Source organism: Emys orbicularis, chromosome 11 (assembly GCF_028017835.1).
Source record: "Emys orbicularis isolate rEmyOrb1 chromosome 11, rEmyOrb1.hap1, whole genome shotgun sequence".
Taxonomy (NCBI): domain Eukaryota; kingdom Metazoa; phylum Chordata; order Testudines; family Emydidae; genus Emys; species Emys orbicularis.
In genome coordinates, this window is record NC_088693.1 from 71551795 (window position 1) to 71695973 (window position 144179).

The window sequence follows — 144179 nt, forward strand, 5'->3', positions numbered from 1 at the left end:
ATGCTAAGCTCTTAAACAGTGGCTGACTTTTGGACTAATTTTCCTGCTCCCATATTGCTGTATGACAAAGGCATGTAAATGTAGAGCATGTGTGGAGATAGAAAATGCATTCTACATTGAATTGCAGGCTACGTGTATTTGATCCTGGAGATGTGTATTTGACAGAAAAGCTTTGAATTCTCACTACCATTCTGAATAACTGAATCTAACTGAAGGCAAAGTCACAAAATATTCACAGCTGTATATCTAGGTCATGCTAAGCAGAATGAATGTGATGACACGTGCTCAGCTGGAACAGAATGAAAGCGTGCCTTTGCGATAGTTGAAGAATATTCTAAATATGCATAATCACGACTCTGCCACCTAGGTTGAGTTGAGCCTACCGAGGTGTGTGCTAGAATATTCAAATGCTTGCTAAGGCACCATGGAAGAAACTTTCATTTTATAGACTATGGTATCTCAGGCCTAGGATCACTTTAGAATTGGCTCCTGGAGAAATGTGCTGTGTAGTAGTGGTTGAAAGACTGAGGGTTTAAACCACTCGCTGAACGTCCATGACACACTTAATTCCAAGCGTGACATTGGGAAGAGGGGTTAGAATGCTCAAGTGGAATAAAGTAACGAGTGCAGCCATGCTTAGCGCCCAGGAGCTGAGCAGCAAAGTCCTCTGGAAAGCTTGGTCTGGTGTCAATTTAGTGGAACAATAGACTGGTGGACACAGCCCAGCCTTTTGCTTTCCTCTCTTCCCCTCTGTAGCCCTTCTGCCCATCAGAGTTGGCAGCAACAAGGGCCTTTTCAATAACACAATGCAAAACCGGCTCGAGCCCCCACCCAGTGACCTGGGACAATTACGTACCACCCCCCTCGGTGCCTCTCAGAGGCAATACTTCCCCTCTTGCAAGCACAGAGTCTGAGTGTAGCAAATGCCTTTTAATAAAGGAGGGAAACAATGCGGCATTATGTTGGGGAAACATCACAAACAGGTCTCATAACACAAACCATGAGCAAAGATCCACCCCCAAGCAAGTTGGGCAGTGTCCTTTTCCCCTCAGGGTCTTAAGTCCAGCAACCCAACAGTCACCCAACTCACAATTGCTGTCCTTGGTCAGTGCAGCCCCAGAGTTCAGAAGTTCATCTGCAGAGTTCACCTCCTAGCCTGGGTGGAAGGGGTGGAGAGTTGTGGGGGGCATCTTACACTCTCCGCTGCTCGAGCCCTCGACGGCCGATTGCCATGCCTCTCTGTGGGGTTCTGCTCCAGTCCTCTCCGCCAGCTACCCAGCTGGCCACGCCTCTCTGCTAGCTGCTCACCAATATGTCTTCAGGCTAGGCGGGGTGGGTGTGCCCATGCAAATGAGATCAGCCCCTGAAATACTTTTCCATGGCTCACCACCAGATGTCAGGGGAGAGCTCATTCTGACTCTGCTTACACATCTATGCCAGGCTGTAATGGGTGATTACAGAGGCAGTGATAGTTTCAGAATTATTCATGTCCTATTTCCCTAGGGTTCAGTAAGAATCTCAGGGTTTTGCTTTTAATGTCATTCCGAGCTTTAAACGCTGTTGACCAATCCTCAGTTGTGGAAAAACTGCAAGCCGATTAGTGTTAATATGAGCTACAGGGCCTGGAAGGCCTTTCTTGAGAGAAGTCTGTGTTCATTGCTTAGCTTATCTTACCACTTGGAGAGTAGGCAGAGCAGTTGTAAGAGGAGAGATTGGTCTCCCTGCTACCTGTCTATGCTGTCTGCAGAGAGCTCCCTGCTATGGTGTTAACAAGCTGTTGTATCATCATGGCTGACTTGCAACTCCAGCCTTGAGTGCCTTTAACTTAACTAGCTCTAGGACTCCATTCCTCTCTGGCCCATGGAAAGGTATGGAGCTTTGAGTAGGTTTAATTTTCCTTTAATAAATGAAAAGAATGTTGCTATATTCTGCAGAGTCTCTGTCCTTTGGGAATAACGCAAGCAGCGGAGGTCATCTTAATCCGAATCCTATAGAAGAGACTGTAAATGGAGAGATGGGGTGACCTTGTATGTTCTCTGGCAGTGTCCTGTGGTATGTCTCAGGCAGAGAACTCCTCAGCATTCTGCAGTGTACTCAAAGAACATTGGGAGATGTTGACATACACCTGCCAGGCTGGGAGACTGCCAAGAAGTGCAGAGCTCAGGTGTATTGAACAGTTTAATCATTAATCTGCTTTAATGAGCAGGTACCTCCAGGGTGCTTAATACAGGGTTGAGCCAGTCTGCAGGAGCAGGCAAGCAACTGATCTGGATTTTTGCTACTCTTGTCTGACTCATCACTCTCTCCTCAGTGTGCTGTACTCCCTCTGCCCTCTTTGCGTGGATGATCCCTGCTCTGCATAGGCATGTACAGTACCTGGCAGTGTTTCTGAGATGGTGTCTTCAGAGTTGCAGTCCAGCTGCGGGTTTCCTGTCTGGGAGTAGCTTGTGGCTAGCTGATCCAGCTGAAGGCTGCTAGTATAATTCTTTGCCTTTCCAAAGGGCCACTACTAGAGAAAGGACACGACTGTTCTTCTTCAGTGACTGATTTCTGAATAACCATGAGTCACTTCTGAGACCTGGACAGCAGTCTTGGAATGAGATCTGTGGTTAATCAGCCAGACACCGCTGGTTGTTGTTTACTTCTCCACTGATGGTACTTTCAAAAGGCAAGGTCCCAGATCCTGCTGTCAGTTGTACTGGTGATGGAGTTACTCCAGATCTACTTTGGGGTAACAGAAATCAGGATCTGGCTTGGGGGCTTTGAGTCAAATAAATAGTCTGGACTTGCTGTAGATGCTTAATTTTTGGGACCCCCGCCCCCTTCAGGCCCTTTGACTTGCTCTCCCCATTCAAGTCTCCTTCCATTCTCCAATGCCAGCCCCCAAACTAGGCCCCAAGACCAAGCCCCTGACAAAACCTCTTCCCAATCGGACGCTGCTCTTCCCTCCTCCTCTTTAACTCAGGGTGTTGGAATGGCTGAGCAGTTTGCTCCACCTTTCTAGCTAAATTCTGCTTTTGGAAAAGGGGTACGAAAATCCCATCGAAGTCCCTGTCAAGTGGGCACATGTCTGTGGACAGAATTTAGTATCATATGTTACAGTGACATGAGGAGGGATGATTTAATGACTCATCACTGAGCTGCAGTCTCTTGAGTTTCATTGCTTAACTGAGCCTCTAACATTGCTTTAAAATAATTACAGGAGGTTAATTGTTCTTTTAGTCTCTCCATGAAAGAGGACAGGAGGTAAAAGCATGTAGAAGGAAGCAACAGCTGAGCAAGGTCACTGTGTTAAGTAAAACTGGGGGACAGATTCTGGGCTGGTGAACTGGTATAGCTCCATTGAAATCAATAGCCAAATGCTGCACAACATCAACTGAGGAACTGGCCCCGAGTTAATAAGGAGCATAAGAACGGCCATACTGGGTCAGACCAATGGTCCAGCAAGTCCAGTATCCTGTTTTCCGACAGTGTCCGGTGCCAGGTACTTCCAAAGGAATGAAGAGAGCAGGTAATCATCAAGTGATCCATCCCCTGTCTCCCTGATGTATATTTCTGTAGGTAAACTGGGATGAGTGTCACTGTTTACATGGCCAGAACCTGATACTGGATCCAGCATAAAGCAGCAGCACAAATCAGGCAGCCTGGCTCAATACCTGTTCAGAAAGCAGAGTTGTTTGGGAGCTCTGTAAGGCTGGCTGTGGCTTTGGGGTAAGGCAGGGTGGGGGGAAGTCTTGGGGAAGAGACACTGTCATCCTCTGGGTACTTGAGTCCTGGTATCCATTCTCTGATGGCTCTCAGTGGGACAGATGAACAGGGCACTGTAATGGTTCTGACATGGGGAGGTGGGGGGTCAGGAGGGACTCAAAGAATCCTCCCAGGAGGAAGGCGATTATTCCAGGCATCTCAGAGCCCTTCCCAAAGCCTAATTAAACCTCCTGCTATCTTTGTGAGGTAGGTAAGGGAGAGATAAAGGCAGGGCCCGACACTGCTGTGCATCTAGCATGCTAATTCTGTGCTGTCCGACTATTCAGTCAGTCATTGCAGTCCTTTGAAATAGAGGCCCTAAGTCTGATCTTGTTGTGCTGTTTGAAGATGCTGATGAAATAACTGCTTAAGGGCCTGACTGGAAGCCCATCAAAGTCAATGGGAGCCTTTCCGGGGACTGCGGCGAGCTTTGGAGCAGGCTCTAAATTCACATCAAAGGGTTTTTTGAATAACGTGCAGAACGATATCTCTCCTCAGCAGGACTGTTGTTGCCGCCGGTGTTCCGGTAGCAGATACTTCTGAAGTCAGTCCTATCTTGGAGAGTAAGGGAGACTTTATGCAATTGAATTACATTAATAGAATTAGCCAGTATAGCTCTCCAGTCTGCATCCCTAGCCACCAAAGTACCCTGTGTTAGGAACAAAACACATCCGCCCTCTGGCAAGGCAACTCGAGGGGCTGTTCTGAATCCATGACACTGTAGAACATTGCTAACACAGAGGGTTGATTCTGCAAATAGCATCCCAGCTCGCCGAAGAATTAATCTTCTGGAATTGCAAAGTGAGACCAAACCGAGGCAAGGGGGATGGTGTTTGAAGGACAGACAGCAGCCACGCAATCCCACTTTCTGCATAAAGGCAGGGTCTTGTTCCATTGCTCTTGAAGGTTCCACGGGTAGCAGCAAAATAACAAGCTTCCCCCCCCCCCCTTTTGCTGCTACGTCTAAAGAAAACTTTGCATTTTGTTTTTTGACAGAACCCTGTTTAGTTCTGTGACTGTGGTTTGAACCAGGCCATAGCTCTACCTACCTCCGCAGAATTTTTTTGCAAGTACTAAAGCAAACATCAGCAAGCGCAGTTCATTTCCACAGGGAGACTCATCTAATTATAACACTTCCCTGCAGGAGCCCTGTTATACTTTACAGCTACGGTCTCTTTCATGGAACAGTGGCAGCAACCTGAATATGGAATTAATGTCATATCCTGCACCAGCGAAATCACTGGCAAAATTGTCATTAATATCGAGGGTCTTAATGTGTGTTTCTTGTATGTTCCCATGTCTCGCTAGATTTGAATTAGCCATGACCGTACACAAAACACATTTAAATAACAAAACCAGCCCATTTTCTTGACCATTTTAAAATTACTTAACTGACCCGCCCCGTCGTGTTACTAGTGAAATTTCTTGAAGCCAGCCTGATGTTACACTTGAAGTGCTCCTATATAACTTAATTATGCACCATGTGCAAAGTAATTGGTCATTCAAAATATATGGAGAATACACTGCGGCAGGTTATAGTTTGAGATGCCGCATGTAGAAATGTCTTTATAAGGATGTGCCATTTTGATGTAGAAGTTTACTTTGATACCATCTCTGCCAGTGTGCTTGTGCCAGTTTCTGCAGCAATAATTTCAGATGAAATATTCAGAACCTTTGCTGTTGCTACAATTCCCACTGCAGTGTCTGAACCACTGAGGAATCGAGTAATGCAAATAGAGAAGCAAGTTCTTCTGCATGGTTATTGTTGCTATAGAAACCATTTGCTTAGTATCCATGTAAACAGCACTGGCTCTATCTAGGTATTTTAAAAGTCAAAATCTTCCTTGAGCGACCTCTGGTGGCAATGGGTAAAAGTAGAGCAAAGTTTGTGTGAAATCAGTGAGAGAAGGTGGGTGAGGTAATATCTCTTACTGGACCAACAGTGCAAACAACAATGTGAAATCAGCATTACACTACATTGAAAAGAGGGTTTTTGTGTCAAGGAGGGGGGGATCAAAATCGGACTTATTACCCCCTTATTTTGGGGCATAAAACCCATACATTGTGTGTATGTTTCATGAAAAGGTTTAAAAAACAGAGAAATAGCACTCGGCCTACAATTTCCATGTACACAGTGAGTGAAAGTGGAGGAGGGACAGGTTACCACTTACTTTCGTTAGATCCTGCAGTCTGGAGGCTGCACAGGTATCACTGAAAGAATTTTTGATACCATATTTTTGTCTCCTGAGAAGCCATGCCACGGTCCCAAGACACTGATTAAGAGCTCCATGTAAAGAGGTGCATGGAAAAGAAGCTTTATGGGTCCCATAAAACCCATATTGTTGAGTGCCATCTACTGGCACTTTATCTAGTAACTATCATGAGTTGACTTGGTTGTTCTTCCCTCCCCCCCCCCCCCCCCGAGGCTGCAGTTTCAGGGGGGTGGGGAGAAGGGGCTGGAGGGTTGAAAGAAGAAGGGGTTGTGGATGGCCACTGCTGTAGATCCAGAGGGGTGGAGCGGAGAGGTGGCATCAGAGACTCTGCAAAGCTCCATTCCAAGGCACCTCACAATTGCACAGGCATGCACTTGAGGAGAGGACAATGATGCAGACATCGGACCCTCTTCCTCTCACACCTGGTCTCACCCCCACCACTGCAGGCCTTAGTTGAGGCAGAGAAGTTTGTGCAGGCTTGGGGAGGGGGAGGGCTTGATGGGGGTGGAGCTGATAGAACAGGGGCAGCATTTCCGTCTAGTGTGTCCCATTGGGGAAGAATAACCCAAGTAATTGCCTCTATCAATGGAACTGGAAGGGGCAATTTGGGCTTTTATTACTGTTCACCCCAAGTGTTCAAAAATTGATTCAAGCCCCAAATATCATGAAATTAGATAAAAGGAAATTGGGGAGTTGTCTGTATTTGCCTTCTGGGATTTGATCTCTTAGGGTTCATGTGTTTTCACACTGTTCTCTGCAGCCACATGTAGCATACGCAGGTTGTAATGTGCACAATCACACACATTTGGCTGTTACTGCTGTGAAGCCCAATTGTATGGCTGTGCACATTACAACCAAAGGTTTCAAAATAGCAGCCGTGTTAGTCTGTATCCGCAAAAAGAACAGGAGTATTTGTGGCACCTTAGAGACTAACAAATTTATTTCAGCATAAGCTTTCGTGGGCTACAGCCTACTTCTTCAGATGCATAGAGTGAAACACACAGACAGAAGATATTTATACATACATACATATGTATGTAGTGTAATGCTGATTTCACATTGTTGTTTGCACTGTTGGTCCAGTAAGAGATATTACCTCACCCACCTTCTCTCACTGATTATACATATGTATAAATATATGCATATGGTGCCACAAGTACTTCTGTTCTTATTCCAACCAAAGCGTACCACAAGGTGGCACTGTTAAACAGAGCCAGAGATGCACGTATTCCTAGACCCCATTCCTGCCTCCTCATAGGAGACCAAGGTTCCTGCAAACACCGGGGGTTCTACTCTCCGCAGCGATGCTGTGTAGCTTTCCAGTAACAACTCTGAATTTATTACAGAGCAACAGAGCTGTCGACAGTGCTCGTTCCTCGCTTGCAGAAGCAACGAGTGAGTGTCAAAGTGTAATGGTAAGGGGAGTACGACAGAGCTAAGATCATATAACATATCCATAAGAGTAGGGACACTTGCCTTACAAGAAAAATTAGCGCAATGATTTGCTTTGTTTGCTCATGTCACCTGGTCCCTCTTTCCTCATATAGCTCTGTTGTCGGCCTAATACGTGGGGTGGAACTGTGGCCATCCCAAATCAATGCACTTCTGTGCCTAGTTACCTCTCATCCTCCATCCTTTTGATGTGGCTGGTGGACTTGTTCCTTTCCTGCACTAACAGGGGTGTAGGAGCTAAGGAAGCAGAGTCTCTCAGGTTTCAGAGGAATGCATTTCATTGTATTAGTATATCAGCGTCCGTCTCAAGGAACCTCTGAACTCTGTGTCTTCGGCCTACTTCCTGTTAGGTACTTGCAGGGTCCACAAGATGGTGTTACTCTCCTCAGCATAAGTTTTGACTGTCCTGAAATCTGCGCATGTCTGATTACCCCAGGTGTCTCAGAGTTCCACCTGAGTGAGGTGCTTCTGTCCCACCTTTGGATCTGCAGAGCAAGAAGGTAACTGCTCCTTATCATTACTCAGGGTGAGTTGACTGAGAGTCCTGGGAGCCCAAGAGGGAGGGAAGGAAAGCACACGGGTGGGGAGAGTAAGATGTGACTGAGGAGGGAGAGCAGATGTGTTTGAGACACAAGAGGGGAGAAATATGAGGAGAGTTTCAAAGAGCAGGAAGGAGGAGACAATGATCTAGAGAGAGACGACCTCTTCACACTCACTGTAAGGGCTTGTTCTGCCTGGAAGATGTTTCCAGTTACAAGTGGTATATTTAAACCAGGATAGTTGTACTGGGATAATCCTCCTGTGTGGACACTTGGGCAGGAATAAAAATGTCCACCCAGGGAGTGGAACCAGTATAACTATAACATTTTAAATTCACACCCTACATTATACCGCTAGAACTTCCTGTGTAGACAAATCCTAAGAATAGTGGTGTGAGTAGCAAACTACTGTAGCTGAGACACAGGCAGTCTCTAAATCCCGCTTTGCTCAGGGGCATCTGGCATTTGACAAACCAGCTGGTCTCTTCTATGCATGTTATTTAGTTACTTACTCAAATTTTCTCTCCCACTAGGAAATTGCCTCACACACTGGCAAAACCCAGGGACCGTAATCTTATAAACAACATATATAGTTGTACAACCCCTTGATGCTCTTCACAAACACTAATGGATTCCATATCACTGCACCCCTGCAAGGGAGGTAGACGAGGTACCATCCCCTTTTTTACAGATGGGAAAATAGAGGCACACAGACTGACTCATCCAATGTCAGCCAATCAATAGCAGAACCCGGAACAGAAGCCGGGTCTCCTGCCTCCTAGCTCTGTGCTTAGCCATGCTCCCACTATAAACAAATACAGGTCTTGCTTCTTAGTCCCCTTCCAGTCAGCCCTCTTAGAGGCAGCCCTATTATGTGATTGCTTGAGCAGAGAAGCATTAAACATGAACATCAGAGACTGAATTGACGTGATGAAATGTTTTACTACTGGCTTGCCTGTCGCCGGCAGGTACCAGTGTTAGCACACAGTTCAGAAGGGGATAATCATTCTCTGCTGGTACCTAACAGATGGCAAACACTGCAGGCTGTCCTGACACCTGCCCACTTCTCTAGCTGGCTCAAATGGCACAACTTGAGCCTCCGCCATCTTTTCTCTCGAAGCATCATCCACCTGCATGGGGTACTGATACCTGAAACACCTCTACCCCTCAGCACTGGTAAGTGACGGGCAGGATGGATAGTCAGTATATCCAGGTTTAATTACACTTGTGGATTGGCCATCTTTAGTCCTGCTCTCTGTTTTCAGATGGGATGAACGGTGGGGACTGAATTCCTCTCACACCCCAGGTTCCAGGCTGTACTATGTGACTAGAAAGTTAGTAGCCCAGTAACTTGTGGTCGTACTAAAGCCATATTTCTTTAGAAAGGCATCCGATTTTGATTGTAAGACTCCCAAGTTGACAGAATAGCATTTAAGGTCAATTTCCAAGTGAGATTTCTGTACAAGCTGAAGAAAGAAAAACTCCCCTGTGTGCAGTATAGTGATGGATGGAGCCGTGTGTGAGGAAACTGAGTTTGCAGGAATTTAGAAATGCCATGCATTTTTCTTCCCCCCCCACACCCCAGAAAAAGCCATGCATGCTTCTGCTGTGAGTCCCTACTGCTCTTCAGAAGACAGTACTGTGCATTAGGACCGCCTGTGAAGTGTGCTCTGACCAGAAACTCTTGTAAGGCATGTGGATTTTTTGTTAAATGCCGAGGATTACCGTGCAGGCATCCTCTTATAGTTGGGATACTGTATCTAAGATGTCAAACTTTGGGAAATCAGGATGGAGGCTGCTGGGATAAGACTAGAAATGTCTATTTAAGGAAAACTCTACACTATTGTGTCAAAAACAGAGGCCTAGATTAAGGCTGATTGATTCATAGAATCATTGATTCCAAAGCCAGGAGGAATCCCTGTGATCATCTAGTTTGACCTCCTGTATAACACAGATCATAGAACTTTGCAAGTTCATTCCTAGAGCAAATCTTTCAGAAAAAAACATCCTTTCTTGATTTAAAATTTGCCAATGATGGAGAATCCACCACAACCCTTGGTACCTTGTTCCAGTGGTTAATTATCCTAGACCTCTCTAAAAACACACCTGTTTGATAGTGATTCCCTATTTTGAGACCTATTGTCCTGTTATGAATCCATTTGAGTGCCATGTTAATTTTATATTCTAGTTTTTAATCAAAATGTTGTGCAGTACTAAGTCATATACCTTACAGAAGTCTATTACATCAACACTATTACCTTTATCAACCAAACTTGTTGTCTCATTTAAAAAAAAAGATATCAGGTTAGTTTAACGGAGTCTATTGGCATTAGTTGTTACCTGCTTTAATTCTTTATTAATACACTCCTGTATCAGCTGCTTTGTTACTTTGTTTGGGATTGATATCAGACTGACAGGCCTATAATTACCTGGGTCATTCCATTTACCCTTTTAAAATATTGGCACATCAATAGCTTTCTTCCAGTCTTCTGGAACTTTCCCAGCACTCCCAGACTTACTGAAAATCAGCATTAGCAGTCCACTGTGCTCCTCAGCCAGCTGTTTAAAAACGTTTGGGTGCAAATTATACAGACCTGCTGATTTTAGAAAGTCCAACTTTAGTAGCTGCTGTTTAACATCCTCCTGCGAAGCTAGTGGAATGATGAGTGTTATCATAAGATGAGACTACATCTGTTTTTCCTCCAAATACAGAACAGAAATATTTATTGAATGCTTCTGCCTTTTCTGCATTATTATTATTACTTATTAAACCATTTCAATCTAGTAATGGATGAGTACCACTGTCAGGATTCTTTTTGTTCCATATGTACTTTAAAAGTTCCTTCTTGTTGTCCCTATCTCTGCTGGCCACGTCCCTTTGCTTCCCTTATCATTTCCCCTCAATTCCCAGTTTCTGATTTATATTCATTACTTCCATTCATTTTATATATATCTTTTTCTAGCTGCCTTCACATCCCATCTAAACCAGGTAGTTTTTTAACCAATATCGCCTTCTTCATTGATTGTGGCTTTTTGGGTGTCTGATTTTTCTGATTAAATTCTTCTTCTCATCTGATTTAGCTCAGGATTGTTTTCAGATTTGTAAAATTAGCACCAAGTATATATATTATTTGTCTGGATTTTATTCTCTTTTGACACTATAAATGTGATCACTTCATGATCACTTGCCCCTAAACTACAATTAATTTTTCATTCTGTGATCAGTTCCTCTTTATCTGTCAAAGCAAGGGGTAATATAGAATTCCTCTTTGTTGGAAACAACACTTTTTGACTGAGGAAACTGCCGTCTATAATCTTTAGAAATGCCAAGGATGTTTTAGTACCTGCAGCATGAGATCTCTAGCATGTGCATATGATGGAGGATCCTGATACTGGTGACTTGGCAGGGACGAGTACTGGTAATAATAACCCAGTTGGTGGTGGTTGGTCAGGGGATGAGATTGGGATTAGAAATGGGTTGAAATTTAAAAAAAATCAAAAGTAGCTTTGAACAAAAAAAAAAATCATTTTGGTGGAAGTTTTTGGTTTTCAACAAACAGAAACCAGATTCTGTTTGGTAAAAATATTTCAGGATTGAGTAAAAATTTTCATTTTTTTCCATCTCGCTTTTTGGTTACATTTTGGTTTTCTCCTTGTGTCTGGTCCTCCAGGTCATTCAGGAGAGTATCAGATGACTGGTAGGGCTGGCAGTGATAAACGCGGGCCCCTTGCCATTAGCAATCCTGTAAAGGAGCTAGTCAATCAAGGATGTGGGTGTCCTGTCAGCACTACCATGCCTCCCACATGCACAGGCAGACTGCTGGGCTGGCTGAAAAAATCTGTAGGAGAGTGAAAATTGGAGCGGTGTGAACCGATGTAACCGAGTTGAGCGTAAGGGAACAGGAGGGATCTCACACTTTGGACTTTGGCCATTCCCACAGTGTTGATTACAGGGCTTGTTCAGAAGTGTTGTGATGAGCAGAACAAGCGTTTCTGGCTCTGGAAGGCCAACTCACAATTCCTGCAGAGAGATGTGGTAGATCCCACTCCTCCTCTGCCAAGGATGATCCTCTTCTGCTGAGTTCCCTCCTTCCACTGCTGGTTCCTGCCTGCTCTCTCGTGTTGGGAGCTCAGGGCCAGGAGGCTCTAGCATGGGACCTAGAGTGCCTCCCTCTCTTTAAGATATGAAGTTGGTAGCTGGGAGGAGGTAGGTCGGGGGTGGGGAGTGTGAAGCTGCCTGCTCACTGGGAGGCAAAGTGAGGTCTTCAGTTTTGGGGGCAGGGAGGAGGTGGGATGGAGCTGAGTTGCAATGGGAAGGAAAAGAGAGGCTATGGCAATACAGAATGGCAGGTAGAAGAGAAGGAAGCCAAATTCACCCACCTTAGAATCTGCAGAGCTATCCTGGGCCTTAATATGTGAAGTATTCAGTTCTCTTAATCACCCTTTAAAGCCACTGTCCATGTGATGGAAAATTACTGCCTTTCTGTTCCCTCTTTGCCTTGTTATGGTACAAGCACTTTCATAAAGGTGCTTATCCGCACTCTTAATGTGTAGTAATGGGATCACCATTTAAAAAAATCAATACAACCATCACATTAAAAAATCGGGGTTTATAGAGTTGTCTGGCAGGAGCTGTTTTTAATAGCTCTGTGTTTTCTGACATTTAAGACACCTTTTCCCCCAAAGTAACCATTCTGTGTAGAGTCTCTTATTATTTTTAAATATTTCACTTGGTACAGATTCCAGACCGGTAGATGGAAGGAATTATTATGTAACATGCTCTTAATAGTGGAGGGCAAAGTTAGCTTTCCAGTAACTCTGAAAAATTAAATGAGAAATCAGAACTATATTTCCATTACTTAGTTTCCTGGGTTAATGGAAAGGCGGTCATGTAAGTTAGGGAGTGGCCAAATGCCAAGTACCCCCTGCAATACACTGTGTTTCAGTTGACTTGTAACTTCTGGACCATATAACTGGAGAGCTGAGGGGGTGATAGAACGATGAATATGGTCTTCTCCAGCTTGGCTGAAAACTCTGTTCAAAAGAAGGTAGCGATAGTAATGGGGAGAGAAGGATGGAGGAGATCATTAAAGGACAAGATGCTTCTTTGATGTCATCAAAGTCTTTATTCTTCTCTAATATACAGTCTGACATTTTCAAGGAGGAAAGCCATTGTCTATCTGAAGATCCCCGCAGGTTTCCACTCCACAACCCTTTCCTTCTCCCAGACAGTGAGGGAGAGAAGCCTGCATTACAAAAGGACTCGAGACTGTACCACCCATTTTTGACACACTTTGATGAAAGAAGGTTGACAGTCAAGTTTCTTTTTCCTCATTTTCTAAGGAGAGTCTGTTCTGGACCATCACCTGGAGTCCATTCCCCAGGAAATGACAAATCTCCTTGGGCCAGCTTCTTAGGTTTTTTCCTGTCCTGAAATGAGACTAGCTCAGTTGAGTAACACTGGTGGAACCCAGAGCCCCCCTTCTGTCATGATCCTCATGAAGAGAGAGAAAAACATGGGCTTTGTATTTCCACGAGGTACTTTTCAAAATTCCAGTGTCAGTTTGATCTGTCACAGGCCCAAACAAAGCTCCCAGATTTGAACTTCCTCAAACATAGAGTGGAGAGGCAAAATCCAAACTTGGATCCACTTCTTTGCAGCTTCTAGTCCCTCCCATCTCTCATTCCGAGTTGCTGGAATAGTGATTATTTAAGGGAGAGGTAGTTTTGGTCTCAAGGTGGGCAAATGCTATCATTTTATCCAAACAACTGTCCTGGCCAAAAGCTTCACCTACAACTCAAACCTTAAACTTTTTTGAGGCTTGGAAAATGCTTGCTTAACTTTCTTTAATTTTCACTTTTTTGAGCTACTTCACTTCTGGATATTAGTGTAACCTGGAAGCAGGAATTCTGAAAAGGTGTGAGGGCTTTTTTTAAAGATTAAGCTCTGCGCAAGTGGACTAGGTGATTTGGTTAGTTAAACAAGCCTTGAACCAGAACCCAGCTCTCTTAAGTCAGGGGCTCCAGTGTCCTATCCAGTAGAAAACTCTCTGTAATGAAACTGAGCCCACCCATGTCTGTAGTGTTTGTCATCACTAGTCAATGTGTGGGCCTGCTTGGTGCACTGAGAGGAAAATATTTTTGGTCCTGAAATCTTGGTGATGCAACTTCTCCCAGCTTGTGAGTATAGCATCTTGGTGAAAGGGAACGAATCAAGATTTGACCCCACATCCTCAGTGGAAAGAGTATAAAGCATTACGTTACAAAATTAGTTTGGCTTTGCACCGAACACTAGCAGACATTTGTCCTTCTCAGAAGACCTCTGCATAATTTACCGCAAGGTGTTACTGCAGCAGGTAATCTGATCAGGATAGGTCAAGAGCTGGTGTATTGGAGGTGTTTCAGGTTAGGTGTGAGGGGTGTTGGAAAAGCTTCTGTCTGGCCTAATCTACTACAGTGACTGCACATTAAAAAGTTCCTTCCATTTTTTAAAAAGTTCGCCACTGCTGCCTGCATTCCCCATTTGAAGCATAGGGAATCTCTCAAAGATGGTAGCACCTTTCAAAATGGTCGAACTGTTTTAACCACGGCTGCTCCGTCATCTATATAGAATATCCATGATCACAGTGGCTGAGATAGAGCCTGCAGCTGTGCTATCACTCCTTACTTCAGTGTCCACCAAAGTCCCTCACTCACAACCCCCCCAGTCAAACTCCTTAATGATCTTTTAAAAAACAAAGCATTTAATTGAGTGGATCAGAGTGATCAAATGCATATTTTACTTTAGACCACTTACCTTTCAATGTATGTCAATCATGTACTTTCATAAAGTAAAAACTGTAAGCTGCCCCTTTAAAGAACATACTGAAGTGTTTTTGGGCACAAAGGCTTTGACAGCAGCACTGGATTAATAATTAATATAAATTAATGGCCAATGAAAGAAACATCTCTGCTAATTTATAATTACTGGAAGCTTCCTCATATATTTTTCATAAGTGTCTTTTCCTTGTAGGATTTTTTAAAAGGAAGTATATTCCTTGTTTGTTGCTTTCAACAGTGGAATTCTGCAGATATTGACTGAAATACTGTATTGATCCATACCACCAGACCTCCCCATTTGGTGGATTTTATGCCTTTTGAATGTTTCTCTTCCTTCCTCCCTCCCAGTTGTCACATTACAGGTGGTCAGGCAGTGCTGCCCGTTCAAGTTGTCTGACACTTCTTATTACAAGATTGTGTTTTCAGTTGCTTATGACTTTGCAAAACTTCTCCCATGCAGGGTGAAATTCCGTGCCAGGTGTCTGCCTCAAGTTAAATTTTCTTGGCAAGTTTCCATCAGAATGGGTTTTTGCCATTTGAGAATGAGGTTAGGGAAAAATCCACTGACTACCCATGTGTGTGTTTTTGTTTTTTGTAGCTCTGTGGAGATTGACTGTTTTGTCATTTCCAAACTTTTGAGCACTTGATATTGCAACCATAATGTTGTCTTAACATAGCAAGGTTTTGTGTATGTGTGTAATATTAAATTAGTTTGGCACACACTGGAGAGAAAATGGTTAAAATAAAACTTAGCGGCTCTTCACTTTTAGTTGTTGGATATCAGAACTACGATGGAGTGCTAGAGTTCCAGGTGAGCTGGTAGTGAGCGCTTACGCAAAATGCCAGTATAGATTACTGAGGCAAGAGTCCTTAAAAATAAGGGACTGGAAATGACTGCAATAGCTTGGGCTTCTTGGATGTGTCAGGCACTGTAATGAGAGAGGAGCTGATAGGCAGAGTCGGAGTGTGAGTCAGGACCTATTTGAATGCAGGCTGTTGCTGAACACTTTCTGTGCCACTTCCCATGGGCACTGAGGATCACGCCCTGAAAGGAGAATCCACCCCTTGTAGCCATTTATTTTCTGTTACAGCAATGCAGCAACAGGGCACAACGCTTCTGTGACTACTGCCAATAATTGCCAGTTTCCAGGACTTGCACGATAGATTCAAGGCACAGCAAGGGTTAGTACTTTGCACTTCCAGTTTCGCCTTCTATCTGAGATGCCAAAGCACTTTGCAGTCACTAACTTTTCACAACCGTCCTGTGAAAGAGAGGGAAGGATTACTACTGCTAGTTTACACATGGGAAAAGAGGCACAGGAAGGCACTTGACTCATAATCCAGCGAGCCGGTGGCAGAGTCCAGATTAGAACAATGGTTCCTGACCCCTAGTGCTTTGCTTCAGCTGCTGGTCTTTGCTTCTTCTCTGCACTGCTAATTTCTGCTAGTTAAGATTTTGCATCTCCATGCATTCATACCGGCCCAGTATTAAATGCACTTAACCAGGCATGATGCAAAGGACTCAGGATGCATAATATATATTAGAGTTCATTGTTCAACAGTTCTCTGGTATTCCCTTTTTAACATACTGTGTCTCTTTCTCGCTAATGTGTTGAGTGGGTGCTGTTCTTGAGGGCAGTGCCAACAGCATGAGCCATTGTCTCCTTCCCTAATTTCCCACTTTGGAATAGAGAGTGTGTATCTGGAAGGGAGCCACTAATTAGACATCAGAAATGACAACAGAAAACAGAAGACACTAATGACTGAAATAACCAAAACTCTGACCATTCCCAGGTCTGAAAGTTGGAATGAATTCTGATCAGGACTGTGAGTAGTGGAAACACTTTGGACAGACATGGAAAGACAGGTAAGTCACCTCTCCCACCCTCATGCTCTTGTCAAAAGACTTGTATGGGTTATATCCAGCTGTGATTTGAGACAGAGCTATTGGCTGGGGAACAGCCCCCTTTTTTTGGTTCTGTTTCTGCTGGTGACCTCATGAGGTGAGTGAAGCTACCACAGCTCATGTTGCTGGAATGCTGGTCTTGTATGTCTGGCACTCCATGATGAGGGTACCAGGTGTGATTACAGCATGTAAGACAAGGCACGGGGGTCTTCTGTTTTTGTTTGATTGATTCAGAGAAACCAAATGCTGAGAAGCAATTTGTATAAAAGAACAAAGCAGGTCTGCATGTTCCTACTACTACTGGTGATCAGTGCAGATTGAGGTAGCATGCTGTCATCCCCTTTTCTCTAAACAGAGGATTGAATGCAAAGGAATATTGATATAGGACTTTCTCCATTTATTTCAATTGACTTTGGATAGACCCTCCCCATCACTGACTTCAGTGTAGCACAATAGGGTCCTAGTCTGTGACTAGGGCTCCCGGGGGCTGCAGTAATACAAATAAGTAATGACGGCTGCTTCTGCAAAGTTCTTGGGGGAAGAAACACTGTCTCTTTCATAATCTGTTAGTGTGTCAGTGAAAGAGATCCCGATTATTTTCATAGGGGAAGGGAATCCACTAACATGGATTAGACAAACATGGCTTTTAACCATTAAATTCCTCCAGTGGTGTTGTGTTGGGATGATGACAGAGGGCATGCTTTCCCTGTTCCTCTTGAAAGAACAGAGAAGATAACTGAAGAAAAAAGAAGTAATATAGGTAATAATCTGCATTAAATGTTTAGTTCAGGAGAAATGTTGCAGTTGATCAGGAATCTGATATTAACAATGCTGCATCAGAGTAATATTTCTCTTAGCTAAAGCGGATACATGTACTGCTGTGTAGCTGTTTCCTTTTTATTAAATGCATTTTCATCTCTGGAAGCCCATCTGAAAACACTTTTTCTTGTTTCTAAAAAATAATTTTTGCTCTTTGTGTTTTATGCTATAATGCTTCATTTTGAGTTCATCGTGCTAAAAACCCTCAATAAAATACACACACTAATTCTATATGGAAGACAATGTTCTGTACCATGTGTCACTGATAAAGGGTTTAGATTAATATAATATATCAGAATGAGGTTATAGTGAAGAGGTTATGTTAGCTACTTACCAGACACTGGCTGTTGTAGTAAGGTCCTTATTGTAAATTCTGCTTTAAAAGTATTAATTTAAGGCTAATTTCTGATATTTGCACCATATGTATCAGCCTGACTCTCACTTACACCAGTGGCATTAATGTAGCGTACGTGAGATGAGTTAGGGCAAGTGTGTAACATCTGTTGTCTGATCACGTTCTTTGATAAAAAGCATACGCTGCTAAGCCCGTTAGGAGTTCTCTCTGTTACCATGCAACTTAAATAGGAAGGGCTTCTTGTTTCTGCAGAGCATTTGATTGTTTTGGCAATTGGATTCTGATCTCTCACATCAGTATAAATCAGGAGTAATTCCATTGCAGTTGGAGCAAACCTAAGGTCATGATCTCACACTAGTGAAGCCATGGAAGCCAAGATTTTCAGAAGTGACTAGTGATTTTGAGCCTCAACTTGAGACACCTTAAAGGTGCTTGAATTTCAAAGGGAGATTCCGCATCTTCTGAAAAGTAGTGATACCTTAAAAGGTGTCTGACTGAGGTATACAGAATCATTGGTCACGTCGGCAAATGTTGCCCTAAATGTTTAATATGCCACACAGAAAGTTACACTGATTGTTTTCTACTAGATTTTATTTTCTTTCATTTTTTTGTTCCCTATTTTTTTGAAAAACAAACAAACCCCCAAACCACCTTAATGTAGCATTCTGTTATCACCTGTTAATATTTCACACCAAAACTTGACCACAGGGCATTCTGGGCTAACATGCAAATTATAGAACACACTCATCCACTAAGCTCCGAGTCCTTATTCCTGTTTGTAGTCTTGCAGTTAGGACTGTACATTGTTAAAATGGATTTAAAATACCTGTGAAGCAAACAGCAAGATAGAAAGTAAGAGACACTAGGGACCAATCTCTTCCTTTTCAAAATCCAGTTTGGAAGCACTGTACAAGCCTTCATAGTTTCCTAATTGTAAAAATGCATTTCCCTCCATGGAATTGCTTTTTTCGTGTTCTGTGAAATCTGCCTTGAAGAGCGGACCAGCAAAATGGGCCAGTGTGACAACCTAAGAGACAAGCAAAACATGGCTGCTTAGTAGATTTTAACTTTATTAATTTTCACTTTTTTATTGAGATCACAGACCTGCGTAATTATCTGAATATTCATCTCTCATTTGATCTATACCACCTTGAACGTGTTATGAACTGTAGAGTTGATAGAGTACTGTACTGATCTGTAACTTAAAGACAAATGGCTAAAAATGAGCTAAATCACGTCAAGTCACAAACAATATATATAAAGCCAGGTTGAGGCTAGAGGTCGCACAGGTCATCCGAAACCAAAAGAGATAATATAATAATCAAAGCAAGTTACCAAACACGTTAGTTATACAAATGTCATAAACATATCAACAAAATGCCTTTTTGGTAGAGAAATTTGTTTGTTTGTTATCTTAGCCCCTCAAAACATTAATGAATTTCCCTGTGCAAGTAATATTCTCATTGTAGGGATGGGAATTGAGGCACAGAAACTGTGACTCGCCCAAAATCAGAGATATTGTGGCAGAGCTGGGAATTAATCCAATCCAATGCCTTAACCACAATACCATTCTTTTCTAGTGGTATGTGTTGTCCAGCCGTGAATGTTGTAAAACCAGTCCTTGTTGTAGGAGATGTTTATAGGGAAGCTCATTTTCTATGGAGAGAACTTACCATGTTTCTCTTAGCCATCTGTCCAATGCAGAGCATTGCTACTGAACAGAGAGAAGTCAACTGTAGTCCATGAATCTAATCATTTCAGCAGTTTCTTTTCTTTACAGTTAATTACTTTCAGCACCTAACCTGTATTGGGAAGCTCAGCTGGCTCATAGAACATCAAACCATGCTGGCTTTCCATTAGAAGACACCATTTTAATTTTGTACGCTTTCCACAAAGATACATCAAGGAACTCAGCTGACCACAATCTCCAACGTAAGGTAATAACAGCCTCTCTGAGGAAACTTATCTGCTATTAGTCACCTGGGGTATGGCTTTGGCACAGCAGCCTTTAGAAGGTCATAGTAAAACAGTGACCAGAAAGGCTCTGAATAAGACTTTGGGACAGTTCCTTTTGGGTAAAGGCAGTGGTGGCTCATGACTCTTTTGACAAGTGAGGCACAAATCACACACTAGTTATTTCTCCCCTTGCCGCATGTATAATTTAAGAGCTCTTAAAATAGTCCTTATTTATAGCAAGGAAGCAGCGGGTGGGCCTGGGAGCTGGAGCTGCTGCCACTATCCGGGCCAGTGTGGGAGGTGGAGCACAAGGTGGGCCTGAGGCTTGGTGGCAGCTTCTCGTTTGCACACACCCAGCCTGCCCTGTGTGGGAGGGGACTGGAGAGGCGCAGGTGCAGGCCCCATCTCTGCCACCTGCAACCTCCTGTAGCCTGGGCTTAACTGCTACAATACTGTTGTAGCCTCACCAAGCAGTGATCACCACAGCAAGGCTCCCGTAAAGTGGCGTGGTAAATTACCCTGGTAACAAGGCAGCCTCTTGAGGTGCTATTAGCTATACCAAGATTTGATCCTTTCACAGCACTATGTTGCACAATTTGAGAGCGTGAATTGGGACATTCAAATCAAATCATAATTTGTCCGTACATCTGTATGTATTTTTCAATTAAATAAAAAAGAATATGCAAAATTTATTTTGTAGCTTTTTGGAATTCTTGGTTAAGGCTGTTACCTCATTTTCCTGGGCTGATGATATTGCAATGTGCTCTGCATTAAACTCCAGCCTACATTTATTTTCAACCACTGAAGTTGGTGCAGAATGCAATAGCAATTGTCTTGCTGGATGTAATGGCTGTACTCCAGGACCTGCAGTGGTCTCCCATTGGTCTCCAGAAGGCATTAAAATGGTTGTTTTTGTCCTGCGTACATATATGGATGGCTGCCTCTCTGCTTTTGCTATATACTCCTGCAATTGTAGTCAATGGAAACACTTGAGCTGGGATCTCCCTGCCCCCTAACATACATGCACTCCCAGGGTACCTCTACACTGGAGCTGGAGGTGTCATTGCCAGCTTGGATAGACCCACAGGTGCTAGCTTTGATCGAGCCAGGGCGCTAAAAATAGCAGTATCATCACAGCAAAATGGGCAGCGGCACAGGTTAGCCGTCCCAGATAGAATCTCTTCTGAAGCCCCAACATATGTACTCAGGGTGCCTAGCCCATCCTGCTGCCCATGCAGCCATGGTTATGCTGCTATTCTTAGCATGCTAGTTTGGTCACAGCTAGCATGTATGTGTCTGTCTGAGCTGAAAATCATACTTCCAGCTCCAGTGTAGGCAGAGATAAGGCTGCGGAAGGACCAGTTGTCTCTCTGACCTTCTCTCTTCTACCTTTTTTGTCCAGAATAATCCTAATTTGTTGACCTTCAGGGTGCATTGCATAACTAGATATCTGGTAGGGTTTCTGGGGTGGTCTGTGGGGTAGTTAGGTGCAGTTGGATGGGGTACATTTTGCTTAGTGGACAGTTTTCAAGTTAGGCCAGCAAGTTCAGAAGAACAATGTGGATTATATATTCCTATGTGAAGATCACACTGTCAGGGTGTCTAGAGCATGTTGTACAGGTGTTAATATCTATGAAAATAAAATGACTGTTGCAGTAACCAGTTCCCATGTAATGAATTGGACCAATATAAGTCTGATGTAGGATTGATTTTGGGTTAGTTTATGGTTAACTCAACTTGGGCCTTTGAACATGATTCTGATCTGTTATACCACAGGGTAAATCAGGAACAAGGCCACTGATCTCAGTGCAGTTATTTAAGTATAAGCTGGTGAGAGGTCAGAATTGGTCCTTTATTCATATTTGTGGTCTTGAGGTCAGAATTTATTGGGATTTGGAATATTCATCTCTTTCCAAAGCCAGTGCTTGTGTAGCTCTATGGAGCCCTTTCTCCACACTTGGGCCAAACTGACCACCAGTGAATATTTTCATTGGCTTAAACAGAAAATGGGTTGGTCTCTTTCTAAGGTGTATTCCTTGGCTATAATCTCTTTTGGATTTAGTCTGAAGATCAACTGAGATTTAGGTCAACAGTGTAATGATTTTGTTATGCATAATCACTTGTTTAAGCAAAAGGTACTAAAATTTAGATAAGTAGCATTGTGCTTACCATGTCCGAGCTGAAATTCCATCTGCTGTGTATGTCTCTGCAGGAGCTGATGAAGTGAAAGTTTTTGGATTCTGGCAAAATTCCCTGGAATGGAGTTGACTGATCAGTAACCAAAACTGATTGTTGAATGTTCTTTGTAATTTGAGGTTGATCAGCTCTTCTTTTGAGGCATAGTGAGTGGTTTAATATGGGCAAGGCTTGTTTATTCTGCGTAATGGAAACTCTTGATACTTTAATGAATGCCAACGGGAACGAATCTCTACGGGCCCAATTCTGCTATCCTTACTTTGCAAGTAGTCCCATTGATATTAACAAGTTTCTATTACCTTGTTACTCTTACGTAAGAAGCTGCCTTGAAATGTCCAACCAAATTTTGTTTAATTTTTGGCAAAAGGAAGGAAATGTTGGCAAAACTTGTTTAAAAATGTCCCCTTCATAAAACAGTGCTCATGGTTTTTTCAACTAGCTGTGTACCTGTGAAATGACTGAAACATTAACCAGACATTCCAGTTGGTTTAGAACATTCTCAGATGTGTTTCTTGTCGTACCTATGCATTACTTAGAGCACAATTGCTTAGTGCAGTATATAATTTTTGCTTAGCATTGCTGGTGGGTGTGATGCCAGATACAGAAGCATTGCTAGAAATATTTGCTTGATCGCCATTAGGCATGATGTTAAAGAATGATACTTCAGTATTTGGCTGGTTGTTGATGTATGCATGGCAATTACAATACATAAACCTGCCTGAGAGCATACTTTAATGATTGTAAATGCTCTATTGTTTGCTGCACAGCAACTGGAGAGTAGAGCTCGGGGGAATCTATGCTAGGAGCAGTCAGTGACTGCCTTTCCTGTAGGACACCAAGAGATATACCAGTTGGTCTCAGCAGGCCACTCACCATCTGCCACTCCATTGTGGCTCCACATGGCCTAAACTTTGTTTTGATCATTAGTGTGTTTCCCACTGCTACACTATTTTAAACAATACGGTGTTTCCCACTGCTACAATATTTTAAACAATATTTGAAACAAAACTATTTTAAACAATACCTGAGAGGTACCGCAAAGTGCTTCTCTGAATTGAGCCCCATATATATATGGTGCAATCATAGAAGATTAGGGTTGGAAGAGACCTCAGGGGGTTATGTAGTCCAACTCCCTGCTCAAAGCAGGACCAACACCAACTATGCAACCGTGTATTCAACCATGCTCTGTAGCCACAACTTGGAAATATGGATCTTGTCACCATTGCTGGGAACACTGAGAACTTCAGAAGTGAGCTAGGGCCAGAGGTAGAAATGAACTGGAATTGAAATGGGGGTGAGGAGGGAAAAACAGTAATGACTTACCTCATAGGTCTGTTGTGAAGATCACTCCAGTAATGTGTGTAAGGCACTTTGTGCTTGAAAAGTGCTTAGATAAGTGCTAAGTACTTTCCCACACTTCTTCACCTGTAATCTTTTGTCATTGTTATACTTTCCTGTGGTTTTTTCCCTCAGTGCAGCAGAGAAATGCAGTGTCTGAGCTGGAGACAAGATGAAACACATATATTGTCCCCAGTGGTTATGAAGGGATTGTTTTTCTTCTTCGTTGTTACCACACAAGTGGGCAGAAGTCACACAAGTTGTTACCTCTTAAACTAAGTTACAACAATTTGGATAAAAAGGGAAGAAATGGGCCGTTATTGCCTACAGTTATAAAAGGGGACACAGGAGACAGGTCATAGATGGCAAATTAGATGGAATGTGAATTTTTTATGAACTAAAGTGGCTGTTTTCTTCCCTGGTTATGAGCTGAAGTGCTAGCAGACTGGAGCCAGAGCATAAGTGACATAGAAATTTTCACAGTTTGATTTCTATTACAAATAAGGTTCCTACAAAAGGATAAAATTGCTTCTGGAAGAGTCTTTTATATTTGATTTATTTAAATCAGTGTAATAAGCCTTGTATTACAGAGCATCTTGGACATTGAGTGTTAGTAATCTGTGTAATAAAAACAGAAATATATTTTTATATATTGTGATGGGGCAAGGCCAGATGGCTATAGAAAAGTAATGGGAGACAGATATATTAGCCCCAGGTTTAACAAATCCCTGGTACCAGGGTAAGTAAATGGCAGCTGCTCCAGGTCAGTTAAGACACCTGGGGCCAATTAAGAGCTTTCCAGAAGGCAGGGAGGATGCTAGGTTGATTGGGACACCTGAAGCCAATCAGGGGCTGGCTGAAACTAGTTAAAAGCCTCCCAGTTAGTCAGGTGGGCGTGCATATCAGGAGCTGTGGGAGGAAGTTGTGCTGTTGGAGAGACTGAGCAGTACACACCATATTAGGCACAAGGAAGGAGGCCCTGAGATAAGGGTGAAGTGGAGCTTGAGGAAGTGGGGGCTGCTGTGGGGAAGTAGCCCAGGGAATTGTACGTGTCCTGTTCCTAAAAGGTCAGCTACCATAGCTGATACTATTAGGGTCCCTGGGTTGGAGTAGAGGGTGGGCCCAGGCTCCCCCCCTTTGCCCCCTGATTAATCACTGAGACTGGGAGACAACAGAGACTGTGCGAGGGAGGGTTGCTTCTCCACACCTCCCTCGCTGGCTTATGATGAAAATGGCTCAGTAGACTGTGACCCTTGTCTCTAGAGAGAGAAGGGTTAAGTGGAGGGTCACAGTGAACCTCTGAGGCTAGCGAAATCCATCAGGAAATGCAGGACCCACGCAGACAAGGACAGAGCTTTGTCACAATATGTATACAATGTAATGTGTCAGGATTATCATGGTAGTGCATGGGGCCAACAGAGAATGAGTCACCATTGTGATAGGCACTATACAACAAGAATAAGTGATATTTCCTGCCTGAAAGAGCTTGCTATCAAAATTGACAAGCCAAAGACTAGGGTGAAGGGGTATAACTTTCAGAGTGAACAATGCGATGGCAGCAAATGTCAAGTGAGTTCTGTGACCTGTACTTTTGATTTGATCTGTGCTGAGTTGAGAGTGTACACAGACACTGCACCGACCTAACGACATTGACCTACGTGCCGGCGCACCTCAAGGAGATGGAGTTATTAGGTCGGTGTAGTGGGGGACTTGCATCCGCAGGAGCAACACAGTAGTGTAGACACTTCCAGAGTTAGGTCGACATAACGTTAAACTAACTCTGTAGTGTAGACCTGTCCTAAGACCCAAAGGACTCTCAGGAGAGAAGAGGAAACTTCCATGAGTGCAGTTGTTTGGTGTGTTTGTTTTTCCCCCCCTTAGATCTGTATGTCTCTTTGTCTAGGAGTAAAGTGTGTGTGGTTTAGAGGTAGCTTTGCAGAGACTCTGTTACTTGATTTAACGGTGACAAAGTCCCTGATGTGTGAAACAGTAACTCGGGGTACCCACAAAGGTGGAGCTCTGGAGATGGCATGCAAGAGTGACTGGGAAATCTTGGGAGTGTGTGTCTTCATCAATCTTGAGGCCTATGGCAGCTGGGCCCCACCTCCCAAGAAGGAGGTGCCAGCACTGGAGTCTATACCCCAGGAGAGTGCCTGAAAGGCCGGAGAAAGAGACAGTATATGAACGCTGCTCAGAGTCCGTAAGCTTAAAAGCCTATGGGATCCAAAGGTTTGCTTCGCGTACAGCCTGGTGAGTGTGGATAAGGGGAAACTCAGTCAGGGCTGTTACAACTGGTATTGTACGAATGACCTCATACGTTATGTGGTATTTGTAGTGTGAGCTGAAAGACCGTTATGAGAGGAGACACTCGACTCAGCAGAGAACCAGAGACTGGCCTCCTACCCAGAAGTCCCTCAATGGCCAATATCAAGTCCGCTCTTGAACATATTCTGGTTCTTTCTAATATTCAGAGGACCAAGAACTCTATAAGCCTAACTTATCTCCGTTGGATTGCTGCTTCTTGTTGTTCATGGCTTCTTATAATCTTAGTGTTTGTTTTATTAAAGGAGGTTTCAAATTTCCATTTTGTTGTTGTTTGAATGAATATTCATGCTAAAATTCATGCAGCTTTAGGGGATTCATATGGATATGCACAATCTGACAACTGTAGAAATACTGAAAAATAACTATCATTCTGAAGTAGAAACCTCTATCAGTGGGAAATACTTGTAAAGCCGAATCGTACTATGTTGCTAGCTTTAAAAAAACATGCTAAGTCATACCTTGCTGCATATTATTCCTTGCATGTTAGTATATGTTTTGACTCTAACATTTTAGCCATCTCTAAATGACAGTACTTCATATAATATACATGGGTCTTAGTTAAATACTCATGAAACATAATAGGAGGAGCTGTTAGTGACCCCTATATTTAGATTGCCTAACGTGTTCCATTATTATAGTGGTGGGCCAGCTCTGCTAAAATTAAGGTGAACCCCTTCCTGTTTAAAGGAAGACTCCTTCAAGAGCTCTAAAATCTGGACGTTTACTTAGATTGACTGGACATTTGCTGTGTCTTAGGCAGGGCCGGCTCCAGGCACCAGCCGAGCAAGCTGGTGCTTGGGGCGGCAGATTGTATGAGGCGGCATTCCGCCCAATCCTAGGGCGGCACGGCCACTTTTTTGTTTGTTTGTTTTTTTGTTTTGTTTGTTTTTTGTTCCGCTCTGGCCGCCCTGTAGGGGGCAGCGGTGTGGAGGACGGGAGTGCCCTGCAGCAAGCCTGGCAGGGCAGTCCGCGTCCTTCCCTCCCAGCTGACCGGAACGGTGCGGAGCCCTCCCGGCAGGCGGCAGGGGGCGCGGCGGGAGGGGCCGCGTGGCAGCGCCCCGCTGAAGCCCTGGCCGCCCCCTTTCTCTCTCTCCCCCCACTCTCTTCCCCTCCCCCCGCTAGCTGGGGCACATCTGAAGCGCAGGGAGTCCGCCTGCACCCTGGCTCTGGCCGCGCAGGTTTTTTTTTTTTGCTTTGTCGTTCTGGCCGCCCCGCTTTTTTTTTTTGCTTGAGGCGGCCAAAAAGCCAGAGCCAGCCCTGGTCTTAGGGAGATGAGGGATAGAGTTAGTCATTCAAATTTGGGGTCATATGAGCAAGGAGTTCCTGAGATACAGCTCCTCAACACCTGTGTTTCATAAAGTCCTACATGCGTCTGACGAAGTGGGCATTCACCCACAAAAGCTTATGCTCCAATACATCTGTTAGTCTTTAAGGTGCCACAGGACTCTTTGTTGCTTTATAAAGTCCAGAGTTGACCAACTTTTTTTTGTACACACCTGGGGCTGAAACCATCACGCTAATCACTCCCGAACTGATCTCAATTGCTTGATATTTTCTTAGTGTTTGATAATCACTGCTCCTTAGGGGAAGCGATACTGAAAATGTTGTTAAAAGAAGGGTTCAGTTCTCTAGATTGGTGTGTGCTAAACACTGGTGTACCAAACAGATTGCAATGCACATGTGCAGAAAGACTAGCTGAGAGGGTTTCCAGGCAGCCAGTTTTCATGTGACCTGAGGAGCTCAAGGGGACATGCTGTGCCTGTTGGACCTGAACTAAACCCAAGCGCTCTAAATTTTAACCCTACCGCTGGCAAAAATCCGAGAAGGGACTGTAGGCATGTTGCTGAAACCCTCTGTCAAGGGCTTCTTTTATTTTGGGGGGAATGGAAACTGAGCGCACGAGATAATTCAGAGGGTGCTCAAACTATTTATGGAAAGATAATAATGACACATGCAAATGCTTGCTGCATGGTGCTGGGGATGTGGGGGTTGGGAAGGCACAGGGAGATGGGGGGATTAATAGGTGTGAGAGCATACAGAGAGGGCTGTGGGGCAGTGGTGAGGGGAAGATAATGGGGAGCGTGCTTGGTGGGGATGGTGGGGAGGGGACACTGGGAGGGTGACATGGAGGTGGGTGACAGAGGCAATGGGGGATTAGGGAAAGGGGGCTACGGCCCCACATTTACCCCTCCTGTGTGTGTGCTGGGGGTTTGGGGGAAACCCTAAGACCCTCTCCCTGCTGAATTTGAATGTAAAACTCTGAAAACCAGGGAATATAAAATAAGAGGGAGGAGTGAGGGCTTGGAATGGACTGGGTGGGCCAGGGGCATGCCTGGGGACGTGAGGAGAGTGGGCATAATGTGTATGTGTGTATGTGGAGTGGCTCTGTGTACAGCTCGGGCTCCATACCCAAGGAAGCGTGTAGCCCTCTGGTAAGCTGCTGTCTGATATGGACACAGCAGCAGAGGGCACCAGACAAGGAGCAACTTTTTTATGCGCTTCTGCAGTGCTAATGGTTGAATGGGACAGGAAGGGGAGGGTGAGTGGGAAATGCTGGCAGGGAGCTATACGTTGTGGTGGTGGTGGTGGGGAGACAAACTCCCCTGGAGCTGGCGATAGCCCCTGGCAATTATCTTCATGCCCTCCCGCTGAATTCACTGTGGTGAGGGTTGCTGTGCTGAATGGTGGAGAGATTAGTAGGAGCAGCTTGCCAGAGTTGTGGTGGTGATATGAGGACAGCTGGAGGGCCCCTGCTTCTCTGGGGAGGGGTTCTGAGCCCCTTTCCCTGCCCCCCCCCCCCCCGTGTGTGATCCAAGGAAGAGGTGCCTGTCTGCTTCGAGAGAGCCTGGATGCCTCGTTTCAGAGACAAGTTCTGTAAGTGGGGTCATAGCCGTGCATAGGGGTCCTCTTGCCACAAGGATTGTCAACAGCAAAGTGGGGTGTGGGTGGTCTGTAGGTGTGTGAAGGTCGAGTGTGAGATGGCGCTGTGAAGCTGAGCAGGTGTGATGTATGTTTGCCTGAGTCTCAGGCAGGTGTAGGTAGCTCCTGCTCAGTACAGCTCACTGAAACACAAGTTTGCCTTAGCAAAGAGGAGGCATTTGACTCTGTCCTACAGTGGTCATGTGGCCCATCCCCACAGTGTTCTGCAGCAGCTGCAAAAGAAGAGTGAGAGGAGTATACTGGGACATGGCTCAGAGAGGGCAAAGTTAAGGCCGTGTTGTCCCTCAACTCTTTAGTTCCTGTTTTCCAGATGTTTGGGTTTTACTGAACTCAGTGGTTCCGAAAGGGATTGGATACCACTGGGCTAACTTTGTTAAAGCTTTCTGTTCGTGACAGAAGGATTGTAGGAACTCTCTCTCTCTCTCTCTCTGAGAAGCTCTAATATCTCCATTGTTTGCAGCAGGCTTCTGCTGTCGGGCAGGGGGAATCTCCTCAGGAAAGTGGGCATTTGTTCTGTCAGGTGAAATTCCCCACAGATTCAGCAGAGTTGTAAACCATTCGATGGTGAAGCTGGCCAGAAGCTCTGAATGTTCTGAGGATGGGCTGGCATTGCTGTCCATGCTGCGCTCCCCGGGGAGCTGCCAGAGTAGATGTAAGAGGGGTGGGGAAGAATCGGGCCTTCCTCCTCAACTCCTGAACCAGAATGCGGCCTTGTGGGGACCGCATGGGATAGGAGCTTCTCCACCTACTGGGGGTGGGAGTGAGAGAGAGAGAGAGAAACACCACATAGTTCAGGAGCTCTCCTAACTCCTGAGGTGTGGGGGAGAGACACGACCCAGGCTCTACCTCTTCTGGGGACACCACGCAGGGCAGGAGCCACTCCATTGCTTCCCCACAACCACACTCTGGATCCAGTTCTCAGTGCCAGCAGCCCATCCCCCGCTCTGGGAGAGCAGCCCTATTCTGCTGCCAGCTAATGTAGTTAGTCCTGTGGCTCATCTGACAGCAGCCTGTGCAACGTTGAAGGTTCAGATCCTGCTGATGGTGTTATCAGCATGCGCCAGTGGAAGGTAAAAGTGCCAGACTATTAAAATATATGGAGATATACCTATCTCATAGAACTGGAAGGGATCCTGAAAGGTCATCGAGTCCAGCCCCCTGCCTTCACTAGCAGGACCAAGTACTGATTTTGCCCCAGACCCCTAAGTGGCCCTCTCAAGTATTGAATTCACAACCCTGGGTTTAGCAGGCCAATGCCCAAACCACTGAGCTATCCCTCCCCGGTACCTTTCTGTGTACATACACTATTGTGCCATAAGGATCATCAGGAACCTGACACTGAGAGGAAAGATGGTGCAGTGGTTAGCGTGCTAGCCTGGGACTCTGAAGACCCACGTTCAATTCCCTGTGCTGATGCAGATTTCCTATGGGACACTGGGTATGTGTCTGCTGCAGTCAGGAGGTGTGATGGCAACACATATAGCTAGATTGAGGAGCAGGCATGCAAGTATGTTCCCAGGGCCCTAGGCAGTCTGCTGCTAGCTAGATCCAAGCTAGGAGGGGTACATCTACATGTGCTCCAATAATACTTCTGTGACGCTGGCAGGCCAGATGCCAGCTTTTGCCCAGGTTGGAGGCATTAGCTAAGAGCTGACAACCCTCGTAGCTGGAGACCAAACCAGGCCCCCTGTATGTTAGTTTTGCTCAAAATAGGTACTAGTATTATAAGAATATATTTAGTCTTTAGACCCTGTGAAATGCTAGTATGTTGCTGCTTGCATTAATCTCACGTATAATGTCTATGCCCATGTTATAAGGTAATAGTTAAGTGTTTGCTCTGAAACTGTACACCCCCACAGTCAGGAGAGAAACATTACCAAGTGTGAAATACTAGTTTGCCATGTGATGCTCTGTACCTCGGGGAAACACCCCACACTCCCATGTTCATCTTTATAAAATGATTGTGTGGTATCCAGTGCAAAGTTTGTCATGTTGGGTGTCTTCAGAAGGCTCATAATGCACTGAGCATAGTTGTTATAGTGATGTTATAGTAATTGTTACAGTGATGTTATAGTGAGGTTATAGGTTATAATTTCATGTATATAGTTATGAGGCTGAAAATGTATCCTCATGGCTTAAAGCAAGCCCAGGCAAAAACTCTCCAAGAACAGAGAGGCAGTTCACACCTCATCAGGGCATGGAGGGGACAAACCCAGCCCAGCCTCACAGGAACAATGGACACTGGACTAGGCAGCAACAAAAGAATCTGTTAGACCCTCGAGGGAGTCACCCCCCTTCCCTTGGTCAGTTTGGGACTGTGGTGAGGTAATGCTCACCTGACTCTGACGGGGGGCGGGGGGGGGGGGGGGCGGCAAAGCCAAGAGGAAAGAAAGGACATGGTAAAAGAGGGAGACATTTTGCCAGGCTCTCTCTCTTCCACTTACGTCTACAGACACCCCCACCAAGAAGCGACTGAAATGCAGATCAAAAGGGAGAGCCTGACTGAAAAGTAACCAGCCAGCCTGTGGTGAGAAGCATCCAAGTTTGTAAGGACATTGAAAGTGTTAAGATCAGCTTAGAATGTGTTTTGCTTTTATTTCATTTGACCAAATCTGACTTGTTGTGCTTTGACTTATAATCACTTAAAATCTATCTTTATAGTTAATAAATCTGTTTGTTTATTCTACCTGAAGCAGTGCGTTTGGTTTGAAGTGTGTCATAGGGTCACCTTGGGATAACAAGCCTGATGCATATCAATTTCTTTGTTAAATTGATGAACTCATATAAGCTTGCAGCATCCAGCAGGCATAACTGGACACTGCAAGACAGAGGTTCCTAGGGTTGTCTGGGACCGGAGATATTGGCTAGTGTCATTCGCCTGCAAGTAGCTGGGAGCAGCTTACATGCCAGAGGCTGTGTGTGAACAGCCCAGGAGTGGGGGTTCTCACAGCAGAGCAGGGTAAGGCTGGCTCCCAGAGTCAAGGATTGGAGAGGGCTAGCAGCTCACCAGTCTGGATAACACCAGGGGAACGTCACCTCCATGCTCCATGAAGAGGAGATATGCACGTGAATTCATCCCATCATCTTGAACTCTGGGGGGAAGGGAACAAAAATCCCTGACAAGGAGGCACCGCATCTTTTGGCTGTTTGAACTCTGAAGGGCTGGAGACACTAAGCTCAAGGCAGAGATCCCCAGGGGCTGCCCAGAAAGATACTTTGAATTGACAGATCACTACAGCTCTGTCACTCTTAGGATTTAGATGGTAACTCATATCTGTGTGGGTTTGCTTGCTTTAGCCTGTAAATAATTATCTTATTCCTTTTCCCTAGTTGTTAAACCTCTAGATAGCTTGTTCCAGGATTGGCTACAGGCATCATCTTTGATGTAAAATCTAGGGTAAGTGACTGTTCTCTTGGGACTGGAAGTTACCTGAATGCGGTGTGATTTTTGGTGTAAGTGACCATTTATCACCAAGTCCAGTTTGTCCGGGTGACAAGGGAGACTGGAGAGTCTAAGGGGACTGTCTGTGACTCCACGGTAAGAGTGTTATAGTGATCCAGGAGCTCACATTCATTACTGGCTTGGTGAAATCTAATTATAGAACACACCGCCAGTTTGGGGTGTCTGGCCTGTTTTTGACAGTCTGCCCTGAGGTCGGTACTCATGGTTTTGAGCCCAGTTGCCGCATAGACACACCTTAGTGTGTCTGTGCCTCACATCCCCACCTGTAAAATGGGGATAACTAATGCTTCATTACCTCACCAGGTGGCTGTGATGTTATATGTAGTCCGCATTGTGAAGTGCTCAGATAATACAGTAGCGAGGACCAGAGATCACAAGGAAACTACACTCCATGGTCTTTGGCGTTAACAGGGGCTGGCAGCACTGGTGTTGCAGATCACCTGAAAGTAAAATTGTGTTAAATCAATCACTTGTCTTGTACCTGACACACTGCAAACAACATTGCCTCAGCTATGTACTTTTATTGCTCCCAGTGTTAAAGTGGCATATCTACTTCTGTATAACAGTGCTACAACAAATAACTGTGCTTCCTGCAATGTTTACATCCAGTTCAGTGCTGTATAATTTCCCGGTATACAAGGGTGAGAAGGTCAGAACTACAGCTGTGCATAAGCCTGTTTGTCTGTAGCTATTTTCAGGGATTCCACATAATGTGATCCCTATAAATACAGTTTCTTCAAGTGAGGTGGTTAGTTGAGCCTTCAAAAATCAGTGCAGTTTCATTCAGTTCAGTGGAATATTCTGAGATTTTTTGAGACAGAAGAGTCTTGCAGTTTAAAAAAAAAAAAAAAAAAGGCCGTGAAATGTGGAATAAATTCTCTTTTGAGATCTCAATCCTTGGCAATAAAATTTCAGTAGCATTCTCATCAGGGTTCTTATCAGATTATCTTAAAAATAAAATCTTTGTGTTATCAACATAAAGATATTAGTTAACACAGACTATTGGTTTGCATAATGAGCATTTTCTGTTGCATTTGTGGCTTTCTAATAGTGCTGGTAATTGTAGAAATTAAATTGCGTACTACCAATGTACGGTAGAAATTGATAGCCATACAGCGAAGTGGAAACCAGTGTTATTTCAACAAAGTTTATAAATATCCGGCTGCAATTATTCATTTCGTACTCGTTATCAATCACTGAATAATCTCGCTCTTGATGTCTGTGTCCTGACCTTTTCATCCACCCACCATCCCCCTTAAAAGGGAGAATGACACACATGAAAAAAGGCGGGGCTTTGAATGCTGAAATATATCAAACCCTTCCTCTTGAAAAGTAATGTGTACAACAAGATTGCTGAGACAAACATTCAGGAGATTTTGGCTGAGCGCTCTACACTGGTATGTCATTAGGGGTTGATTTTCAACAATTGCCTTTTGAAGTCTGAAGAAGAGATGGCAATGGCTCAGGAAATGTACTTAGTAACTAATGTACTTCGTAACATTTTTCTTTTCTGTTTGTAAGCTTTGCTTTTTAAGCTAAGTGGCATGATTAGACTGATGCAAATTGGCATTAGAAGCATACATTGAACTGAGAGAAACATTTTTGTGCATTGAAGTTTTCCTTGTTTAAGTTGGGACCAAGTACATCTCAGTTTAGAAAACAGTTTGAAAAGCTGGCGTGAAGTATTAGAGACTTTATAAAAATACCATTTTAAATGTAATTACCATTTATTGTTACTTCATTTAGCTCCAGGTACAAAGATTTCTCTGAATGTACTTATTGCTGGAACTGCTACGGAATTCACAGTAACATTCTTACGCTTAAGATGATTATTCTGTTTAGTTGGTGGTATAATACCTTTCAAACTTGCTGGTTAAGAAGGTTAAGCTGTAATGGAATAGCCCATGCTATAAAACGCTAGTGTTTTTCCATAAACATATTGCAATACACTCTATAAAAAAATGAAGGGAACATATTGCTTTTGCTAGTTGGACAGTTCTCATAGACTGAAATTCTGTATTTCATACTATTCTATATTGTTTAAATGTGCGCAATACCTTTATTTCTAACCAAAACATGATTATGCATATGGAGCACTTTATATAAACTATCCATAATTAGTTAGCTGCTACATTTTTCTCACAAGCTCTCTAACAGTGAAAGAAATCAGAACTCTTTGAAACCTAAATTAAACATGGGGCACAGGATTTGCATTGATTCTGTGTCATCTCAAACTTTGTTTAGTTTTGCCGTAGCACAGCAAATCTTTTAAATTATTTACAAAGACAGCGAGAGAATTTAAATCCTTTCGAGTGTTGAATGAATAATTTAAAGCTTTCATTTCCATTTAACTTCTTTTTTTAAATGCAGTTATGTCCATGGTCACTTCTCTGGGTGTTAGATTTATTGGCTGAGTTTTATATGTTGGATTGCTTAATAAATTTATCGCGTAAATACAGATGAAAATGCATTTCTCCCTGTGGAGTTTTTACCTTGAAATGTAGCTTTAAAGGAAGCTTTACCCTGAAGGGAAATTCTTGAAAGTTAAAAGCATTTGCTTTACAGGGTTGTGAGTTGGAAGTTAGTGGGCCAAATACTGCTAGTTTTACTCAAATAAAAGTTTCAGCCCTGGTGTAATTATATGCTGATCACATAGACTTTGGTAGTCAAGATTTTTGGCAAAACTTGCCCCAAATAGTTATTTTGCCATGTCTTTTATATAGTTCCTATGTGCTATGAAATTTTATCAGATTAAAAAAAATAGTTTGGCATATGGGTACCTTCCATCTAATTAATGATGGATAATACACCAGAAGAACCAGCCTGCAAAAGCAGGACCTAAAGAGTTGTGGTAGCCTACTTTTTCTTCTGCTTTTGTATTTTTGAGATTGAACTTTGATGTAGTCTAGGAGTCCAGTTTTGGTCCCCTGTTCTACCAGCATAAATGTAGAGTTGTTACTGCAATAGTTACTCTGGATTTTAGACAAGTAACTGGGAGCAGATTTTGGCCATTGTAGTTCATGTCTGTGGCTGGAAAGAGATTATCTCCCTGGGACAGAACACCCATAAATGTGAAGGATCTGGGCGAAATGTGAGTGACGAAGAAGTTTGCGTACATTATGTGCAAAAAAATACATTAAACCAGCATTCAGGTTGCATAGTCAACCACTCACAAGTTAGGAAATGTCAGCATTCGTCATCTGCGCAACCTTAATTTGGCCCCCACGTGCATATACACTACAATAGTCTAATGCTACATGATAGCATATTTTTTTCACAGGACCCCTTCCGCATTCAGTGCACAGGATGGATAGTGCTTACTGAATTGGTAGCTATTCAATATTTCTTTTTATCCTCATCTTTCAGTGTGTTGGCCTCATGCCTTATTGACTGTGCACCACCAAACCCTCCACTGAATCCAGAATTATTTAATTTCCTCCTTGGCTTTTCCATGGCACTCATCACTGTAATAATCGAGTGCTTAACAAAGCCCCTCTGAGATATAGAGGTATCACCATTTTATCGATACTGAGGCACAGAGAGATGAGACAGCATTGTCTAGATCATCTGCTATTTTGGGTGTCTGATTTGAGAAGCCTAGGACCTGGTTTTCAGAATACTTAACATTTTATAGCACTTCATATTTCAGTCTACAGGTCCCATTAACTTCTGTTGCTGTTGTGAGTGCTCAGTAATGTGTGCAAATCTCACCTCTGGGTGTCAAGTTGGGCTCCTTATAAAATAAGGATCCCACAGTTAGTGGCCATCTGTGAAAATGTTTGATTTAAGAAACGTGTTCAGCATCACACAGGAACTCTGGGGGATAGAATCCAGTTCTCCAGGGTAGCTTTCAGCTGCCTTCACGAAGAACCCTTCCTTTCTCTTCCTGCAATGCCCTGCCTCCTTCACAACACACTTTCTACTGTCTGCAGTAAATGAGAATGGAAGAATGCGTAGGAAACTTGGTCTCTGGTTATGCATGAGGAGTTGGTGCATGACTACAATTTGGACCAGAGTGACTTCCATAAAGAATGGACATGGGGGACGTTTGCTGCCTGTAATGTACATGTGTAAGGTCTGAATGTGGCAGGTTGTCAGATTTACGTGGTGTACCCTGGTTTTGTCATCTGACAGAATGCAGATTCCATGTGCTAGTGTTACTTAAAGGTAACTTGAAATGATTTTTTTTAAATTAGATTTGTCCCCTTTTTTTTTATTTTATTTTATTTTTTTGCTTCATGTAGTTTCCCCTTCTTTTGTTTTTACCCTAGAAATAACCGGAATGTGAAGTCAGGTCTGTCTTGCTCCTGTAGGATGACTTTCTTAGGTCTCCAGATATGTAGTGTGAGCTCATAGAATATCAGGGTTGGAAGGGACCTCAGGAGGTCATCTAGTCCAACCCTCTGCTCAAAGCAGGACCAATTCCCAACTAAATCATCCCAGCCAGGGCTTTGTCAAGCCTGACCTTAAAAACCTCACAGCTTCTGTGACAGCCTGGGGTGAGGGACATTCTCTCAAGCATTCATTAGTTACGTAGGTGTTAACCAAAACAGGTTTAAACAGTCTGATTCAAAATCTCATCGCATCTTAATTGTTCAGCTTTCACTCTTGAGTCGTCATATTTCCTATACATACACCTCTACCTTGATATAACGCTACCCGATATAACACAAATTTGGATATAACGCGGTAAAGCAGTGCTCCGGGGGGGCGGGACTGCGCACTCCGGTGGATCAAAGCAAGTTCAATATAACGCGGTTTCACCTATAACACGGTAAGATTTTTTGGCTCCCGAGGACAGCGTTATATCGAAGTAGAGGTGTATAAAAAGAAAAAGCGGAAAACACCCTCATTCTTGACATTTTAATCCAGCCTTCCTTATACATCATGAAGTGCCTAACCTGACTTTGTCTCCAGCCCTCCCCACTTCTGCAGGTCATCTTTGAAGTATTCCTACTCTGACACGCAGAAAGCGAGGCCTCTCAGTTTGCTACCACCAGTACGCCATAATCCAACTGGCAAAAACTCTGCATTACTCGAATGTTGCTGGAATACTTCTACTGTTGCTAAGGGAATGCTCACTAGAATCCCTTTCCAGCAGTTCTTGAAATGACAAAAGCCTCTGAGGGGCAAAATGACTTCAAGACTGAAGGAGTGTTATATTTGGGGACAGCTTTAAGAATCCATTAACTCAGTAATGTTGAATTGTAATGGAACACCTATGGAACACATGGGACAGGCAGCCACGTAATTATACAGTTTATTTCTTATAATCAGTGCTGCTACAGAGCATATGAAGTGTATTCGCAATGATGGGACACAACGGTGTCGTTATTTTTGATAATAGCTAGTGAGAAGGTTGATGGAAAATTTCTGGGAACTGAGATTAGTTGAAAGACATCTAATGGCAAGAGATGTAATTCTTTTGGGATGACAATAAGGAATGCATGTTACAGATGCAGGGCCAGATTCTGATCTTGGTTACACTGGTGAAGTTATGGAGTGAAAGTGTGGATTTCCACCAATGTGATTGGGATCAGAATCTGTCCCACAGTGAAGAATGATATTAAATATTTGAGTGGAACAGTTTTCTAGCCTAGGAACACACATTAAATATTTGCTAAACAGTCATTAGAGAAGTGTAATATAAATAATACCTGATGGTATGTCTCCTGAGCTAGCTTGTTTTATCGCCTTCTGGGGTTGCTTGCATCATGTTCTGAAATGGTATTTCCAGGCATTCATTGCTGTTTTTTGTCTCCAAACTCATGAATAAATCACTTGCCAGTTTTCAATCACCAGAAGTCATGTGCCTTATCACACAGACATGAGTATTTATTATTTACAATATAGAGGTGCTAAGTGACACCATTGTGCTCTCCATGCACAGAGGAGTATATGGTCCCTGCCCCAAACATCTTACACTCTAAATAGTCCAAGGGTGGGAAAAGGAAGTAATATTGGTCCCATTTTATGGAAGGGACTGAGGAGCAGAAAGATTGAGGCACTTAAGGTCACACTTGAAATTTGGGGCTGAACTGGGAATTGAACTTAGTTCCAACTTAACCACTAGTTCTCTTTTAGAAGGGAGAAATAGCTTGTTTCATTGCAAAGCGCTAGGTGCCTTGGAAATAGTTTAGATACTTACAACTTAAATTTATATTAGTGTTTCTATTTTCTGAGCTTCTGAATGTGGTTCAAATATGCTCACTGCCATTGGGACCAAGTTCTTATTCCTGAAAGTGCCTTAGTGAAGTCATAGTTAGAACTCTGTTCTGGGTAGCCTGGAGTACATACCCATCCATCCATTTCAACTTTCTCAATCCAGCAGTGTGCCACTATGCCTTGATTCTAACTTCAAAGCCGCTTGCTATTGCAGTTCTGAGTCCTTCTGACTAGATCTGTGAATTATGCTTAGATGTGGCATATTAATGCAGTAATTTTTATAATGAAGATAGACTAGAATGAACCCATTAAATATCTTTTCACTATAGAGATCAGAGAAGATTGTCAAAAACCCAGGCGACGAAGGGTATTCTTGTTAAATAGTGGGATTAGGATTGAAGAGATGTGGTTTCAGTTTCTGCCTCCATGCACTTCCTCTGTGATGTTGAGCAAATTCTTTGATCTCTCTGTGCCTCAGAATACTTTCTGTAGGAATAATTCCTTTTGTCTGGTTAGACAGTAAACTCTTTGGTGCAGCAACTGTTGTTTTTCTGTTTGTACGTACAGTGCCTAGTGACACAACAAGGCTTCAATCTCTGTTGGGACCTCTAGGCACCACATTATGTGAATTACTACAAGACTGTCCAACATGCTGAAATTTCAGCATCTCTACATCTATACACTATGGAATATATTACACACTTCCTCTGCCTAAAGGTGTTGAGTCAGTCCTGGGAGGAAAACCTGTTTCTTTCAATACTCAGGCATGAGGAATTTAGGGTTTTTTGGATATTGTATTTCACATTCCAAAAACCAACTAGAATACCAAAGGCACTAATACAGGATTTGAATGGAACCCAAAGCACCAGGTGATCGATTTTTTATTTTTTTTGTCTACTAGGTGGGGGGGGGGGGGGGAGAGAAGGCTAACACTAATGTTGATCCCCAAAATCTTTCTCTCCCCCCACAGGCTGGTGGCGGCTGCTTTCGGTTTGCATGGGCACCATGAGAAACAGAAGAAATGGCATTTTGGAAGGTTCAAAAGTTCTTTACTCAAGTATATCTCGCAGCACCGATGTGTCGTACAATGACTGTGTAAGTAACGGGCACAATGCATTTCCATGGTACGTGTGTGGGTGTAGTCTCCCTTGGAACTCTGCCACAGTGACAATTATGAATTAGTCTCATACACAAGGAGGAAGATGTATAATGGTCTTGCAGCACTTTTTCTTTAAAGAAAAATACTGTTCTATTCTATAGCCAATGGCCTCTAAAGCTACTGTAAAGCTACAGTAGGTAGGTCAGTGTCACAGAATGCTAGAACATTTTTTTGAAGGACTTTATCACAGTTCTGGACCTTCAGTGAGCAGCAATAGAATGTTGCCCTATTGTGTGGGTAGGTTTCCATTATGGACACAGTTAAATTAGAATGAATCATGATCTAATTTACCACTTGAAACTAGATGTCCAGAAATGAGAATTTAAAGCACTACCCTCCTCCTCCTCGCCACACATCCTGGGTTCCAGGGATTTTTCCTTCATGCCAATCAAGACTCATTGGCTCTGACCCTCCGCTGCCTTGCACTTTGTGGAGTTACCCAATCAGAGTAGCTGTATGTTGCACCCACTTTTCGTGGGTGTAAAAAAACCTTGCAAGGCGATGGACTTTGGAGCCTGGATGCTGTGGGCGGCTGCAGATGGACTCCTAACAAGTGTGAGCTTGGGGGTATCCCATAAACTATTTTTCATACTGCCAAAATGATGAGTTATTAATGTAAAATCTTATTAGCTTTGTATTTTGGTGAATAGTATCATCTTTGAAAGGGTACTATACTTTGAAGTATAAGTAGCAGATCTCCCATATATTTCAGATGTCCTTTAGGTTCCTATACCGGCGGGGACCAGGAGCATATAAAACCAAGAGAATGAACTTGTCTCATGAAATGGGCAGGCGTCTGAAACAGAACAGTGCGAATGAAATAACTTTTGAGATGGGCCCAAACTATTTCAGTTGGCTCCAAGTCTGGATTCAGAACACCCCAAATTGAAACATGTTCAGATCCAGGGTTTTGGATTGGCTCATAGGCAGGGGGCAGCTGCAAAATGTGACATGAGGTCTGTGTTTGGATTCTGTCCCTCCTCCTTCTCTCGTAGTCTAGGGATGTTCAGGACTGCGTGGCTTTGGTTTGGGCCCACTTTTGAATAAACACTTGAAGTTTTATACAAAGTCGATTTTCATATATATGGATCTCTTGGTTTGAAACACGTCAGACTTGAGGTCTTTCCAAGTGCTTAGCAATGTACATTTTTATTTCCAGTAGAATTTGTATCCAGGCTTCTTTCCTGGTCTAGATTAAACTCCACCGTTAGCAGCAGCTGCACAAAAAGGCCCCAAACAGGCTGTGCCTTTGAGAACTCTCATATGGTTAAAGGAGAACTCCACTTTACTGAAAAGATTCAGATTGTCATAGAACTAGTCACAAAGGGGAGTAAACTGCTGCAGGCCCTGTGTGTGGGGCCATGTGCAGCAAGAAAAGAAATTGTACTTCAGAGGGACGTGACTCCCCTCCTCTTGTTCCAGGTGGGGAGTAACTTTGCTAATGGTAGCAACCTACTACTTCCCTCATCCTGGCTGACGTGTGGGCGTGGGCAAGGTTCTGCCAAATCTCTGCCCACTTGCTCATGGGGTTAGTAGCAGGTATGAGTGCCTGCGCCCAAGGCCAGGGGAGGCTGTGCAGGAGCGTACAGGACAGGGTGCAATTGGTCTCCCCTTCCACGTCTGGAGCCAGCACAGTCCACGCCACGTTCTAGCCCTAAACAAATAAGAGTAAATAAAAGACAAATAAAATCATTTTATGATCAGATGGGAAGCTCCCATTTTGTTAGTCCCTGGAGCCAAATTAGGTGCAAAAGAATTAACATCTCCATAGAAACAGCTGCATATCGGAGAGCTTCCAATCATCCTAAGGCAGGGTCTATTGCAGTGTTAAACACTTGGTGTGTTTAATTTAGCAGGGTTTAATTATTAAATTAGTATTGGAAATTACCTTAAAACAATCTGAATTCCACTGGGGTTTGACTCGAGAGACTTAATCTCCTACTGGGGCATGCTGGGTTCGATTAAAATAGCAAGTGGAGCTGGCATCTCTTTTGGTAGAGGCTAAGGGGAAAAAAAGGTTTGTTTGGAATGTTTTAAACACCATTTAGCAGATATGGTTAACTGTGATCCCATAACATTTCTAAAGGTGTTAAACCAGGTCTACAGTAGGTGCTGAGTGGTGTTCAAAATTGTGGTGGAAGTGGGGGCTGCTTTGTAACTTCTTGATATTGACCTAGTTATTGGGATGTTTGCTGTATGAACATGTTGGGTTAAACCAATAGAGCTCTTACTGAATGAATAGGAAGATGAAGCCATGTTTCTAAATGTGATCCTGTGTAACCCACACACCTTCTCGGTGTGGTGTTCTGTCCCATCTAGTGGCACCGAGACCACTTAGAGAGAGATAAAATGAGTCTGCTCTACAGCCTTAGCTAAAAGCTAGTTGGCTTTTAGCTCATGCAGTAGAGGTTCATGCACTAAACTCCAGCGATCCTGCCTGCTGATGACCGGGTCTGTCAGCGTTACATGTGGGGGTTCAACTGGAAGTCTCTGAAGCTCAGGATGCGCTTCCTCAGCTAGGGGTAGTATGTAACCCACACACCGTCTGGGTGTGGTGTTCTGTCCCATCTAGTAGCACCGAGAGCAATTAATGAGTCTGCTCTACAGCCTTCGCTAACAGTGAGATGGCTTTTAGCTCATGCAGTAGAGGCGCATGCATTAAGCTCCAGAAGTGCCCGGTTCGATCCTGCCCGCTGATGACCGGGGTCTGTCGGCGTTACATCCGTCCCCAGCATGTGCTTAAGGGACAATGCAAGAGCTGTTTGCTTTGATGCTCATCATGTTGTTAAAAACACCTTTTTCCTGATCTAAACAAGGCCTACTAGGACATGCTGATAGTTATTCATTATTTTTTTTTTGAAAGTTCCTGTTTTACTATTTCTGTTGTAGTTAAAGTATTTAACTGTCGCCTGCCGCGCTCTTGCATTGCTGCGTCCACACAGGCCCTGACGCTACGTTGCGAACAAATGAATTGCAATGAATCGCTGCAGTTTTCCTTTAAATGCCAGTGTAAGGCACCTGTGCTGCCTTTAAAGCATTTGCAGTGCTGGGAGTCCCTAAGCTAAAACTTTCCCCTTTAATCTTCCCCCAAAGGATTTGGTCACCTTCATTCAAGAACATTTTAAGAAGAGAGAATGTGTCTTCTTCACGAGAGATGCCAAGTCAATGTAAGCAAATACTCTGACCGTTGCTTTTGACAGGAGCGGGAGGTAGTGCTGGTTGAGAGCAATGTAATGAAGTAACAGTCAACACCAGCGTTAGGGTTTTGGGGAGCTGCCAGGGCACTTCTTCCTTGTGCAGCCTCATCTTCTAAGTCCCGCTTTTGCCTTCCACAATCTTTTTCTTTTCTCCCCTTCTCTGGTCATCCTCCCTGTGTTCTGGTCATGGTCCAGGGGGAGGCCTGATACAGCTCTGGGTTTGCTTAAGAGGTTGGAATGGCAGATTTTACTCCGCCCTCCAACACTCTGGCTGGGAGGAGAGATCAGGCCTCCAGTCTAGTCTACTCTGGGAAGTGAGTTTGATAAATGCACTCAAAGAGCAGGCCACACAATCCCACCTTAAAGTTGGGACTGTCATGCAAATGTGGGGGGGGGGAGGGCACCCCACCAGCAGGCATCTTCCTTCCCCACCAGCAGATTCCACAGCTCCCAAATGCCAGTTTTGCATACAACTAGCTGGATAGCATAGACATGGGGACAGAAGTTCTCATGGCCAGCACAGTAGCTTCTTCTTGGTATTCCAAACTTAAACGGATGCAACAAGAATGAAAAAACAGGGATCAAGGGACAAGGCACTAATGATTGTCTGGGTGTTGCTGAATGTCCAAATATCAAGTCCTATGGGAAATAATAAATTCAGTTGTCATGTTGTCTGGATCAGATGTAACATTATTTTACTGGCAAGCATCCCAATTGAAGTGAATGGGGTCTCGTGGGATTGATGTGAGGTGGCATATTATTTTTATTATTATTTGTATTACCATAGCACATAGGAGCCCTTGTCATGGGCCAGGGCCCCACTGTGCTGGGTGCTGTACAAATCCAGAACAAAAGATGGTCCCTGCCTCAAAGAACTTACAGTCGAAGTCTAAAACAAGAGACAACAGATGGATACAGACAGAAAGGGGAGTACAAGGAAACGCTGAGACAGTATTGGTCAGTATGATAGGCAGTGGTCTCAGCACACCTGGGGCCTAGGTGTTCTCAAGTTTTTGTAGGTATCACATAAATGGAGAGTTTTAAAGAGGGTTTTGAAGGTGGATAATGAGATTAGCTTTGCGGGTGTTGATGCTTGGGAGGAGCTCCCCAGGAGGGGCAGCATGGGGGAAAACATGAAGGTGCTTGTTTGAAAACTCAACAAGCGGGTGGTTGAGGCTGGTATCATGGGCCAATCAGAGATGGTGGTCAACATCTCGATAGTGGATGCGAGATGAGAGAGAGGGTGGGGATGGGCCATGATGGGCCTTGGAAGTGAGGGCAAGCTACTGTCCAATGTGATAGAGAAGAGGGAGCCAGTGGAGGGATGCAAAAAGAGGGGTGATATGGTCAAAGCAACAGGCTAGCAAAATGATCTTGGCAGCAGGATTCTGAATGGATATGAATGGGGCAAGACTGCATTTGTCAAGGCCAAAGAGAAGGTGGTTGCAGTAATCGAGACATGAGCTGAAAAGAGCCTCAATAAAAGAATCTTTCATCCCCAGTAGCATTCAGGGCACTCTTTACACTGTACGTTTAGAGTGAACTAAGTTACTAGAGAAATTCAACAACTCTCAGGAATTTCATAGGTTCCAAGACCAGAAGAGACCATTATGATGATCTAGTCTGGCATCCTGTATAACACAGGCCAGAGAATTTCCCCAAAATAATTCCTAGAGCACATCTTGTAGAAAACCATCTAATCTTGATTTAGTGATAGAGAATCCACCATGACCCCTGGTAAATGTGTTCCAGTGGTTAATCACTCTCATTGTTAAAAATGTACACCTTGTTTCCAGTCTGAATTTGTCTATCTTCATCTTCCAGCCCTTCTGCATCTCACCTAAAGGCAAACCAGAAATGAAGGAACTGGTTAATAATTGATACAGCAACAAAACCCAACTGTTGCATGTCTGATGACTTGCACGCTCCCCTTCAGCACGGGCGCCTCTCCTCTCGCATATAAACTGCGGCATGCTTTCCCATAACTCAGAGAAGCCCTTTGTTGGAGTTCTGTAGGGATTCAGCTTTGAGGAAGGGTGGAGAAAGGACAGCTAGCTGGTTCTCACTAGATTCTCCCCCCACAAATCCAGGAGGAAAATATCAGACATTACTGCAGCATTTTCATTCTGTAGAGCCCACCTCCATCCCTTCCTTTTAGGAGAGAGAGGTGTGGCTAGCTGCCATGAGAGGGTTGTGCCTGCTTGGTGAGAGAACACAACATATATTGTTGTCTTTCATCAAAGTTCCCAACAAACACATCGGCACTTTATATTCCAAGAGAATTTATGAAGCATTTTAGAATTCTGGAATAGGCAAGCTATTAATCTTCAATCCAGTTCTTTCAGAGTGCTGGAAACCCTGGGTTCATAAAGCCTTTTCCTCTTCTTTATTTCAACTTCCCTATCTGCACTGAGCTGCTCTTCTGAAGGAAGTCAGTGCTGTGTTCTGATATGTCCAGAAGGGAAAGGAATATATGACATGTTCTTGTCCATAAACGTCTCCTGAGAGAACTCCTCAGAGACCTTGCAGATAATCAGGGATGTTAACACTCTTATAAACATACGGCAACAGATGGCCAGACCACTGTAGGTATCTTCTTGAGCACAGCACAAAAATGGAGGTTGGAGTCCAGATGGGTTGCATTCCATTAGCTTCATGCTCATACAGACTCACCCTAGGAGCTACTTCCGACAGTCCAAAACAGCTCTGTTTGGATGGTGTTGGATCAAGTGTCTCTTCCAGATCTTTGGCTTATGCAGGACAACATCGAAACCTCACCGGCTTATTTGTCTGGAGCACACTTGGATTTCTTGAGTAAGAGAACTAATTAATATTCATGAACTGCAGTATTGCTGAGAAGCACATTAGAATCCTCTCATTAAAAAGTCTTGCTGTGATATATCCTCTAAAGCAGTGGTGGGCAACCTGTGGCCCGCAAGCGGCCCACCAGAGTAATCTGATTGTGGGCCGCGAGACGTTTTGCTGACGTTGACTGTCTTCAGGCTCGGCCCCCCGCAGCTCCCATTGGCCGGGAACAGCGAACCACGGCCACTGGGAGCTGCGGGGGGCCATGTCTGCGGACGGTCAATGTCAGCAAAATGTCTTGTGGCCCACAATCAGATTACCCTGATGGGCCGCAGGTTGCCCACCGCTGCTCTAAAGTGAGCTTCAGCTAAGGGTGTCACACTCATTTTCATGGTCTCGGATTACGGGTCAAGCCTAAAGACCTAGGCAATTGTTCATGTCTTCACTTTAAAGTCTGTTTGGTCTGTTGCCTTTCAGAGTCCTGCTGTACTCCACAATGATATTTGGTGGGATGCCACTATTACATCTGGCATTTACTTTCTGATTTTTCAAAGATATAATTAGCATCTGATGAGCACCTGTGTCCTGCTGTTTAGCATTATGAATAGAGGTCACAGTCTGCAGCCCCACCATAGCAATTCACATATCTTATTTCAGAGAAAAAAGCTTTTAGCTGGTCATTTCTACACTTATAAACAGCCCTTGTGTATCTCATATCACCTTGGGACCAATTTCTGCATCACCCACCCCTAAATTTCAAAGCAATGTTAGTATATTCTGTTACCATGAAATGTGCTTCATTCCTAATTCTCTCTCCCTCCACCCTCACACCCCTATCCCACCACCTATGGCCATTGTTGAAAATATTTATGGACCAAAAATTTCTGATTATTTTTGACAGTGATTATTTCTAAGGATGGTTTTTTCCTCTATACTGTAAGCAGCCCATTTTCACTCTTCGGGATTTTCACTCTCTGCAATATGGTCCAGGTAACCCAGCTCAGAACCCCCATCCTCATCCAGAGAAAGGAGACCTTGTAGTTAGCTTCAGTGGCTCAGGTACCGAGGTATCTCATCTCACTAGCCTTCACTTCCAGCTCCTTTGGCTGCAAGCTGGACTCCAACTTTAGCTCCATAAATCCTATTGCCTGGTACCATGGACCCATGCAGGAAGCCTGCAGTGTAACCCAATAACACTCCTTTGTAAGGAAAGTTGGAGAGCAAGAGGCAGATACTGGGCTGTGTCCTGTCTGTAACAAAATGCGGGGCTCCTGGCTGCAGTAAAATGGCCAACTCTGTGGCAGAATTGCTGAACGCCAACATATCTTATAAAACACCAGAGTTCATAAAGCCTTGAATAAAATGAATGGAGCTGGTCACACCCTTTGGAATTACTGTTTAAAGCTTTCTGCAGACTCAGGTGGGTGCCATGTGCATTGCATTGATTTACTGCATTGAATTGATAACCTTGGAAACATGGAACAGGAAATCTTCACAACCGTAAGAACAAGGGAAGTTTTTCTTTTATTAAAAGCAAAGCTGAGATTCTGGAGCATAATCCTGTGGCATGATGTAAATTGGGTGGTGGTAGAACACCTGGTGCCCTGTGTAGAGGGCCTATCTCTAGAGGAGTCACAGACTGTAACTTTTATATGTTCTTTCAATCCATCTGGGTGGTGGATACCAAGACATGTTGAGATGATCCTGGGATGTCGTCACTGGGAGTCCCCAAGTCATAGGCCTCAGATAGTGAAGGGACTTAAGTTCAAGTTGGCATCATCTGACTCATGGTGGGATTTAGTTTAGAAGCAAATGTTATGGTGTTAGCACATTAAGATGGAAACCATCAGAAAGGCACTAATAAACTGAGCTTCAATCTGGCCAAAGCAGAGCAAAAAGGAGAGGGATTTAAAAATCCCTCATTGTCTCAACAAGAAACAGGTCAGAGCCCCTCTAATATGGAGCAGAGTAGGTGTTGACACATGTGTTTGATTTTGTACATACACAAGCTGAGGTCTTTCTGTAATGTTACAGAGTTAAAACACTAAATATACTTTTTGTTTGTTGGGTAGGACCATGACATGAATACTTGAAAATACGTGTTAGCTCTTGAGTTTTGGTTTTCTTCAGTCTTTCCCACTAGCGTAGACCTCAGCTATAGATGTTACATTTCACCTTGGGCCTTGTGCATCTTTCTGGCCAAGCACTGTAACTACTCAGTTTTGTTCAAGAATAAAACTTTAAGTTCCCATTTAGAAGTATCCTATTTATTCAAGCATAAGTTGTAATATTATAGTTGCACAATGTGCAGCCAACCTACTTGTCAAATACATGTGGAAAGGCTGCTCACCAGTCTTAGTTGTCATTATGCTATCAGTCACTGAAAGAAAAGAGTATTTGTTTTCTGGGCAAAAGATGTTAATCTGTTTCTTTTTTCTATTCACTCTTCTTGGCAGGGACAACTTGTGTAAATGTGGGTATTCCAAAAGCCAACATATAGAGGGGACGCAGGTAAATAACACTGAGAAATGGAGTTATAGGAAACACACAAAGGAACTTCCCACTGATGCTTTTGGTGATATTCAGTTTGAAAATCTTGGGAAAAGAGGGAAGGTGAGTAACTGCTGAGCTGACACCGGGTATTTTAACTCCAGCCTATCCATAAATGGCTTCTGCCAACTGGAGAAAGTTGGGTAAACAGTCATGAATGAATTTCCCCCCACTTTACCACATTTTTAATGACTCCCACCACATGCACATATTTTCAAGTGGGTAAAAACCTTAAAAGAAACCAAAAAAATTCAAAAATCGAAATAAAAAATTTCATTTAGAAACAAAATGGTTTTGAAATGAAATTTTTTTCATTCAGTTTCAAATGCAAAAATTCTGTGGAATATTGAAAAAATGGGGATGAAAAATTTCAATTGGGATTTTTTTCTTGCAAAGTTTCTTGCAGGGAAAATTCCCATTTCCCACACAGCTCAATATGGATTTAGGAGACTTTTGGATGATCTTGTGCCCAGTTTTAAATGTTCAGATGGCCAAATCTGAAGATCCCGTAGCCCCTTAATAATGTTCAGGGACATTACACTATTCATGTAACTCAAATTGCGTAGCTTAGATCGACTTTTCCCTTTAGTGTAGACAAGGCCTGAGTATTCCATGGGAAGCCAGTGTAGAGTGCAGAGAACAGGGTTGTTTTTGTGGTAGCCCATGTTGCTAGGGAGACGTGCTGTTGGAGTTTCCTAGGAGCTGATGACTTCATGCACAGGTAAATCACAAGCAGAGAGAAGATCTGAATCCCATCTGCTACCTCCCAGGTGAGAGCCTTAATCACCATGCAGAGAGCCATGCTCTCTCTCTCTCTCTCTCTCTCTGTGGCCCAATAAATATTTAAGAATTGATACAAGTGGAACAGCTTCAGTAGGAGAGTTTGGGAGCCACCCACCCTGGACTAGCCTACAGCCTGGTGATAAGGATGTTCACCTGACAGGGAGATGATGTGAGTTCAAGTCCCTGACCCAGAGTGGGGACTCGGACCTGGGTCTCATATCCTAGGCAAGTGCCCTAACCACTGGGCTAAAGGTTATAAGGGCAGACAGAGGGGAACACATCCTTTATCTGCAGCTGACCTTGAAAAAACTTTTTCCCCAACCAAAACTAATTGGATCAAATTCACCAATAGTTTCAGGTTGGCTGAAACTGCATTTTTTGAATAAATTTGTTTGAAAAACTTAGCCCATCTCTATTCAGGTGTCCTAGGAGTGGGGAAAATACAGGCCATAAAACAAGTCTTTAGAAAACACACACTGGGCCTGATTCTCCATTGCTTTGCACTTTGGTCATTTACTGCTGTGCAATGCAGGTGACAAATGTCACCTAATGGAACCGTTTTGACACCTGCTTTGTATTTTGTCTAGATATAAATGACTGCATGGAGGGCAAGGGAATGGGAAACCAGGCCAGGGCTGGTGCAACCCATTAGGCGACCTAGGCGGTCGCCTAGGGCGCTAGCATTTGGGGGGCGGCATTTTCTTCGGCGGCGACCGCGGCGGCCGGATCTTCGGCCGCCCCGGTCGTTGTCGGCATTTTGGCGGAGGGAACTGGGGCAGGGGGGCATGGGGAGGGCCGCCTGCAGCAAGTAAGGGGGGGTGGGCGGCACGCAGGGGAACCACTCCCTGCCCCAGTTCACCTCTGCTCCGCCTCCTCCCCTGAGCACGCCACCCCGCTCTCCTTCTCTCCCTCCCAGGCTTGCGGCACCAAACAGCTGATTGGCGCCACAAGCCTGGGAGGCTGGAGAAGCGGAGCAGCGACGGCGTGCTCGGGGAGGAGGCGGAGCAGAGGTGAGCTGGGGTGGGGAGCTGCCACACGGCTCCCCGGGCGGGGGGGGGAGCTGCCATGGGGGGGCCCCTTAGGGCGGCGGGGGGGGGGTGGGGAGCTGCCGCAGGGCTCGGGGAGGGGGCGGAGCAGAGGTGAGCTGGGGTGGGGAGCTGCCACACAGTTCCCCGGGCTGGGGGGGAGGGGGCTTGTGCCTCAGGGCGGAGTGGGGAGCTGCCGCGGGGGGGGGCACTTCAGGGCGGGGGGGGGGGCAGGGAGCTGCCGCAGGGCTCGGGGAGGGGGAAGGGCGCAAGGTGGAAGTTTTGCCTAGGGCGCGAAACATCCTTGCACCGGCCCTGAACCAGGCCATCGCTTTGAGACAAAATGGAATTACTCTGTTGCCATTTATTGCTGCTAACCCTGCATTGTGTCCTCTCTCGTTGAAGTTCATCCGGTTGTCCTGCGACACAGACTCTGAAATGCTCTATGATCTGATGACTCAACACTGGCACCTGAAAAATCCCAACCTTGTCATCTCAGTCACTGGGGGAGCAAAAAACTTTGCTCTAAAGCCGCGGATGCGCAAGATATTCAGCAGGCTGATCTACATTGCCCAGTCCAAAGGTGAAAGGGGTATCTGGGCTGCCTTGAAGCTACTAGTTTTTATGTTTTCCTCCATTGGGCTAGCCTGGTATCTCTTGGTTTGTCAGTATAGTGGATAAATGGTGATGTTAGACACTAATATAGGGAAAGGAAAATAGATGATCAGGGAATATGCATCAAGAGACAAATCCTGGTCCCATTGAAGTCTGTGCGAGTCTTTTAATTAAATGAATGTGGGCTTAATTTGGGGAAAAACGAGGCATATATCTTGGGGCAAGTCTATCTTTTTTGATGTCACTTTGAGTGTCCCCATGCCTTTTACAATCATTTATGTAATTAATACCTGTGAATTCAGTTGTAGCCATTGGCACATAGAGTTAGGATAGTAGAAAAAGCTAATTGTAATAATTTGTATTAAAAAAAAACCTAGGCTACGTTCACACCTAGTGTAACCCCTTTTTGAAGTCAGAAGAGTTCAAGCAAGTGAAGAACTTGGTTCAGTGAGTGCCATTGTGATTTAGCTGAAGTGAGAGGTGAATATTTCAGTCAGCTGGTATATTAGCCTTCCACCAAATAAAGCTGGTGGAGAAGAAGAAGCTGTGAATAGTCAGCAGAGAGGCAGAGCTTTCTATTAGTGGTTGCCTGTTTAGTCCACTTCAGACAAGTATGGCCTAATGACTTGGGAACTGGGTGGAGAGCCATTCTTGGCTGTGACAAGGATGTCCTTTGTAGCTTTGGGTAAGTCTCAACATCTCTTCTTCCTGTATCATATGGGAATTAAGATCTCTCCTGTGATCGAGTGAGGATGAATTAGTTGGCTTAGTGTCTTGAAGGTAAACAACCCCGAGGGCCAAAATCCCCACTGCCTTGCCCTTTTGTGTTGTCACTTGCATCAGTGTGCAGTACTGCCACATCAGCGTCTTGCACCCACGTAACACAGGCCTTCGTGACTACACGAGATGCGGGGCAGTGGAGAATTGGGGATGACGCATGCACATATCTATAAAGACAAGAACTTTTTGTGCACAGTGGCAGGTCTGTGGCTAAATTTCATTTGGTACCTGCCATCTCAGGGGCCTGGATTTTCACAGGAGGCACTCACTATGGACTGATGAAATACATTGGAGAGGTGGTGAGAGACAACACCATCAGTAGGAGCTCAGAGGAGAACGTGGTGGCTATCGGCATAGCAGCCTGGGGCATGATTTCCAACCGGGATAGTCTGATCAGAAGCAGCGATACTGAGGTGAGGAAAATGTAGTGCTGTCAATGAGGTCATGGGAAGCCAGTGAAAACCCTACAAAACTGAGTTATATTCTGACCAAACGCAGTCTACTCTCCGTAAATGCCTCACTGCTCTCCATCCACACCACTATCTGCATGGAGCCTGATGCCTTTGGCCTGTGACTGATTTGGATGTGAGGTCCTATTAGAAACTCTTCCTGCTACAGAACTTGTGCTGCACTGTTGTAAAATAGCCAGTGCCTGTTAAAGATAATAGTTAAACAACAAATGAGATATTTTGTACTCACAAATTGAGCATTGGATTTTGGAAAAGATGTGCCACTTAGACTCAGTCAGGTGGATTCACTAAAGGAGAAGGGGGCAATATAGTCTCTCTTGTCCAGCTGAGCTGCACTTCTGCACAGGAACAAAGTAGGGTCAAAGGTGTCTGTATGCACCTTTGTGTTGTCCCATTTCTGGCTCTGGCCTTGTGCCTGGGTAAGCTAGGCTGCTCTAACTCATTCATCTGCTAGTGATCCTAAGAGGTTATTCCAGCAGCCACTAGTTGCTGTGGCATAAGAATATAAGGTTGTGGCAGCAAAAGGGAGGGCTTGTTATGCACACTAGAGGCTGGGGGAATGCAAAGAGGCACTCAGTAGTTCTTGAGTTGCACTGGGGCATCTGCCAGAAATTTCTGTAATGCAACAGTATTATTGTATATGTTGGTAAAAGGCAGAAATTTCAACTGAAGAGGAGGAGGAACAAAGCAGCATGTCTTATCCTACGTCCACTCTGCTAGATTTCATAGAGTACATCAGCAAAACAGTGGACAAAGGAGACAATAGATTGTTTGGGGTTTTTTTTTGAAAACCCATTGACAAAAACCATCACTAAGTAGCATTAAGGAAACAAAGCCTTGGGGTGAGGGGTAAAGGTTGGTCATAAATTAGAAAGTGGTTAAAACGGAGGAGAAATGAATTGTTAATTTTCAACATGGCCTAGCAGGATTCAAAAATCACTAAACATCTATACGTGTAACGAGAACATCCACAGTTCTGTTATATAAAATAAAACTATAGGAGGTGTAAACCCTCACTCTCCTGGGCACAAGCCCACCACATGGGGCAAGGGAAGAATGTCCTCTGTGGACAGGTTATTCCATAACTGAGTTATGAGTGCTCTTGCAACTTTCTCTGAAGCAGCTGGTGCTGGCCTTGGGCTAGATGGACCTTTGCTCTGAACTGGTCTGGAAATTCTTACGCTGCTAAAGTCTGGAAAATAATAGAACAATAGTCATGCCCCTCCCACCGACCTGCTGTGTCCCCATTTCAAGTACTGCATGAACCATGCCCTTCCGAACTCAATGGAAACCCTTTGCTGATGTTTCTAGGGGTACTATTCAGCCCACTACATAATGGATGACCTTAAGAGGGACCCATTGTATTGCCTGGACAATAACCATACCCACCTATTGCTGGTCGATAACGGCACCCATGGACATCCAGCAATAGAGGCTAAGCTACGGACACAGTTAGAAAAATACATTTCGGAACGCGTTATCCCAGGTTGGTGCAGTTCTCTAACTTCAGATCATTCTGCTCAGATGCTACAGGGCTAGATGCTACAGAACATACTGTGGGAGGAAACAAGCGTTCTCATGTTGCCATGCAATGGATGAGCGTTTTGCTCATATGCCTAATAACAAAGAAGGCTTCTGACGGTATACTGTCAATGTGACCCGTGGTGATTTGTGTGTATTTCAAGGAGAACATGCATTCTATGCATCTGATGAAGTGGGCTGTAGCCCACGAAAGCTTATGCTCAAATAAATTTGTTAGTCTCTAAGGTGCCACAAGTACTCCTGTTCTCTATGCTTCCCATAGGTACAGATAAGTAGAGCTTACATACTCATGCAATAATCTATCTGAGGTTCACCACAGAGTACAATTTACTGGGTAAGGTGAGTTTCAAGTACTATATGGGATAAACATTCGTTTCAGTTGAGGAATCAAAGCAATTTCACTTGCTGTGTCAGAGGAGATCACCTGATGGGCCCAGGTTGCTTTCCATCCTTATACTCTGTTTGTTGGGAATTCATGCCTTTTGACACATGCTGGTGTGTTGGGGGAAGGGTTGCCTGAGGAATCTGGATTTGCCCTTGGGTCACACCTCTGGACTCAACTGGCTGTATATTTTAGGCCGACTGTTGCTTCTTGTTTATTATGATGTTTATGGTCTTTATTGTGTGGTGCTTTGCACAGCACATGGCATGGTGGGAACCTGACTAGTTGGCACAATGATTGGTGTTTTTTCTTGAAGCTCTAACTCCTGGAGTCATGTGATTATGGTAGAATCTCTTTCTTTTGTTTTAAATTTACAGCCCCGATGCTTGCAAGGAGAAACTTGAAGACCTGAATACTAAAGGGTCAGAAATCAGCATGCAAATAACACTGCACCCCCCCCCCCAAGTCATGTCTTTTTTTTTTTTTAAAGCACTGTACATTGGCAATACTAAGTACTTAAGACTTTAGCCTTGCTTTGTTACTTCTGGGAAGACTGCATCTCGGTGTTGATATATGACACTAGATTAGGCAAAATGGGTTAGTGAGAATAACGAAAGGTCATGTAACAATGGAGTAGATGACTTTAAAAATAGTTTGGTTAAATCAGCTGAAAGTCAGGAATACGAGTATTTGTGTGTAAAATATTATCAAAGCCAAATCCAATAAACCAGTGTATAAGTGGTTATTGTGAAGTATAAAAATCGTTCAAATACATTGACACTGCAAAGTGAGACCCTCTCCCTTTTTTTGGGGTATATTTCAGATTCTAATTATGGTGGGAAGATTCCGATTGTGTGTTTCACCCAAGGAGGAGGGAAAGAAACTCTGAAGGTAAGTCTGAAAATAAGTCAGAAAAATTAAGTGTCCTGTGGTGTCTTGTCACAATTTTAACTGTATTCTAGATGAGGCAGATAGCAAAGTATTAAGGTTGCCTGACACTTCCCATTATTAGACCCTATTTTCAATTGTGTTTAACTTTTTCCAAATTTGGGCTGAAATTTTCCATGACACATGTCTGTCTCAGGCTGAAATGTTTTAGGAAGTTTCAGCCAACATGCATAAGCTGTTTCTGAGAAAGAGGCTAGAGGAAATTTTTTTTTCAATGTTACAAAACAAAACTCTGGTGACCTTTAACTTGAGAATCTGTAGTGCCCCATGCTTTGGAGCAGGGACTTGTGTTAGAGATGTGCCCTTTGCTGTTCCTGTGAAATATCCACTGAAATTTGAAAAAAAATCTTAGTTCACACATTATCAGTAGAGACCAGGGTTTAACAGCTAAATTCCCGGAGGATTCTATCTGCACTGGGCATGCTCCATCTCAATCCTGTTCAGGACTTGCCCTGCAACTGCAGCTCTGGGCTATACCAGTTGTCACAATTCAGGGCAGTTGCACCTGTATTTCCCCATCATGGTCCACCAAGAGCACCCAGTCTATGCCCCTCAGCAGTCACCTCTCTTGGGAGGAGATGCAAGTCTCTCTCCCTCTTGACTGGGCTTTTTTCAGGCTGCACAGTTCCCTGCCTCTGTTGTGATATTCCCAGCAAGCCAGACTGCCTGATCGGGCCAACATCAGCACTTGGCTTTCTCTCCAGAGCCTGTGAACAGCTGTAATGGCCAGCAGTTAACAAGTTGCCACACAGCTCTTTCTAAGCAAACAGGGTTATTCTTAAGGTGATAGCATTAGAGAGAAAACATATTTAAAAGAACCTACACACATGTTAATAAGCTTAGCAGAGATCCCCTCCCTGACTCCCGCTAGAGCTCTGTCAGGAGTCAGTCCTTGAACACCTCACCCAGGGGTGGTTCTGTGGTTACAAGTTCAGCTCAGAACTAGTACCCCTGTAATAGCTTAGTCTTTCCTTTATACAGCTTGGGCCTTTGATTTTGAACAGGTTATCAGTAGATTGTGGACCTCTTATCAGGGCATAGCTTCAAAAGACTGGGGATTTGCATAACAGGAAATGGGGAAGTGAATGCAAATTCCCCTTCGAGATTCTCCAGGCAAACTACTTGACAGATTATCCAAAATCCCATTCTTATCGGACACGCTCAGTACAGTCCTTTGAAGTTCATCACACTTCCCAGGTGTAACAGGGTGCTGCAGGGCCCTCTTGGCTCCTGCTCCCGTTGGGCTGATAAAGTCACTTGGAGAACCGGGATTCGGTAACCACTGGTGCAGTTTATTTACAGGTTGTGCTCCCACCACCTTTACCATCTGCAGGCAAGGGGAGGGGAGAGCTACCTCCCTGCTTCCACTCTCTGCCTTTTCCCATTCTTCCTGCTCCCCCCCTGGTTTCCTTCTCCTGAGGCTTTTATACAGCACCAGCCTAATTAGGCAGCAGGAGCTGTATTAAATCTCTGCTTCCCCCAATTAGGGCCAGGTGGTCTAACCAGCTCCAATTCACCTCCCTTAATTGGAGCTGGAGTGACAGAAGGCTGGCTCAGCAGTTCCTGCTCAACGCCGTGTCATACCAGGGTTCACATCACATCTCCCCCAGCATATGATCCAGCCCACAATAGTACATTACCTTTGCATTTAATAGAATGGACTCCAAAGATACTTAAACTTAACACTATAAGGTTTCCAAGGATATTGGAAGAAATTGCCATATCTGTGTCACCAATGTGTCTCAGAGGCTCACCAAATATAGGGCATTGTGGGTAGTGCTATGCCAGGAGATGATACCAAGGCTACAGGTTTGCATGGCAACATCTGGTACAGTATTGTGGCTTGTCTGGTGATTCATGTGGTGGAAATCTGTTTCTGAAGGTTTAGAGTTCAAAGCCTGCTGGTGACGGGGGGAATTGTTACAGTCACACATAATAGAATTGATCCTAGTGCCTTAAAATATGTGAATCTATAACTTCATGTCTGGGACTGCATGAATGGCATGGACCATCTATAACAAGCTGGATTGTGTTCCAGAGAAGCTATCTAGGCAGATGAATTGAGTTATGGACACTCTTGTCAGGTCCAACTTTAACCCAAACTTTTCAAGACGTGTTAATAAAATATAATAAATCCAGTACAGATAATCAAAGCTGATTACTACTTGTCTCATCAGAAGAGGATTAGAAATGATTATCACTCTTGTTGCTGCCAACACTCACTGAAATAGATGGACTTTAATATATAAATTTATCATGCCAATTAAATTTATGTTATCCTGATGATCATAGTCCCATCAAAATCAATACTAAAATTCATCTGTATAATTTCTTCACCAATGTTAATTAATCAATTTGTCAATGCCACACACAGATTGCGAAATATCAAAGTGTGTCCCCAGAGTCACTGGTTGAATGATTTTCTAATATGCCTGCATTAAGTAGGCTTTACCCACAGGTATTTGCATCTGGTAGCATTAATTAACATAGATTTTTAATTGTTTCAATACACTCAATCTTAATTTTAATACAGACGCTCCCCGACTTATGCAAGCGTTGCGTTCCGGAATGCCTTGCTTAACTCGAATTTTGTGTAAGTCGGAAACATATACCCTACCATTACGCAAAAACAAAAAAACCCACCCTCCTATTTCTAGTTTACGGAACTTTTTCTCGTATAGAACCGTTATTCAAGCAAACAGAATGAGTTCTACACTGTACTGAGTTTAAGGTTTAATATTCTTAACAAAATATAAGTAGCCTACTGTGAATATTAATCCTAAACCCAAGTAACTAATGCATAAGGCATTCAAACTTAAAATCAGATGGACAGTTCTTGAAGTGTTTAATAACTTTGAAGAATAACTGGCTCATAATCCAGACAAGGGTCTGTGACAGTCTGACCAATTACTTGTCAGTGACACTGGTGAAGCACTGGAATGGGTTACCTAAGGAGGTGGTGGGATCTCCTTCCCTAGAGGTTTTTAAGGTCAGGCTTGACAAAGCCCTGGCTGGGATGATTTAGTTGGGGATTGGTCCTGCTTTGAGCAGGGGGTTGGACTAGACGACCTCCTGAGGTCCCTTCCAACCCTGATATTCTATGATTCTATGATTCTGTGTTGTTCAGATGTTCATGTCTTAGTTGTTACAGCTCATGGCTGGAGTGACCATCTCCAGAAGCAGATAAAACTTTGTTTTAGTCCAAGGAGGCATAGCAATAGTTTTCAAGCTGCCGACTTCTGCTGCTAAAAGAGACCCCAACTGAACAGTCATGCTTGATAGGTCTTACTGATGTCAGCAATTGGCAGAATCTGAGAGAGGGCTGTACGCTAGGCTTGTGTGTTTCGTTTCTGATCATTGGCTTCAGTTTAAGCAGAAGAGAAGTGGAAATTTTTCAGGCTCCTTCCTTATTTTAACGTTTGCTGTGCCCCACAAAGGAAAAGATCCTTTGTCCAACTGGCATCGAAAATACACTGCTCATGTCATATATCCACTGTCCAATTGGAAGGAATACTATGTGCTTGTGTTTGACTGCTCAAGAGTCATTTCTGTTCAATAAATCTGCCTTTTCCCCCAAGTATTTTGGTGGATGTTCTCTCTGCGCTGTGGTCACGTGCCTTTATTTCTCCTGTCTCATTAACATTCATTAAGAATAGGGTTCCACTGGATAAACTTCTGTAGCTAATGGCAAACTAAATAAAGCCACCTGCTGAGTATTAATTGATAGACCTATATATGCTCTTTACGACAAAGGGCTGACTCAAAGTCTATAACGTCCTCATTCTAATGTCTGGATAGATAAAAGGGTAATTTTTCTAACTCAATTGAGCAACTATCTGAGTAAAGCTGTTCTGTGATATTTAACAAAAATCATTAGATGCATTGTGTGCAATTAATAAAAACACAATCTTAATAATATAACCTGATATCTACAGTAATCCTGTGTGGATGTAAGGGTCTAGTTCCCATACCTTCAGCAAATAGACCAGAGCCCGCTACACTACTGGTCACCATTACAAAAGTTTGGGAACCACTGAATTAGAGGCCGTTGTAAAGAACTGGTATTGTAATATCCCTTGCTGGTAATAGTGAAAATATTGGCTGGAGCTGGGGAATTCTGCAGTGCCTGCACACAAACCATACCAAAAATTGTTCACTTGGTTACTGAACAGTAGACTTCAAATAGCCTGAACCTTTATTAATCAGTTATCTCTGTCCCTCTCTGTTGTGTTTTCCTAGGCTATCAATGTTGCCATCAAGAGTAAAATTCCCTGCATAGTAGTGGAGGGCTCAGGTCTGATTGCTGATGTAATAGCGAGCTTAGTGGAGGCAGAAGGCACTCTAGCCTCTTCATCTGTCAAGGAGAGGCTGCTCCGATACCTGCCGCACACCGTTTCGAGACTCACGGAAGAGGAGACTGAAAGCTGGATCAGATGGGTAGGTGTATGCTTTGCCATAGTGTTGATGAGACAGAAAGGAGAGGGGTGTGACATTGCACTCAATATGCTTTATGGAAGTATGCTTATGAATATGATGTAACTGGAATATGCTTTATGCAAAAGGTCTCTTGTAAGGTATCATAACGAAGGTTATAAACTACTGAATATGTTCCTCCTATTTGTATGGATGTATCATTCTTGTATCTCAAGCTAGAAATATGAAGTATAACTCTGAGGTCCTATTGTAATTATGCAAAGTGTGGGCCATTAATGGTGGCTTAGAATCTTGATGGCTCCCATTGACTAGGACAATTGGTTGTAAATGGTTTATTTACCTGCAAGCCTTCCTATGTACATGTGGGCCAATCCAGGAAGAATGGAGACTAGGGGTCTTACAGTGACATGTGACTATGTCACCTGATAAGGAAATCCATCTTAAATCTGGTACTTTTCCATTTAGAAGGAGGGGTGGGGACCCAGAGATACAAAAGATTCCTGCCTTGTGCCAAAGCTATAAAAGGGGGTGGAGCAGGACAAAGGGGGCTGCCAGTCATGAGAAAACCCCTGCTTACCATCTGAGATGTCTGCTGGAACTAACAAGGACTGTACCGGGGTAAGGATTGGGCCCAGACTAGGAAGGAGTCTAGTCTGTGAAAGAAGTTTATTGGAACATCTTTGAGGATGAGATATTACCTGTAATCAGTTTCTTAATGTATTAGTCTTAGACTTGTGTGTTTTGTTTTATTTTGCTTTGTGACTTACTTTGTTCTGGCTATTATTACTTGAAACCACTTAGATCCTACTTTTTATACTTAATAAAATCACTTTTGTTTATTAATAAACCCAGAGTAAGTGATTAATACCTGGGGGAGCAAACAGCTGTGCATCTCTCAATCAGTGATATAGATGGTGAACAATTTACGAATTTACCTTGTATAAGCTTTATACAGAGTAAAACGGATTTATTTGGGGTTCAGGCTCCCAGAAAGGCTGAACACTGGGTGCTGGGAAAGTCCCTGTTAACTGAGAAGCCCCTGGGCTGAGTGAATCTCAGTTTCAGTGAACTGCAGAGAGGCGTGGCTCAACCTCTGGGTCTGTGTTGGAGCTGACTGGAGTGTCTAACACAGCAAAACAGGGGCGCCTGTTCTGGCAGGAGGGTTGTTCTCCGTGGTATCCCAGCTCATCGAATGACAGTCTCGAGGGGAGTCTCTGTGACCGAACCTGTCACAAGGGGGATCAGGTGAGAAAGGGCTACAGTTAAGCACCAAAGTATTTAAAACATTTAAAGAGCTTTCCTATAATAAATACGAAAACACTTTATCTCACGGTGCACATTTAGCCTGTGCAACTCCTTGCCACAAGATACCTTTGAGGCCAAGAGCTTAGCAGGATTTTAAAAAGATGGGATGCTTACCTGGATAACAAGAACACCAAGGGTTACTATAATGAGGATTAAAATGTAAAATACCAAGGTGCTTAAAGAATCATAGAATCATAGAATATCAGGGTTGGAAGGGACCTCAGGAGGTCATCTAGTCCAACCCCCTGCTCAAAGCAGGACCAATCTCCAACTAAATCATCCCAGCCAGGGCTTTGTCAAGCCTGAGCTTAAAAATCTCTAAGGAAGGAGATTCCACCACCTCCCAAGGTAACCCATTCCAGTGCTTCACCACCCTCCTAGTGAAAGAGTTTTTCCTAATATCCAACCTAAACCTCCCCCACTGCAACTTGAGACCATTATTCCTTGTTCTGTCATCTGCTACTACTGAGAACAGTCTAGATCCATTCTCTTTGGAACCCCCTTTCAGGTAGTTGAAAGCAGCTATCAAATCCCCCCTCAGTCTTCTCTTCTGCAGACTAAATAAGCCCAGTTCCCTCAGCCTCTCCTCATAAGTCATGTGCTCCAGCTATTGCCCTCCGCTGGACTCTTTCCAATTTTTCCACATCCTCCTTGTAATGTGGGGCCAAAAACTGGACACAGTACTCCAGATGAGGCCTCACCAATGCCGAATAGAGGGGAATGATCATGTCCCTTGATCTGCTGGCAGTGCTCCTACTTATACAGCCCAAAATGCTGTTAGAAGAATGTAAGCCCTCATGTTTCAGGGCTCAAGCCAAACTCTAATCAATGGAGGTTAGGAAGAAACTTCAACTAAGGGCAGGTTATCCCATAACTACTTACTACATGATTTCTTACACCTTCATCTGAAGTGTCAGCTACTAGCTGCTTTTCTTGGTAGGATACTGGACTAGAGGAACCACTGATAAGCTAACTGATAGGTCTAAAAATGTAACTGTAAACAGGGAATCATCATCAAGCAGGTTTGTTTCCAGTACAGTCCTACAGGGATCGGTTGTTGGCCCAGCGCTATTTAACATTGTTATCAATGACACGGAGGAAAACATAAAATCGTCACTGATAAAGTTTGCAGATGACACAAATTGGGGGAGTGAAAATGAACTAGACAGGTCAGTGATTCAGAGTGACCTGGATTGCTTGGTGAACTGGGCACAAGCAAGAAATATGTGCTTTAACACAGCTAAATGTAAGTATAGAGATCTAGAAACAAAGAATGTCAGCCATCCTTAGACGATAGGAGACTATCCTGGGAAGCAGTGAGTTTTGGGGAGAGGGGTGGATAATCAGCTGAACATGTGCTCCCAATATGACACTGTGTGATCCTGGGATGTATCAAGAGGGGAATCTCGAGTAGGAGCAGAGAGGTTATTTCACTTCTCTATTTGGCACTAGTGTGACCTCTGCTGAATACTGTGTCCAGTTCTGGTGCCCACAATTCAAGAAGGAGGCTGATAAATTGGAGAAGGTTCAGAGAAGAGACACGGGAATGATTAAAGGGTTAGAAAACATGCCTTACAGTGATAGACTCAAAGAACTCAATCTATTTAGTTTAACGAAGTGAAGGTTAAGGGATGACTCAATCACAGTCTATAGGTACCTACATGGGGAACAGACATTTAATAGTGGGCTCTCCAACCTAGCAGAGAAAGAAATTTGAAGCTGGACAAATTCAGACTGGAAATAAGGTGTGTATTTTTAACAATGAGAATAATTAACCATTGGAAGAACTTACCAAGGGCCATGGTGGATTCTTCATCACTGACCCCTTTTAAATCAGGATTAGATGTTTTTCTGAAAACTCTGCTCTAGGAATTATTTTGGGACAGTTCTCTGGCCTGTGTTATACGGGAGGTCAGACTAGATGATCACAATGGTCCCTTCTGGTCTTGGAACCTTTGATCTGATGAGCATGGCAGCTCCTATGTAAGCTTTGTAAAGAAGAAAAATGCTGGGGTGTGGGTTGACTGACACAACCATTCACTAAACAAGCACTATAACTGGTGAATTTCTCCAAGCTGACACAATATCATTCTGTTCTTTTTCCATAGATTTTCTTATGGCAACAAGCTTACTATGTTAAATTTATAACATTGCTTAAGTTTCTTCGCTTACTTTCCCCTCCTTTCAGGCTTAACAATGCCATGGACAAGTTCCCCCTTCCTCTTCTAGACTGGGTTGTAGCTAGCAATACTAACTTTGTACGCACACTGGCCAGTCTTTCATCACAGCAATACACCACAGACACCCATCTCCTTCCTTAGAGGTTTTTAAGGTCAGGCTTGACAAAGCCCTGGCTGGGATGATTTAGTTGGGAATTGGTCCTGCTTTGAGCAGGGGGTTGGACTAGATGACCTCCTGAGGTCCCTTCCAACCCTGATATTCTATGATTCTATGACTACATGAAGTATAAGCTCACTACTACTATTCATTGGGTGCAGATAAAAATTTAACATTGTCATATACCAGCAGATTTGCTTTTCCCTTGCTACTTTAACACGAGAGAGAGCCTCAGGACACTAGACATCACTATGGGGTGCTTTACGAGGCTTATGCCTTCCTGCCATGATGCTCCAGGGCCTGGAGGTGCTGTGTCTGCAGTGCTGCCAACTTGGAGACGTTGGCATGCTCAGGATAAAAATGTGATTCCCTTGCCACCTAACCAGCAGGCTGAGCTGTTTCAGCTGCGTTTCTACCCTCTTTAATAGTGGTAGGAAAAACTGAGTTGATGAAAACCTTAATGTTTAGTTATTTTTAGAAATGCAGTGCATAATAGCACTCACTCAAGGAGCCATTATCATGGGGTAATTGGCTTTCTCAATTTCTTTTCCCAGTGCTTCATCCCAGGGTCTCCTTATCTCTCAGTTGGTCAATTATTTTATGGCTGTGATCATCTTAGTGGGGGAATGATTGCTTGTTAGAACATCTGTTAAAATTCCTAATGTTAAGTTTATGGAAAATGTGCCATTACTTTCTGTACTCTTTCTGATTATTTTTTCTTCTTCTTAGCTTCATTTTCATCATGATTTTATTTTATTTTTTTAATGAATGCCCTAGAACATAATCTTTACAAATCTGGGCATCAGAGTCAAGCAACAAAACTTCTCCATTGAACTCTTGCAATGACTATTGTGTACCATTTACAATTCTGTGCCCCTCTGGAAATGCCATGATGCGGGGAATGCATCTCTCTATCTAGACTGCAACGCAAGGTGGTTGTTCTGCATAGGATGTGTCCCAGGGCTTATGCATATCACAAGATGATGGAGCAAACCAACTGCCTGTCTTGTGCAGTATCGTCTTTAAAACATCATATATTGGTTGCTATTAAAGGAAGGTTTAACCTTTTATAATGCACCAAATTATGCAATACCATCCCAGAGATGGCAGAGGTGGGAATTTATTCTTGAACCCAGCTCATGGCTATGCTGAGAAGCAAGAGAACTGATAGCCATGGTGGATTCTTAATAGGTGGAGAGAAATTACATTCTTTTAACAGTGATGTGGCATCCACCCAGCAGGTCAGAACCAAAACTGCACCTTTGGCCAGAACTAAAACCAAACGTGAACCTTACTTCAGTGGGGGTTTTATATATATATCTAAACAGCATTATCCATGATTCAAAACTCCCAAATAGAACTGAACATTGGGGTTGCCTGAAAGTTCAATCTAGATATGGATCTTTATTTCACATCTGGCCCTGTATATTTATAGTTGGATGAACCAAAGCCTGGAATCCAAATTGAATTGGAAGACATTTGCGGTCAAGTTCTGGATCTGCGTTTTGTGGTTTGGGTTCATTTCTACTTTGTTTCACATGCCTCTGCTTCTCTTGGTTCATTCAGAGACTGAAAGTGTAAATACAAATTCCTTACAGTCCCTCAGATTTCTAACTTGCCAGAAAGAAGGAAATTTCATAAAGCGTGATGGTCTGAGAACATAAGCTCTGTTTTTAGACTAGGCAACGTGGCCAGAATAAACTTTTCCTTAACATATAAACTTCTAGATGTTTGGGAATTGGCACTAACACGGTATCTGAGATTTATTCCTTGTTAGTTTTTAATTTAGTGAGAATTACCTAATTGGTCATAATTTTCTGTGTTTGTGGGTGTGGGAGACGGGAATGACAAGAAATTGCCATATGTTACAGGATCATTAATCTAACTGTTTTTAATTTGAACTACTGTGAGTTTATTAGAACTTAATTGCTGAAATTCTCATTTTATATAGTTTGTATGTAGGGAGAGGACTTACGATAAACAGCTCTGTGAATAATACTGTATGACGGGACATTCCCCAAAGGGACATGCGCAGATAAACCACAAAGTCCTGAGAGAGCTTTAGAATTGGACTTCTCTTTTTTTTGTAGATCAAAGAAATCCTGGAAAACCCTCACCTGCTAACTGTTATTAAAATAGAAGAAGCTGGAGATGAAATCGTGAGCAATGCCATTTCGTTTGCTCTGTATAAAGGTGAGCACTGAGCTCTCGCCCATTGGCTTTAATTTCACTTTGCTCTTAGGTACAAGTATGGCCCTGCGGCTAGGGCACTAGCCTAGGAAGCTGGCTACCTGGATTCAATTCCCTGGACAAGTCTATCTGTGCCTTAGCTCCCCATCCTGTCATGAATCCTACCTGCTGGACCATCTCCGCGGAGGCTGGAATTTTCAAAGGCGCCTAAAGGAAGTCCCAGTTTGGACTGCCACTGATGTTAATGGGAGTTAAATTCATGGGGAGATGGCGAGTACACCCTGGATATGAGAAACAAGCATTGAGAACAGGAGACTATCCTCTTGCCCCATCCTACATTGGTACCCTCTCCTGGCAGTTGTATGGCTGTAGCAGAAGAGAATGTGGTTCCATACTCTTACTGAAGCAAGTCAGAGTATTGGAGTATCTCAGAACTGGTAATTCCAGTGTGGAGAGGGAAGCCCCCTGCAAATACTGAGCAATCAGACCCTCTAAAACGTTGACTTTGGCATAATATGGAGTGTTTTCTGCATATTAGGAAATGACTGAAAACCAACACAAAAGGGGTTTCTCCAATTATACTTTAGTAGATGGATTACTCAGCAGCTTGTGGTGTAAAACTCACAATAAAAAGGCTTGAGAGCACTGGGTGAGAGAGAACTTTGATTGACAGTCAGCAATGAGGTGATGGCCAATTAAGAGTTCATCTCACTAATGCTCATGGTGCTACCTGATCCTTCTTACTTGCAAATTCCATTTAATCACTGCAGTGAGATGTGCTGGGGCCAGATTCTCCTCATAGTCCCACTAGTGTATAAATTAAACTCTATTGATTTTACACCTGTGTGAATGGAGAATGGGGTTCCCTCAATGCTTCCTGCTACCAGTCCCCTCAGGGTGGCTCTGGAAAGGGTTTGACTCCATTGAGTGAATTGGGGTCACTCACGGCTTAGTTGCAACTAGAGTGGGGACCCAGAGATATTAACTCATCTGGTGGGTCAATGCCCCAAGGCATGGTTGCCCCCTTCTCCCTTCCTACATCCTCTCCCAAACTCTGGGCAGCTCCTTCTGCGTGGAGCACCCATGGAGGAATTTGCGTGGGTTACTGGGTGACTGACGGTGCCAGAGAGGCAGCACTTCCCCATGACATGTGGGCAGGCAGAGGCCACATTCTGGGATGCAGTCCTGATCAGTGAGAGGTTGTGTCACTGCCTGCCCTGTTACCCTTAAATGCTCTGCTACAGAGCCCAGACACCAACAGCCAGCAGGCAAGCATGCAGTTCCCTGAGTGTGTGTCTGAGTGCTGGGCGGCCCTAGTTCAGTACTGATCCCAGCAGCCTGCCTACAACAGCCCCTCCCTGGGTCTCCACCAGCCTTGGTTATGACTTTGTGACCCCAACACACTCCCAGTCCTGAATTTCCCCAAAACCATCTGCCCTGAAATGTCCCCTCTCCTAAAACACTCGGAGTACTGAGGTCTGTTGCTCCTCTCAAGAGACAAAAGCACAGCAGTTTGTTGCTTTAACTGGAGCTATTCATCACTTCAAATCAAACGTGGTCCTTGGTTGATTTAAAATAAAAACAAAACAAGTTTACTTAATCAAAAAGGGGTGTTTTAAGTGAGGTCAAGTATAAGGGCTAAAGTCAGAAATAATTAAAAACAAATAAAAATGGAAAAAAAAAAACTTTCTAGTGACTAAGACTTAACGAAAGGACAGCCTTGCTTCCAGGTAAGATTCTTACCGCACTTCCTGTCAGCAAGATGGTCTGACCATCCCCGTGGTCAGGATCTCCCGCAAAGTGCTCGGTTCCTTTTATGTCTTAGATGTAAGATAACTTGGGGTTCTTTGCCCCTCTCTTCTTTAGTAGACTGAACTTTTGAAATGTGCCCTTCTCAAAGTCCAGTGCCCCCGCAGTGAGGAAATGTGCCAGGGAGTCTGATGGGGAAGGTTCCGTGCTGGTTTCTTCCCTGCTGATGCTTTCTGTAATGCAGATTGATCGGTCCTGCACGTGCCGATATGCCAGTGAATGGCCACTTGACTATGATTGCCTGTTGTCTGTGATTGCACCTGGAAAGAGGCAGCGACCTTTCCTTTGTCTGGAAAAAACCAGTTTGCCCACTCCCCAGACTTTTCTGGTTCAAACACATTTAGTCCCATATTTCCTTCACATTTGTCCAGTCCTTTGGGAGTTTACCCTACATAGACAACACAAGAATATTACTGGTCAGTGTGTATCATTGGTTTTCCAATGATATTTTACATGACACCTATTAGATACAGATTGACATAAGTGAATTGGGGCACACTGAACTGGTCAGGCCCTCTGAAACTCACTTCCTGATGCTCTTAGGGTCACAGGCTTGCTCTGGATAGTTACATGGACAATCTGCCTTCAGGTAATGCAATCCATGTCATTTTAAGTGCAGTTTAGTCTATAGATACCACATAGGTATGTGTGTTTTAAAATGTGCACAACCTCTGAAGCCCTGTGAAAGCTATAAGTGAGCATTAAAAAAAAGACAATAGAGGCTTCTTTTGTGGCTGGGATGGGGAGAGAGTTAGGGATGGTAGAATATAAGCCAAGGCGCTCTCCAATTTCTAGTCCTTACTTAGCTGACTCTTCCTCCTCCAGCTTTCAGTACCAATGAACAGGATAAAGATAACTGGAATGGGCAGCTGCAGCTGCTGTTGGAGTGGAACCAACTGGACCTGGCCAGCGATGAGATCTTCACCAATGACCGGCGCTGGGAGGTAGTCAAAGATTGCACCTTGGCACAGCTAGTGGGGTTGGCGGAGACAAGGAGTGAAATTCTTACTTGCACCATTTACGTAGGCATCGCTATTCTGATGTTTGTCAATAACAATTCCATTCCAGCTCATTCTGAAGTGAGCAGAATGTATAGGCTTAAAATGCACTAACCTATCAGACAAGGGTATTCTAACATGGCAAACCCATTGCTATGATGGCACTGCAGTGTCACAGCTTACCTGGGTATGAAATATACCATTACTTCAGGTAGGTTACTCGACTGCTTGGAAACTGAAGGTCTCACTCCAGTTCCTTGTCAGCCACAATGGTGGTTGTTATGTTAGCTGATGATTAATATTATTTTTTGCTCTTTGAGCAGAGGTCAAGGCTTGAAAGAGTCCAGAGACTGAACCACCCTTTCTAGAAGTGGGCCTTCTAGAGTCAGATTTGGGCATTTTGGGGGCAGAGTGCAGAAGGTATCTGGAAATTCTTGATGAAGCCTATACATGGAATAGCTAGGTATGCTTATTTCAGTCACTTCCCAAACCACAGCCATGGCTGCATTCTGAAGGAAATGTGGAGCAAAGGCAAAATGTGACCAATATTTATCCATAACAAAACATGTGAGCAACAGCAGAGGGATAGGGGACAATGAATTCTGCTCAGCCATCCACAGCTGGCCTTGTGATAATACCTGGCTTTTCCTCGTTTTCTCCCCAGTCTGCAGACCTTCAGGATGTCATGTTTATAGCTCTTATCAAGGACCGGCCCAAATTTGTTCGCCTCTTTCTGGAGAATGGCTTGAACCTGAGGAAGTTTCTTAGCAAGGAGGTCCTTACAGAGCTTTTCTCCAACAACTTTAGCAGCCTGGTGTTTAAGAACCTGCAGATTGCTAAGAACTCCTACAATGATGCACTCCTCACATTTGTGTGGAAGATGGTTGAGGACTTCCGAAGAAGCATCAAAAAAGAGGATAAGAATGGCAAGGATGAGACAGAAATACGGCTGTTGGTAAGTAACCAATCAGTTGTCTAGCCATGTGTTCCTTAGTAGGAAAAGAATTGTCTTCCCTATTGCCATTATAACAGTAATGAATTTGCATTTCAATTGTTTAAAAAATGCTACAAATTGTGCGGAGTGCAATGGTCTTGAACGTACTGATGCATTCCACATGTTAATCTACAGCATGGATCTTTGCATTGCTCAAGTGCTAGAAGAATACGTGAGTCTTTTGTGTGAGAGTCATGGTTCCATACTGTGGTGATCTCAGAGCAGTTTTAAAATATGTTGTAATGAAGGCCTACAAAGAACCCCAAATTCATATCATTGTGGATGAGAGAGCTTTCAATTGAAAATGGCTCAGTGAAGGAAATGGAAATTGTTTTTTATGTTACTGGGAAGAAAAAGTTTGAAAACGTGACAGTGCACAAGAAACCAGCTTGTCCAGACAACTTAACTCAATACTTCAAGAGCATCTTTCTAGCCCTTTGGGTCCCATGCTACTTTTGGGTCTGCCTATTCCTACTTCTATTGCCATGTACCACCAGCCTCTCCATGGCTTTCAATAGGGCAGGATCAGGCCTTTAATGCAGACCTGAGTTACAGAACTGGAATTTCCAAGGCCTGTGCATGGAGGATAATTGGACTAGATGGTCCCCTTCTGGCATTAGAATTTGTGAATCTGATTCCCTGTACATTCTTTTCCTTCATGAGCCATGGAGAGAAGAAGAAGCTCTGCATTGCCCTTTTCATGCTCATAACGCCAGCAGCTCTGCATTAAGACAATGACTAGAGTCAAATCTCATGCTTCAGGGCTTTAGCCGGACACCTGCATGGGTCAGGATGGAATTTTTTTCCCTGATGCACATTTGGCCAGCTGTATTCTGGGTTTTGGTCACCTTCCTCTGAAAGCAACAGGGATTGGCCACAGCTGGATACAGGACACCAGGTGGGGTGGTATAGAGAATTTTCTTTTTCAAGGTATGTCTACACTGCAAACCCTCTTCCCCACATCTCCCTGTGATTAAGTTTCACTCTGTTTCCCCTACATTGAACTCAATAACTCAGGTTAAAAGAAAGCAATTCAGTCCCCAGGAGACTAAGCATCTGGTGTCCCACAGGCAGAGAAGAGGAGGGACTGAGACTTTCCAAACTAACTAGGGAATTCAGACACACAAGTCCCATTAAAATGAATATGAGTTGTCTCTTTAAATCCCCTAGTTGGCTTTGAAATCTTCAAAGAACACTTTGTTCTCCATTTTCTGCTGAGTTATTCTTGCTGCATGGCAGTTAATGTCCAGTAATAATTTTATTGGCAGGCTAGAACTTTTGAGTGTCATAAATGGATGCATGCTATATTAAAATGAAATAAAAGAATGGAAGTTGTTACTATCAGAATATTTTCAAGTTTATGGTAAGAGGTCTGGTTCAACACTCAGGGCTTAACTAAAAGGTATAGAATGGGGGTGTTTCCACCTATCATTCATCTCCTGGTAAAAATGGCATTTAGCTATGAAGCCATGTGTATATCCTTGAGGCTGGCTAAGCTACGCTTTGCGCACGAGCAGCGTGGGAGCAAAGATGATTTTCTGCTGCCTTTCTATTGTTTTCCATTTTGGGAGCAGCTGAGAGCCAGCTCATTCTTCAGCACAACTTAGAGCGGCCTTAAGGTTGCTGGGCAGCAGTGCAGAGAGAACAAACCAGGGAGCCAAGTTTAAGAGGTGTAATAACCTAATATCTACTTGATTTAAAAAATAAAACCAAGGTCATTGAACAGATAGTGCCTTTACTTCCTGCCAGGATGAATCTTCTATTACAAGGCATCCCTTGCAAGCTCTCTTTATCTGGTCAGTTCTTCAGAACAAGAAGGAGTTATCCAAAGTCATTTGGGAACAGGTAGGGTATACCACCCTTTCCCCCAGCACTGTTGTATTTATCTTGGCACGTTAAGCCTTTGCAAACATTTGCCCTCTGTCCTCCCCAGAGTAACCATCTGGGAACTCAAATGCATGATAGATAAGCTACCAATTTAAAACGTTTTACAATTTTTCCTCTCTCAATCTTCTAACTAAATGGGCCTGAGCTACTAAATTTGGATCTGGATTTAGATCCATATATGGATTTCAAGACACTCTCGTCACCTAAAGTTTGAGGGAGGGGTTGATTCAGCCTTTGAAAGGTGCTAGCTGTGAAATTCATAGCTGGACCCATGTTTGGATTATGAACCCCCTCCCTCTTCACAGTATGAAGATCATGTGATCCAGGCATATGGTTTGATCTAGTTTCTACTTCCAACGAAAAATAGAGAGGCATATTTTTTAAGGAAACCAAAACTGTATATTGGCTTCAGGTCCATCTAGCCCAGTATCCTGTCTTCTGACAGTGGCCAGTGCCAGGTGTCCCAGAGGGAATGAACAGAACAGTTAATCAGCAAGTGATCCAGTCCCAAAGACTGACTGGTCATAGTCTAAAATTTTCCCTAGTTCCTTAATTCTTGGTTATCTAACTGGGCACTCAAAAATGGAGGCACCTGAAATTTAGTGGACACTCCTGATTCTTTTGTCCTGTGTGTCTTAAGCTGAGCACCCAATCTGCTAATACAGGTTCCTGTGCCCATGCCAAGCCATGGCAAGTTCATCCGGGATCAGGAGGTGTCCAGGTGAGTGTGCTGCAGTATAGGACTGTAGAGAGCATTCTAAACATCTGACTCCAGGACTCGTGTCTAAATTCCTGACACCTTGGAGAGGGTTTTAAGGCGATTTTAACCACAGAGACAAAATGAGTCACCTTGTGCCTAGAATAGTTCAGTTACAACCTGGTGTGATGGTGTTGCATTGAGTGGTTGGACTATGCTTGTTTTGTGGATCTGGATCTTCATTTTCCATTGCTGACAACGTGGCTCTATTTACCAGCCTTTAATGAACCTCCAGAACAAACAAACAAGGCAAGAAAGACAAAGCAATGATGTAAAAGGGGGTGGTGGAAGAAGCCTGTGGGTCATTAAGCAGTGGAACACATCCTCACATTGCATGGAAGAACTGTTGGTGCTCTGAGCCAATAGTGGAGAAGAATGGTGATGGCCATGCCGTGCAAAGAGCTCCATGTGACTTCCTGATTCTCTGTCTCTTCGCAGACCAGGGGCTGCACTTTGGCAGCACTCGGGGCCAGTAAACTACTAAAAAGCCTGGCAAAAGTGAAGAATGACATTAATGCTGCTGGGGAGTCTGAGGAGCTGGCAAATGAATACGAGACGAGAGCAGTAGGTAAGCACCTGTGTTAACAGACTTGGAAACATGAGCCATGTTCAGTTGGTGATCAGCAGCTTGTAATGACGGATGCCACTTGTACTCCTTGAAAGCTTTATGGGATGTCATGTTGTAGAGCCAGCCTCTGGCTGGGCTGGCAAGAGCCTCCAGGGGGAGGACAGAAGAAGAGGTGTCTGTGGACTGGAGCAGAGGACACAGACAGAAAATTCTTTGCTAGCTCCTGGCCCTGGATAGGCAAAGCACTCCAAAAAAAAAAAAAAAAAAAAAAAAAAAAAGAAGGTCTGTGGTGGCTAATGAGGCCTGTGTCTTTAAAACTTGCACAGACACCTACAGGAAGTGTGTGACGAATGTCAAGGCTGGGAGCTGAGCCCAGCTCTGAGTCCCAGTGCAGCGCCTTAACCAGGGCCGGCTCCAGGCACCAGCCGAGCAAGCTGGTGCTTGGGGAGGCAGATTGTATGAGGCGGCATTCCGCCCAATCCTAGGGCAGCACGGCTGCTTTTTTGTTTGTTTGTTTTTTGTTTTTTTTGTTTTTTGTTCCGCTCCGGCCGCCCTGTAGGGGGCAGCGGCGTGGAGGATGGGAGCGCCCTGCAGCAAGCCCGGCAGGGCAGTCTGTGTCCTTCCCTCCCAGCCGACCGAAGCAGCGCGGAGCCCTCCCGGTAGGCGGCAGGGGGCGCAGCGGGAGGGGCCGCGTGGCAGCGCCCCGCTGAAGTCCTGGCCGCCCCCCTTCTTTCTCTCCCCCCGCTCCCTTCCCCTCCCCCCGCTAGCTGGGGCACATCTGAAGCGCAGGGAGTCCCCCTGCACCCTGGCTCCGGCCACGCAGGTTGTTTTTTTTTCTTTTTTCTTTTGCTTGGGGCGGCCAAAAAGCCAGAGCCGGCCCTGGCCTTAACTGCAGGCCCATCAGTCCTATTCATGCCAAGAACGTAGTGGGGAAACAACTTCCAAGGAGGACAAGCAGTGTTGTGGCTGTGATGAGTCAGCTGGGCCACAGGCTGTTATCTGAAGCTGGACTTCTTAGCCAGACATTCTGATCCTTTATGCTCTGGTCTCTTGTTATGCATTTCTAAATCTTCTGGTATCCAGTCCATGAGGTATAGAGCTCATGGTGCTAGGATGAGTGGCAGCCCTCCTGGTAACATGGTAATTCATGGCCTGCTACCTCTTCTGTCATTAATAAGGTTCATTTTCTGGCTTTATCTGAAACCTGGACAAATGCTGATGCTGTTAATTACACCTTCGTTGAATCATTTCCAAATGAATGTGGCATTGAGGTATGAAAAACAAAATCAAAGTGTGTGGTAGCTAGCAGCACAGGGATTAATATTTTGTTTTTATTAATCTGTATAATACCCATAACTCAGTTGTGCCAGCTGACAAGCCACTCAGTGCAAAGCACTTATTTATGATCTAAAGGGAAAGATGGCACAGTGCAGCTCATGGTGATTCATAGATTCATAGATTCTAGGACTGGAAGGGACCTCGAGAGGTCATCGAGTCCAGTCCCCTGCCCGCATGGCAGGACCAAATACTGTCTAGACCATCCCTGATAGACATTTATCTAACCTACTCTTAAATATCTCCAGAGATGGAGATTCCACAACCTCCCTAGGCAATTTATTCCAGTGTTTAACCACCCTGACAGTTAGGAACTTTTTCCTAATGTCCAACCTAGACCTCCTTTGCTGCAGTTTAAGCCCATTGCTTCTTGTTCTATCCTTAGAGGCTAAGGTGAACAAGTTTTCTCCCTCCTCCTTATGACACCCTTTTAGATACCTGAAAACTGCTATCATGTCCCCTCTCAGTCTTCTCTTTTCCAAACTAAACAAACCCAATTCTTTCAGTCTTCCTTCATAGGTCATGTTCTCAAGACCTTTAATCATTCTTGTTGCTCTTCTCTGGACCCTTTCCAATGTCTCCACATCTTTCTTGAAATGCGGTGCCCAAAACTGGACACAATACTCCAGCTGAGGCCTAACCAGAGCAGAGTAGAGCGGAAGAATGACTTCTCGTGTCTTGCTCACAACACACCTGTTAATACATCCCAGAATCATGTTTGCTTTTTTTGCAACAGCATCACACTGTTGACTCATATTTAGCTTGTGGTCCACTATAACCCCTAGATCCCTTTCTGCCGTACTCCTTCCTAGACAGTCTCTTCCCATTCTGTATGTGTGAAACTGATTTTTTTCTTCCTAAGTGGAGCACTTTGCATTTGTCTTTGTTAAACTTCATCCTGTTTAACTCAGACCATTTCTCCAATTTGTCCAGATCATTTTGAATTATGACCCTGTCCTCCAAAGCAGTTGCAATCCCTCCCAGTTTGGTATCATCCGCAAACTTAATAAGCGTACTTTCTATGCCAATATCTAAGTCGTTAATGAAGATATTGAACAGAGCCGGTCCCAAAACAGACCCCTGCGGAACCCCACTCGTTATGCCTTTCCAGCAGGATTGGGAACCATTAATAACAACTCTCTGAGTACGGTTATCCAGCCAGTTATGCACCCACCTTATAGTAGCCCCATCTAAATTGTATTTGCCTAGTTTATCGATAAGAATATCATGCGAGACCGTATCAAATGCCTTACTAAAGTCTAGTAAGGGACTACTAGATTCACTACAGATTAAGCAAAGCCAAAAGGACAAATCCCTATCTGCACTTAGAGGTTGGTGATTGTGAAGTTGCATTTCAGCTTCCCAGTAATTTGTCAGTATCATCTTCCCAAATCAGATCATTCGACGGTGAAGGAACGATAGACACTGAAGGCGCACTACAAGGTGCAAAAAAACAAAACAGCCCCCTAGCAATGAGTCTCAGAGCCGGAGTCAACTGACTCAGGTTCATGCTATGGGGTAAAAATAGCAATGTAGAGTTCCTACTCAAGCTCTGAAACCCAGCCAGGGGGGTGAATCTCAGAGCCTGAGGGAACATCTGCACTGCTACTTTTAGCCCCATAGAGCAAGCCCTGTGAGCCCACGTCAGTTGACCCAGGCTCTGAGGCTCACTGCCATGGGTCTTTTTTTTTTTTTGCAGTGTAGACATACCCATAGAATGAAATGGGAACACTTTTTTTCACCATGGTTCAAAGCAGCACACAAGAAGGGAAATCAAAGCTACACACTTGTGCAGAAAGAACATACCCAGTTCTCAAGTGAATTTGAATTTTCACTTGGGGAGCTGGTTGTATCTCACGGGTTATGCTGAAATCCTTAATAGGTGTTGTCAGAACATTTTATTTCATGTACGGTGTTTGTAAAAATTGCCTAATTTTATAGGGTCAGATTTTTAAAGGTATTTAGTTGCCTACTGGGATTTTCAAACACTCCTATTGAAATCAATGGGTGCTAGGTGCCTAAGTGCTTTTCAAAATTCTACAGGGCACCTATTTGCACCTTGGGGAACCTAAATACCATTAAAAATCTTGCCCGTAATCCTCCTCGCCCTTATTTTTATCTAAAATAAAATATTAAGGCCAGAATGCTGCCAACCGTCCTCATTTGGGTAACCCTGTTGAAAATAATGGGGTTATTCATGGAAATAAGGCTAGCAGAATTTGGGGCTCAGTCCTGATCCTATTGAAATTAATGGCAAAACTGCTATTGACTTGCTTGGCCCAGGACTGAGCTCTCATAGGCTTTTTGAAGAATGGAATTGTGAGGTTGTCTGCATACAGTCTCAAACGCTCTATCCAATGTACCGGTTAAAAGTGGGTATTTTTCTAACTGCCATCGCTACAAAATCCCCCTGGCGTTCACAAGTTATATTGCAATGGGTTTGCCAGCACAGAAGGGACTTTGCCAGCTTGCTCACTTTTAGCTGTGTTGGTTCTGCAGGGGTAATGGGAGTCCAGTGCTACAAAGACTCACTTTTATCACCGCAACCAGTAGCTAGACACACACACGGAGCAGATGTGTTAAGTAAGAAGGTACCATTTTTACTGGACAACTTCTCAGCGCTTAATCGCAACCTAGTTTTGATATCAATATGCAATCATCAAATCAGTTTGAATTTCACCATACACTTCCATGCAGACATTAAATTTGGAGTCCACTCTTCTAATCTACGGTTGTGAAAATGGGGAAGGAGCTCTTGTATTGGACATTAATTGCCAAAAACTTTACGAATGCAAATTGAAGATTCTACAAGCAAATATGCCAGTCAGAAAAAAATGAGTTGACTCCTGCAGCTACATTAGCTCAATCATGTTGCACAAACATAGTATTTCCTATTCCTATTAAATATGTAGCTTAGCGTGTCACTGATTATATTGTAAAATGGCCGTGCAAAATGGCTGAGTTAATGTTGCGGTACGAACCTTAGTCTCAAGATTTCCAGCCTCTTGATCTCTGCGAGCATGAGTGAAATGGGGCCAGGGATCTGGGTAGAGTGAAGAGGTGCGTGGCTGACACAGGCTTTCTTTTTTCCCTTCTGTCCTTGTGGGACTGTCTCTCCTTTAGAGCTGTTCTCTGAGTGCTATAGCAGTGATGAAGAGCTGGCTGAACAGCTGCTGACTTATTCCTGTGAAGCCTGGGGCGGGAGCAATTGCCTGGAACTTGCTGTGGAAGCTAAAGATCAGCAGTTCATTGCACAGCCGGGAGTGCAGGTAACACAAGCTAAAAAGCAGTGATTCTTTCCCCCCACCCCCATAAGAAAAAGAAAAGGCTGCTCACGTGCGATGTAAATATTGTGCTCACTTCCTTTTTAAAGGTTATATAGATTAATTGTTTGAAAACACCTATCCTAAAGAAATACAATGGCCGAGGCTCTCATTTGTTTGGAAGTCAAGCGTTTCGGAGAAGGATCCCACAGCAACGTGAACTCTGTCCCTTTGCCATTGTGAATTACTTCCTCCCCTACGCGATCAGATAAAGTGGTGGTTGTGCTGCTAAAAGGAACATGCTGTAGAACTGGTTCTCTGATGCCCTCGCCCCATGTGGAGGGGTGCGTTTGAAACTTGCACGTGCAAAGTATGCATTGAATGAGTCAAAGTATGCATGGAGGGGAGTGGTGATTCACCCACAGGTGTTATGCCAGGAGAGGAAAGTTTTAATTTACAGCTGGGGTTCATAGAGGGTCTACTGATGGAGACTGCCTGAGATTTTTACTCCCAGTGCATCTCCTCCCTCTGCTCGTGTTCTTGGGCATAGCACTCAGCAGAGTGGTGTCCTTACCTAAGACTCCCTCAGCTAAATGAAACTAACTGCTTCTCCTACCTCAAAACCGCTTGGAACATCCTGGGGATGCTAGCCTCTGGCACAAGATGGAGCAGTGGGCTTATGCAGTAGCCTTTCCTTTCTCTTGACCTGAGTAGCTCAATATTTCTGCAGCTCCCAAGTCCTCCAGTGCTACAGAAATCCAACAACTTAATATGTTTCCGTAGAAATCATTGTTGGGCTTTCTGCATTAAACATCAAACACATTTTACAGTTCTGCTTTCTCTACCCTGCTTCAATAAAACCTGGATTAATCTTTCTCCTCTTTGCTATAGAATTTCCTTTCCAAACAGTGGTATGGAGAGATCTCGAGGGACACTAAGAACTGGAAGATTATATTGTGTCTGTTCCTTTTCCCTTTAATCGGCTGTGGTTTCATCTCCTTCAGGTAACAGGGTTCTCATTGGTAGAAAAACAGAAGGGAAGCATGTCTATATAACCTATTTAGGTGCTAATATCTGGCTCACCTCATTATAGTATCTGAGTGCCCTAAACAATGAACGTATCCCAAACAGCCTTTTTAAGTGGAAGTGTCCTTCCTTTTTTACAGATGAAAAAATACGGCACAGGATAGATGAAATGATTTGCCCAAAGTCATGCTGGGACTTTGTGGCAGAACTGGGAATTGGACCCATGTTTCTCGAGTCCCACTCCAGTATCTTAAATGCAAATCCATCTTTCCTCTGATAGAGTCCATCTGCTGTGGAGGTTAATCTGAGCATGATAGCAAGGAGGACAAAGTTTGAAATTAGGGAACACAAGTTGTTACCATTTGGCAGCAGTTTGGTGGCCTATATGAAAGGAGAGGCATGGCCTCGGCAAAATTCCCAGCTGACAAGTGATCCCATCAGTGCTCATTTGGCTGGGATTGCTAACAAGATGGCTAGTGGCTGAATGAGCCAGAGACAGAACAACTCTGGTCCTTCAGGGACAAGATAGGCCACCCTGCCAACGTACCGTGAGTCAGGGACATTTAACTGATGCTGCCCAGACTATAATTATTTGACAGCACTTCAAAGTGATTTTTTCGATTAAAAAATCAGGCATGTTTGCATGGTCACTACTTTAGTTTCACAAGGAACATTTTTTTTAAAGGCTTGAGAGATGTGTGTTTGAGATCATCCTTTTTTTATCTAGGAAAAAGCCCGTGGAGAGGAGCAAGAAGCTCTTGTTGTATTATGCCTCATTCTTCACCTCCCCATTTGTGGTCTTCTCCTGGAACGTCATCTTCTACATTGTTTTCCTGCTGCTCTTCGCCTACGTCCTGCTCATGGATTTCCAGAAAGAACCCACCATGCTGGAACTCATCCTCTATGTTCTGGTCTTCATCCTGCTTTGTGATGAAGTGAGACAAGTAGGCAACGCTTGTGAACCAAAATGGCCTATTTCCAGGCAGACACTTTTTTATTTCTCCTAGATGCAGAAAGAAATGGAGACCTTCTTACGGTTATGTGCAAAATGCTATGCAAAAGTCATTCAGAGACCCCAAAGGAAGTGATTGTGTTCACCATGACTGACACACACAACTCCTGCTAATGCTGGCAGAAGGTGTGTGTGTGTGTGTGTGTGTGTGTGTGTGTGTGTGTGTGTGTGTGTGTTGAGGGAAACATACTGATCCTGTGCTGTATGTATTAGTCCATGGCCCAGATCCTCAAAGGTATTTAGGTATCTTTCAATGGGATTTAGGCACCTAAATATCTTTGAGGATTTTGCCATTAGAGAGAGTTCTCAAAATCATGTGGTATAAATTGTCAAAGCAATCTAGGTCATTTTAGATTAATTTTGTAATGGAAAATGTGTTGTCATGCTCTAGAATTTTTTACAAACCTATGCAGCTATCACTGGTATTTGTCATTTCATGAGTGAGAGAACTGTGGCTTACAGAGGCCTAACACTGAGGTCTGGAAGGAGAGTTATATAGATGTTTAATAGTAAAATAAAAGTACAGTGCTTACAATTTTTTTAATTTACAGCAGGAATCTGTGTAGAACTCCTGAAGGGTCACTGAGTGAGAGAGGTTTTGATTTTGCAGTCCTTTGTCAGGCAACACGCCTATTGCAGCCAACAGAGGCACTGCGTGAGAGAAGATTTCAGGTTCAGGTCCCACGTTTGTATGTTGGTCTACAGAAATGATGAAGATGTCTGCTGTGTATTTAGTACAAACGATCAGAGTGTTAATACAATGTAATGGTTGGAATTTCATGTGCACAGAGCAAAGGGGGACCAAGTTCTGACTAGGTTTGGGGGGCACAGATGGTGGTGGTTTGCACAAAATGTATGGGCAAGGAATGTGACCTATAAAATACCAAGTGGAAATTCTCATAGCAACTAACTTGGTTCTGTTGAGTATAGAAAGTGACTTCCTCAGGGAACTGATGGGCAGGATCCCCTGAGAGGTTACTATGAGGGGGAAAGGAGTCCCGGATTGCTGGCTGTATTTTAAAGAAGCCTTATTGAGGGTGCAGGAACAAACCATCCTGATGTGCAGAAAGAATAGCAAATATGGCCGGTGACCAGCTTGGCTTAACAGAGAAATCTTTGGTGAGCTTAAACACAAAAGGAAGCTTACAAGAAGTGGAAACTTGGACAGATGACTAGGGAGGAGTATAAAAATATTGCTCGAGCATGCAGGGGTGTAATCTGGAAGGCCAAAGCACAATTGGAGTTGCAGCTAGCAAGCGATATGAAGGGTAACAAGAAGGGTTTCTACAGGTATGTTAGCAACAAGAAGAGGGTCAGGGAAAGTGTGGGACCCTTACTGAATGGGGGAGGCAACCTAGTGACAGATGATGTGGAAAAAGATGAAATACTCAGTGCTTTTTTGCCTCGGTCTTCACAGACAAGGTCAGCTCCCACATTGCTGCACTGTGTAGCACAGTATGGGGAGGAGGAAGCAGCCCTCAGTGGTGAAAGAACAGGTTAAGGACTATTTAGAAAAGCTGGACATGCACAAGTCCATGGGTCCGGATGCGCTGCATCCAAGGGTGCTGAGGAAGTTGGCGGATGTGATTGCAGAGCCATTGGCCATTATCTGTGAAAACTCGTGGCAATTGGGGAAAGTTCCAGACAATTGGAAAAAGGCAAATATAGTGCCCATCTTTAAAAAAGGGAAGAAGGAGAATCCGGGGAACTACAGACAGGTCAGTCTCACCTCAGTCCCTAGAAAAACATGGAGCAGATCCTCAAGGAATCCACTTTGAAGCACGTGGAGGAGAGGAAGGTGATCAGGAACAGTCAACATGGATTCACCAAGGGCAAGTCATGCCTGACCAACTTGATTGCCTTCTATGATGAGATAACTGGCTCTGTGGATATGGGGAAAGCGGTGGACGTGATATACCTTGACTTTAGCAAAGCTTTTGATATAGTCTCCCACAGTATTTTTGCTAGCAACTTAAAAAAGTATGGATTGGAGGAATGGACTATAAGGTGGATAGAAAACTGGATATATCGTTGGGCTCAACAGGTAGTGATCAATAGTTCGATGTCTAGTTGGCAGCCAGTATCAAGCGAAGTGCCCCAGGGGTTAGTCCTGGGGCTGGTTTTGTTCAACATTTTCATTAATGATCTGGATGATGGGATGGATTGCACCCTCAGCAAGTTCGCGGATAACGCTAAGCTGGGGGGAGAGGTAGATACGCTGGAGGGTAGGGATAGGGTCCAGAGTGACCAAGACAAATTGGAGGATTGGGCCAAAAGAAATCTGATGAGGTTCAACAAGGACAAGTGCAGAGTCCTTCACTTAGGATGGAAGAATCCCATGTACTGCTACAGGTTGGGGACCGACTGGCTAAGCAGCAGTTCTGCAGAAAAGGACCTGGGGATTGCAGTGGACGAGAAGCTGGATATGAGTCAACAGTGTGCGCTTGTTGCCAAGAAGGCTAACGGCATATTGGGCTGCATTATTAGGAGCATTTTCAGCAGATCGAGGGAAGTGATTATTCCCCTGTATTCGGCACTGGTGATGCCACACCTGGAGTACTGCGTCCAGTTTTAGGCCCCCCACTACAGAAAGGATGTGGACAAATTGTAGAGAGTCCAGCAGAGGGCAGCAAAAATGATTAGGGGTCTGGGGAACATGACTTATCAGGAGAGGCTTGGGGAACTGGGCTTATTTAGTCTGCAGAAGAGAAGAATGGGGTGGGATTTGATAGCAATCTTCAACTACCTGAAAGGCGTTCCAAAGACAGGGCCAGCTCCAGGCACCAGCTTACCAAGCAGGTGCTTGGGGCGGCCACTTCAGAGAGAGGCGGCACGTCCAGCTGTTCGGCGGCAATTCGGCGGACGGTCCCTCACTCCTGCTCGGAGCAAAGGACCTCCCGCCGAATTGCCGCCGCAGATTGCAATCTTTTTTGTTTGTTTGTTTGGCTGCTTGGGGCGGCCAAAACCCTGTCCAAAGAGGATGGAGCTAGGCTGTTCTCAGTGGTGGCAGATGACAGAACAAGAAGCAATCGTCTCAAGTTGCAGTGGGGGAGGTCTAGGTTGGATATTAGGAAAAATTATTTCACTAGGAGGGTGGAGAAGCACTGGAATGGGTTTCCTAAAGAGGTGGGGGAATCTCCATCCTTAGAGGTTTTTAAGGCCCGGCTTGACAAAGCCCTGGCTGGATGATTTAGTTAGCATTGGTCAGTCTTTGAGCATGGGGTTGGACTAGATGACCTCCCTGAGGTCTCTTCCAACTCTAATCTTCTATGATTCTATGATAGAGTATGTAGTGTTTTGTATTATTAGTCATGCTAAATGTGTGACTTACATGGAATATGACCAACTTTACACTGGTGTGAGACTTGGAACTTTGAATTGCCAACTTGTGTAAATAATCAACTATTGCATGGCATAATGCATGTCCTCCCCCCAGTGAGTTGCCTGGTTTAAGTGAGGTCCTACTCTAAAAAGAGACTGAAAATGGCATTGGTGGGGAGCCATATTCTTTTTTCCTCCAGATCAGATCGGTACAGTTGAAAAGTGAAAAGATCATTTCCTAAATGCTTGCTCCACAACCTGAAACTGGAATTGGAACCCAACTTGAATTGTGTTCTGGTTCACACATCAGCAATAAAGATGATTCAATGTGCCCTTCATGACGCATGAGCCAGAAAACCACCCAGCTCCTTCTCCTATAGCTGTGGTATTCCTGGAAGTATAATGAGGGGAGAAAAAAGTAGTAAGAGCTTATTTTAGCAGGTTTCAGAGTAGCAGCCGTGTTAGTCTGTATCCGCAAAAAGAACAGGAGTACTTGTGGCACCTTAGAGACTAACAAATTTATTAAATTTGTTAGTCTCTAAGGTGCCACAAGTACTCCTGTTATTTTTGCTTATTTTAGCAGACTCAGTAGATAAGTCTCTGGATACATATAGGGAGCAGCTCTGTAGAGTAAGGAAGCACCAATTCTGTGTAATCGCATTGTGCTTTAAAAAGAAGACAAAATGGCACCCTACTTATTCACTGTTCCATGAAAGTCTGACTATGTGATTTAGCAAATCCAGCCTTTATACGCTCCGAGGCGGTGCATCCTAAATGGTGCGCACAACTTGACTTTGGGTCAGATGGGGCAGATAGGAAAATAAAACTCTAGAGTCCTCTTTCAAGTGACAATGGACTAGAAGGAGTTGATAAGGTCTGGCTGTCTCAGGAGTCACCTTGTTCGCATGTGTGTTCAGGAGGCTGGCGTGTACAGGGAGGCAGAAGTCCCCAAAACATCTGAAATGTGGTTGCAAAATAAAAAAAAACACAGCTCAGTGGGAAATAAAAGTGAGCTGTGGGGCTGGAGCTGAGACTGACTATCTGCTAGTGGGTATCTGGATATGAGAGTGGGTATATGGTATATATGGATCCCTGTACTTTGTGTGTGTAGGAAAACGGCTTATTGGAAATGCACTGTACCTATTTTCCTTACTGATTCAGACAGTTACCACCTCTTCATTACCATTGTTCCTCAGCTTCAGCAAAGCAAGCATTCTCCAGTGAGAACTAGCTACAGGACCAACTTGAGGCTTTAAAATTAAGAATTTTTTGAGTTATTTATGCACAAAGCAGCGTGAAAAGTGTTATTAAAGCCTAACAAACGCTTTTTCCTATGCTCAGGTACGGTCGCACTTTAAAATTAATACACTTTCCATAATAATTCCCCTGTGTGCTGAAAACATGACAGATTTCAGTGCAAAGGATTCTTTTATTCAAAGGGAAAAATATTAGCATCTGATTTTAAACTGTGAATCCAAGGGTTTTTAGACCTGCTAGAAGTGTGAAGATCAACACAACCCTAACTACAGAGATACTAACTGGCACTTCTGTAATAACTTCTTGTTACTGGTTGGACCAAAAACTTTAGTGGTATTATGGCATGTCGACTTCTGGGCAGGTGTGGATCCAAAACCAGCAGAAGCGAATGATAATGTAAAGAGTTAACACTTTGCTGAACCTCAGTGATTGGATTTGGGTTTGCTTTGAGGTTTGAGCCAGGGTTCTGGCTGGTTTGAAGCAGTGTGTCCCTCCCTATTCATAGTTAATTCTGATATGAATAGGCAGCAGTGCTAGAGGACTGTATAGTTCTAGGGTTGGATCCTTAGCTGGTGTAAACTTGTATAGCTCCAGTGACTTGAACGGAGCTATACTGACTTAAATTAGCCTAGGACTTGGCTCCTAGATGTTCAATTGCTACAATAAAATGTTTAATCCAGGTCAGTTCTGGCCATCTTTGGTTCATAAAAAGCAAGGGATTTTTAATTTCATTTGCAAAGCCACTAATGAGAGGATAACCGTGATAGTCTGGTTGACTTGCATTCTCTTGCCCTTGAGCATCTGCCTTTCCCAACATGTAATGTTCAAAGCGAGGTATGAGCCGAACATGTGCAGAAATAGAAATATCTTGAATTTGACAAGTGCTAATGTAGAGAGACAAGGTGGGTGAGGGAATATCTTTTATTGGACCAACTTCTGTTGGTGAGAGACAAGATTTCAAGCTACATAGAGCTGTTACTCTTAAGCTTTGTGTAGCTTGAAATCTTGTCTCTCACCAACAGAAGCTGGTCCAATAAAAGCTATTCCCTCATCCACCTTGTCTTTCTGGTATCCTGGGACTAACCTAGCTACAATAACATTGCAGATTCTAATCTAAACATTTGTGTAACCATGGTGCATTATTAACCATTCTTCCCATACTATGGAAAATGACAGCTACCATAGATGGATTTGAATAGCACCAGTAACAAGTCATATACGCCAGGCACTCTGCTCTGCTATGTCATTGTGTAAAAAGGTGAAAATGTCCAGGACACTGGTTTCCTTTCAAATGCATTGAGAATTGAGTAGGTATTCACTGCTCTCCAGTGGCTGAGATGCACCTGGGCTGATAGTAATTGATCCTATTCCAAAGATTCAGAACTATTTGAACTAATGATACTTAATTACAAATGGAAAAACGAGCCCATACATTACTCCAGAATGGGATACCTAGGGGAAAACCAACCCTGAAATTAATTCAACCAGCCACTAGATGCCACCATTCCACTTCATAAACACACCCAAATACTTGTACCAGAAGTAGGAATCTTGGTCCTACAGACTGGTTATAAAACATGTTTAAAGGATTGTTAAATCTGTGATTAACTCTCAGTACATGACAATTCTTTATAATGATTGAATATGCATTTGGACCAGATCTCTGTTTGAAATGATCTGATACTTTTATAGCATTTCCTTTTGGATGGATACAAAAGGAGACTAGAATTAACGGAAGGAGGGGATATTTGGATCTGTGATACCCTTAAGATAGAGTTCAAAGCTGAATCAGAACTAAGGTTTTGGATGAGATTTGTTGGTGCTGGGTGCTGTTGAGCTGCTTTGAGGAGAATGGGTCAAAATGCAGAAATCTCTTGATTGATTGATCACACAGTACTTCTGTCAGATGTGGCCAGGATTCAGAATCCAGTCCCCTTCCCCGTTTCAGGCCCAATGTGGACCCCCAAGCATTGAATGGGGGCTCTGGTCTGGAGGTCAGAATCTGACCCCAGTCCATGAAATGCAGAGGTGGGGGTGGGGGTTAAATTTGAGACTGCGTTTCAGAGGCATCGTTGGTTGAAAATACATACAGGTAAATATTGTTCATTTGGAGAGTTTTAGGAAAAAACACACCTGATCCAAAAATATTTAATAGTGAGTTAGCAGTTACTTCCCATGGGATTCCAGCAGTGAGCTGTGTCTTTGCTGGACAAGAAGTGAGGGGCCACTGTCAAAGAATACAAAAACAAGGAGACCTTGTGGCACCTTAGAGACTAACACATTTATTTGGGCATAAGCTTTCGAAAGCTTATGCCCAAATAAATGTGTTAGTCTCTAAGGTGCCACAAGGACTCCTAGGTTTTTTTGCTGATACAGACTAAAACGGCTACCACCGAAACCAGTCAAAGAATACTGTGTTATCTCAGTGGCTCTCAAATTGTGGTCCATGGACCACTGCTGGTCCACGAGGCACTTATCTTTGAAGCATTGTGCAAGTGTTAAACAGTTAATCTTCGCAGCTCCCTCTGTGGTGGGAAAGTTCTACTACATCCATCTTACAGGGGGGAGAAACTTAAGTGCAAAGGTTAGGGCCAAAATAATGATGGTGATCACTTTTAATTGGCCAAAGCAGGACTTTCTTTTGGCCCATCTGATAGAGCTGCTGCCTGTGTTCCACAAGTATCCCAATTAACGTCTCAGCTGAGGTAATACGTAGGCTGCATGTTAACACACTGTGGGACTCTGTCCTTCTCTTGAGGCTGGCTCACTAAGAGATTTGTGTCGACTCCAGTTACCAGCTGTTGTCCTGTAGCTTAAGCAGTAGAGAGGCATGGTTTTAGGTTAAAAGGTCCAAGGTTCAGTTCTTGCTGATGAGACATAGCAAACCCAGCCATCAGATGAAACACTCCGCAAATTTGTTCGACCTAACTTAGGGTTTGTCTACACAGCAGCTGAGAGGTGTAACTCCCGGTTTGGATAGACATACTGTGACAGACCCAGACCAGTGGGGTACAGGAGTCTGGTAGAGGGCAAATATACTGGTCACTGGATGAGTAGTTTTCTGTTCCCTGAGTGACCAGAGCAGGGGCTGCACTAGAGTAATCAGGAACCTGCTAGAACCAGTTAAGGCAGGCAGGCTAATTAGGACACCTGGAGCCAATTAAGAAGAAGCTGCTAGAATCAATTAAGGCAGGCTAATCAGGGCACCTGGGTTTTAAAAGGAGCTCACTTCAGTTTGTGGTGCGAGTGTGAGGAGCTGGGAGCAAGAGGCGCAAGGAGCTGAGAGTGAGAGTGTGTGCTGCTGGAGGACTGAGGAGCACAAGTGTTATCAGACACCAGGAGGAAGGTCCTGTGGTGAGAATAAGGAAGGTGTTTGGAGGAGGCCATGGGGAAGTAGCCCAGGGAGTTGTAGCTGTCATGCAGCTGTTACAGGAGGCACTATAGACAGCTGCAGTCCACAGGGCCCTGGGCTGGAACCCGGAGTAGAGGGCGGGCCCGGGTTCCCCCCAAACCTCCCAATTGACCTGGACCGTGGGTTCTTCCAGAGGGGAAGGTCTCTGGGCTGTTCCCCAACCCACATGGTGAATCTCTGAGGCAAGAAAATCTGCCAATAAGCGCAGGACCCACCAAGATAGAGGAGGAACTTTGTCACAATACACACTAGCTCTGGTTGTGCTAATGCACCAACAATAGCAGTGTGGCCTCTATTGGTGGTGGCTCAGGCTAGCTGCTGGATTACATACCTAGGGCCTCTGGGATTGTACTAGGTAACCCCATCCATCACCTATGCTGCTGCCATGGCCATGTTGCTATTTTTAGTGCACTAGCTTGATCATAGCTAGTATGTGTATTTCTTCCCACACTGGCAGTCACACCTTCTAGCTGTGTACCCCTCCTGTGTATCCATCATTTTGCAGGCTTCACTTTCAAGGCCAGATTGGGTACCCCTTATTTCCACTGGTGGGCTGTACTCAGCTGTGTATTCCAACTGAGTGACCAGCTCAAGGAAATTAGTCTAGCACTCAGACTGCAATAGCAAAAGCATTTTCAAATGAACCTTTAGGGCTAGAAAATCCTGATTTGTGTCTCTCTGATAGAGGTGAGCAGTGAAACCAATATTGAGAATGATGTTTTCCCTAAAATGTTAGTGATTTGAACTATGCTGTAGCCAATAAATGTCTTCAACAAGGAGATGGAAAAATAAGAGCCAGTTCTATGGTTGTAAAGGGCCGAGTTTGGCCACGCTTACTGTGAATAGTTCCTTATGTGCGGCTCCAGTGAAATCCATGAGAGCACTCGCGGACTGTTACCCAAGGCGAGTAATGGTGGTGGAACTGGGCCCATGATGGGAGTAATCAGTGCTGGCGGCATGCTGTTGTGGTGATTTTCTGCTCTTTTCCCTTTCTAGTGGTACATGAATGGGAATAAATATTTCTCAGATCTGTGGAACATCATGGATACGCTTGGAATCTTTTACTTCATAACAGGGATTATATTCAGGTGAGTAGTGTTCAGTGTAAAGGCATATTACCATGGCTCTCCTCAGTGCCAGGTACTGGTATGGTGTGTGTCTGGCTGTGAGAAGATGATGAACCAAGTCACTTGAACTCACTAGCAAACTCGTTATGTTTCCTAAAGTAATAGAAGGTTGTGGATTTTGGTTCCAAGGCACAAAGACTGGTTCTGCAGAACATCTCGTGGGCTGAAGAGAACTTGTGCTGAGGAAATTTTCTCCTGCTCAGATAATGATTAACCCAGAGAAGTTTGGTTTGGGTGCTACTACAGTCAGAATTCAACAACCCCACATTCTCTGGACTCAGAGGATGTTTTCCTGGATTTCAGAGCCCTTCTAGGCCAGCAGCACAGTTAGATCCAGAGTTATAGGAAATATAGGGTATGGTTTAGCAGAATCACACAGAGCTAGTTGAGGGGTTTAGATGTTGACTCAAGCCATTTGTCTGACCCTAGTGTCTATTCCTGATTCACCAAGTATCTATTGTAGCTCCTGGTAAGAGAGGGTTGCGTTGCTACTTCAGCCTTCTCTGATGTGCATCCATCAAAAGCCAAGTGGGCAGAGGTCCCCAGCTTCAGCTCCCTCCCCTGCCAAACACCTGGCGTTCTGTTCCTGAGGATGAGCTCCCCAGCCTTCCTTTGGGTGCCGGTCTTTCTCTTTAAGAACCTTCATGAGGCCCGCTGTCTTTTCCGCTACCACAGTGTGCGCAAACGCTATGAGTCATACCAGCGTGAATCCAGTGTCACTCTACTGAAGTCAGTGTGGTGACTCTGGATTTATGCTGGTGTAGCTAAGGTCAGAATTGGGCCCAATGAGGCCTGAAGTATGCTCCGTGGAAATACCTCTGTCCTCCTGACTGCAGTAGCACTGATGGGTGATCCTGAGGATCTCTGCTCTTTGGGTGGGTGCACGACTGATGCTTATGTGCTACGGTCTTGAGTTTTTGCAAAAGCCCAAATCTCCCACACTCCCCTGCACAAAGGTAGGTGGCTCAGAGTAAGGTACCCTTCCATTTGAACCATCTCTGGTTTAGATTTAGTTTTGCAAAATCAAGACCTGGCCTCAGCAGCCTTGTCTAGTTCCATCCTGTACTGCTGCTTCATCAGCTTTGACCTTGTTTAAAGGTCCGGATACCCATTTAACATTTGAGACAAACTGGATGACTCTGCTGACTGGTAATGGGGCATGAAGCTTTCTGGATTGCCAGTGAGAATTTCCCCCCTGCTTATTAGTGGCTGAAAGCTGTTTATCAGCTGATAGTGATGTACGGTGTGTGAAGCGACTTGAGGCCTGAGCCAGCTTCCACTGAAGTCAGTGGAAAAGATTACCATTGACTTCAATGGGCTTTGGATTGGGCCCTTAGTGTTGTTAGTTTGGTTTCTAATGGACAGATATCCCTGTCAGTTAAAAGATTCATAATTACAACTTAATTGTACCTTTTGACAGCCTCAGAAAAAGGGGCCAAGAGGATAGAATGGGAATGGAGACTCCTGTTCCGTAGCAGAATTCAGGTGTCTGTCCTTGGTCATGAAAGGGTTGTGTGGGAAGCTGCTGGTTTTTCTTCTGGATTGTCCCACACCTAATCTCACTTAATAGCCTTTTAGTGTGGTTTAGGGGATTGCTGTAATTTAAATATACTATACAATAGAACCTCACTCCCGTGTACAGACTGGATTCTATGACGGGGCAAGTACATGAACAGGCACGGATACATACATCCTGGAATATACCTTGTTCACTTGTTTTGTCAATTGTAGTTCCAGTTATTGATGTTACTCTGTCGTCATACACTAGTAAAAGTTTGTGGTATATTTTGGGGGGAAGAAATGAAAGGAATGAGACCTGTACAGCATCTGTTGTTACACTTTTGCTAAGAGGATAGAAGAGACCACCAACTTTTGTTGCAAAGACTATAAAGTGTGCAAATAAGTAAGCATGGATTAACCAGGTTCTACTCTATGGGACTAGGCTGTTTCAATATATATTTGTCAGAACTTTAGCCAATGTTTCACTATACTTATTTTTCTTCCCCAGGCTCCGTTCCTCCAATGAAAACTCCTGGTACTCTGGGCGAGTCATTTTTTGCCTGGACTACATCATTTTTACTCTAAGGCTGATCCACATTTTCACAGTTAGCAGGAATCTAGGACCAAAAATTATTATGCTTCAGAGGATGGTAAGACACGGGCAATTGTTCATAACATTCTAAATAAACCAAGTGACAAGCTTTTCTTCTTAGAGTGAAATTCCCCCCTGTACAGAGAGCCAGCACAAGGCCCAAACCCCACATACATCCTCAAAATAGGGTTTAATTGAGATTGAAGAGGGACATAACTAGTACAGGACTGTGTATTGGCTTTCTGCATGGGGTGGGGGTGGGGGTCCCTCTGAATGAACAGTTAACGCTGGAAAGACAACGAGCTTGGTTTCACAGCACCTTTCAGCCTCAGGGCATATTAAATGCTTCAGAGCTGGATTTTGCAGCCCAACTCATTTACTCACATGAAGATTCCTTACTCAACACGAGTAAGGGTATGGCTGAGGAAGGAAAACCTCAATTCTTCTGAGAAGCTAGACTTAGCAGCTGTTGGGAGTTTGCCTGCTTCAGGAATTGGACTAGGGAGTGGTCTTGCTGACTTCACTCCCTTTTAGAGTGGGGAAAGAGAGCCCTGTCTACTAATCGCTGGCAAAGCCTACTGGGAGGGGGAGACACTGGGGAGTGGCTTGGCTCACTTCAGTGGTGGCAGGAGGAGGGGCATGTTGCTGAAGGAACAGCTCCAGAGAAGGGGGCGCTGGAGAGAGCTCTCGGTCCAAGAGTACGGACGGTGAGCTGAAAAAGATACTGGATTGTGCACACAGGCTGGGGCCTGTCTACTTCCCAGGAAAGGAAAAGAGGCTTTGATAACACCTGGGGTGCACTGAACCTGGGGAACTTATGAAGAAATAGCACTGAGAGCAAATGAATGTACATGCAGGTGAAATTAACACTGAGGTTTTTAAAGAATTGCTACATCTCTGGCTTCCATTTTTCTGCCACTTCTGTGGTGGTCGGGTCATCCTGGCCCCCCAGTTTCTATTGGTGACAAAGGATCACAGAACTGGGCTCTTACTAAATAAGGGGTTTGTAGTGGTCCCTCACTCTCAAGTGGGGAGGGAGGCCGCTCCACCTCGCTGTATCAGGCAACAACCCTCAGACTTGGGCTTTGCTGGCGGAGCCGAGCCGTACGAAGTCTATAGTTCTGTAGCCTCCAAGCAGAGGCAAACCAATAGGAACAACCTGGTGCTCCTGCCCTCTTGGGCAGGGCGAAGCAGTGAGCAGTCTGTAACCCTCAGCCGCCACGTTGGAGGGGGCAGTAATTCATAGCCTGAATCTCTGGCCCTTTGGGTGGGACGGAGCAGGGAGCAGGCTTTAGCCTAAACCCCCTGGCTAAGGCAGCCAGCAAACACTCAGTCTAGTCTCTGGTTCTTTGGGCAGGGCAGAGCAGGGCACAGGCTTTAGCCCACAGGCCCCTGGCTGGGACTGACAACAAGTACAAGTCTAGCACGCCCTGACTCTCACAAGGGGTGGAGCAAACAAAGGTCTGGCATCTTAACTCGGGCAGACGGCAGTCAAAGGCAGGCCTCTTGGCCTACAGCGGGGAAGGGGTGGGGTGGCAGGGGATAGGAGGATGCTGTTACTGCCTCCTCAATGTAGGGGCTATTCTTTTGTGTGATTTTTCTTTTTCTTTTTCTCTGTCAGTCTCTCAAATGGCAGATCCCCAGTATTTGGAGGAAAGAGGTAATATTTTGAGGAGGTGGGAGAGGAGAGAGGAGACAAGAGAACGCTTGTCATTTGTGGGTGTATCAAATGGAAAGTTGCTTCCTGGAATACACACTGTCGATAGTCTCTGCAGGAACACCAAGGGGAAGGAATTCAGCAATCCATCACCTGTGGGCATCTAGAAAATGAACATTTCTTTTTCAAGGTGCCCAGGACCAAATTGTCAGAAGTGGTTACCGGTTTTGCTGTTTTAAATGTTGCATACGTGAAACCTATGTCTGAGTGTGAATCGGGTCAGTTATTCATCTTGGACCTGTGTACAGAACTTACATGTGTAGATTTTGGGGTCTGATCCAAACCCCATGAAAGTCAATGGGATTTTGATCTCAATAGGCTTTGGATCAGGCACTGATCTTATAACCACTTAAGTTCGAGCACACCGTCTGAGACTGGATGGAGGCCATCTGAAAATGGGGCTATACTGTGTTGCCAAGTGACTGGATTTTCACATCAGTTCCCAACCTTCTGTTTAATTCACAGGGAACAAACTCCTGGCCTCCTTACATTGTGACTTGCTGCAGGAATGTGGATGATGCACTGATCTGTTTTTTATACCCTCCTTTTCTAGATGATTGATGTCTTCTTCTTCCTGTTCCTCTTCGGTGTGTGGATGGTGGCCTTTGGCGTGGCCAGGCAGGGCATCCTGAGGAAGAATGAGTACCGCTGGGAATGGATCTTCCGATCAGTTATCTACGAGCCTTACCTGGCCATGTTTGGCCAGTACCCTGATGACATTGATGGTAGCCATCTTCTGTGTGTACCTCCCCTGGGCAGGGGGGGGCTGCACTCGTTTGGCTCAGCTAGGGAGCCCACAGTGTCTCTTAGGGCCAGATCCTGCATTGGATCTGTGTTTATACTGAGCCCTGCTGACTGGAGTGGGGCTCTGCAGGGACGCGGGTCTGCCCATGGACAGCTGCTTGAAGGATTTGACCCTTAATGACTGTTCAAGCCAGTATTAAAGCAGGATAGACTATAAGTGGCTGGGGCCAAGGCATCCGATGACAGTGGGGGCGTGATTGGAGACCTTAGAGGGATGTGGTTCATCAGCCCTCTGAAAATTGGGCCCCGTTACAGGAGCCCTCACTCCCCTCCCATCTGGCACCCAGCACTTCGCCAGACCTGGCCCAGCTCCAATGTGCCCCTCCGGTTCCCACTGCCCTTCTCTCCAGGCACCTGGTACAGCCCCTTCATACTCACTCCAATCAGCCCCCCAACAGGCTCCTGCTCCAACCTTCCTGACCCCTTCCTTCCAAACAGCAGGAAGGTGGGTTTTCACACGAGACTTCATCCCATGCAATCCATTCCAGTATCGGAGGGAGGGGTGGTGGTGGTTACAGTCTTTCTCTGACTTGTCTGACATTAAATGGCTAATGCCAGAGCTTTTTGGCGCACTCTCCTACATGTGCGTATGGTGTGTTCGGTGCTAATGGAATATCGTTGCCGTGTTCATTTCTCTAGTTCACAAGCTGCCCTTTGCAACCGCCATCTCCATATAAACTGGAGGGCCGGGTCTGCCCTCCCCTGTGCATTGCAGTGACGGCCCTAGTGCAGCTGCACTGATGTCTGGCCAGCAATGACTGCAGCCCAGGGCACTGCTGTAAATGCCTAGTGCAGACAGGCAGAGCTACTGCTGATGGCACTAACGCTGGTTTCAAGCAGTGGTAGTCTACTCCCAGGCACATTGCATTTCATCTGTTTACACTAAACGGTAGCATCAGTGGGTGGTCTTGGGGTAAATCCCCGATGGACACATCAGAGAGCAAAAGGCTTCCTTTGCACAGCCCCCGCAGTCTCACTCTCTCCTCTTGCTCTAGGTACCACATACAATTTTGATCGCTGCACCTTCTCCGGGAATGAGTCTAAACCTTTGTGTGTAGAACTGGATGCTAACAACCATCCCCGCTTCCCGGAGTGGATCACCATCCCCCTGGTGTGCATCTACATGCTCTCCACCAACATCCTCCTGGTTAACCTGCTGGTTGCCATGTTCGGGTATGTATTAGATGAGCGATTCTCTGATGGTGGCCCTTGCAGTCTGCAGAATGGCCAGACCAAGGGAAAATGGGTCCAAGAGGGAACCTCCTTCTTAGAAAGTCTACTAAGGAGTGGAAAAGCTGGAGAAAGCCCTGTGTTAGACTCCACAGGTTTAACACTCACCAGAGAACGTCAGAGACCAGGGTGTGTGTAGTGTGCTGTTTAGCGGGACAGCACCAAGGTTTTCAAGCCTAAAAGAAAGCCCCTCCCATAAATTAAATATCTGCCTCGTTACCGGAAAGAACCTCCCAACCTCGGCAAAATAAAAATGGCAGCTCTGCTGAAATCCCAGCTCCTTCAGATGACTTGCCATCAATAAATCTAAAGTGCTAGACGTGCTGCAAGTACACACATGAATGAGAAGCATGTGCAATAGTGTGACGTGACATGCACAAGAGCCTCTCTGTTTCTGTGAGCCAGTAGGACGTGGAGCTGATAAGAATCCTGCTGTTTCACGGGAATGAAGAGCAATGTTCTTGATGACTTCACTCATGAGCCAGCAAGCGACTTAAGTCAGCAGAGGGACAGTACGATATCCAGGCAGCATCTGCAGGAGCCACAGATTCAGGTTTACTAGATACACTGACCATCTGTTTGTACTTAGAACTCATATTTATGTAGCACCTCTCCTCCCGGAGGAGCAGATCTTTACAAACTGACCTGCACATGTCTGGTGCTCCTCTTTTGGAAGACAGCTTGGTTCTTGTCCTGATTGTAGGGAACTGAGGGCAGAATGGCGAGCTTACACTCAGCCCTGTACGAGGAGCATTGTGTAGCTATGCTGTCCTGGGAGAAGCCCTGGGAAGGAACTGCAGCTCGTTCCTCTGAGCGTTACTCACTGCAGCTTGGAAAGGCGGCTGCAGCTTACTCACCCCTTCCTGCCAGCCCATTTCCACTGACAGCGGAATACAGGGGGGTGGTGCCAATGCTGGGGCCCCTCCCTTTCCTTATCCACATGTTTGCAGCTGGGGTGGGAAAAGCAGAGGCTGCACTCTGCACCAGACCTGGACCCTAGATCTGGGTAGGTCTTCACTGGTTGAGTCGGGCTGGGGTGGCTTACTGTCCTACATGGTTGAGAAAGTTTAGCCTTTAGGGTGGAGAGTGGAGGGTTTAGCCCTTTAAAATGCTTTCATTCTCTGTATTTTAGGTGGTGGTGGGATATAGAGTTCAGTCTGCCACTCCTAGGTTAATCTGAGTGCTTAGGCCCATGATGCTTTTCAATCAAAATCTCCAAACATGGTGCTGTAGATCAAGTAACTCTCTGTTAAATAAATAATCATTATATTCCAGTAGCACCTGGAGCCCGAAACCAAAACCAGGGCCCCATTATACTGGGGGCTGTGCACACTATAGTATGACAGTCCTTACCCCAAAGAGCGTAAGTCTAATTAGCAAGTCGGGGTGGGAGGAGGGGAGTATTATTGTCCCCTTTTATGGATGGGGAAACTGCCACAGAGACCAAGGGACTGTCCTAAAAGTCCCCCAGGGAGTCAGTGGCAGAAGAATCCCAGTGCAGTGCATTAAGTACAGACTGTCCTTACTCTTCAGCTATCCCTGGTGGTTTATCGTAAGCTTGGGATCCAGCCCTGCAGTGCCTTCCTTTACGGCATGTCCATAGAGCTCAGGGAGAGTTTGGGAGTAGGAGAGCTGCTGCCAGATCAGGTCTGAATTAACCAAGGGATCTGCTGAGAGGGTTTGATTCTGTTTGTTTCAGGACTGTTACATTATCATCCTCAGCGTGGATGATAATGCGGTATTTGTGTAACATTCTACACCTGTATAATTACTGTCCTATTAACCCTTTGAATGCCGACACGCCCAGACTGCTCCAGTAATGGGTAGCAGGCACTATGTTGAATTTAATACATACTTGTGGTCCGACTAAAACATGCAATACTCAGATCTGTAGGGGAGGTGTCATACTTCCCGCAAATGTCCACTCGTTCAACTAAATGATTCGATCCAAAGTAAGGGCTAGGATTCTCCTGAGTCCCAACAGGGCTGCTCAGCAGACTGGGGAGTTAAAAATCCCTCCATTCCTTGCCACCGTGGGCCACGGGGTGGTAGCAGCAGTTGGAGTAGAATCCAGAATCTCTTTCCCAGGCAGCGGGTTACGAGAAGTGGAGAATGGTGGGGGAGGGATAGAATTGGCCACGTGCAGGAGCTACGTTCTGTTTACATGTGTGCTTGTCATTTCAGTTCCTTCATATTTATTTGTATTGTTCCAAAATTACAAACTAGAAAACCACCTAGCGCCTATTACCGCACCGTACACTGCAGCTACATGGACAAGGGCAATAAAATACATTAGAAGGCATAGACATCTAAAGATAGTAGACGCCGTGACCATAAACAAAATACATCCACCATAACCTTCAGCAGCATCCTCTACCTGCAGCAATTCAAGACAAGAGTTACAAACTGGACCCTGATGAGGTACAGCTCTCTGCACAATTGGCATTTCACGGAGTAGCTAACCATCCTTTGGTCTAGTTAGTGCCACAATGACACTGCCCGTTGTAAGGGGACGGCCTGTGGCTGCTTTACCGTAAAAGCCTCCCAGGGAAAAGAACTATACCCACAATTCCTTCCCTGTTCCTCTATTTGCTCCTGGAGGTGGGTTTGTAATTGGTACTGCTCTATAACAGCACCAAACTGGTACCAAAGCACATCCAAACTCAAGATCTGGAGAGGGGTATGAGGAGGTTCTTACTGCTTCTCATGCTCAGACACACACACGCAGTGTAAGTCAATATCTAACAGAAAGGCCCCTTTCTTTCCAAAAGAACATGCACATTTGTTGCTGTTCAATATCACTGCTCACAAATGTTTTTCATTTGAAATTGGAAGCCTCTAACATTTGCTAAGTATACATCAGAAGGCTCATAGGCTCCCCTGAGAGATGTATGTGCCAGTGACTTTAAGGGGATTTGCACATCCATATTGGAGAGCATGACAAAGTCGGACATAATTGATATTGATAGAAAGTTCACGTCTTGTGACCAGAAGTTCTGCCACTTGACACTTCAAAACCAATAGATTATTTCTTGCATCTGGTGCAAAGATTACTAGCAAGTCAAAATCAAATGGTACCTTAGCTTTAAAATAAGAGAGTCTTGGCAAACCATGCCATAGTCACATGCACACGGATCCACTGTCACACCCTCTTCCTCATCCCTGCATAGGCTGGCTGTCCATTGTCCAGCAGGGTTGGATGCTGGCTGTGATGTCTTAGTTTCAGCACCCCCAGGTATTACAGTGGTATAGGAGTGGGCAACTTTTAGAGGAGTTAAAGTGCAATCAAGTTATATTCACAACGTGTGTGCTCACAGCTTCTCTTCTCCTTGCCACTTGGGGCATTCATCACCCAACCCTGCTGTTCACTTGGAAGAACAGCACTTGCTGTTTCACATTCAGGGCTGAACAGTGGGCAATCAGCTCCTTCAGGCTTATCCCTTCTGTGCACTCTGGGAGCTACCATGTCTTAATGTTGTTTGTTCAAGCCCAGTTCTTTCGATCATCAATTTTTGCTCTTTGCCAGGTAATCTTTCCGCATTGGTGGCGTCCTCCCATCTGATGATTTTACTTTTTCCCAGAAGAAACTCACTTTCCTGTTGCTGCCACATTCCCTGACACTCCTATAACAAATTTTGTTTCACATTGCAAGTGTAGTTAGCTCACCCCTTGGTTTTATAGCTCCTTGTATTTTTCTGATGGGGTGCAGTGGCCATTGCAATGTCAGTAAAATCGATATGGGATGTCTGGAAAATATGCAGAGGCTGGTCGGGTGTCTTTCTGCTGCCCCTGAACCCTCAGATTCCTTTACATCTCCTTCTGATGGAGGTAAAGGGCCTCACTGAGTCTCTTGCAAGAATAGGGATAAAGCCACTTCCTAAACAGCCAACTGGCCCTGCATTCTGCTTAAAATGCAGTAGTTACTGTATGAGAATGACTTAAAACATGGCACCAACCGACTTTCCCACAGGCCTCCCTATGTCTGGCAGAACTGCCTCCAAAGCTTGCCAAATGATTTCAGATTGTGCCCATCAGGGAGAGGTGTCTCTTACTCCCATTTTGGAGGTGAACGCTGACACTGGAATGGTTGGAAAAAATCCAGTTCCAGTGCTCAAGCCATGGGGTTACCTGGCTGCAGAGGAAAATGAAAGTAGCCATGCACAGGCCAGCTGCTTACAAACAGAGCCTGAAGTGATAAATGGAAGTTAGCTGTGGGGTGGGTACTGAGTGTCTGTTCCAGGGGCCAGAAGCAGTAATCACGGATGATTAACTGCCTTTACTTCATTAACAACTTTAAATGACTCTTCATCCCTGGGAAAAGTTGGGCTCCTATATCGGTGAGGTGCTTTTGAAAATTGGACCCTAGGACTTTAATCTTCCAAGATTATTGCTGCTGGCTGCTGGAATTTGCACCCTGTTACCACTTTCAAAAGTGACTTTGGGCATTGAGTGCTACAGGTATGGAAACTCCTAAGGCACATAGGTGCTGTTGAAAAAGTTTGCCTTCAGTCCCTTCCCAAAATTAAAACATTTGATCTCAGCGGAGTTAAACTTCCAAAACTAGAGCCCACCCCCCCACCTTTGGGATGGGTTCTAAATCCCAACTCAGATTTGGATCCATCAGTTGTAGCTCTTGTCCATCTCTCTGGGCTGGACTCAAACCCCTGCAGTTTAGGAGGGACTTAAAATCTGGATTAATGTTTTATTAACCATGAGCTGGAGCTTTCCATCAGTTGATCTTGCCGGTAGTACAATCCACCAGATCAGATGGATACATTCTTATTTAATGTGCTCTTTTTATGACTCAATAATAACCAGAATTGCTGCTCTAGGTGCATGATTTGTAGCAAGCATTCAGTGTACTAGTGCCTTAATGTTCCTGCTATTTATCACTCTGACTTGTAGCACAAGCACTATGCTGTATCATCTGTGGATGAATGGAAGAACTCAAGAGACTTTCTCTAGGGAGATATTAATGGCTTTTTATTTTAGATGGGAGTTACCCATGTGTTTAGCATTGAGGAGGCTAGACTGGCCTGACAGGTAAGTCTGACATCTGAAATGTGCTATCAGTCATTCTTCACCTTATCACAAATCCTTAGGGTCGTGGGTCTTTCAGATAAACAGAGTTAAAAGTATTGACTATTTTAGTAATGGATGAACTGCTTTTGGTAAAATCAGAATGGACTGGAGCTAGTCAGAAAATGAAAGTCTGTGTGAAACCTGGTCTGACATTTGTCCTAGCTTGTCGATCCTCGACACATGCTGCAAAGCCTGTTTGTCTGCAGTCTGTTGGGGCCAGGGAGGACTCTGGTAGGTGGGAAGTGTGGTTCTGGCTGCTGGCTTATGATCTGTTTTGGGGCCAACTGGGGCTCCTGGAGCAGTCTGGGTGAAGACCTGTGTGTGTAAAACATGTCGAGGAACCCACAAGCAGAGCATAGTTACACCTATTAATGGAATGTGTGATTCCTTCTCCCAGGTTCCCCACCTCCTCTGATCATCTGTCAATTTGTAATAACGCTGCTGGCTGACTGGTTCTCCAGCAATAGAGAAAGAATAATGTAGATCATATCCTGTCTGTCTTTAAAATTGATATTAAAATATAAGTAAATATCATGGAGATGCCAACCACCATCTGGCATACCATACGAGAGCTACAACTCAGTCAAAATGTATCATTATTGATTTCCTCTTTTCAAGGAATATAAACATTTTGCCAGCAAAATTAAGGATTTAATTAATTTTTTTAGAGAGCTGGAAACTAAAGGATATTTCACACTAGATTATAGAAATGTTAAAGTTTATCTTAACCTTCTGAAGATCCTATTAAGAGTTCTTGAAAGAGCCATTTTGAAATATCTCGGGAAAGGATTGGGGCAGGTACCATGGTTTTGTTTTGTTTGTATAACACCTAGTTCTGGTCCATGACTTGGGCTCCTATAATACTACTCCTTATAATAAACTCGGAGGAGTTGCAGGCTTTGCAAACAGCCTATTTTTTAGTTTTGCACAAAATTGTAAGAGTTGGCAAATATTATTCATGCAACCCATTGTCTAGCTATAGGGCAGCCTGTGTGGTATGGCAAAGCTAGAAGAACATCCCCTAAAGCCAGACTGGCACAAGTAGGTAGAGCTCCATACATCATTTAATCTTTCATTAGTCTTTACACAGGGTGCCTTTTTTCGCAATCAGTGTGTATTTTCACTTTCCTCTGCTCCACTTCTTCCTTTGTTTTCCAGCCTCTCCAAATCAGAGTCCAACTTTTAAATCCAGGATGTTCATGTGACTGAAACTATGTAAAACCAATTCCCCATCCTTGCTAATAGGAAAACTTCTGTTATTTGGATCTAATGAAAATCTTCATTGGATAATAAATAACTAGTGATACCCTGAGACAAACAGAGGTTTATCTTTTAATCTGCCCCTTAGTTACACGGTTGGATCAGTACAAGAAAACAACGACCAGGTGTGGAAGTTCCAGCGCTATTTCTTGGTTCAGGAGTACGGCAGCCGTTTGACTATTCCATTTCCCTTCGTCATCTTTGCCTACATCTACATGGTGATGAAGAAATGCTTTAAATGCTGCTGTAAAAAAGAATGCAAAGAGCCATCCATCTGTTGTAAGTAGGATTGTGTGTTGTTTCTACCCCTTGTTAGGGTTCCAGGATGAGCTGTACCTTTGTCCCCGCACTCATTCCCTTTGTAGTCATCCCTTCCCAGTGCTTGTACTTCTCTCCGGGTAGAATCCCACAACTGAATTTCACTCCTAGAATGGGTCACCAGGTTATGGCACCCCTGTTGACCCCCAGTGTCCTCAGCAGGTCCAACTGAGTTTTTTGGCCCAGGTGGCCCTGGATTTCTTTCCAGGAGCCTGCAGTCAGTGTGAAAGTTCAGTGGCAGAACACTTTGTTCAACACAAAGTATGTATTTATTCATAGGAACACAACAATCAGAGGAAGAGGGTCAAAACAACAAAAGGCCTATACTTATGTCCTCCAACCTAAACCTTAGCCTTACCTTGCAAATGTACCTTGTCCCAGGCAGTCAGTACCCTCTCACTCAGTCAGCCCCAGTGTGTCTCCATCCTGAGTTGATAGGCAGTCTCTTACCTATTTCAAAGTCCCTTTCTTTGTCCCAGATCATCTGAACCTGGTCAGTTGGGTTTATGCATCTCCCCAGGTGGGACGGAGGCAGACTTGTAGTAGTGGAGTTGTCATATTGTCCATTTGAGCATTAATAATTGAACTAGTGGATAGCTCAGTGGTTTGAGCATTGGCCTGCTAAACCCAGGGTTGTGTGTTCAATCCTTGAGGGGCCACTTAGGGATCTGGGGCAAAATCAGTAATTGGTCCTGCTAGTGAAGGCAGGGGGCTGGACTCAATGACCTTTTGGGGTCCCTTCCAGTTCTATGAGATAGGTATATTTATTTATTTTATTTAGTCATTGCCTGATTGCTGGGGTGTGTGCAGAGAGTTGAAGCTGGCATTACCCGTAGTGTTCCACAGAGCCAGCCATACTGCAGTCTCAAACACACAATATTCATAAAAACATTACATATAGCTCCCACATTCGTCACTCTCCCAAAGGAGCCAATTCTGGGCTGCAACCACGCTACTGTGTGCTGTAATCCTGTTGAATCTCACAAGCTAAGCAACAATGGGCTGGGGTTGGTATTTAGATGGGAGACCTTCCAGGGGAAACGAAATGATGTCGCAAGTGACTGTAGTAATTCAGTAGGTTGTCACTGTGTGCTGCTGAAGGTACCATGTTTCAGAGTAGATGTACAGTGGAGTCCCTAATTTCTTGTGATGAATAAACTTCCCACTGTGCTTAAAATCTAAGTTAAGACTTGTCCAGGACCTTGGGGCTAACACCGTACTTCTTCCTACCTACAACTGCCTTTTAAATTTGCAGTTGGACAGAATAGAAGTTTTTTTCATTTTCTGATCTAAATTGCTCAGATTTTTGCGGAGGTAAGCAGCTCCTGCATTCCGCCCCAACGGCTAAAGCAGTTCGGTGGTGGGTAAAGTGATCCCTGTACAGTCTTTATCCTGGAGGTACTGAGGTATAACTAGTTGATATTTGTAAAGAACTTTTAAAATAATGAAATTTTCACCTTTCAAGGTGCATATGGTGCTTAGTAGATTTCAGAGACTTTCTCCTTTAGGGCACTGATTCGGTTCTAGCCAAGGCCGGCAGTGGCTGAAAATCATTATTTGATGGCTGGGCAGCCTGGCCTGTATATGAAAGGAGTAAATCATTTCCTGTCAACATCAGAATTGGCAGTGGTGCGCTCCTGGACAATCTCGGATGAGGCTTGGGAGTGAATTGAGCCAGCAGCTCTCACACTAAAGTCGTCAACAAGATTTAAATACAAGATCACTTCCACTTTTTTTCCAATCAATACAGTACTTACCTTTTCACAGTTTTCTTCCCCCTCCCCTCTCCCCCCGATTTGTTGATTTGGGCACTTACATAAGAACAGCCATAATGGGTCAGACCAAAGGTCCATCTAGCTCAGTATCCTGTCTTCTGACAGTGGCCAGTGCCAGGTGCCCCAGAGGGAATGAACAGAACAGGTAATCATCAAGTGATCCATTCCCTGTCGCTCATTCCAAGCTTCTGGCAAACAGAGGTTAGGGACACCATCCTTGCCCACCCTGGCTAAGAGCCATTGATGGACCTATCCTCCATGAAAAAAGCAACAGAGAGTCCTGTGGCACCTTTAAGACTAACAGATGTATTGAGAAGCTGGGTACCCAGAAGCCTCCTGCTACAAGACAAGCCCAAGAAAGAAACCAACAGAACTCCACTGGCCATCACCTACAGTCCTCAGCTTAAACCTCTCCAACGCATCATCAGTGATCTACAACCCATCCTGGACAATGATCCCTCTCTTTCACAGACCTTGAGAGGCAGGCCAGTCCTCGCCCACAGACAACCTGCCAACCTTAAGCATATTCTCACCAGCAACCACACACCGCACCATAACAACTCTAACACAGGAACCAATCCATGCAACAAACCTCGATGTCAACTCTGCCCACATATGTACACCAACAACATCATCACAGGACCTAACCAGATCAGCTACAACATCACCGGTTCATTCACCTGAACATCCACCAATGTTATATATGCCATCATGTGCCAGCAATGCCCCTCTGCTATGTACATTGGCCAAACTGGACAGTCACTACGTAAAAGGATAAATGGACACAAGTCAGATATCAGGAATGGCAATATACAAAAACCTGTAGGAGAACACTTCAACCTCCCTGGCCACACAATAGCAGATGTAAAGGTAGCCATCTTACAGCAAAAAAACTTCAGGACCAGACTCATAAGAACATAAGAACATAAGAAAGGCCGTACTAGGTCAGACCAAAGGTCCATCTAGCCCAGTATCTGTCTACCGACAGTGGCCAATGCCAGGTGCCCCAGAGGGAGTGAACCTAACAGGCAATGATCAAGTGATCTCTCTCCTGCCATCCATCTCCATCCTCTGACGAACAGAGGCTAGGGACACCATTCTTACCCATCCTGGCTAATAGCCATTTATGGACTTAGCCACCATGAATTTATCCAGTCCCCTTTTAAACATTGTTATAGTCCTAGCCTTCACAACCTCCTCAGGTAAGGAGTTCCACAAGTTGACTGTGCGCTGCGTGAAGAAGAACTTCCTTTTATTTGTTTTAAACCTGCTGCCTATTAATTTCTTTTGGTGACCCCTAGTTCTTGTATTATGGGAATAAGTAAATAACTTTTCCTTATCCACTTTCTCAACATCACTCATGATTTTATATACCTCTATCATGTCCCCCCTTAGTCTTCTCTTTTCCAAACTGAAGAGTCCTAGCCTCTTTAATCTTTCCTCATATGGGACCCTCTCTAAACCCTTAATCATTTTAGTTGCTCTTTTCTGAACCTTTTCTAGTGCTAGAATATCTTTTTTGAGGTGAGGAGACCACATCTGTACACAGTATTCGAGATGTGGGCGAACCATGGATTTATATAAGGGCAATAATATATTCTCAGTCTTATTCTCTATCCCCTTTTTAATGATTCCTAACATCCTGTTTGCTTTTTTGACCGCCTCTGCACACTGCGTGGACATCTTTAGAGAACTATCCACGATGACGCCAAGATCTTTTTCCTGACTCGTTGTAGCTAAATTAGCCCCCATCATGTTGTATGTATAGTTGGGGTTATTTTTTCCAATGTGCATTACTTTACATTTATCCACATTAAATTTCATTTGCCATTTTGTTGCCCAATCACTTAGTTTTGTGAGATCTTTTTGAAGTTCTTCACAATCTGCTTTGGTCTTAACTATCTTGAGTAGTTTAGTATCATCTGCAAACTTTGCCACCTCACTGTTTACCCCTTTCTCCAGATCATTTATGAATAAATTGAATAGGATAGGTCCTAGGACTGACCCTTGGGGAACACCACTAGTTACCCCTCTCCATTCTGAGAATTTACCATTAATTCCTACCCTTTGTTCCCTGTCCTTTAACCAGTTCTCAATCCATGAAAGGACCTTCCCTTTTATCCCATGACAGCTTAATTTACGTAAGAGCCTTTGGTGAGGGACCTTGTCAAAGGCTTTCTGGAAATCTAAGTACACTATGTCCACTGGATCCCCCTTGTCCACATGTTTGTTGACCCCTTCAAAGAACTCTAATAGATTAGTAAGACACGATTTTCCCTTTACAGAAACCATGTTGACTATTGCTCAAGAGTTTATGTTTTTCTATGTGTCTGACAATTTTGTTCTTTACTATTGTTTCAACTAATTTGCCCGGTACCGACGTTAGACTCCAAAGAGAAACTGCTGAGCTTCAGTTTATTTGCAAATTTGACACCATCAGATCAGGATTAAACAAAGACTGTGAATGGCTAGCCAACTACAGAAGCAGTTTCTCCTCCCTTGGTGTTCACACTTCAACTGCTAGCAGAGCACCTCACCCTCCCTGATTGAACTAACCTCGTTATCTCCAGACTGATTCTTGCCAGCATATTTATACCTGCCCCTGGAAATTTCCATTCCATGCATCCGACGAAGTGGGCATTCACCCACGAAAGCTTATGCTCCAATACATCTGTTAGTCTTAAAGGTGCCACAGGACTCTCTATTGCTTTTTACAGATCTAGACTAACACGGCTACCCCTCTGATACTATCCTCCATGAATTTATCTAGTTCTTTTTTGAACCCTGTTATAGTCTTCATGTAACGACACAATGGGGGTGGCAAAACTATTAGATCTTAGCGGCTCTGTGTTTTGATGGGTTAAAATCTAAGAGGTATAGGCCAACACCCCACCCCAATCTGACCCACTGATATTTATCCTTGCCCTTTATTTATGCTCCTTCAGCTAATGACGCTTGGGTCGGCACTATAATACATTATTCAAGGACAGCCTGTAAGCAGTGCTCACTTCTCCAGCGGCTCTTCTGCCCTCTGGAGATTGATTGAAAAAGAAAACGAATACTCCTCTGACCACATGGCTGTTGCTGCTGCTAAGTGAGCTCTATCAGGAACACGTATATATAGAAATCCATTCTTGGCTTTGGGTAAGGCCTCCTAACAGTTCTCCCTGCATTTATTCGGTCAGCGAGCACAGATATGAATTGCTTTAACAAGCTTTTCCGACAAATTGGCTCTTGTCTCTGGTATTCTCCCAGCTTTTTGTAAAGTGCCATTCATAAGAGATGAGAGAGAAGAGAGCTTCAATTAATTGACAGGCTTTTTCCTATACATCAGCAGCATGGCTTTTGCCCTGCAGCATTGATTGAAACTCTTACTTAGTTTAGGGAAAAGTTACTTGTAGAAAATGTGCAGATCCCCTGCACTGTTTGTGGGTTTGGTTGCCCAAATCATCAGTGTTGCAAATGGCGCTTAGCTTCCACACCAGACAGATGATGATCTGACCATAGAAACTCCTGCTGAGCTGATCTATAATTGATTTTGTACTTCTAGACCCAATGGGAGGACTTAATTAGAGCCAATTTGTGGCTGCTCCAGCAGAGTTGTGCTGCTGGTAAAGAGCACTGGGGGCTGCTTACTCCCTGTGCAGTAGGCAGCCATAATGCTCTCGCTCCAGCTCCAGTGCAAGGAGTGGAGAAAGGTGGCCAAGGACTCACTCTTGTGTGGGGTGGACTCCCATTGCCGTCAGAGGGATTCGGTGTGGGCACAGGGGACTGCTCATAGGGAGCAGCTTGCAAAATCAGGGCTTAAGTCACCTGGCAGCCCTGACTGAGGCAGAAGGCCTAGTTAGGTTGCAGGTCCCGGTCAAGCACCCCCCATTGGCCACTCACTAGACTGCCGTGAGGGAAACCAGCTGCTGGGTTCCCCGGTGTGTTAAGCCTCTGGAGCCTGAATGGAGCCCAACCGCTGGCCCAGTCCTGGGGTCCCTAGGCACCCACTTGGGGTGCAGATCCTCTGTCTAGCACCCCCTCCTCAGGGCTGGAACCTGCTGTCCAGCTGCCTAACCCCTGGGCTCAGTGCTGACCCTTTAGACTCCCCTGTAGCTTAAACACACCCTTTCCCAGAACTCCCCCACAAGGTGTGAGCTTTCGGGTCCCTGTTGAACTCTCTCAGAAGGCGCATGGTAGCTGTGAGGTATATAACCCGTACAGACCCCTTGCCAGTCTCACCATTGCTCTTCTTCTACTTTACATAAAGCACAAGGGAGTGGGGCTCATCTAGAACATAACACAAATCCTAACCGCAGTTGCCCCTCGAGAATGCTTAGAATCATAGAATATCAGGGTTGGAAGAGACCTCAGGAGGTCATCTAGTCCAACCCCCTGCTCAAAGCAGGACCAATCACCAGACAGATTTTTACCCCAGATCCCTAAATGGCCCTCTCAAGGATTAAACTCACAACCCTGGATTTAGCAGGCCAATGCTCAAACCACTGAGCTATTCCTCACCCCCCATTTGGATTCAGGGGACTGTCTGGATTCAGGTAAGCAGGCAGGGTCCCCAGCCTCATAAGGCATCTACATTCTGGCCCCCTCTATTTTTATAACCTTCCAGTCTTCTCTGTCAGGTGACACCCTCAGGTGACCAGAGACTCCTCCGAGGTGACTTTGTTACCAAGGTGACCTCCCTCCCGTAGGATGACACAGAATGATTACATTGTGAGGTTCCCCAAATTGTCACACAGCATCACTCGTATGTTTGATGTTTGCCTGAAGCTGGAAAATTCACACTTCATTTAAAACCTCCCCAAAACTGAATGCTTCGAAACCTAAAATATTGTGTCCATTCGGAGATTGGAGTGGAAATGTGAGTCAATTCCTCTTTTTAATACAAACCCAGTTAGCTTGTCCCGTGCCTTGACCAGGCAATAAAATACATTAATGTTCTATTTACATTATCGCTGCTAATTTTCTGTATGCAGAGAAATGAATTCCGTGAGCTCTGGTGAACAGAATCACCGGCAGGCTTTTTCACATTTCAAAAGGGTAGAGGCAAATTAAGTTAGTCTAATGCCTTTTTGTATTTCTCAGGCTCAAAATATGAGGACAATGAAACGCTTGCATGGGAAGCAGTCATGAAAGAAAATTACCTCGTCAAAATCAATTCCAAAGCAAACGATTCATCAGAGGAGTATGTCTGTTTTGTCTCTCTGCTCGACTCTTAGACGAAACTGCACTTCTGCAAACTTTTTATTTTTAATAAGAAAAAGAAAACCTTTTTTTACATTTAGAAAGTCTGCTTATACACTAATATATTAATAAAATCAGCCTAAAACAGTTCATCCATTCTGCTTCAAGTAAAATATTGGAGATTTTATAATCCATTAGCATAGTGCAGGTTGGTTGCCTAGGTTGTTAAATTTTCATTACAATTTTGCAAATTTGACAATATGTGCTGAATAGATTTATTTATGTACAATTACATACTAAAAATGTCTTCCATTAGCTTGCTAGGGTGAACTTGGGCAAATCACCTCTCTGTGCCTCAATGTTCCCATCTGTCAGGTGGGGATAATCATAGAATCATAGAAAATTAGGGTTGGAAGAGACCTCAAAGCAGGACTAACCCCAACTAAATCATCCCAGCCAGGCCTTTGTCAAGCCGGGCCTTAAAAACCTCTACGGATGGAGATTCCATCACCTCCCTAGGTAACCCATTCAGGTGCTTCACCACCCTCCTAGTGAAATAGTTTTTCCTAATATCCAACCTAGACCTCGCCCACTGCAACTTGAGAACATTGCTCCTTGTTTTGTCATTGGCCACCACTGAGAACAGCCGAGCTCCATCCTTTTTGGAATCCCCTTTCAAGTAGTTGAAGGCTGCTATCAAATCCCCCCTCACTCTTCTCTTCTGCAGACTAAATAAGCCCAGTTCCCTCAGCCTCACCTCATAAGTCATGTGCCTCAGCCCCCTAATCATTTTCGTTGCCCTCCGTTGGACTTTCTGCAATTTATCCACATCCTTTCTGTAGTGGGGGGACCAAAACTGGATACAGTACTCCAGATGTGGTCTCACCAGTGCCGAATAGAGGGAAATAATCACTTCCCTCAATCTGCTGGAAATGCTCCTACTAATGCAGCCCAATATGCCGTTAGTCTTCTTGGCAACAAGGGCACACTGTTGACTCATATCCAGCTTCTCGTTCACTGTAATCCCCAGGTCCTTTTCTGCAGAACTGCTGCTTAGCCAGTCGGTCCCCAGCCTGTAGCAGTGCATGGGATTCGTCCGTCCTAAGTGCAGGACTCTGCACTTGTCCTTGTTGAACCTCATCAGATTTCTTTTGGCCCAATCCTCCAATTTGTCTAGCTCACTCTGGACCCTATCCCTACCTTCCAGTGTATCTACCTCTCCCCCCAGCTTAGTGTCGTCCGCGAACTTGCTGAGGGTGCAATCCATCCCATCATCCAGATCATTAATGAAGATGTTGAACCAAACCAGTCCCATGACCGACCCCTGGGGCACTCTGCTTGATACCGGCTGCCAACTAGACATCGAGCTGTTGATCATTATCCATTGAGCCCGAAGATCTAACCAGCTTTTTATCCACCTTATAGAATCCTTACTTTTTTGACTTTTTTGACTTGCTGGCAAGAATACTGTGGGAGACTGTATCAAAATCTTTGCCAAAGTCAAGGTATATCATGTCCACCGCTTTCCCCATATCCACAGAGCCAGTTATCTCATCATAGAAGGCAATCAGGTTGATCAGGCATGACTTGTCCTTGGTGAATCCATGTTGACTGTTCCTGATCACCTTCCTCTCCTCCAAGTGCTTCAAAATGTATTCCTTGAGGACCTGCTCCTTGATTTTTCCAGGGATTGAGGTGAGGCTGACCAGTCTGTAGTTCCCCGGATTCTCCTTCTTCCCTTTTTTAAAGATGGGCACTATATTTGCCTTTTTCCAATTGTCTGGAACTTCCCCCAATTGCCATGAGTTTTCACAGATAACAGCCAGTGGCTCTGCAATCACATCAGCTAACTCCCTCAGCACCCTTGGATGCAGCACATCCGGCCCCATGGACTTGTGCATGTCCAGCTTTTCTAAATAGTCCTTAACATGTTCTTTCACCACTGAGGGCTGCTCACCGCCTCCCCATATTGTGCTTCCCAGTGCATCAGTGTGGGAGCTGACCTTGTCTGTGAAGCCCGAGACAAAGCATTGAGTACTTCAGCTTTTTCCATATAATCTATCACTAGGTTGCCTCCCCCATTCAGTAAGGGTCTCACACTTTCTTTGACCTTCTCCTTGTTGCTAAGTTACCTGGAGAAACCCATCTTGTTACCCTTCATATCCCTTGCTAGCTGCAACTCCAATTGTGCTTTGGCATTCCTGATTACAACCCTGCATTCTCGAGAAATATTTTTATACTCCTCCCTAGTCATCTGTCCAAGTTTCCACTTCTTGTAAGCTTCCTTTTTGTGTTTAAGCTCACCGAAGATTTCTCTGTTAAGCCAAGCTGGTCACCGGCCATATTTGCTATTCTTTCTGCACATCAGGATGGTTTGTTCCTGCACCCTCAATAAGGCTTCTTTAAAATACAGCCAGCAATCCTGGACTCCTTTCCTCCTCATATTAGCCTCCCAAGGGATCCTGCCCATCAGTTCCCTGAGGGAGTCAATGTCTGCTGCCCAGGTTGACACCCACTTCTACTTCTCCTACCAATTCTTCCCTCTTTGTGAGCAGCAGGTCAAGAGGAACATGACCCCTAATTGGTTCCTCCAGCACTTGCACCAGGAAGTTGTCTCCAACACTCTCCAAAACTTGTCTGTGCACTGCTGTATTGCTCTCCCAGCAGATGTCAGGGTGATTGAAGTCCCCCATGAGAACCAGGGCCTGTGATCTGGAAACTTCTGTTAGTTGTCCGAAGAAAGCCTCGTCTACCTCATCCTCCTGTTCTTGTGGTCTATAGCAGACGCCCATCACGACATCACCGTTGTTGCTCTCGCCTCTAAACTTAACCCAAAGACTCATGCTTTCCTCCTTTTTCAAAGTGCTTTGAGATTCATTGATTAAAAGTGCTATGTAAGAGCTAGCAATCATTTTTACATAGATTAATGGCGCATACCAGACATGTAACCATGAGAAATAAGGTTATACATAGATTGCGGGGATTCCAAGCTGACCAGAAATCTTTACTAAGTACTACTAGTAAATGGGGTCTCCAATTCTTTGTTGGGACTTGAAAGGTTAAATATGTCCTAAGGCTACGGGTAGCTTCACAAATTCTTTGTCAAATCCTGACACTTGGCTGATCAGCCTCAGAGTTCTTTCAGGAATCACCTCAGCATTTTTACAGCAACAACTAAGTCAGACAAACTGCCAAGAAAAAAAAAAGCATACAGACCAGAATCAGAGAACAAAGTGATCAAAAGGCAGAGGGGCAGATTTTTAAAGGTATTTAGGTACCTAACTCCCATGGAGACCACACATGCAACTTTATTGAACATGCTACTGAATATAAAAAGCAACCCTCCAATAGTATCTAGGTGTTCTCCATTTCCATTTTTGGCATTGAAAAGCTGGTAACTTTGGGTGGAGGGTTTCAGGCTGGAAGATTCTGTTGTGGGTGGGTCAGCTTTTGTGGCCTGCATCATGCGGGAGGTCAGACTAGATGACCATATTGGTCCCTTCTGACCTTAAAGTCTATGAGTCTATGAGTCTATGAGTCACTGGTGCTAGGGCATGCAGCTTTCCTGTTGTGGACATTCCATCCTTAAATGCATAAGTAAGACTTGCCATATGCTGCTCAGCATTAAGTTACAAGCTAGATGTATTCAAATTGGGGTGGCCAAATTTTGAGCCAAAAAGGGTCAGGTAAGAAACTTGCCAAGAGCAAAACTGACAGTAATTTGTACAGAGTTACATTAGATGTGATCAAAACCAGGTGCACACAACCATAATGACTTGTCTCATCCTGGAAAGATGAATGGGAACTATTTGAGTTCCCAGGCAATAACACCTGCAGTCAATATCAGCCTTGTCATTAACCTTCAGCTATGTGCATTCAGAGTAGAAGAGCATTCTAGGATCCAAGAGCCATAGTTTTCCTTGGTCCACATTTTGGGTGCTCCTATGTGACTAGGTGTCCTGCTTTAAATTAACTGTATGTAATGTTCTGCTGCACAGTTTGACACTGAATCAAGGAGTAGGTGCCAATCGCTAGTCTAATTTTTAGTCCCACAAGACTCATTTTAGTATTTGTCATCTCTTCACAGGATGGCACATCGATTTAGACAACTGGATATGAAGGTACTTTGTTTTTGATTGGTCTGGGAAATATGTGTCTATGTGATATGACAGTGAGTGGCATATATAGAAACTGGACCCCTTTATTTATGTACTGTTTACACTTAACTGCAGTCAGATATAATTTTCTTAGGGCTGTACTTCTAAGGTACTGTCCTGTATTGGGGGCAGAGTAGAGGCACTGTGCCTTAAGCAGAAAACTTTGTGTGTGGCACAGATATCTGATAAGGTTACAACAGCCACATGAGGTCGCTTAGATGCTCGGAAGCATCTTGTTGTGCTGAAGAATGAAGGAGCAGATATTTTCTAAGCTCTGCAAATGTGGAGAGAAGCCACGCTGTGCTGCTGCTTCTAAGAGCTTTATTGGGTAGGATTTAATTTCTAAATAGTGCCTTAAACGTGCTTCAATTTCAGGAACTGCCTCAGAGCAATGTACCTGTCAGACCCATTGCTTGATTACTAGAAAACCACTAGAGAGTTCTAAAGCAGAAGGGAATCTCAGTGTTGCATAGTAACTGAACAAGGTGTCTCCCCCATTGTAAATACACTTTGAAGGCAGAAACTTCATGCGGCACTGTGCGCTGTCACCTGTCCAGTTAATTCCATCAAGCAAGATTCTGATCCCCCTACAGCACCTTATCCATGAGTAGTCCCACTGATTTCCCAGGAAGTAAGTGATGTCTCAGTGAGGGTAAGGGTATTAGTTTGCTGTGTGTGCATCTGAGTGAAAGAAGCATTAGAGGAAACAAGTGTAAAAACATAACAGTCTTTACAGTAGACTGGTTTCCACAAAACTCCAATGACCAGATCTGTGATCCTGTCTCAGGAGCCAAGGCCGATTCAGAGTAATTTGGAGTCAGTTGGTTTCATGATGCCCGCTTGTTAAATGCGTGAAATATGTATGCATTAGGACTCACTACATTTATTACATTGATGAACATTGTAATGGTTGTTGTCCTTCCAAATGGACTGTACTGGGGCAATGTTTGAAGAGGCACTTCTATTGCTGACTAGGGCTATTTCGCTGTGACAAATAACTATAAGCACTGCATTGTTTATCCGCACAGCTGAGTTTGTCTGGTAAATGCAAATAGCAGTTGGCTAATGCTCAGTCACTAACAGCTGGCATTCAGAGGGGAACCAAAGAAACAGGAGCTTAACTTGGAGGTGCCATGGGAGTTATTGTTACTGTTTTACAGCCATTCCCAGGCATTTTAAAGGACTTACTGCTTATTTGCCTCATACATCTCTCTGGCTGTTATCCAAGCTGCAAAAATGCCTTGGAATAAGCTAGGCTGACTTCGAACTAACATGAATCTTGATTTGTTTTTGTTTTTAGCTTAATGATCTGAAAGGCCTTCTGAAAGAGATTGCTAACAAAATAAAATAAAAGCAACTTGAAAGCAGAGGCGGCAAACCTCAGCAATGTAAGCTCACTTTATTGACTAACATACAAGAGAGGATTTAATCAGCATCTCCAGTGCTTAAATGCATCTGTCTAAGAGAGAGGAAGGGTTCCATTTGACAGTGGTTATTGATGCTTCTATTTATACCTTCAGCATTGAAAAGGGAACACTAGGCCCTGGGTTTCTGTCTCACTTGGTCATTCTGGATTAGATCCAAGGATATGCTAGCACCATCTTTAATTTTCAGATGGTAATTTTTTAAAAACCTATTAAACCCCATCAGAATTGTCTTGTTTTGACCCCTTGTTTGCTGAAAAGCTCCAAGCTGTACCAGTTTATGTATTATTTATACTAGAGGCCCCAACTGAGATCAAGGGTCCCATTGTGGTAGGTGCTGTACAGACACAATGAAAGTGCTTGTCCTGATCAGCTAAGTCAGGGATCAGCAACCTTTGGCATGCGGCCTGCCAGGGTAAGCCCCCTGGCGGGCCGGGCCAGTTTGTTTACCTGCCGCGTCCGCAGGTTCGGCTGATCGCAGCTCCCACTGGCCGCGGTTCGCCCTCCAGGCCAATGAGGGCTGCAGGAAGTGGTGGCCAGCACATCCCTCAGACCGCGCCTCTTCCGGCAGCCCCCATTGGCCTGGAGCGGCGAACCACAGCCAGTGGGAGCTGTGATCTGCCGAACCTGTGAACGCGGCAGGTAAACAAACTGTCCCGGCCCGCCAGGGGGCTTACCCTGGCAGGCTGCGTGCCAAAGGTTGCCGATCCCTGAGGCTAAATCAAAAAGACAGACCCAAGGGGATGAGAGAGCACGGATTATTTTTTAATATGGAGATATACCTATCTCATAGAACTGGAAGGGACCTTGAAAGGTCATCGAGTCCAGCCCCCTGCCTTCACTAGCAGGACCAAGTACTGATTTTGCCCCAGATCCCTAAGTGGCCCCCTCAAGGATTGAACTCACAACCCTGGGTTTAGCAGGCCAAACTATTATTCCCTGGGACTGTGGCATAGAATGTAATTTACCTAAAATGACATGGGAAGTTTGTAGCAGAGCTAGGAACTGAACCAAGATTTCCCAAATCCTAAGCTAGTACGCTCACCAACAAGGCCATCCTTTCTCTCTCAGCAAATTGTCTACTTCCTTTGATAGGTTTCCTTATTCTTCTTCAGTTTGTGATTGTCAGGCGTTACTGAATGGTGTGAGGGAGTCAGAGCCCTTGGGATAGCAAAAGGAATTTGAGATGCCTGACGAAAAGGCTAGAGTGATGTAGAACAACATCCAAACTAGCAATGACTGGCATCTTCCTTTGCAGAGAAAATGGAATAAGAAATGTGGCTGTCTGGAAGTGAGGACTATCTGGAATTACTATGTCAAACTAAACTTTAAAGCACAGGTGGGCAAACTATGGCCCTCGGACCAAATCTGTCTCACCAACTGATTTAATCCGCTTCAGACGAGGAGCGGGGTTGGGAGCCGCTCCACACGCGCGTGCCGTGGCTCCGTGTGGCTCCCGGAAACAGCGGCATGTCTACCCTCTGGCTCCTATGCAGAGGCGCGGCCAGGGGACTCTGCGTGCTGCCCCCGCAGCTCCCATTGGCCAGGAACTGCAGCCAGTGGGAGCTGCAGGGGCGGCGCCTGCGGATGGGGCGGTGTGCAGAGCCGCCTGGCCGCACCTCTGCGTAGGAGCCAGAGGGGGGACATGCCGCTGCTTCCGGGAGCTGCTTGAGGTAAGCGCCGCCCAGAGCCTGCATCCCTGAGCCCCTCCCGTGGCCCAACCTCCTGCCCTGGCTCCAGCCCTGATCCCCCTCCTGCCCTCCGAATCGCTTGATACCAGCCCAGAACACCCTCCTGTACCCCAAACCCCTCATCCGCAGCTCAACCCCAGAGCCTGCACCTCCAGCGAAAGCCCTCACCCCCCCATGCCCCAACCCCTGGCCCCAGCCCTGATCCCCCTCCCGCCTTCTGAACCCCTTGGTCCCAGCCTGGATCACCCTCCTACACCCCAAATCCCTCATCCCCAGCCCCACCCCAGAGCCCGGACCTCCAGCCTGAGACCTCACCCCGACACCCCCCCCAACCCCCTGCCCCAGCCGTGATCCCCCTCCTGCCCTCTGAACCCCTCATTTCTGGTCCCATCCCAGAGCCAGCACCCCCAGCCAGAGTTCTCACCCCCTCCTACACCCCTACCCCCAATTTTGTGAGCATTCATGGCCTGCTATACAATTTCCATACCCGGATATGGCCCTTGGGCCCGAAAGTTTGCTCACCCCTGCTTTAAAGCCACAGGGCTTTCTTTCAGGGATTGAAGAGATTTGTTCCTTGTAGAGAATCATTTTCGCCAGTGCAAAATGAGCGTAAAACCCTGCCAGCTCAGTTCTCCACTCGCTCATAGTGGGGGATATGATTTTATACCCACTTTGCAGAGGCAAATGATTATATAAGACGCAGTGCCAGAGAGACCCATGGGGGTAAACTGCACGGTTCGAGGAAAGGGCTTAGGGCTTGGCTATACTTGTGAGTTACAGCGCAATAAAGCAGCCCCGGGCGCACTAGCTCACTCCCCGTCCACACTGGCATGGCACGTAGAGCGCTCTGACTCCGTGGCTACAGCGCTGCTGGTTCTCCACCTCGGCGAGAGGAATAACATTTGCTGCGCCTTGGCTACAACGCCCGGGCGTCAGTGTGAACGAGGTGTTGCGTTACTGTGCTCTGATCGGCCTCCGGAAATGTCCCATAATCCCCTTAAATCAAGTGGCCACTCTTGTCATTGTTTTGATCTCCTGTAGGAATGTGGAAATGCCCTTTCAAAGCTCCGTTTCTGACAGCCGGCATGCAAGCCGTTACTGTGGAATGCTGTGTGTGTGTGTGTGTGAGAGAGAGTGAGGTGGGGGGGAGGAGGGGTCTGCTGCTGTCTGAACTTACAAGACAGCATGCTGACATGCTCTCAGCCCCCCAAAACCCACTCTCCCCCCCCCACATACTCCCTGTCACACTCCACCCCACCCCTCCCATTTGAAAAGCATGTTGCAGTCACTTGCATGCTAGGATAGCTGCCCATAATGCACCACTCCAATGCCACTGCAAGTGCCGCAAATGTGGCCACGCCAGTGCGCTGTCAGCTGTCAGTGTGGACAGACTACAGCGTTTTCCCTACTGCGCTCTACGAAGGCTGGTTTAATTCAAAGCGCTCTACATCTGCAAGTGTAGCCATGCTCTTTGTCTCTCTCTAGTCCTTAGAGGTAGTAAATTCCAAGTTGTTCAACTTGTCAGTTAGCTCAAGTCAGGTAAAAGGTCTGAACTCTAGTCTGGTAGTTTGGGGACTACTCTGGTTCCTAAGTGATGAAGTATATTGGAAGTTGAGGATGCTGGGTCCATCTGAAATATGGCTTACTGCTTGCTGGCAGTCAGTGAAATCTTCCTGGATGCTGTGAACGCTCTCTTGCGTATGAGCTGTCCAGGTTCTGAAGCTGGGCTCTCCCAGAAAAATGACCCAATGTACTAACTAATCTAGATTTATGGGAAGGGCAGACAAGCGATTGCCTCCCAAGAAGCTGAAGCTGTATCTTTGTAGAACCTTGGCCAAGGAGTGTAACCAATCAGCACGGTAATGTTTACATCCACGCTGCACTCGTTTGGTGCAGGGGGAAATGATTGCATACAGTGCAGGGCACTGGAGAATCAGGCCCAGCACCTGCAGAAGATGCTGAATTGACAGCCCCAAAACTTCCCAACTGCCACTGCTCTTACTGAATCTGATAGAGCTGCCACTCTTCCTCATTTCTTAGCAGAGCAGCAAGCTCTTTTTATCCCTAGTAATTGGTTAGGATTAGACCCCTGGATTCCATGTTGACAGATACTAGAATGAAAACAAAAGGTGTCAACTGACGGCAGTGGGAGATTTATTCTAAAATTCTCTTTTTATTTTCTTTGCTCACGCAGGTACTGACTTGTTCACACTAATTTCTAGGAGACATCTCAAAGCGAATCGTATCCTGCCACAAATGGCAGCACCTGGAAAGGCGTGAGGAGGATGCGTGGTGCTTTTAAAATGACATTTCTGCTTTTTGCGTCTCAGAGCTCTGGGCTCTTTTATTTCCATGGTCATCTTACATGCTGATGATAAAAAATTATCCTCCTAGTTCAGCTCCAAATTCTAGAAGCTGATCTGTTGCTTTTCTTCTCAGTCTTTAGTTATTGGCTGTAAGCAGATAGCTCTCATCAGCTGCTCAGAGATCACTTTCCTAACTCCAACAATTCTGCTGCCAACCCGCTCTGGTTTGAGTCTCGGGAACAGATCTTCACCCAGGCGTCAACTAGACACTCAAGTGCAGATCGTCAGAGGTGTTTAGGCTCCTAGCTCAAAGAAAGTTAGGAGCCTAAATACTTTTGAGGATTTGGGCCTCATTGCTCCTTTTAGTGACCCCCCAATGATCTCCTCCCCTGCCTTCCTTGCTGCTCACATAGTGTATTTCCAAACCCTGATTACATTTTTACATGCTGGCATATGAGGATGAAAGGCCTCCTGCCTTCCTTAATAGGACATATTGCACTTGGCATCCAAAACTAACCTGCCACCTGGATTCCTGGTGAACAATAAAGACTTCTTCAGATTAGTCTGAGACACTATTTTGTAGTCCAGACTGAGTGCCCACACTCCTGTGCTGAAGGCATGCAGTTCATAAATAAGTCTAATTGTGATGTTTTGCAAGACCCTGATATTGCATTTGGTTTCACTTGTTCAAGGTCTGTATGGCCTGTTCGTGTTCTGATTCCTTAACAAACAAGAGGTGGTATGTGATTCACCACTCATTTGATGCAACAGCAGGGCTAGCTCCTGGTATCACAGTAGTTTAGAAAGCAAGTGTCCCCAGTTGAGTGTTCTTTCCTGGAAGGGAAAGGGGCTTCTAAATGCAATGCTGCCCGTAGCAAGATCAGCTGGATGTCAGCTTGGCTCAACCAGAATGGCTCTGCCTTTGTGTTACATGCTGAAAGTCTTCCGGAGAGCCAAGCCCCAGCAAGCTATTAACTCAAATGACTGCTGTGTTTTCTCTGCATAAGAAAACAACTGAATATATTTTCCAGGGGAAGCATTATTAATTGCCTGTTACAATAAAACTCTTTCAGCATCTTGCTGTTCACATCTTTGCTGTGTGATCTGCTATCAAAACTTACCAAATGCACTGAGACAGGTCAAGCTCAGTGTTGATTACAACACCAATACTAAAGGTGATATCTGTTCAGCAGTGCAACATAAGATTTCAGTAGTCCCACATTGGAAAGGCTTGTCAGGACGTGCTCAGACTCCCACTGACTTCAATGGAAGTTGGATTGGGTCCTAAATGACTAAGATAAATCTACTTTATATAAATGGATTTTCGTTTGTCACTTGTGTCTGCCTTTACTGTGGAAAATGTGCCTTCGTTCCATTTTTATTGTCTGTCATGCCATATTCTATGGTACCTGTAACAGTGTTGTTCTCCTGCGTATTGTGCTGGATGTAGCTACGAATAGTGTAACAAAGAATCAAATGTACCTTTATGAACATACACATTAAATAAGAAGTTAACTCTGGCTTCTTGCCTTATTTCGGGGTGGGAAAGATAAACAAGGTATTTTCCTAAGCCAAATAGGTTCTGCTACCATTGCTACCCCTGTGACACTTTCTGTATTTATTTATCTAATCTCAATTCTACAGGCAAGTGTTCCGTGTTATTGCCAGTTACATATCGCCCATTGCCTTACTCTAGGAATTGCAACACAACTCAGAAGACTTTGGGAATAATTAGGGAAACAGTTGCACTAGGCACCCATCTCTGTTTGAAAAGGATTTTCCAATGAGAGGAAAGACATTCTGACGGTCAATGCCAGTGGCCTTTCCTCCTGACCAATAGAGCGTGCTGTTTTCTGCAGTGAGGGAGCCTCACTTCCCAAAGGGTCCAGCACCCACGTCTCCCACTGATGTTAAGTTCAGCATCAGGCCCCAGGGTACAATTCAGATCCGTATGAAAGAGATGGAATCCTCCTGGCGCTGCCCCATGCTGAGATCCTTTCCAAGCTGTCGTATGGCTCTTGGAAAATAATCGGAGAAATGTGTCTCCATGCTATGAAACTCCTGGGAAGGATCAACCAACTGGATCGCTCCACAGCTCGGAGTACGTCTGCACTGCAAGGTGTAATTGAAGCATGTGTAGATGTACCTGAGGTGTGAGTGCAACACGTGCAGAATACCTGAGCTAGCGTTGATCTACCTAGCTCAAATAATAGTAGCAGTGAAGCCATGACCACATGGGCTTGCCACTTGAGTACATACCCAGGGTCCCACAGGAGTTTTTTGAGCCAGCTAGGTCAAAGCTGGCTTGGGTACGTCTACAAGTGCTGAGTGTCACCTCTGGTTGCAGTGTAGACCTAAACCGAAGTGTTTTGATTTCAGGAAGCTGACAATGACGGTGCTGCTCGCCAACGCAATAAAGGGAAGAGAATGTCATCTAAGGTAAGAGGAAGGGAAACCTCCCTCCCTGCCTTCTGTGCAGGACGGGGAAGAGGAGCATCAGTCACATGTACTCTTGCTCTCCATGGCCTTGTCTCCCTTGTCCCAAATTGGAGCCCATTAGTCACTGCTGATGCAGCTGCACTAGTGTGAGGGTGAATGGAAAGCCCCGAGTCCATGGCTTTGGTGGAGGAAAGCAGGTTACGGTTAGAGGGATAGACCCTGCAGCTCCATGGCTGTTACTCCAGTCTGTCACCCCTCTCTGCCAACCTATGCAGCACAAGCACAGAGAGTGCTGCAGTGCAGCAAGAGGCGGCCTGGGGGAAGCCCCTTCGGCACCAGGGTTTAGACCACCTTCATTTCATTCAAAACCTATATTTCTCGTTGCAGGGCGAATGCCCGGAATAGAAACCGAGGCCAGTGCTGCCTGCCAGAGTCTGAAAATAGCCTGAAACAATAGCCCTAAGCTAGGGGTTGTAAAGATGTGCTGGGGGTTTATGTCCCGCCTGCCCTTCCCATGCAGCTAAATAGGACGGGGGCTCTGGTATGGAAAAATCCAGCAGGGGGCGCCCAAATAACGAGGAGAATTGGTCCTAGCACCCATGTTTCAGTAGTATGAGGCTTCTCAGCGTGGGAGTCCATTACTCCTGCTCCAGTGCAGCCGGTCCCCAGCTGAGCTGTTCTGCTCAGGGCTGGACGCTGAGCACTCTGCTTGGGTGCAGAGGGATGTTCCTCTCTTCGAACCCTTTCAGCTAAAGCAAAGGGCAGAGTGCTGTAAAACTGGGCCAGTGATGCAACTGGATTTCATTTCACGCCCTGCTAGGCTGGTTCAGAGGGCTCAGGTGTTTGGGTTGATGCCAGTGGCTGGAGCCACGTTTCCCAGTGACCCTGAACTGCAGCAGCTAAATAGCTTTCCGGCGAGACACATCCTAGGGGTTTGTCTGACGCATGCAAATGCTGCTCTGAATCCCCTTCATTCTCCCTACAGCCCATTTACCCTGGTTCACTGCACCTCGGCGAGGCTGATGAGGAAAAGCACCAGCCAATGCTGATCTCTCCACTCGTTCCACAGCTGCCCTTTGGACAGCTACCACGTACATGGACAGGAGTCGTGGAACCCAGCGTCAGTGTTGTTGCAGCCAGGAATGCTGGCGCTGAGCTTGGTCTATGAGACTTGTGCCAGCACTGTCAGATCTCAGTCTGACCGACCCTGGGTACTTGGAATCAGCCCCCTACACCTGCTTCCCAGAGCTATGTCATGGACTCAGAGCAGGCGAGGTGAGATGAGTTTCTCTCCGTACATAAATTGAACATTAAATGTAGCAAGAGGGAGGCTGTCTCTCTCCTCTGGCTTTGTGCCACGTAATGCCATTGACATGGGTGCGGAGGTTTTAGTAAAGTGATCAGCTCTGCCACGCTATCGGTAGCAGGAAGTACCCCTGGTGTTGCATCTCCTCCTTCATTCCTACGCGGTCAGCCCCATTCTTTCCCTCTGCTCCTGGGCTTCCTGCCAGCATCCAAATGTGCAATTCATATCGGCATGGCCCTGTCCCGAGACATCATTCTAACACCAGATACGTTTACAGGGTGCTCGGCTGCTTCAGATGGCTCTGCCTACTCCAAGGGATCGTTTTACGGACACTCACAGCTGTGCCAGCTGGTGCTTTACCAGGAGCTATATATAAAGAGCTAGATATTACCATCCCAAAGGCAATTCCATTTTCCAGGCACTGGCAAAGGATGTGCACACAAGTTAGCTGACCACCTTAAGATTTCGGACTCCAGTGCTCAAGCATCTGAATCTCTATCTTGTGCCCTCGCTTGTGTCTGTCCCGTGTGACTTAGCATAGCTGTACATGACTGCAGCAAGGTGGAGCGGTAGCTCCAGCATCTCCCTAGGTGAAATCCACTGTGGCTCAGAGCCCGTACAAGGCTGCTGTGGTGCATAACCCTCCTTCTGGCCCTCAGCACCACAGTGAATTTCATCCTATGAGATGCAAACTAGCAAGGCTTCCCTTTAAGCTTCCATAGCTTAAACCTTGCCACAGGCTTGGCCCCTTGTCAGGAGGCAGAATTCTTACATTTAAAACGGCAGAGCACAGCAAATAGAATCAAAGTTGCATGCACCGTGACCTGAGTTATCCACTTGAAAGGGCACCAGGTAACAGCCCCATGCAAAATGCACTGGTGAGGCATGAGCCACGAAGTTAGCAGCAGCAGCAATGAACACTGTGCTCAAGCAAACCCAGCCCCCAGAATAAAGCATTTTGTTCCCAGAAGTTCCAGAAAGGAGGTGACTGCTACTTCTGTGTCACACATCCAGGGCTGGCCTTACCATGAGGCGAACTGAGGCTAGGTCTACACTACCCGCCTGAATCGGCGGGTAGAAATCGATCTCTCGGGGATCGAATTATCGCATCTCGTTGGGACGCAACAATCGATCCCCGAATCGATGTGCTTACTCCACCAGGGGAGGTAGGAGTAAGCGCCGTCGACGGGGAGCCGCGGAGGTCGATTTTGCCGCCGTCCTTACAGCGGGGTAAGTCGGCTCCGATATGTCGAATTCAGCTACGCTATTCGCGTAGCTGAATTTGCATATCTTAAATCGACCCCCCCCGTAGTGAAGACCTGCCCTGAGGCAGCCGCCTCAGGTGCCAGACTGTGGGGGGTGCCACTAGGACCCAGAGTGTAGAAAATTGTGTCTGCTGCTGGTGCATATGTATTCTCTCTGCTCTAGATGCACAGAGATGGTGGAGTGCTGTGCTGGAGGAAGGAGGGCACAAGAGACATAACAGGCAGGCAGGAGAAAAGGTGAGAGGGAATAACAGAAAGCAGCAGCAGGAGCTGCAGGGAGATAGAGGAGGAGGAGCCTCTTATGTACCTCTCTAGCACCCCCAGGAGCCTGGACTGATTAACACCAGCTTCTCAGAGAGCTTCCTGTTTGCTGCTGCTTCCCTGAACCCACTTGAGGAGAACAGGCAGTCAACTGAAGAAGTAGGAGCCAGTTAGGCCCTTAAGACGCTGATATCTTCCCTCACTCAGGCCGTGCTACCAGCCTGCTTATTTGTCCCCTTCAATTGAGTGTTGAGAGCCACTATAGCTGGCACAGAACAGCAGTCATGAGTGAAAGAAGAAAACGCCCCCCTGGGGCAGCATTCAGAAAAAGAAAGAAAGCAAAGGAAGCGTTTCTATCTAAGCAGGAAGGAGCTCTCCTGAGGTACACAGACACAAATGTTCACGGTGAGCCTTCCGGCCCCAGTGAGGATGTGAGTGGTGAGGAGATGCAAGCTCTTCCAGTTAGTCAGAGTGCAGGTGACCTGGCAGCTACTGCAGCATCCATATCTCCATCTCAAATGGATGTAACCATGCACATTCCTGAAGAAAAGTGTAGATCAGAGAAGAGTGTGGTGGAGGCGCAAGAAACAGCTGCTGCTGAGTTTAGTTCCTTAAGTCTAGATGATCCAGGACTGTGGACCCACTTGAGCAGTAGCCTGAGGGACTTCCTTGTACTGCATGGGCCACAGCAAGTGAAAAACTTCATGTCCCCCAAAGACAATGAAAATAGAAGTTTCCATCCAACACATTACTGGTGTGAAATCTCCAATGGTGACAAAGTGGAGAGGCCATGGCTTATGTACTCAAAAACCCAGAATGCTGCATACTGTTTTTGTTGCAAACTCTTCCAGTCTAATGTTCCAGCCACATTGGGTTCTACAGGAACAAAGGACTGGAAAAATCTGGCTAGAAATGTGGCATGCCATGAGAAGGCAGCAGATCACCAGAGAGCATTCCATAGGTGGAAAGAGCTTAAGATGAGACTAAGGTTAAAGGCCACCATAGATGATCAGCATCAAGAGAAGATTGCATCAGAGTCTTTTTACTGGCAAAATTTTCTGAAAAGGCTCATTGCCATTGTGAGAATGCTGGCTACCCAAAACCTAGCACTTCAGATCAGCTGTATGTACCAAACAATGGAAACTTCCTTACAATTGTGGAGCTGATGGCTGAGTTTGATGCTGTACTCCAGGAGCAACTAAGAAGAGTCACCACCCAAGAAATGTACACACACCACTACCTTGGAAAAGCAATTCAAAATGAGATCATACAGTTACTGGCAACAAAAGTCAAATAGAAGATTGTGGCAGATCTGAAGTTAGCAAGATATTGCTCTCTTATTCTGGACTGCACACCTGACATCAGCCACACGGAACAAATGACTTTAATGGTGTGTTTTGTAACAACAACAGAACCTAGTGAAAATGTCCCTGCAATAGTGACTGTCAGAGAGCATTTTCTAGAATTTATTGACATTGATGATACTCCAGGAGCTGGTATGACAAATGTGCTTCTTAAAAAGCTGGAAGATACAGGAATTGCGATAGCTGACATGGCTACAATAATGGTGCCAACATGAGAGGAAAGAACAGAGGAGTGCAGACACGGATCCGAGAGTTAAACCCTCGAGCTTTTTTTGTCCCATGCAGTTCTCATTCATTGAACTTGGTGGTCAGTGATGCAGCATCAGCTTCTAGTGAGGCTGCTGAATTTTTTAATGTAATTCAAAGCATCTATGTATTTTTCTCTGCATCAACTCATCGATGGCAAATTTTGAAGCAACATCTGGGAACATCCTCTCTGACACTGAAACCACTGAGTGCCACACGATGGGAAAGTTGAGTGGAGGCAATAAAACCTATCAAACACCAAATTGGGAAGATAGATGATGCCATAGTTGCCATTACGGAGGATAATGTTATGACAGGAACTGTTTGTGGGAGACTTCAATACATAACTTCACATTTCTGTGTGGCTTAGTGTTGTGGCATGACATACTGTTTGAAATAAATGTTGTAAGCAAGAGACTCCAAGATGTTGACCTTGATATATCTGGAGCAATGGAACAACTGGACAAAGCAAAGTCATACCTACAGTCTTACCAGTTAGATGAAGAGTTCAAAACGTTCTGAAGAGTGCACAGAAGTTGGCAGAGGAACTTCACACTGAAGCTATTTTCCCACCCATTCAAGAATACAAGAGTCACTGAAGAAGAAGACATTTTGATTACGAGGCACAGGATAATCCCATAAGAGACCCCAAACAACAATTCAAAGTTCAATTCTTTAACCAGGTGCTAGATTGTGCAATACAGTCAGTTGAAGAACGTTTCATGCAGCTCAAGGAACACAGCAGTATATTTGGGATGTTGTATGATATTCCAAAACTCCTCACAATACCTGAAGAAGACCTACACCAGCAATGCAGGGCACTAGAGACAGTGTTGACACATGATGACATGTGCGATATCGATGCGAGTGATTTAGGTGATGAACTGAAAGTCCTTTCAAGATACATTTCAGCAGGATCAACTCCAAAGGCTGTTCTGGAATATATGTGCACAGATAAGATGACCATCCTCTTTCCAAATGCTTTTGTTGCTCTGCGCATACTTCTAACACTTCCTGTAACAGTTGCCAGTGGAGAACGCAGCTTCTCCAAGCTGAAGTTAATAAATACACATCTACACTCCACAATGACACAGGAGGGGCTGGTCGGCCTTGCAACCATCTCAATAGAGCATGAGCTCGCCCAGACTGTGGACCGTCAGCAGGAAGCAGTTCAAATCTTTGCAACCAAGAAGGCACGGAAAGCACCACTTTGATTATTCAAACAGATAAAAATGCCAGTGTTTACTATGCAGCCAAGAAAAGTTACATTTGCTGTTCAGGCGTTTGAAAGTTAAGTGTTACTTAAAATTTTTGAACAAGGCATTTTAAGTTGTTAGTTCTCCTTTATTGGGGTAGGTAGCAGAGCAGTACCATGAGAGGAGTAGAACAGGAAGAAGGCAGAATTGAGACCTTTCAAAGTTTTGGCCCAAGCAAAGGGGCATGGGGGCATCATTTGAGCTCCCCGCCTCGGGTGCCAAAATGTTGTGGGCCAGCCCTGCACACATCTTTTCCTGGCAGCCTCCTGGGAGATTTACAAGAGGCCCCTTTGTCCGGCCAGATGGCTGAAGGGAGGGCCAATGGGTTATATCAGGAAAGAAGCTGATTCTTCAGAAGGAAGAACCTGGTTTTGTGTTCCATGTCTTACAGAGTTTGTCATAAAAGAAGCAGGGTAAAACATAAAGGCCCAGATTCTCCTCTGCTGAGAACCACGCGGGGCAGATTTGGGAGCAACTAAGAGCCAGCTGCAGCTCTGATTTTTCAGGGAGTACCTGCACTCACCACTGCTTAGAACAGAACTGCCTAGGGTGCCTTTAAATTATGCAGGAGACAAAGGTCCCCTGGCCTTTGAAATGCCACCTACACTAGAGCATGGTGGTGCAGTTTCCGTAGGCGCCAGGTATGTTAGTTTGATATGAGCGGAGACCAACGCCGTGGTGGGGAATTCTTAACAGCCCTGATCCAGCTGTTTTCTAGCCTCTTTCCACCGCCTGGATGGTTTGAAGAAGCTTGTGTGTCTGTGTGTGTGTGTGTGCCTTAATCCTATGAGAGAGGATAAACTTAAACCAGGAGCCCTGATCTTCCAAGTGCTCAGATCCTATTTAGACGCATCAGTTTTCTTGAAAGACATCCCTTTTTATCACACACTTTATTCGGTGCAAAGGCGTCAGGAAGAACTTTGGGGATAGATTGTACCGACTGGACACAGCCCATTGTAAAGTCGTTGGAGAGCCATCCACCTCTGAACAGAGCACCGGCTCAGCATGCCTCCATGGTGCACACAGCCTGGGCGTTTACTACTACGCTCTTCTCGGGTGTGCAGCTTGCTGTGCTCATGTGGTTTGTTTGTTTTTCTGCTGCTTCATTCCACCCATTGGCTCCAGGAACAAACAAAAAAACCGTGACCTCTTACTTGGGAAGGGGGGAGGTGGGCAGGGGCACAGCTCCAGGACCACCTGCTCGCTGTTTGTGGAACTTGATGGAGAAATGCCATCTTAGCCCCAGGGGCCAATTTCCAACCCCACTGGCCCATATGTATAGCTAGGGGATGAAAAGCAGGGTTTTGTGATGGAACGAGCAGAGCTTATCCTTCTTGTTTGTCTGGGAGGCCCCGGAGAGAAAGGAGCGGGGAGCCCGGTTTCCTCCCATTGTTAACATTCATTGGTAGTTTGGTTTCAGAGGAAAACACCATGAAACGGCCTGTGATACCTTAGTCCTCACCTGCGGGATGGATTCCAGATGTTGCTGGAGAGAGGGCTGGTTCTCCTGAGAAAAGTGGGAAAGACCGGGCTATCTGTCAAGCTCCTTATAGCAAAGCATGCTGGGAAGGGGAGGAGTCTGGAGCCTTTATAAGACAGGTGCTTTTGGCTCTTGCATGATATTTGGGGAAAGAGAACCAGAGAAAGGGGAGCTGAAAAGGATGTTAGCAGAGTATTTCGGTGGCACTCTACAGGTGAGGGATTTGCTGCTTGAGCAGGCTGCTCTCTATATGGGGAGAGGTATCTATAATGGGGGGGGGGATAGCTCAGTGGTTTGAGCATTGGCCTGCTAAACCCAGGGTTGTGAGTTCAACCCTTGAGTATTAGAGGGGTAGCCGTGTTACTCTGGATCTGTAAAAAGCAACAGAGAGTCCTGTGGCACCTTTAAGACTAACAGATGTATTGGAACATAAGCTTCTGACGAAGTGGGTATTCACCCACGGAAGCTTATGCTCCAATACATCTGTTAGTCTTAAAGGTGCCACACAACCCTTGAGGGGGCCATTTAGGGAACTGGGGTAAAAATCTTCCTGGGGATTGGTCCTGCTTTGAGCAGGGGGTTGGACTAGATGACCTCCTGAGGTCCCTTCCAACCCTGATATTCTATGATTCTATATACCAGAGAAGATTTTGGCAACTGCTCTTCTGTGGAGTGAACTGTCTGTTGGAGGACTAGCGCTGTAGTTTCTAAGACCCAGCTGTTCTCCTGGGTGAAGGACAGCCTGACTCGGCTGTGGGCAGTGAGAGGTTTGTATTGACACATGCTGTAATCTTTATTATGGGGAAAGTGCTGGTGACTCCTAATACTGTCTCAGGTTCGACGTGTCTTGCTCATGGTTGTTTTGTTTATAATTAGGGCTCTGAGACAATCGTGATTTCATGGACTGGGCAGAAATCACTAAATTAGCCCAATACTGTGATTTCTCTCCCTCCCCCCCAACGGCAGGGAGGCAGAAAGGTGCACTAGACTCGTGCTTGGTGTGGCTCATAGCACCCCTCCCCCACCGCTACTCTGACACTATGTTGCTGCGCACGACGAGCTGCACTTAGCACGAGACTGATGCATGCAAATGCCGGCTTCTGCCTCTCTGCGGTTGGGAAAATTGTTGCATTCTGGCCGGGGCGGGGGAAGAGACTCAGTGGCCGGTTTTCTGCAAAGGACAGTGGCAGTGACCTTTTGCCAACTGCTTTCCGTGCCTTTCCCATGAAATTTGCTACGTTACCTGTGATGCTGCTGGGATTTAAAAAAAAATCTGATTTTTCTCAGGGCTCTATTTATAATGCAAAATTCATATCTGTGCAATGCAAAGGTCCTGAAACCCGACCTTTCCACCCCCGCCCTCACTGTCGGCCCGTTGGCCGACAAATGCACCGACCCAGGGCAATAGGGGAGTTTGCCCATAATCTGTTCCATAGCTTCTGCCAAAAGCTTTATAGTGGTTCGTGATAATTCAATAAGATGTTGAGTTTGTGGTTGGGGACCATTGAAAGGCAGGGAAGTGCGGTGGCCTTCCCATCCCACATACAGCCCCAGAGAAACAGGGATAGGATGTAGGTGGGGAGGGTGGGATTTGAACTTATCAGCCTTGGGTTCAGGTTCCCGCTCAGTCTGGATCGTCCTCTGGCTCATCAGGAAGGGCAGGCTGAGCTGGCTCCTCCGTGTGTAGGTGCAGGATAATGTGCTCCTCATCCTCTGGGGCCACCTCCACCTGCCTCCATGCCCTGATCTTCCTTGGCATCCCATTGGACAATGAGCCTGGTGGGGCTGAGGAGGGGGTTGTGCATCACCTCAGGCTCGGTACTGGGAGCTTTGGAGAGCACCCAGGCCAGCTCTTTCAAGAATGGGCATGTTGGGGGACCCCTCCCAGAGCTGGAGTCTTTTGCCTTCTGGGAATGCCTGTCTGCACCATCCTCTCTGAAATGTCCTGATCCCGGGGGCTGCGGGAGAAGTCCGGGAGAACGGTGAAGTCTGACCACCCATTTATCAGGACCCAGGTGTGTTCGGCTGACCAGGCGGCAGCTCTTGGGCGTAGCATGTTCTACGTTCATGTGTACTGGGGAAAAGAGGCCAGCAGAAAATGGTTGTGAAGTGGTCAGTGCAGCTCGCTACTACGGGTGAGAATCAGGGGGGACAGGGACCTTTATAGATGTGGGTAAAGGTCAGGCAGGAAAGCGTTCAGAGCATTGTGGGAACAGAGCTGGAGGACTATTGGACACGGAACACGCCCCCTTACCCCTATCCACACGACAAACTGACATGGGTATGTGACCGGGCCACAGCCTAAGGAATGTTCATACCCACACCCTCAGACGTGCTAGTGTTCTTATCTTGTACACACTTGAAACCCGTGTTTCAGGGGTTTAGATGTGGACAGTAGGGGGCTCCGGCACAACCCCGATATTGGACTAGTGTCCTGTCACCAGTCTAGACATAGCCTAAGTGCAAATGAAGCGTCTGTGTCTTGTAAATATACTATTTTGTATTTCCTTATTTGGGGGAGAAGGAAGCTTACATTTTTTTCTCCAAGCAGTCTTCTGCTTTTCCATTATTAATTTGCTTTAACATAGATGTTGTATTATCTCGAAGCAGTTTTGCATCCATTTCCCCCTGTATTTTTAGTATTTCAGTAATAATTGTTGAGTTTTTACATCATGCCATTTAATTTTGTGTAGGATGTTAATGTATTGCCAATAACACAACTGGCTAAAGCCATATCCAAAGTAACATGTAAATCCAATTATCTCTCCACTAATTTATAATGTGGGATTATACCACTAGGACAATCTCTTTCGATAACAGAACATTAAACGGATTGCATAAAATGCCTTTGGTTTATGATTTAGCTGGCTTCTGGAAGGAATTCATTTTCCTTTTGCTACTTTCAATCAGATAACTGAAATAAATATTGTGGTTCATCTGAAATGCCAGCTAGCTCTGGGATACATTAAAATGACACAACTTGAAATCTCACCTCCACTGAGGATGTGGGACTAAATGAATGTTGAAAAGGTTCTATCAATTCAGGCTGCTGTCTGCTTGCAGATATCGAAGCACGGGGAAGAAAGATTTACCCAACTTAGAAAATTTAATCATGGCCATAATTAAGCCTTGATTACAATAAATCCTCTTCACTTTGTGAAATCTTAGCTTCATTAATATCAGAGTGTTTCAGGGGCAGGGATAGAAATGTGAAATGAGAGTCTGGCTGGGTGGTTCCGCTAGCTGCTGTTGAATTTTTTGACATGAAATGCTTCTGTATTTGCTCGGTACAGTTCCCTGTACCCGAATGGAGGGAATAACTTGCAATGAATAATGTATTCACTAGCTTCAGCTTTTTTTTCTGCTCACAAAATATCAGGCAGTAGGTTGCTTCCTACTGTTGATTTGTTGTTTGGATGTCTTTGAACTTGGTTATGAATGTAAAAGTTGAGCTGTTAAGTACTCAGGGCTGCTCACATGGTATCTTGCGTATACTTTGGTTGCATGTGTGTGCAAAATACTTACTGAAGGTGGACTCGCATATGCAAACTGAAACCTTGATTTCCACAAAGAGCTGCCCATGTTACTGCAACACGAAAACTCCAAATTGGATTTCCGCACATTTTTCTAATGAATCTCAATCCAAACAAACACAAAATGATCAAGACTTTAAGCACCAGCTTTTTTAGTTTCCTGACTTACTGGTGGTGCATCGTATTAGGTGTTGCCACCCACATAGCACGAGTCTTGTAATAATACTGTTGCAGTAAAGTGGTCATAATAGAGTTAACTGGAGCATTGTGGGATGGAGCCATGCTTCCCTGCCCCCTTACAACCTGTGTTGTTAGTGGGAATTCCCCCCATCACATGCACTCTGTTTTGATGCAGTTAAATAAAGCAGCAAGTTCCCAGCCTGCAGGCCTCTGGAAGTAGATTTATTTTTTGTTGCACTGAGCGCTTCCTTTACCAAAGGTGTGTCTGTGCCCTAGCTTCTTCAATCATGTTACTACAGTAAAAGCTGTGTTATCCTGCCCTGTACCAACTGGAAAGCTCTATAAACCAGCATTTCTGATCTTCATAAAAAGTCCGGTATATAGTCAGGTTGGCATGGGGCTGGCAGTCTCCCTATCTGGCTCCGCATGGCTCCCCAGAAGTGGCAACCTGTCCCTGATGCTCCTAGGTGGAGGCGTGGCTAGGTGGCCTCCACCCGCAGGTGAAGCCCTTGCAGCTCCCATTGGCCGCGGTTCCCAGCCAATGGGAGTTGCGGAGCCAGCGCTCAGAACAGGGCAGGGTGGGGGCAGCATGCAGAGCCACCTAGCCACGCCTCCACCTAGGAGCAGCAGGGACAGGTCGCCACTTCTGGGGAGCCGCCCAAGATGAGTGCCCCCTGGATCCAGCACCCTGAAACCCCTCCTGCACCCCACCCCCCTGCCCCAAGCCTCCTCCTACACCCAAACTCCCTCCCAGACCCTGTGCCCTGAACCCCCTCCTGTGCCCCAACCCCCAGCCCCACACCCAAACTCCTTCCCTCTTAGTTAACTGGAATTTTTCACTTACCGGCACCTGCCATTCTCCCAACATCCTGGATAAAAAAGCTTTTACTGTATATGGGCATCATCTTCCAGTTTTTAAAGTACATTTCTAGTGCTCACGGGTTCAGAGAACCTTGAAAATACAAACCCCGGAGACTCAAACCCAGGAAGGCCAATAAGATCCCAACATTGACTATTTCTTAATTAAAAAAAAAATTGTCCTGATATTTTGGGGCCTGATAGATGTTTGAATGGTTGGGATTGGTAATACGGTACTGCTGCAATTGTGGACTTCGAGTTTGTGGTTAAAAGGAGCCCTGGAGAGGGCTGTGGCTGGGGAACAGCTGATTGGGGAAGCAGCCACAGCTGAGGCCACACCCCAATCAGCTGATTGGGAATGCCTCACAGCTGGCCCTATAAAAGGGCTGTGAGCCAGGCGCTCAAGAGGACTCTTTCTCTAGCCTTTTGAGAGAGCAGGACCTGGGTGCCTGGGAGCTGAGCAGGGTACCTGAGATGGAGCAGTGCTGGGGAAGGGCAGAGGGAGCTGGGGAGCTCCAGCCTAGCAAAGCCCCAGGCTGCAGGCTGAGTTAAGGGCCACAAAAGTACTGGGGCTGCAGAGGGGCAGCCTAGATATAGGCAGAAGCAGCTGGTCCAACCCCCCTTGCCGATGATGTGTGGTTTACAGACTGCCGTCTGCCCCAGTGAGCAGGAGCTAAGTGGAGACTGGCAGTAGCCACTGAGGCAAGGTGGGGATGGGGGGGGGTTCCCCAGGGTGGGGAGACCCAAATTGCGGGTTACTGCTGGGGGCAGGACCTGACATAGAGGGGCACCAGGGTCGGGGAGGGACACGGGGGCCAGCGGCAGGTGAGGCATCAGCTGGCAGAGGGCGCTCCGGAGCTGGAAAAGAGTTAATTCCCTGGACAACCAGCAGGAGGCACTACACCGGTGAGTCTCACCCTGCCACACATACCATGGTAGAATCCAGACTGAGTGACAGTCACCCCACCTTGTAACTTGGGGTGCCCTTTACAAGGCCTTGCTGCTAGCACCTCCAGCCTGGACCACTCACAAACAGCCTCCAGCATGTGTCACTCCCAGCTAGGTCTGTGTGTGCCGCAGCCAGCCAGACACACCTTGGCTCTTACCAACCTTCAAGCTTACCCCGGGGTGACCCCACCACACTCCCAGTCTCTGATTTCCCCCCAGAACTCAAACACACTGGATCAGATGAAACAAGTGTATTAACTACAAATAGATAGATTTTAAGGGAGGGCAAGTAATGAGGCATAAAAGTCAGAAATGGTTACAAGAAAAATAAAGATAAAACGCTTACTGGTATCTACTTAAACGATCTTAGTTGCAAAGCAAACTTTGTCACCATATGTTCCAGCCGATTACTGACCAAACTCAGGTCAGGACCCCTCCCCCAGAATCCAGTCACTGCTTCCCTTTGTCTCTTCAGGTGCAGAGAAGGGGAGGGAGGGCTTGGGGGGTTTGTTCCTCCTTTTTATAGTTTCAGTCCCAGTCTTGAAAAACACTTCCAGCTGAGAACCAGGAGGCAGAGTCTATGTGGAAGGATATTTCCTGCTCGTTGCTGGGTTTTTTCAGCTGGTTGAGCGGCCTTTGTCTTCCCTTCCTGGTTGATGACTCTGTTTACTGCTTAAATGCAAATTAAGCAGCACACACATTCCTTTGTTTAGGACAGACCTGTTTGTCAACTTCTGTTTGGGCAGGGTTGTGAGATTCGGAACACATATTAATAACATCATACAGGGGAATCTTATAAATTAACATACAATGTTGACCAGCAAATTACAAGTTTTCAAACGATGCCTTACAAGGTGTACCTTATACAAACATTATTGCAATAGAGTGTAGGGTGTGAACACGCGTATATTCTGTCACAAAGTTACATTAACGGCACTTATTGCTTATGGGATAGGCAGAAATTTTGCAACAAAAAATTAACTGTTTGATTATCTTAATGAGTAGAGAGGGGAGACTAAAGCAGCAAGTACTTCAAGAATACCGTGAATTTCTAAATCGATTCAATTCAGTCATGTGCATGCACCTGTTTCATTCACTGTCTGCCAATTCTGTGTAATTGCATTTTACTAATATAAATGCTCTTGGGATGTTCGAGTTTGCAGGCTTGATACTTACAGAAAATGAATTTGAATCACTTTGTCACTTGGCACTGGAAATCTGATTGCAATGGCTAAATTAATCCAGTCAGGGAATAGAACCAGTACCACATGATGCATGTGACTAGTTGCAATCAAACAGCTTGAATTTCAAATAAGTGTTTGAATACACTTGAGAAAATAATGATCTGTCCATGGACATTCCATAAGAGGAGGCAAAATTCAAAAAAGATCGCTTTGAATTATTCACTCAAATCTGCCCAGTGCAAGGATACCTGAGTGATTTGTTGGCAGTCAGGAGTGCACTGATAACACTTTACAATTCTATTGCACCTTCCAGCCAAGGATCTCAAAGCACTTTGCAAATGCTAATGGACTAACCTTCGCAACCCCTCTGTGAAGTAGGTAAGAATTTGCGGTCCCCTCTTTACAGATGGGGGTAACTGCCACAGATTTTCTGAGCATGTGATGCACCTTCTCTGTGCTAAAGCAAGGACCAGAAGCCACAGCTAAGGGGGGATTTATATGCTCCATGCACCCAGGAGGGAAGGAAAGGGTTGGTGCAGGGCCTAGGAAGCACTCACTACAAAGACTTTCCTTCAGAAAAGTCGACTGGCTGGGAGCAGAGGCTCTGATCCGAGCTCCCCAATGGGCTGTAGCTGTTCAGAACCCTTCCCCCACGTACCCCAGCAAAGGTGCAGTTCTCACATAACTAGTCACTGCAGACTGGAGGTACACCTCTACCCTGATATAACGCTGTCCTCGGGAGCCAAAAAATCTTACCGCGTTATAGGTGAAACCGCGTTATATCGAACTTGCTTTGATCCACCGGAGTGCACAGCCCTGCCCCCCTGGGAGCACTGCTTTACCGCGTTATATCCGAATTCGTGTTATATCGGGTCGCATTATATCGGGGTAGAGGTGTACTAGAAAATGGAAGGCTGTCTCACGCTTGCTCCCACATCCACAGTATCCGAGTACCTCCCAGCTCTGAATGCACTAAGCTGCATAACACACCCTGTCAAGTCTGTGGCAGAGGGAGGGACTTGAACTCTGGGAGCCTGAAGCCCAAGCTAGGGCTCTAACTGCTCTCCCTCACCTATTTTTTTTCTGTAAAGGGAAAGGGGGCAGCCCTCTGCTGTGAAACGGAGAGTCTGGAAGTTGGGACAAGGGGCTCTTCCTGTTAGTAATAAATACACCAAACTGGAGGGGCCGAGCCCGGGCTTGTGTGGTAACATTACCGAGGTAGGATTGGTGTCCGAGTACCCCACGACGAATTGGAAAGGTTATTGACACAGAGGGCGCACTGAGCTAGTTATCAGCAAATCTGTAAGACGGGTTCCTCATGGGCCATATCACCTAAGCAACTGTTTGATGCCAAAGCACAAACCTGGAACGATTTCATAAAGCTAATCGCCCTGAGTCTTTCAATGAGTCACAATTAAGCAAACGCACTTCTGTGCTACCTTTTGTCAACAGAGCAGATAGGGATGTTGAAGCAATCTCTGTGGAGGGAGGACAGTTCTCAGAGCATGGGAAAATGACTCTTGCAGATGGACCCACTAATGGAGGCCAGGGGGGAAGAGCCAGACAGGTGTGAGAATAGCTGGTAGGTGTTTTCCCAAGCTCGGACCTGAAGGGTCCAGCTTCAAGCACCAGCTTCAAGCTGGCCTCCAGTTCTGCCCATTTTGGCATACACAACTGAGTGAGCATGCAGTCATTCAGCACAAATCATGCCAGTGGGCGCGCACACCGGCTGGCTGGGGCTCAGAAGGCTCCTGCCTTCCATTCAATGGAAGTGAAGAGCCTAAATGCCTTTGAGGATCTGGGCCTGGGTGCCCAGCTGCCTGGCTTTCATGTGTGGTGGCTGTCAGGGACCTCCAGAAAGAAAAGCATGAGTTACTGCTGCTTGAGTGTGAGAGCCAGGCTCTAGCTGGGAGCTGTAAGAGACCCCCCTCCTTGGTTGATTGGCACAGCACATGGGCAGAGGGTCGCTTGCAGAGCAGGTGCGATCCCATGTTTGCATGCTCAGCTTTTAGTGTGTTTATGGCTTGCCAGGGTGGGAAGCTGCTTCTGCAGGAGCTGTTACAGGGTGCGGGGAACCTACAGCGCCCTTTGACTTCACTGGGCATTGTGGGTACTCGGTAGCTCTGAGGCTAAAGCCGTGAGTGGGAAAGACATAGCAGCAGGTCTTGGACAGCTGTGACCCAGGGTCTCTTTACTTCTTGCTTTGCTCAAATGCCCGAAAGCTTGCCCTCTGGGGCTGTCAAATGGCTGACTGCTTGGATGGCTTGCTACGCTTCACTTAGGCATCGTGCTTAGAGATGTACCCAGTGTGAATGCCTGCAGTGATCAGACTTCTGTGCTGTAAGTCACGCCAGCTGGGACTACTTCTGACACTCAGACCTGTTGACAGTTTCCAAATGTCCCCCACTAGCAAGAGAACCTACCACGCTGCCGGCTAGCTGCTTCACACTTGGTAGAAGAGACAACGGCGGGGGTTGCAAATGAAACTGGTAAAGTAGCTTTTTGTTTGGAAAAATATGTAGCTAGCCTGTGTGATAAGCTGTGTTCCCTATACTCCCCCTGGAGGTGAGTAGGAATAGGACAGCAGCAATAGGGCAATGAAGGGGTTAATGGAGGCCAGAGGGACCAATTAACCTATTAGGTTGCAAGCTGAGGGAGTTAAGGCTGAGAGGAAGGCCTTAATTAGGAGATGCTCACCTGTGCAGGAAAAGGTGGGGCTTCTGTAAAGCCAGGGAGCTGATAGCAGATAGGGGCTGCAGGGCAGTAGTCTGCAGTCACTCCCGGGGGAGGTGTGTTTGGGGCTATAGAAACTAGTCCAGTTATTCCCTGGGAGGAGGAAGTTTGAGTTGGCAAACCCAAATGGGGGAGACAGAAGGTCTAGGAAAGGCTCAGGGAAAAGGCAGCAAGATTCACGATGGTGCAGACCTTGGTTGTGGATTACAGGGTCCCTGAGCTGGAACCCGAGTAGAGGGCAGGCCCAGGGTCCCTTATCAGCCTAGGGGCAGTGAATGGGAAGATTGCCTAAGACTGCTGGTGAGGAAAGACTTGGATACCCCCCAGAGAGTGAGAGACCGGCAGCAGGGCATGCAGTGAGTATGAACCTGGAAAGAGCTAATCCCCAGAGCGGCCAGGAGGAGGTTCTAGCTATGGTATGTGGACCCCATGACAGTCTGAGGAAGTTGTCTTTTGTACCACTTGCAAACAGGCTGAAATTCATGACCATCATGCTACTCACAATGCTCACACACACAGCAAGGAATGCACATTACTTATAAATCAGACTGCTGCAGTAGCAATAGGGCATTGACAGAGAAACTCTTATAATGGGCCAATACCTTAATTTAGCAACGGGAAGGCCGACCAGAGTGTACCAATGACAGAAGGCTTTCAACAGAGGGAAGAGTGAGGGTTGACTGGGTGTCACCTTGAAGACACTGGTTGGCTACTGTTAATTTGCTTGGCATAGGGAAGATGTGTGTGGGAGAGGCTGTGGGTTTTAGTCTAAATTTCCTGGCTCTTGTGGGCATTGATTCGCTTATTTGCTGTTAACAGCCTTAGCTACGTAAACTGAAACATACAGAAAACAACATACCTGCAGAGTGCACATGCCCTGCATATTGGTCTACAGAACTTTGTGAAACTTAATGAATATAGTCTTTAAAAAATCTGTCCCTTGCTTCATACTTGCCAATTCTTTAGATTTCTAGGTTAAAGTTTGACTCTCAGTAACAAAACTAAAATGTGTCCCCGTGACTCCATATCAGAGCTGATAACTGCTGAGCGTGCAGAAACAGCAAACATAAATATTTAAGTTTCAAAGGCAGCTAGGTTCAAAGAAATGAGAACTGAAAGCTGTGGGATTCTCATGCACCCTCTGATGTTTCATAAGGGTTGTACGGTGTTATCAAGGTTTTGTTTGAGGTTATAAAATGTTTCCTATGCTCCAGGTTCAAAGTCCACTTCCAGGAACACCAGTGGAAATTGTGAGGGTCTGAGTGCCTTTTCTGTACCAACTCAAACCTTTTCACACACAAGAAGCCAGGCCTTACCTATAAATACTTGTTCAAACTAAACTAAACTAAATCCCAGTGAAGTCAACAGAAAGGCCATAAAAGAACAAGGCAGTAACTTTGTTGGGTGCGTCTCTAAGGCTGATGAAATATAGAACTGCTTTAGGCTGGAGCTCTTACAGAGGCATACAGTCCTACCCTCAATTTGATAGTTATGGGAGAATACGCTCTCCTCTGGTGGCACATGACTGTCTGAGTTTGCTTCCTGTTCCTGGCATTTCTGTTCTTTCACTGTTCTTGCCCACATGAAGCTCCACGCCTTCAGCTGCATTGCTCTTTGCCAATCTTTAAAACAAAGGGCTCACCCTTGGTGGGCCGGAGCTCGCCCTCTGCTCTTGTTGACGATGAGGGCACGTGTCACATCGCAGGACTGAATCTGAGGAGAGAGCGTGAGAACAATCAGGGAGAAGCTAGAAGAACAAGCAGAGTCCATCCACTTCTCTTCCATCCCATACTCCATCGTAGGGACATGTAGGGCAACAATGTTCAGGCGTGTTTGCAGGGAGTGACTGTGGGCTGGTCAGGGCAGACTTTTAGCCAGTTTCTTAAAGGGAATATGAGCCTGATCCAAAGCCTATTGAAGTCAATGAGAGTCTTTCCAGTGGGCTTTGAATCAGGCTCTATAACCTTTGTGGCTGACTTTGGTTTAACCAGTAAAGTCATAGAATTACTGTTTCTGGATTCTGCCCAAGCACAATAGTGCCACTCTTCAGAGGTTCTAAGGAGGAAATCTACCATGGAGGAACAATGAAGAGGCAGAAGGTTATCGACAAAACCAACAGTATCTTCCTAGGAAGCTATGCAGGGAGAATGATAGTTCTAAATGCCCGAGATGATGAAATTGGGCATGTTCTCAGAAGTGTAAACATGCAGTAATGCCTCATGATTTACCCTTTTAGATGACAGTGTATGTTGTAATTATCTAAACATCTCTCCTAAAGGGAAATTATTGTTCTCTCAATTTTCTAGGAAAGGAGTAGTCTTGTTGCAGGGAATGAAACTGGCCTGCAAATTGTCATCTAACTGAGGGCTATTAAGTTCCTTAATTTTCTCTTTTCGTTGCAGAAATGAAATTGGATACAAAAAGCTCCTCAGAGATCTTGGCATCTGGAACTTGCTGGTAGAGGATCTAATGAACAACACTTAAATTGCCTTAAAGTATCTCTTTTCCCCCCTTAAGTTTCAGGAGATTTAAGGTTATCCTGAAAGACAGACTCAGTTCTGTTTCCAAAGACGTTTTTGTTTGTGTCCATAAGGTTTTCTATCAGTTGTGTGAGTTCAGGCTCTCTTTGAAAGTCTACTAGACCTTCCCAAATCTGATTAAGTTGGAAATACTGTCCAGATAGTACAGAAATGCTGTGAGTTTTCTCTCTCTGGCCCTGGCAGAGAGAGAGAGAGAACCAAAACGTTAAGGTTGTATTTCAAGTGCTCCATATTGGCGTAGCTCTGTTTCCTTGAAGTCAATGTAACTCCCATTGGCTTAAGTGGGAGCAGAGTTGGATCAACAATGGAGTACCTTTGAAAAAAATCAAATGGTTTAACTTTTTGATTTTTCCACATCTCCCTCCATGCCCTAAAAAGTCAGGTTTTGGTTCTGTTTGAGACATCTGATGGACACAACTATACACTTGCCTTATGATTAGTTCATAGCATTAAATAGCTAATAGTAGAGTCTTCTCCCAAAGATACTTGTATACAGTGTAGATACTTGTAGGCTAACTTTTGAATTGAGGTACATAATCCAGGTAGGCCATAATGCAAATCCTCTTCAGAAACATATGTGCTGTTGAAAGTCATGTGATATGTTCTATGTAATTGCTTTGGGTTTTTACTTTTTTTTCAACTGATTTTATAAAGAAACCATGAAAAATAAAACAAGCTGAATGACTTCCAGCTTGTGTATGTTTCCGAAACAGCATGCTACATGGGATCTCCAATCTTACAACTCATCAAAGCTGCAGGAGCAGACAAGACAAAACCACACACTGCTACAAAGACATAACTCGTTAAGGTGGGGGCGACAGTAATAAATGTGTTTGTTTTTAATACAGTTGAAAAACAACCTTGGGTCTGGATGTTGAACACTCTGAGGTGTTTTGGATTGGGGGATTTGATTTGGCCTCTACCAAAGCTACGGGCCACACTCAAACTTCAATCTGGATCTAAATTCAAATTACAACAACCTTCCTAAATTCAGGTATGTTTAAATCATGAGTCTAGTTTAGGGCAGTCTCTAGTTCATAGGCAGTGTGCTGGGGGCTGTCAGACCTACTTCACTTTGAAAGGCAGAGCTCATAAGAGTGATGGGTGAACTGGCTGGACTTCTGCAACAGATCTGAGCAGAACCCTTCAGATCTTCCTTTCTACTTCTTCAATGGATAAGCCTCTGATCTGTGACTTGGGAGAATGAGGTTGGCTTCCCAGCCCTGCCACAGACTTCCTTTTCCCTCCCCCCCCCCCCCGGTGTCCCCTGTTTCTTTCCATTCTTCTACCTGTAGACAAGATTCCTCCTCCCTGCCTCCAGATTTCTGAGAGTCTTTTCCCAGCTCTCCCTGTACCCATCCCTTATCTCTCCCATGGTTCCTGCCCTTGCTTCATCAGAGTCCCCCATGCCTGGGGCCCACTCCTTTCCCCCCCCCCGTCCTCTTGGGGTGCCTCCCTAAAGAGTTCTTTCTCCACAAGCTACCTCCTGTATCCTCTCCCAGTTCTCTTGTGCCGGCCCCCATCTCCCTTCCCCACCACAGGTCCCTTCTGTCTTGTACTCCTAGTTCATCCCATCCCCACCAAAGATCAACACCCCCCAAGTTCTACTGGTGCCCCCCAAACGTTCCTTTCCTTCTAGGAGTCCTTTCTTCCCACCCACCCTGCAGCTACCTGTCTCCTAAAGGGTGTAGAAGCTGCTGGTGGTGGCTGACTTCTTCTTGACTGGCCCAGCTCCCTCCTGTGGGGCCAGATGCCAGGCTACCTCTGCCTCACTAGCTCTTGGCTCCTTTGGAAGGGCAGGGAAAGAGCTGGGCTAGCTGAAGAGAAGCTCTCTGCTGACCGCCTGCCTAACCAGGAGTGGGGTGGAACGGCCCTTGCTGGCAGGATGCTGCAGTGAGATTCCTGCTGAGGCCAGGAAGTGAACCGCTGTTAGCCAGCTAGCCAGAGGGAGGAGAGCCTAAGGCTCAAAGCAGCCACCTCAACTGCACTCCCCATCCCACCCTTCTTAAGCAAGCCGAAAGCTGGGGAAATATTAGGGTGGGGAGAGGGGTAATTTCACCCATACCCCTGCTTACGATAATACCTCTGGACCCAAGAGTCAATCTGGGGTTGGATATCTCAACTGAACCCAAACTTGCCTCTCCTTAAACTCGCCTGCTACTAATACCTTGAGCAAAACCAGTTTTGCTAAACTTCAAGAACTACTGGAGTGTCTAAAGTATCGACCGAGACACGGGGGAAATATTTACCGAGCTCATTACAGACTTAATGAGCCGAACTTCAGGTAGATGAAATGCACAGTGTCCAAGTTTAGTAGGCAAGCCAGAAAGAGGCAGAGGAAGTTTTTATTTCAGTAAGTAATTATTTCTGAGCACCCATCGGCACCTCTCCTATCTCCGCGCGGGGAATGTCTCGCTGTAGCTGTGATAAGACTGGAATCTTCAAAACACTCAATCAATTCCTTCGTTGAAATGACTATTTATTTTATGATGGTGCTTGGCATTTCTATGGCATTCTATGCGTTCAGCCCCCTGGATGAACAGTATGTGTTCAACCTGTCTAAGATGGGTAAATGTTGCTATTTCTCACCTGGAGAAACTGAGATGATGTGACTCTGAGATGGGGGATGTAACTTGCCATGGTCTCACAGTAAGTCATTGTTAACTGATCCCGAGTGCATGCTAACTCCTCATCCTGCAAGTCTGAACTCTAATTTTCCTGTGTGTTGCATTTTGCTGGTTCTCTTATGGCCTCTGGAGGCTACCCTGTAGATGGCGCATTGACTGACTTTGGAGAAAATTAAAGAGCTGGTCTCCAAAGCAAGCTTCTGAAGAGTTTCCTCTAGAGCCCAGGCAATGTACTGTATCTCTGTGGCACAGCAAAGCCAGTCTCCAGTTGGACAGACTGCAGCATGGGCTTGTTCTAGACATGCCCGGGTTTGCAGTAGTTCAGGGTAAAAAGACTGGATTACGGTGTGACGTCCACTTGGGAGGAGGAAGCTTGCAACAGCCTGCCTGCAGTGTCACGGGTACTGGAGCTAGTGGATACTGACCTCTGTTACATGAGGGGAGTACTAATCTTTTTATATCCCTGATCCACACTGGGTAGCAAGAGCTGGGGGGAGTTCAAACTCTTAACAGCATTGCTGTGTGCCACTCCTGTATGGTATACTGTAACAATAATGCCTAGCTCTTTCATAGCACTTTTCATCAGTAGATTTCAAAGTGCTACCCAAACTAGGGATTGTGAATCTTCACGACCCCCCTGTGAGTCTGGGCAGCTCTATTATCCCCATTGTACAGATGGGGAACTGAAGCACGGAGATGCAAAGTGACTCACCCAAGGTCCCACGGTCTGCGGTGGAGCAGGGACTCATACCCAGATCTCCCAAGGGTAGCTTCATTATTAATTGGGGTTGCAAATGCACTTGCTGCTAATAACAGGTTTGTTCTTTGGTGGCTGCATAGAGATTAATGATTAGAGCTTAAACTCAGCAGAGGCTGAGTTTTATTAATACCACAAGCAATATAAGCAAAATTACAGAACTAGAAAAACAATATGAGAATAACAGCAGAGACGGTGTTCCTTATACTCACGAATCTCGGGGGCTGTGGGTTCCCTTTAAAGTGAGATTAAGCATGAAGGTTGATTCCCTTTTATGGATCCCTTTTATCCCCACCTATTTCTGAGACCATATTTAATGAAGTTGTGGCCTCTTGTCCATATTTGTCATTCCTGCTACCCATTTTGGGGGTTGACAATTGTCGTGAGCATTTGCTCAGCTGGGAAGGTACTCTGAGCAATGTGGTTAAGGAAGTCTTTGCTGATTGGTTAACTGCCTTGAGGTGTTAGTGGTGGTGTTGGCGGCCAGGGCCGGCTCCAGGCACCAGACGAGAAAGCACGTGCCTGGGGCGGCACATTGTAAGGGGCGGCATTCCGGCCAATTTTGGGGGCGACCAGCCCAGCCCTGCAGGGGCACGAACTAGCGATCCCCGCCGCTCACTGTGCCACCGGGCTCCCCAGGACGCGCCACTCCCCGCCGCCTGCACCGGCCTCTGCTTCCAGCGCCGCTCTGAGCCCGGCCTGGCCGAGCCGCCTTTAAAGGAGCAGCTGAGCCAGCACCTCCTGCAGCCCCTGGGTGCTCCACCTGCCTGGCCGGGAGAGGCATCCCAAGGCCAGAGGGCTGCCCACGGGCCGCCCTTCACCCTCCTGCAAGCCGCCTTGACCGCCCTCGACGCGCTCCCTGTGGCTGCCATTTTTTTGTTTTGTTTTTTGTTTTGCTTTGGCAGTCCGGACGCCTTTCTTTTTTTGCCTGGGGCGGCAAAAAAGCTAGAGCCGGCCCTGTTGGCGGCAGATGGAGTCCCCCTAGAGTGTTTCTGGCCCTTTCTTTGCAAGTTCCCAGAGGCTGCTTCTGAGGGCTCTGATACGTAAGGTTCTGTCTCATCACCTCACCTGCTCAAGATGTGTGTGAGGCAGCTAGATGGATTATCCAGGAAACACAAGATCAGTGGTTCTGAGGGCTGATAGACTCCACCAAGCCTTGTTTGTCCCAGCCCCCAGCAATCTAATGTAATGTTTCTCCCCCTCATTTCTGCAGTACTTATTAAATCTGGGCTTCTGACCATTCCGATACTTGACATGCAGCTGTCTAGCAAGTTCCCTTGTGTCCTCTATGTTGGGGAAGGTCAAACGAGGACTCAGCCACCTATATGGTAAGAATAATCCTGCTGTTTTCAAGGCTATGTCAGAAATCTTAGCCGTCAGATCTGCAAATGTATTGTGTATCGGGCACTAGCTTAATGCACAGAATAACATTCATGACAGTCCCGTTACTCCAGATAGGCTTGTAAATCACTTGAGTGCCCTTGAAACTTTTACCCTCTAGCTCTCACTGAAAGTTAGTGAGACTGAGGCACCTACATTACTTAGGTGCTTTAGAAAACTTTTCCCAGACTTGTTGGGTGGCTTCCCTGTGGTACAGGCACCAGAGCTGCCTCAGACATCTGATAATCTGAACGGAAGGATTGACTGGCGCTTAATCGCTTCGATTTTGGCATGTTTGAAATCACATCCCATGAACCTCTTGATTAGCTGCCTTCTGGCAAAATAGAAGCATGAAGGCTTTAAATCATCTGTGAGCTGACCTGTCATGTGTCCAACTCCTGTTGTGTCCGATTTCACCCTGTAAACTCTTAGAGCTTGAGCAAAGATCACTAACTTTAAAAGTTGACTAAATATCCATAATTACTTTGTTGCAACTCAGATCTGCTTACTGCAGCATCAGAGGGGTATCGGGGAGCTGGTTCTGGCCATAATTTCTTTGCTTAGCTTGGTTCTAAACTTGGTAAAAGTTAGAGCAGCCTAGGGGCTTCTCTAGTCTGCACCAGCTGGCAGTGGTTCTTGGCAGGACTGTCTGCCAGCTGACAATAGCCAGCGTGCAGCAGTGCCCTGGCCATGCCCCTGCCACCAGCAGCACATCCCTTACACCTGGGCCAGGCGCAGAGGTGGCTTAAGAATTGGCCAGACCAGCTTTACATGGACAAAAAAATCCCCATGCCAGGGGAATTCTCTGCTGCCCAAATGGGACCAGAATGTGGACCCTTTGTCTCTGGAGTAGTGCAAAGGGGCTGGATTAAGTCTGATCCAGTGGCTTTAAACTGAAGAGCAAAGGCTAGAAGCAAACCAATATAACTGGACGTGGAGCTTGTTAGGAGCTGTATTGCTGATGCTCCCTGATGTCTCTAATTTGGTCGCAGACTTGTGGAGAAGTACTGCAGACAGTACCCCTTTGATGAAGAAATCCCACAAGCACAAGAAAGCCTAACAAATATTTGCCATTAGATCAATCCTTTCTGTTTAAAGTGCAATGTTTGTAGCTAAACTCTGACACCGGAAGGTCAGGCGGAGTATCAAGGTTGCATTATATAAAGGCAGAGAAATATATGCTGGAAAGCTGATGGGAAGAGTTCGCTGCTTCGAGGGGGAAAGTTAGGTTTTCCAGAAGAGAAACCATGAAGACCTT

General features: G+C 45.2%; 2 protein-coding genes across 3 annotated transcripts in view; both read left to right on the forward strand.

Moving 5' to 3' along the window:
• Positions 1–39238: 39238 nt before the first annotated feature.
• On the forward strand, positions 39239–112494 carry TRPM8 (transient receptor potential cation channel subfamily M member 8). Of its 2 annotated transcripts, none has more exons than XM_065413047.1 (24): positions 39239–39328; positions 42486–42559; positions 47851–48007; positions 50158–50335; positions 51388–51560; positions 52929–53103; positions 54365–54432; positions 58729–58926; positions 64656–64758; positions 67390–67508; positions 68227–68517; positions 70306–70401; positions 71639–71768; positions 76227–76372; positions 77258–77370; positions 78120–78336; positions 87391–87482; positions 89530–89671; positions 91884–92055; positions 93130–93307; positions 99795–99985; positions 106888–106987; positions 111074–111107; positions 112444–112494. In XM_065413047.1, the coding sequence occupies exons 1-24, from the start codon at positions 39239–39241 to the stop codon at positions 112492–112494; spliced, it is 3288 nt and encodes a 1095-aa protein (XP_065269119.1). The 2 variants fall into 2 exon arrangements, with proteins under 2 accessions (XP_065269119.1, XP_065269121.1); XM_065413049.1 differs by having other exon boundaries at positions 68227–68488; positions 70283–70401.
• A 31671-nt stretch (positions 112495–144165) lies between these two features.
• SPP2 (secreted phosphoprotein 2) overlaps positions 144166–144179 on the forward strand; it is an 11743-nt gene continuing 11729 nt past the window's right edge. Inside the window, exon 1 of the mRNA XM_065413838.1 lies at positions 144166–144179. This exon is cut by the window's right edge and continues 41 nt beyond it. Coding sequence (XP_065269910.1) covers positions 144169–144179 — 11 coding nt within the window. The 5' untranslated portion in view covers positions 144166–144168.

What these genes read in the sequence shown, in the direction of transcription:
- TRPM8 (XM_065413047.1), top strand. Translation starts at nt 39,239, where the DNA reads ATGAGAAACAGAAGAAATGGCATTTTGGAAGGTTCAAAAGTTCTTTAC. An exon ending in TGTGGTTTCATCTCCTTCAG is followed by an intron (nt 77,371 to 78,119) that starts GTAACAGGGTTC and finishes TTTTTTATCTAG; the next exon opens with GAAAAAGCCCGTGGAGAGGA. An exon ending in CAAAGAGCCATCCATCTGTT is followed by an intron (nt 99,986 to 106,887) that starts GTAAGTAGGATT and finishes TGTATTTCTCAG; the next exon opens with GCTCAAAATATGAGGACAAT.